General features: G+C 42.4%; 2 protein-coding genes and 1 long non-coding RNA gene across 4 annotated transcripts; 2 read left to right on the top strand and 1 right to left on the bottom strand.

The window, feature by feature from the left end:
• Positions 1–1,579: 1,579 nt before the first annotated feature.
• On the bottom strand, positions 1,580–25,509 carry ATP6V1B2 (ATPase H+ transporting V1 subunit B2). Its single transcript, XM_081269400.1, has 14 exons — positions 25,330–25,509; positions 19,170–19,225; positions 12,979–13,077; positions 12,144–12,237; positions 11,941–12,018; positions 11,301–11,440; positions 10,918–11,019; positions 10,477–10,574; positions 9,799–9,922; positions 8,747–8,897; positions 6,442–6,524; positions 5,414–5,518; positions 4,523–4,652; positions 1,580–2,868 (listed from the first exon to the last, which is right to left on the bottom strand). Exons 1-14 carry the CDS (start codon positions 25,463–25,465, stop codon positions 2,729–2,731), a joined length of 1,536 nt encoding a protein of 511 aa, XP_081125526.1. The 5' UTR covers positions 25,466–25,509; the 3' UTR covers positions 1,580–2,728.
• A 14,045-nt stretch (positions 25,510–39,554) lies between these two features.
• SLC18A1 (solute carrier family 18 member A1) lies at positions 39,555–61,036 on the top strand (the record flags this gene model as incomplete). 2 transcript variants are annotated; one of them, XM_081269421.1, is made up of 15 exons in its annotated part: positions 39,555–39,678; positions 40,836–41,199; positions 41,823–41,881; positions 44,538–44,621; positions 45,554–45,646; positions 47,369–47,458; positions 47,689–47,732; positions 53,306–53,366; positions 53,449–53,544; positions 56,476–56,554; positions 57,450–57,501; positions 58,902–58,965; positions 59,209–59,328; positions 59,547–59,680; positions 60,923–61,036. In XM_081269421.1, 15 exons carry the CDS (start codon positions 39,555–39,557, stop codon positions 61,034–61,036), a joined length of 1,578 nt encoding a protein of 525 aa, XP_081125547.1. The 2 variants fall into 2 exon arrangements, with proteins under 2 accessions (XP_081125547.1, XP_081125548.1); XM_081269422.1 differs by lacking the exon at positions 53,449–53,544.
• A 38,838-nt stretch (positions 61,037–99,874) lies between these two features.
• On the top strand, positions 99,875–102,767 carry LOC308634923. The gene is made up of 3 exons (XR_014019112.1): positions 99,875–100,039; positions 100,814–100,870; positions 102,363–102,767. It is a non-coding gene; the product is annotated as an uncharacterized lncRNA (long non-coding RNA).
• Positions 102,768–121,896: the final 19,129 nt, after the last annotated feature.

The following is a 121,896-nucleotide window of genomic DNA, read 5'->3' as shown; positions in this document are numbered from 1 at the left end:
GATCAGGGAGGGACTGTCATTTATAAAATGCTCTAGGAGTTTGGATAGGGAATCCTGTTTGTGTCTGCAAACATTTGCCAAGGTTTCTGGGCAGGAGTTTTGCCACTCTTGTGGGGATACAAAGCTCTGTGATGATGAGCGATGGGGATTTCTCACTGAGTCTAAACAGCGGTCACCTGCTCCCTGGAGGAGGGGCAGCTAAGGATACCACATGGCCGGCTGAAGCCCCAGGGAGATGTTCAACTGAAAACTGGAAAAATGATTTGTAATAAAACTGGTTTGCAGCTGAATAAGGAACATGTTTCATTTTAAAAACCCATTTTCTTGTACTTATGTTTTCTCAAAAAGGAAAATCTCTTCCATAGACTGCCTTCCTAGGTTATTCTTGCTGTAGAAGTGATGGTTTCACTTAAGTCTGGGAACTAATACTGGATTTAGCTCACTTTCCCTCACTACAGTTTTGGTTAGCAAACTTCAAAGGCCGACAGTGCTTTGCTGACCTCACCACCCACTCATTCTGAAAAGCAACATCTCAGTGAGGTATTTATGACAGGAGTCTGCAGACATTTTTTCACTTACATGAAATCTCACACACTGAAGTGACAGTCAACTGCAAGCAATAAATGTTCCATGAGTCATTTAGTTACCCCACCTTTGAAGATCCTTGTCTTTTTAACTGGTCTTTTATTGAAGGCTGGCAACTGGTATACAAAGGCTCCCTAAGAAAATGTTTTCATTAAGAAATAAGTAACAAACTAGCAAGAGAGCTGCTTACCCAATAAGTGTGGAGTATTATGGGAGAGTAATAAAGCAAACCTGTTTTAATAAAGTTCTGTTAATAAAAAGAAGCCTACTGTGCCTGCCTGCCATGGACAGGATCTGTTCCAGGGTTTTATACACAAAATCTCTGGGCCTCGTGATAACCCTCAAAGGCACATGAGCAGACTTATATTTCTTACATGAGTAAGGCAGGCCCTGCTGTTAGAGGTGGCGCAGAGAACTCAGGTGCTCCTTGTTTTGTCCTGACTAAGCTCTCCCCTCTACACGTCCTCTGAAGCTGACTTCAGAGAAGAGGAAGAATAAGGGCAGGGAGCCCCCACCATGCTACATCCTTATGTTTTAACCAGTGGGTGTCTCTTACACTGGACACCCATCTAAGGTTTTACGTGAAGCGGTTCTGGCTTGATTCAAGATGTACTTCATTTTCTACTTATCACTCCCCCACACTCCCCACTTCATACATGGCATGTAGAGTCTAGAAAATGTCTGAAACAAAGACATTGTAACTGTGGAAACTCAACCAGGAATCACACTACAGTTGCTGTGGGAGCGATCACCAGAGAGGTGGGAAAGGGCAGCCAGCAAGACACAAGGGTATAAAACATGGATCATGTCCCTGTAACACAGGGGGTTATGGTGGTTAGAATTGTGAACTGAAGAGACGCATCATCTATTTGCTTATTGCCATTACTTTGCTGATGAGAAGATACAGAGTCACTGTAGGTAACATCCATTTAATTTAACATTTATTTTCATTTTATATCCAGATGTCACATTTTCTACATTAAAATATAATCATGCTCAGTCTCCCCACCCCCACCCCTCAGAGAAAAAAGTGCAGACCTTTACACAACTGGAAAGATGGAATGCATAGAGTAGGAAGTCACTACTGCACCTGGGTAACACAGAACACGAACAAACGGCAGACATGGCACAAAAGCAAGCTCAGGGCTCACCCAGGAAAGAGCAGGAGTGCACGAAATTCCACCACCTGTGCCACAAGACCACCCTGAAAAGGCAGAGCTGGGTCAGAAAGCAGGGCCAACAGGGGAACAAAGGCTGCTCCCAAACAGTCTGTAATATCCACAAACCTGAGAGCTCCCCACCCCACCTTGTCTTAGTATCTGCTAAACTCTACAGAAACTTAAACCCCTATTGGCATGTCAGCATGCAGAAGGGCTACAGCTCTTTATTTCTTCCTCTTTTATTGTACCCCAGCTCTTTCCAAACAACAACTCCACTAGTGGTTTTAATTATGTGATTTTCTTTGCATAGAAACCCAGTAGGGATCCCCAAGGAAGGCATCTCACCACAACCAGATGAATGCCGCTGTGCAAAGGGGCATGATTCTGCGTGTTACTCAAAGGGAATCCGAACTCAGAGGTGCTGAGAGAAAAGGATACGCCTTTTGTTGATCTTTTCATTACACAGGAAAGAGCAGGTGGACAGTAAAAGCCATCTGCTTAGAGCAGAGCACAGACCCACAGGCACACCAATGACCCAGAAGAAAATGACTCTTTTGAAAGGAGACTTCTTCCAGACCTGATCTTGCTCCTAATTCTGAGACCAAAGCATTTAGCTTCAGATAGGAATTCTCTTGAGGGGGCTGAGGGGTCAGGTCTGAGAGACCCACACAATGAGAACATTATTAGGCAACTACACCACTATGTACAAATACATACATCAATAAGAAACTTCACCTCCATCCCTGCAGCTACTTTAAACAAAGCACTGAAGATCAGGTTTTCTGAACAGGGATATTTTGAAGTCTGTTAGCAGTTTAAGACATTGCAACACTGGCACAATGTTACCTATTCTTTGCTTTTAATTACAGGGTAACAGGTAAACTCCCACACAGAGGTGGAGATGGAGGAGTGCGAAAAAAATCAAGACGACGGAGCCAGTACTTCACAAGAGGTTCACACCACAGTAGCAAGAGCAGCAGCAGCTAGTGCTTTGCAGAGTCTCGAGGGTAAAATTCGCTCAGGGTGCTCTGGGGGATTCGCTTCAGCATTTCTTTGGGGAAGATTCGGAGCAGCTGCCAGCCAATGTCCAAAGTCTCATAAACTGTGCGGTTTTCATAAGGACCTGAAAAAATTGACACTGAATTAATGGCAAGGTCCTTCCTACTTCCAATTCATTAGTGCTATCCAATACTTATTCTGTTAAATGACTAGCAGGCCATGTGGGCATAATACAGGAAAGGAAACAGGTCAGGACTCTCAAGACCGAAAGAGAGTGAGTGTGGAGACAAGAGCACAAAGTACCACAGGGAAGAGGGGGGACCATTGGTGAGAGACGATGGGAGGCCTAGTGTGTGTGTCTGGGGACAGCAGTTTGAGCTAAAACTTGAACATTTGGGTAGAATGCTTGAAAAATGGAAACCAGACCCAGTGCTGTGTCCAGAGATTAGTCAGAAAAGAGTCAGAACACAGGAGAAATGGTTGAATTTGTGCAAGATGAATACAGACACTAAAAATGGCAATCAAGCACCCAAATACTCAAACAGGTCAGTGGATTTCAGAGTTGTTATTTTTAATAGCAGAATCACCCCTATCCCCCAAATAAATCTCATTCTTCAACCAAAAAATCAAGAGTGGCTAGGGTTCTGGATTCCTGTCTCTAGAGATCTTCTCAGTTATCAAGGTTCCGCATTAAGGAAATAAAACTCTCAATGATTATTTATGTTTGGGAATTTTAATATGAATAATGTTTAAGGAGACTTCCAAGAGGGCACAAATCCCACATGTATCCTTTGAGGCATTATTTCAACAGTAATACACCTACTGTAATTACCAAAAACGGAGTATTTCTAGCATTACCAGGAACAGGGGAGGGACCAGGTAAACAGCCTAAAAACCCATACATTAAATAAGAAAACTCACTAAAGGTTTTTTAGTAGTGGGACAACCAATAGATTTACCTTTGAGTCAGGGAGAATGGCCAAGGATATGGTCAAAACTTTGGTCTAGGGCCTTGGTGTCAGGGTGGCTAGCCAGAAACATGCAGCTTCAACGTCACCCAGGACGTCAATCTAGCCTCACCCACAACTACAGAATCAGAATCTGCATTTTCACAAGATTCCCAGTTGCTTCAAAAGCAAATCAAAGTTTGAGAAATACCACACTAAGATATTGTAATGGGAATGAAAACAGAAATGGATCTGATGTTTAAAGCGAGAACAAGACAAGTTAGCAAATATTCAATTACTGGAGAGCCAAGGAAGGTTAAGAAGAAAGGCCAGTTACTGAGCGTGGAATAGCAGGCATGGCACCAGGAGGAGGACACACAGGAGGTCACTTAGGAAAACCTTTGATTCTGGTCCTACTGGGCTTGAGGGGATGGTGCCATGACAATGGCATTCCTAAATAAAAAGTGGGTAAGGATCATACACAGCAATTTAGAAGCCACAGCAGAGTGAAAAGTCTATGCTTAAGGGGGAGGAAAAAAACACAGAAAAGTAACTGAGTTTTTTCAAGTATTAGCAACCAAGAAGCAGAAGATTAAAAAAATGAATAAAGAAAAAATAAATAACTGGATAAACAAGTTAAGATCCTCTCAAGATATTTAGATGGCAGAGGAGAAGGAGCCAGAAGGTTAAGGCAAAGAAAGATACGCAGGTCCTTGGAAGAATTTCTCTAATGAGAGGGAAACTTGTGTACAGACCAGTGTAAATTCTCTGAGAATGGGTCTTAAAAACTACAAAAGGTCTTTTATGTTTTTAAGAAAACAGTAATCTTACCCTGAGTAATAAAGTTCCTCTCAAACTTCTGCAGAAATTCCAAGTAAAGAAGATCATCTGAGGTAAGGGCTTCCTCTCCCACCACAGCTTTCATGGCTTGCACATCCTTCCCAATAGCGTAGCAGGCGTACTGAGGAGAGAGCTCGTGTAAACAGACATGGCATGCACATGTGTACTACTGCAGCTCTCTTCACAAGAGGACACAGGATTGCACATACTTTCACATGAGCTTCATGTGAATTGTATCAAAAGGACTTCATTATATTCTCTCAAAGAAGCCTTCAGGCATGCAATGCACAGATACTACTATACTCTACAAAAATACACTTCCTCAGTATGCCAATGCCCTTACAATTTATATAGCATCTGAAAAAGAACTCAGTTAAAATACAGAGAAATCCATCTCCAAGTTTCATTCAAAAAAAACATTTGTAACATCAAAGGCTTATCATTTCTACTTTAATAAGCTCATGTGACTTTGGAAATGAAGGACTTCCAAGAGTATACCACACTGTACCCCTCAGTGGTCTGGTGCTTACCATGCTAAGCTAGAAACATGATAAAGTATTCTTTCAGGGATACTCTAGTATTAAAAATTAAAATGACCATGTGCTTGTGTGTTTTTTTTTTTTTTAATTACTTTTATAGCACTGGACATGGATTTCAAGCTTGGTGGTTTTAATATTGATTATTAACATCTATCTTTATGAGAAAAATATCATTTGGGTTCAAATTAATGATTACATACTTTATGAAAGTTTAGTACTAAAAATCCTACTTGGACAAGAAGAAGAAAAGTGATGAGAGAAAGAGGAGGAATAGAACAGCCGAAAAGAATGGACTGAGAAAGGCACTTGTTTCTTTTAAACACCATCCTCAGAACATACGTACCAGCTGGTTAGATACGTCGGCGTGATCCTTTCTGGTCATACCTTCTCCAATAGCAGACTTCATTAACCGTGAGAGCGAGGGCAGTACATTAATAGGTGGGTAAATCTTGGGTAGAACGGGAGGAAAAAAGATAACTATATTTAAGTATGAAATTCAAGTTCTATGGTAAAGTAAAGAAGAATGTGAAACTATTATCCTAAAATTACAAAAACTGCTGCATTTGTTTATAAGATGGGTTCTAATATCTTCCTGGAAAGAAACGGTAGTAAAAAAAACACTTGTTTTGGGGGTACTGGGGGTACTAGGGATTGATCTCAGGGACACTCAACCAATGAGCCACATCCCCAGAGCTATTTTGTATTTTATTCAGAGACAGGGTCTCACTGAGTTGCTTAGTGCCTCGCTTTTGCTGAGGCTGGCTTTGACCTTGTGATGCTCCTGCCTCAGCCTCCCGAGCCGCTGGGATTAGAGGTGTTTGCCACCACACCTGGCAAGAAACACTTTCTGGCCTAATACTTGAGAATTAAGTCCAAAAACTTGAAAAATTTAAAACAGTACAAGACTGTTTTGAAAAACTAAATTTTCAATATATGCTTGGCACTACCACATCAAGTCTAAACAGTCTTCCAAACTGACTCAAAAAAAAACCAAAAAATCCAAAATTAAAAGTTTAACAATAGTTCTACCTAAAAGGACTTTAGAAGCCAGTATTACTACAGAATTATCAATTATTATTTTCCTATTATTAACAAGATTGGCAGATCTTATACCTTAATGGAATATAATACCCGCTAAAGTTCTTTGAGGCAACTGACTCCATTTTAAGGTATAAGAAAGAAAGATGGCAATTCTTAATTCTGGTACTTTGCCCACACCAGAACTGTAGTTCCAGAAATGACAACTTTATGGCCATGTTAAAAGCAATTCAAGTTGAAACTTGCTAAGCAAAATAGTTCTTAATAACAAAATCTAAATCACTCCAAGTAAGTGGCTCCATAAGCATCACAGAACTTTTAAGTGTCAGATACCTGTCTGTTGTGCAGCTGTCTGTCCACATAGATCTGCCCCTCTGTAATATACCCCGTCAGGTCAGGGATGGGGTGAGTGATATCTGTCAGAGGAAGACATACATAGTGTTAAGCACGTGGTGACCTCATATCACCAGACCACAGGAAGCTAATCAGCATCACCCAGGAATGCCACACCGACCAACTTTCTATGATGGAATGTTCTGTACCTGTGTTAGTATTATATCCACTAGCCAAATGTGATCCTGAACACCTAGAGTGCAGCTAGTGAAACTGAAGAGCTTAACTTCAAATTGTATTTATTTTTTATTAGCCTAAATAGAGCCAAATGTGTCTAGGGGCTACATATTATACCATTTAATTTGTTTGGTTACAATAGTTCAGCTGTGTTGGCACTACAAGGTAAATGGGCTGAACTCATAAAAAAAAGTACTCTCTCTTCTAGTTATGTGCTTTCCCCTCAATGTATAAATAAAATTCCATTTCTTTTTTATTTTTTTTTTATTGGTTGTTCACAACGTTACAAAGCTCTTGACATACCATATTTCATACATTAGATTGAAGTGGGTTATGAACCCCAATTTTACCCCAAATGCAGACTGCAGAATCACGTCGGTTACACATCCACAATTTTACATAATGCCCTATTAGTAATTGTTGTATTCTGCTACCTTTCCTATCCCCTACTATCCCCCCTCCCCTCCCCTCCCATCTTCTCTCTCTACCCCATCTACTGTAATTCATTTCTCTCCTTGTTTACTTTCCCATTCCCCTCACAACCTCTTATATGTAATTTTGTATAGCAATGAGGGTCTCCCTTCATTTCCATGCAATTTCCCTTTTCTCTCTCTTTCCCTCCCATCTCATGTCTCTGTTTAATGTTACTCTTTTCTTCCTGCTCTTCCTCCCTGCTCTGTTCATAGTTGCTCTCATTTTATCAAAGAAGACATTTGGTATTTGTTTTTTAGGGATTGGCTAGCTTCACTAAGCATAATCTGCTCTAGTGCCATCCATTTCCCTGCAAATTCTATGATTTTGTCATTTTTTTTATTGCTGCATAGTACTCCATTGTGTATAGATGCCACATTTTTTTTATCCATTCATCTATTGAAGGGCATCTGGGTTGGTTCCACAGTCTAGCTATTGTGAATTGCTACAGGGATACTGCCACATTGATGTTCATAAAATTCCATTTTAAACACCAAGTTCTCATTCAGAAATGTGGCAACTTTATGTATACTGACAGAATACTCTTAGTCCATAAGCTACCTTAGACAGACATGTGGCATTTGGCTACACAAACAAGAGGGTACTAGACGACGAAGCAGTGCTTCTCAGGCAGTGCTGAAATGGTCACACAGAGCCATACACTTCTAAATCTGCTGAACCAAATAAAGCCATTTTTAGTTACTCCTTTGGCTTTTTTTTTTTTTTTTTTTTTGGTGGTACTGGGGATTGAACCCAGGACCTTGTGCATGTGAGGCAAGCACTCTAACAACTGAGTCCAAACATCCTCAGCCCTAGTTACTACTTTGGAAAAATTATTTTCATGTCAGAGGCAGTACAGTGTATCAATTGGCGTGAATTATGAATTTAGACTGTCTAGATTGTAAATGTTCTACTTCTTATCCATGACAAATTACCTCTCTGTGCCTCAGATCTGCTTCTAAGTTGCTATGATAACCCAATGAATGAATATTTTAAAAGATCCAGAACAGTGCTCAATTATAGTGAGCTATTATTATTTCTGAAAATATCTCAAAAAAGACAACAGAGGGGAATTCTCAACACTGTCAACCTAGGGGTCACCCTGAGCATACACTTGGGCAGGTGCTGCCCTGGATGCTTTCACAGGCACAGTGCAAAAAAGCCACTGCCCATCAGCCCTTGGTTGAAAAAGTTCTGTCTCGAGTCTTGTGGTCTTTACATCTGTGCTCTTTATGTGGTATTTAACATAAACTACCTTACATTACTGGAGCACATATACATAAGAAACATCCCCAACTAGACTGAGTATTTACATTTAGCAGAAACCAGAAATTCTTAAATTCCTTACATCTAAAACAGTGCCCTGGCAAACTGTAACTAATAAAACCTTAAAATTCAAATTACAAAGAAGCTTTTCTTCCACAAGAATAATGATGATTGTGAGTAATTCAGTACAAACAACTAACTAGTTATGGCAAACTCTGAGAGGATAAACTCACAAAAGAATTCCAACTCAACAAGGTAGATGGTCTTCTGGTTTAGAATCAAAGTCCTTGTAACAATTAGGTCTGCTGTGACCCAAAAACCAAGAACTCACCATCATTGGGCATGGTAAGAATAGGGATTTGAGTAATAGAGCCATTTCGACCTTCCACTCGACCAGCGCGCTCATATATTGTGGCTAAATCTGTGTACATGTAGCCTGGGAAACCTCGTCGACCAGGGACCTCTTCCCTGGCTGCTGAAACCTGACAGGCAGTTAAGGAAAATATCACATACCAGAATATAAAAAGCAAAGCTTGGTTAGAACATGTTTGTTTGAATATGCCAAATTAAAATTCAAAAATCTCATCCTATTTATTTTAAATACTATCTCTTAAAATGATGAGTTGGAAAAAACTACTAAGATCATCAATCAAATTATTCTGCAACAAGAATGCTTACCAAAAATTTCAGTAACTTGTATTAGGATACCCCAAAATTTCTGGGTGATAAGAATCTTAATATCATTCCAAATTAAACATTTTTGGTACCCTGGGATTGAACTCAGAGGCACTCGACCACTGAACCACATCCCCAGCCCTATTTTTGTATTTTATTTAGAGACAGGGTCTCACAGAATTGCTTAGCCCTCACTTTTGCCGAGGCTGGCTTTGAACTCTATCGATCCTCTTGCCTCAGCCTCTTGAGCTGCTGGGATTACAGGTGTGTGCCACCATGCTCGGCATTTGATTTTCTAAAGGAAAAAAGTTCCAAAGAAAGTGTTGCTAAACTACTTATTTAAATAAATACTACCATCATTAAAAATAGAATTCTGAAAAGAGCTAAAACCTGACAGTGTAGATAAATGGAACTTCCGGGATTGTAACTGAATGAAGAGCTTATTTACTGTTTTACAGACAGTTCTTAGCTCACAGAGATGACAGTGTGTTAAGCAGGCTAATAATTTAATCTCGCCCTCTAACATTTCTACCACACTGACAGAAAAGAAGTTTATTTTCCTAAGTATTTTATTCTATTAATACATAAGCAATGAGCTTAAAATATGATTAAGAAAATTAATCTACAGAAGCCTATAGAGTTAAGACAACCCTGAAAATTCACCCATTTTGTTTAATAGAGGAAATAAGAAGAAAAAGAAAAAGTTACCTCTCGAAGGGCCTCGGCATAAGAGCTCATGTCTGTAAGGATAACCAACACATGCTTCTCACACTGGTACGCCAGGAACTCAGCTGTGGTCAGGGCCAGGCGAGGAGTGATAATTCGTTCAATACTAAAAGGAAAAATAATCCACAGGTCACTCAAAATAAAAGGCCAGAAAAACCAAAACAATTCTAGACAACAGTATGTTTCCCTTCTAAAGTGTTCAATAAATCAAGGGCAATAAAGCAATTGTGACTTTAAAAATTATTAAGGCTATTCTATGTATTTAAAATATAAGAACTACTTAGTGCTACAAAGTTAAGTTGATCATTTTATAAATGCCCCATAATTTCTCAGAGCTACATGGATTCTCAAAATTAAGAGGGAGTGGTAAGAAAAGAAACAAAGGAAAAAAATGGAAGACAAATTTCCCAAGAACAAGTCACTTGAGTATCAATTAAAAATATGACCCCATTTAACATGTACACACTGTGAGAGTAGTATTATTTATCACATTTTTATGAACTTCAGAGTCTAGGTAATTTGCCCAAAGCCAAATAACTCCCAAGAAGCAGGGCTGGTATCTGAATATAGGGTTACTTCATTCCTATATTCATAGGCTTTCCTGGTAACATTCTGACCCTCAGTCTGGGCAAACAGAAAGAAATAGCTCCATTTACTTACGTTGGGTCATTAGCCAAGTTCAAAAAGAGGCAGACATTGTCCATTGAGCCATTTTCTTCAAAGTCAGATTTGAAGAACCGGGCAGTTTCCATGTTTACCTAAATAGCAATGACTTCATCAGTGCTGGGAAGATAAAGACTCTCAACATTTATTACTGATGAAGGCCAAGCTATAGATCTGAATTGTTTCTTCTCTTGAAATTTAAGGTACCCAAAAAATTTTCCCAAAAGTCAACCAAGAGCAGCTTTGTGCAGGAAAAATAGTCTTTTAAGTTTCAAGTCAAATGCTAAACTTTAATTCTCAATTTGGCCACAGTGACAAGTTGTTTAAGTTCTCTACTCAGAGATAAAGTCAGCTTTATGTGTAGTTTACAACATTGATCTAGCAACACAAGCAGTTAACTCCACATATTATACTAACGCAGAAAAACCTCATACTTACACCCATAGCAGCAAATACAATGGCAAAATTTTCCTCACAGTAATCCACCACATCTTTGGATTTCTTTACCAAACCAGCCTGGCGACAGATTTGAGCTGCAATCTGATGAAGATTAAAAGAACCAAGTTGAATTCTAAAATAAAATTTCTATAGCAAAATAATTATTATCCTAACAACTGTGATTATTAATGAAACTGGAAATATTTTAGTGGTTTTACTCAACAAAACTATTCTGTAATTGTTGCAAAGATCCACAAGTGGATCAGTTGATGTAAATGGACTACATAAACAACAGTATTGTGTATTTATTAGGTTGCTCAATAAATGATACATTTGGAAATTCTTCCCTATAAATTTCACACCAAACAGACCCTAATTCTCACCTCGTTGTGTGGTAACCCAGCAGCAGAGAAGATTGGAATTTTCTGGCCCCGAGCTATACTGTTCATGCCATCTATGGCAGAAATACCAGTCTGAATCATCTCTTCTGGGTAGATTCGACACTGAGGATTGATGGGCTGACCTAATATATTCCAAAAGGGGAAATTTTAGTATGTCTACAAATTATTTATAAATGGAAGTATATATCAAATTGAACTAAAATAAAAAGCTCAAAAAACCCAGAAAGCATTTACTCCTACTCTTAAAACAATGTTATTTTTGAAATCTGAAATATTTTTTTCCTTTAGTCCTCTGTAGACACTCACAAAACATACAGCAATAGTGAGGTTCCTAAAGTGAAATAAAAGTATAGCAAACAAGAGAGAAGTCCTAATTTCACAGCCATGATTTTATTATGAACATTCAGACCCGCCCTAATAAGATTTTTATAATATCTTATGATACTGATACTACATTAAAAATTTGAAGACAATTTCTAGGAAAAATCAATTTATCAATAAATAAAATATCTGCATAATTTACAACATTGGTTACTACCTCAAAATACACCAAAACCACTCTCAGGTACCAGACAGACAGAGGTTATTTCCCCCAAACAAGAAATCCATTTAGTGCCCCTACCCATGATGTCGAGGAAGTCTTCAGCCAGTACAGAAGGACCTCTGTCGATGGGTTTTCCTGACCCATTGAACACCCGGCCTGTAAAACATAGTGAGGCAATGCAGAGAACACCTTGACTTCCAAATAGTATTTTTTAAGAGTTTTAGGAAATATTTTTAAGAGAAACAGATCTCTGCTCAGAATGAATAACAATGTCCATTTACCAAGCATATCCTCAGACACTGGTGTTCGGAGAATATCCCCAGTAAACTCACAGGACGTTTTCTTGGCATCTATACCTGAAGTCCCTTCAAATACCTATCGAGAAAGAGAATTAATCAGAAGGGTAAAAGCAACTTGGATCATGGGTACTTACTAGACCAAGAGTCTTGCAAATCAAATGCCACAAGCAAGCTAGTATTGTTTGTTTATTTGTAACATTTTTTTTTTGAAAAAAAGAGTTGTTGAAAGAAGGAGTGAAGAACAAAAGAAAGAAAATTAAAGAACTTCCGGTGTCCATAAAGCCTCAAAAATTTTCTGACTCTGTACTCCTTACAGAAATTTTGCCAACCCCTACATATTTTAGGGGAGCATTTTATTTGAGAAAACTGTTTATCTTTATTATCAGATAATACTAAAACTAGAGATAATTTAAAGAAACTGACTCAGACATCATTTGATTTCATATCATCATCAGTGAATCCTACTTTTTTTCTCTCTCCTTTGGTGTCACGATTTTTATTTTTTCCATTTAAAAATCAATAAAACATGAATATTCTTCTCCTGCAGCCAGTAATCAATCTTTAAAGATACTCTCTGAAGAAAAAAACAAGTTGTATTTCCTTTGTGTTTTCTGTTTTTGGTACTGGAGACTAAACCAGGGGCACTCTAATGCGGAACTACACCCCCCAGCTCTTTTTATTTTGAGACAGAGTCTTGCTAAATCGTTGAGGTTGATCTAGAACTTACTATCCTCCTACCTCAGCCTCCCAAACTGCTATGATTACAGGCATGCACATCCACCCCTGACCCCTATGTGTTTTTGATTAGGATGCTTACCTGAACCACTGCTTTGGAACCACTAACTTCTAGAACCTGCCCACTTCTCTTCGTGCCATCGGGTAATGTCAAGTGGACAATCTCAGCATATCTGGGAAACTAAATGGGAATAAACAAAGGACCAATAACCAACATTTTAAAAGCTCTCTAAATAACTCTGTATGTCATCTCTACCATAGCATGTGCACCCCTTCCATCCTCCAACATTTAGCTTTGTAAGAATTCATAGCATCCTCCAGAGTTTAAGTCCTTATAACACACACCATTGAAAAATGCCAGCAAATACAATTTAGGGTAAAGAACAGTTTTATACCCATGAAAACATGCAAGTTAAATGTATTGCTTTTCTTCTGTACACATGTTTGAGAGTATAGAAAGGCATGCTGTCCATCTACAACTATTAAAAAAAAAAAAAGGTCCTCAATGTTGTCTTTTTTTAAAAAGATTTTTAAAAAAATATTTATTTTTTAGTTTTAGGTAGTCACAATGTCTTCATTTTATTTTTATGTGGCGCTGAGAATCGAACCCAGTTCCTCATGCCTGCTACGTGAGCATTCTACCACTTGAGCCACATCCCCAGCCTCAATGTTGTCTTCTAATAGGCTTGTTTCATTTTTATGCCTTTAATTGATCCAGGTTTATTTTCGGCATCAATTCTTACTTTATTTTTCTTATTTTTCATATGGGAAATGAATGTTTCAACAATATTATAACTAGCACAAGTTGTCTCCCATGGCCTCTCAACGTCTCAGCTACCAAGCTGACATCTCAGCTGTGAAGACAGCTGGTTTGGGGGCTTTTTCCCCCACTGATTTGCTTATACATGTTTCAAATCCTACACTCAATAGTTTACTTCTGATTGTGCAACCTGGGTAGCATCAACACCTTTAGTACTTTGAGTTCATTCACTCAAAATACATGGAATCATTCAAAATAAGCAGAATATTAATTTCTCTCCTGGTCTCCTTTCCTGGTCTCCCCTCCCCCTTAGGAAATTCTCAAAACTTTCAGTTGTTGGACAGAGAAAACGTCATCTTTGCATTCTGAGTTCTTTTCCCCTTTCTTTTAATTTTTTTTATTTGTTCTAACTAGTTATACACGACAGTTGAATGCATTTTGACACACGGTACACAAATGGGAGCACAATTTCTCCTTCCTCTGGTTGAACATGGTGTGGAGTCACACTGGTAATATTTATATAGGGTGAAAATGTCCATCTCACTCCATCATCCTTCCATCCCCACACATCCTCCCCTCCTCTCATTCCCCTCTGCACAATCCAAAGTTCCTTCGCACCCCCAGCCCTCATCATGGATCAGCATCCGCTTATCTGAGAAAATATTCAACCTTTTGTTTTTTGGGGTTTGGCTTATTTTGCTTAGCATAATTTTCTCCAGCTTCATCCATTTACCTGCAAATGCCATAATTTCATTCTTCTTTACGGATGAGTAATATTCCATTCTGCATACTTTCATGGTCTTTCAACTGCTTTATAGTTTTCTCTAAATAATTAGTTACAGGACACTACAGATTTGTGAAGACTGCTCCTGAACCCAAAAGCTATTCTATACCATCATTTCTAATCATTTGCCACTTAATGACTTGGGGTTTCTGTTTAATCGCTTCAAGAAATAGCTATAGTTGTTGCTTTTCCAATCCTATTATATTCTAATTTCTCTGCCCTGCAGCATTACTAAATGTCAAGCACAAAAGATGGATGGTGATAGAGACAATGCATCCTCACCTAGTTCCCGACTCTGATATTGTGATATAAAAAGAAATATATGTATGGTCTTAGTACTATTCCTGGCCAGAGCTACTAAAACCCTTGTAATTTCCTAAGTTATAGGAGCAATAAAGGTAAAAGGAGCATCTTTCATTTGGCACCCCCTTTTTTAATTGCTTTTATTTTTTTTTAAATATATGACAGTGGAATGCATCACAATTCTTATTACACATATAGAACACAATTTTTCATATCTTTGTTTGTATATAAAGTATGTTCACATCAATTCATGTCTTCATACATGTACTTTGGATAATGATGTCCATCACATTCCACCATCATTGCTAATCCCCTGCCCCATCCCTTCCCCTCCCACCCCTCTGCCCTATCTAGAGTTCGTCTTTTCCTCCCATGATCCCTCTCCCTACCCCACTATGAGTCAGCCTCCTTATATCAGAGAAAACATTCAGCATTTGTTCTTTTGGGATTGGCTAACTTCACTTAGCATTATCTTCTCCAACTCCATCCATTTACCTGCAAATGCCATGATTTTATTCTCTTTTATTGCTGAGTAATATTCCATTGTGAATATATGCCACAATTTTTTTTATCCATTCATCTACTGAAGGGAATCTAGTTTGGCACCACAGTTTAGCTATTGTGAATTGTGCTCCTATAAACATTGATGTGGCTGTGTTCCTGTACTATCCTGTTTTTAAGTCCTTTGGGTATAGACCAAGGAGAGGGATAGCTGGGTCAAATGGTGGTTCCATTCCCAGATTTCCAAAGAATCTCCATACTGCTTTCCATATTGGCTACACCAATTTGCAGTCCCACCAACAATGTATGAGTGTACCTTTTTCCCCATATCTTTGCCAACACTTATTGTTGTTTGTCTTCATAATAGCTGCCATTCTGACTGGAGTGAGATGATATCTTAGTGTAGTTCTGATTTGCATTTCTCCGATTGCTAGAGATGATGAGCATTTTTTCATATATTTGTTGATTGATTGTATATCCTCTTCTGTTAAGTGTCTGTTCAGGTCCTTGGCCCATTTGTTGATTGGGTTATTTGTTTTTTCGGTGCTTAGCTTTTTGAGTTCTTTATATACCCTAGAGATTAGTGCTCTATCTGATGTGTGAGGGGTAAAAATTTGCTCCCAAGATGTAGGCTCTCTGTTCACCTCACAGATTGTTTCTTTTACTGAGATAACACTTTTTTAGTTTGAATCCATCCCATTTATGGATTATTGGTTTTAATTCTTGTGCTATAGGAGTCTTATTAAGGAAGTTGGGGCCTAATCCCACATGATGAAGATTAGGGTCTACTTTTTTTCTTCTATTAGTTTAATTCCTAGGTCTTTGATCCACTTTGAGTTGAGTTTTGTGTATGGTGAGAGATAGTGGTTTAATTTCATTTTGTTGCACATGGATTTCCAGTTTTCCCAGCACCATTTATTGAAAAGGCTATCTTTTCTCCAATGCATGTTTTTGGCACCTTTGTCTAATATAAGATAATTGTAATTTTGTGGGTTAGTGTCTGTGTCCTTTATTCTGTACCATTGGTCTAGCAGTCTGTTTTGGTGCCAATACCATGCTGCTTTTGTTACTATTGCTCTGTAGGATACTTTAAGGTCTGGTATTGTGATGCCACCTGCTTCACTCTTCCTGCTAATGATTGCTTTAGCTATTCTGGGTCTCATATTTTTCCAGATGAATTTCATGACTGCTTTTTCTATTTCTATGAGGAATGCATAAGGCACCTCTTTCAATCATACCCAAGTGTACCTTATGGTGAAGACTTTTGGAAAGCCCCTAAGGATGAGGGGATGAGGTGGTTGTCAGGAGAACCAAGCTCATCATTAGGATTTTAACTTTCACCTCATCCTCTGTCCTTTGAGCAGGGGAGACTGGAGACTGATGTAATCACCACGCAATTAATCTCACTATGTAATAGTCTCCACAAAAATCCTAACTGAAGGGGTTTAAAGAGCTTCACAGAGTTGGTGGAGAATGCATCTATGTGCCGAGAGGGTGGCAACCCTGGCTTCATAGGGACAGAAGTTCCTGTGCTCAGGACCCTTCAGGACCTCACCCTATGTATCTCTTCATCTGGTTGTTCATTTGCATCCTTTGTATAGCTCAGTAATAGTAAACTGTTTTGAGATGTGACAAGAGAACCTCTAATTTACAGTCAAATCAGAAGGTAGCTGTGGATAATCTAGGTACCCAATATCTGTGACTGGCATCTGAAGAGAGGCAGTCTTATAAAACTAAGCCCTTAACTTGTGGGTCTGCAGTTAGAGTCAGAACTGAGTTAAATTATAGGACACCCAGTAGGTGTCGTTGGAAAACTGACATGAACAGTTGTGGGGTAAAAACCCACACATCTGGTGTCAGAAGTGAAGTACTGAGAACAGGGTTAGAGTAGAGTTCCTTTCACTGATTTAATTGGCAATGTTTCTAGAGTCTCCTTAAGGATGCTGTCTGCTAGGTGGTGGATATCTGGAAAGAGGCTAATTTGTTCTATTCCTTATTTATTAAGAGGCTTCCTTTTATAATAAAATGAGTTAACTTTACCAGATACTTTTTCTGTATTTATTGAGAAGAATATATTTTTTTTCTAGTTTAGTCAAATGTTTGCTTTTAAACTGATATATTTTCTATATGAAATCAACCTGGTTTACTGGGATCAACACTACTTTGTCATAATTTTACTGCTTTTTTAACATAGGTATTTTTGCTACTATCTGACAGGAGTACATTTTATCAAGAATTCTGGAATCTGTGCCAACACTACCCGTTCTCTGGTTTTAGAATTTAATATATGCTACAATAAATTGGAGAGTAGCTCTCCATCTTCTATCCAAACAGAATCCATGTAATTATCTGCTCCTTAAGCATATGTGCATGCAATTAAAGCCAAAAACTAAAAACCAAACCAAATCAAGAGGAAAAAAAAAATCATTCCAAATTTTATGGTATGGAACTATCTTTTAAAACAAAAAAAGTTCTTTACCAGTTTTTCCTCAATAAGAGCTATACTTCAGAGTAACAAACTTTTTAGTTCTCTTAAAATTACTTCACAGAGATGTTTTCTAAGTCCTTTCTATTACTGATTCTCACATCCTCCTCAATCACCCTTGACAGCACTTACCAACACACTCTTAGTATTTCTGCTACATCTGCTTCTCTACTACACTATTCTTATTTTCCACCAGGGGAAGGCTGAGCTCAGATCTTAACACAATTGAAACCTAAATATTTGATGAGCTGCTTTTCAATAATAAACTAATATAAAAATACATATATTAAAAATATTAGCCAAAATTTATTTAGCAAATAATGTACGAAAAAAGATACAGAAATAAAGCTTCTTAATGTTTTCCTCAAAAATAAAAGTGTAATCTCTATTTTTTTAAAATAAAACATTAACAGGCACTTGCCTAAGTCTTATACATCCTGAGATCAATATGTTGAGACTTTGCCTAATTTGTAGACTACTATGAAACCGTGGCCAGAAGGTGAACTTGCTAGGGTTAATTTCAAGATTTATTTGTAAAGATATCTTGTCATACACAAAAATATTATTTTAATGATAAGCTTAAGAAACCGCAAACTTTGCCCTTTTTTATAAGAAATGCTTCTCACTTTATTTTCTGCTTCCATGGGGACCACAGGCCAAACATACAACCATCATTACCCTGTCAATAAAGTGGTAATCATGTGTTCTCCCCTGACCCACCCCAAGAACAACTAATGTAGAATTACTCTTCTAGACAACAGGTATATAAATTACTTTCTGAGAACATTCTGATCACAGAGGTCAGGCAGGAAGCATAGCCTGAGACATCCAACTAAACTGTAGTCTATGCCTCACTTTCTAAGCTAACAGTGTTTATAATTTTTACTTATAGGTAAAAATCCAACATACCCAAAGATTTTTACAACAAACTGAATAAGTATACCCTATTCTTTGTTTTAGGTTATAGTCACTATTGAGATAATCTGTTCTTATATATTCATTACTTCAAAACCAATATCAGGCTCTAAAAGTAGCAAAGCTTACTCAACAGCTTAAAATTTAGTAGAAATAAGATAAATACTATAAAAATAACTATAAAATATAAGATACCATGTATCTGTATAATATCCTAAAGGTTATAAAACATACTCATAAATATTATTGCTGGTTTTCTTTCTATCTAATAAAACTATTGAGTAGGATTGGGGATTTCTTCCCCCAATTTGCAGATGATGAACTCACAGAAACAAATAGAACCTATACTAACTAGTACTGAAATCCAGTGTTCTGACTTTTGGTCTCCAATTTGTTTCCTACATAATACTGACATTCAGACCACAGGATAGCTTTAAAATCATAACAAAAAAAGTATATGGAATAGTACTTAACACCACACTTTTAATTACATAAATGACTTGACCATAACAGATAGTGGATTACCTTAACTTGATCTAAGATCACCAGTGGACCATTGACTCCTGAAACTGTTTTGTATGCTGAAAAGAAACACAGAGAGTCAACTTTAGTCAAGAGCACAAGAGCCTAAATTACTTTCTCTATTACTATCAAAAAAACTTCTACTTTATTCCATCTATTATAATATGGAACACTGAACAGCTACACAATTTTTTTTAACAAAATGAATTTGTAAAATATGCCTTACTATTTTTCATAATATACCCTCATCAAAAATATTCTGAATCTTATTGGCTGAGCCACTGTTCTAAGCACCCCATACAAAAACAGGTACAGAGGCTGCCTGCCTTTAGAAGTTGAGTTTTCATGCCCGGAGGGGAATTTCAATGTGATGAGATAAGGGCTCTGAGATAAGGGTACTAACTGAGGCTTGCAGAGGATTCCTGGGAGCACAGCAAAAACACAATAATAAAGTTCCTATCTTGGAGAGAAAAGGAAAAGCTTTATAGAGGAGGTGGCACTTAACTAAGTAGGTCAGGAAGGAAAAGGAATCTTAACCTAAAGCAGAAGCAACAAAATTCACAAAAGTGAGAAAATGTATTCCGTAAAGTAAAATCATAAAAAATATTGAAAAGAGCCTGAGAAACAGATAATGAGCAATGGGATAAAATGCTAGGGGTCAATTAAGATAAGTAATCTTAAAAAAAAAAAAGTCAAATATCACTACCAGGTTGGAGACTGATAATTCACAGCCAAGTATTCCCTAAAAATAAACTGTTACTCTGTAAGGTATTACCCATATCCTTCATTTTTAGAAAGAAGATAGTCATCCTTCCTAGCAAAAGAGATTAGGTATAAAAAAGAACATTTAGAGAGCTGGGAATATAGCTCAGTTGGTAGCTTGCTTGCCTCGCATGCTCAAGTCCCTGGGTTCAATCCCCAGCACCAAAGGGGGAAAAAAAAAAAAAAGGAACGTTTAGGACAAGGGAACTCAAACAGAAAACTTCAGAATTCACTAAGTTTCATAATCAAAACAGTTAAAAAATACATGACATAAATTTTAGAAGAAAATTATTACAAAGTCTGAAACAATTTATATGAAGCTGTTAAGCAATTAGGAATTTTTTCACTTGCTTGATTTGAGGTCTTCAAAAGAACTTGGACAGAGATTCCTGGCACAAATATGAACTCCCAAGAATGAGGAAACCATTTTATAACCAGTCTGTCCACTCAAGGGGCTTTAAAATTTACAAACACAATTCCTCCACCCTGTTACAAATGATCAGTAACCGTAATGGTCTCAACAGAGGCCCCCAACCTGATTGAGGTTTTTTTGTTTGTTTTTTTCCAACTTGCATATAACAAGTTGAAAACTAGATACCTGAATGAATGAGAATGTAAGAGGATCACTCATTTCCCTTATAATTATTAGAAAGATTCCTTTCGTGGCATTTTCTATCACTTTTAGGAAAACCTTCCTTATTGTTCTCATTTAAAAGACTCCAAACATTGTTTTTCAATGAATTTCTAAAATTACTATAAAGAAACGGGAAGTGAGCTTCATCAGAAACATGTCTTCTTGAAACCCAATTTTTAAAAAAATGCAAAAACACAGACCTTCTAAAAACCTTCATTTAAACAGTGTGGAATGAAAGGGAATGAAGCTTTGAGATAAGCTTTATAAAGCTCTGTCCTGAATAAAATACATCATTAAAATCCCTCAAGTTCTTAAAATTCTCTTTAATTTTTAACAAAATAGACTCTTTTCTGAAAATCTAAACTCTACAACAACTATGCATTGGAATCTTGTGTTTAAAATTCAAATTCATGCCAAACTATGAAGTTTTGCCAGTCAGGAGCAAAAAAGCATGACCAAGAAAAAGAAACATTAGTCATGGCTTTTCCTGGAAACAGTGAATGGAGCTGACTTCTACTACAGGAGATTCTACTTCCTCAAAAGAAGAGTCTTCTAAATTTTCAACATTATCTAGACTTTAAAAAGTGTGCAAATAAACCCTGTAAGTTACTTGATGAACATTAACAACACCCAAGCCACATCTAATGAGTGCCTGTCAGGAATTCTCATTTAACCTCCATCACACACCTGAGTTAGAGATTATTTCACATTTTAGAAGAGAAAAATTATTCCTGGAGAAATTAAGTAACTTGCCCAAGGATCTGAATCTCCAGCCATTTGGTCTTTAAACCACTGCAACACAAAATCTAAAACAGAAATAAGTTGGTTGTTTGTGTGACAGGGTACATTCTAGCACTTATTTGCAAGAATTATATACCAGTACCATCCCAAATAATTTCACCAATCTGCAATTTTAGCTCAGAAAAGTAGGTATTTTTTTTTACTATTTTGCCCCAGGCATTATTTCCCTTTGTCCACATTCTGTCATTACTACAAAACAATCTTTCTCCAGTGGAGTCACAGCTGCTGGAAGAAATCTAGCAGAGAATGGAATATCTCAGGAGATGCTGCAGCAGTTTTCCCTCACTAGAAATCATGAAAAATGTGAGGAGGCCACTTCTGGTACAAACAAGAGGTGAATCATGTTTAAATTGATATGTGAAAATTGAGCTAATAAATATTATAACTCAAACAAGGTAAAAAAAAAAAAACTACCAAACTTTGTATTTGGAGAGTGTCATGCTTTTACAGATCATTTTCAGATCAATTATCTGATTTTACCTTCACAAAACATTGTGAAATAAGCAAGGCTGATACAATCTCACTTTACATTTAAGGAAATAAAATCCCTAAGAAATCTGCTACCAAATGGAGGAACCAGGCTTACTAATTAATTATAAAGTTCGTATTCTATGACCCTATAGCATTTTTTTTTTACCTTAGTCCCCACTATAATTTAAAAATATGGAGATCACACATTCCTGATATTTGGACTACAAGAAAACTAAGCATCTGATGCTGCTACCTTTTATCCCTCAATTATCCAGCCTTCCTCACCTTTACCATTAAATAGTCCAAAGCAGAGATATCAAAGCACAGCTGTCAAAAACATTAAGTTGCTCTTCAAAAGGTTAATTATTAATTATTTTATTTATCAAAATCGCTCTTCTCTTAGAAATATTCTAAGAACTTGAGTCCATAGGTGAGTGTGTGGTGGATGATCAGAAAGCTAACTATATAGTAGAAACATGCTTATATTACATACTTAACACATTTTACAGCCAAAAAGTCACATCTTTGGTTCTGAAATACACGTGATAAATACTGAAAAATCAAAATCCACAAAGGTTTTAAGGAACATATTTCAGATGACATCCCCTTCCTTCTGCTTGATAAGAGATTGTTCAACACTATGAATGCCTTTAATGATTGCCACACATTCAAAGAGAAAACTCAACAGCCATTGCATAATAAAAGAGTCCTAGTCTTTTAGGCTCCACCTTAATAGCAAAACAAAAACTCAGAGCAATCATCTTCTATTGTGTAAGAAGATAAAACTCTGAGCAGTAGGCACCTGAGAGAGAAGTTCTAGAAAAAGCAAGCAAAACATTCTTTTATGACTTTTGCTGGGGCAAGCTCTGCTTCATGATGTAAGAAACTTAAGATTAGTTGATTGAGGGTCTCAAGAAAAATGGAGATCACAAAATTAAAAATATTTAGCATTGAAAAGCTCTATGTATATTATTGAATTTTTCTCAAGGATTAACAGAAAAGTCTTCTTTTCCTGTGACTTTAGAAATTCTACTGAAAAAAAAAAAGAAATTCAATTGAAGTTTTCAAAATTATTTACTAATTTCAAAGCTGAATAGATATTTCCATTTTTTTTTTTTGACAGTCCTATAATCCTGAATTTGTTTCTTAACAGGATCTAATTTGTACAGTGAAACTGCCAATACTATTCCATTCCTTCATTCAAAAGGCATATATTAGGGGCTGTGTGTGTAGCTTAGTGGTGAAGAGCTTGTCAAGCATGTGCAAGGTCCTGTGTTCAATCTCTAGCATGAGAAAGAAAAAAAAAGAAAGAAAAATTAAAGCATATATTAAATAGCTACAACCACCTTAGATACCATCATCAATCTTTCATTACAAAAATTAAGACGTTAAGCTGGGTGTGGTGGTGTAGGCCTGTAATCCCAGCAACTCAGGAGGCTAAGCAGGACTGCAAGTGCAAGTTCAAGGCTAGCCTTAGCAACTATGTGAGACCCTCAGCTACTTGGTGAAATCCTCAGCAATTTGGTAAAGTCCTGTTTCAAAATAAAAAACAAAAAGGGATGTGACTTAGTGGCAGAGCACAAATGGGTTCAATTCCTAGTACCACCAATTGGAACCAAAAAAGATGTGGCAAAATAGGAAAAAAATTCAAATGAAGTTCCAAGCCCATATATATTACTTATGTTTAGAATGACTCACATATGGAAGGGAAACTGTTCAGAACAATTAGGTATTGTAACTCCCTACTCTGATTCCATCCATATTAAGAATTTACCCATTAAATTATTAAAACAAGGGGCTTACATGCAAGTTATACAAGAATTTATAGAATACCTTCTATGTCAGGCAATGTAGAAGGTACTAGAGATACAAAATGGATCCCTGACCTATAAAGGTCCCATTTTAAGCAAGATGCTGCAACAGTTTTGTGGGGAAGTTCTTCAGCCATTGGTTGACATACAAAATGTGAAGAAATCATGTGAGAGTACTCTTTAAACAATGTTATTATTTTTGTTCATATTCTGAATTGACATTGATATATTCTGAATTAACATTGAAGACTGTACCCTTAAAACCTTTTTCTAGAGGCACCATTAATGTCTATCTGTTCTGCCCAAAGCAAAGCATACAAATGCAATTCATAAGGGAATTGGTAGTTCCTAGGTACACTTTGCCAAGGTTTATTTAAGAATGCAACATCTATCAATTTCTCAAACATTTACCTCAGCTCATATAACCCCCCACAGGCATTCCTGATTTAAACAATTTCCACTGTAAAAAGCCCATCTCAGCAATCTACAGATTCTTCCTTAGGCTGCAGTGCTATCACATGACCCAGTGACAGATCAGGATGGGATTAGTCAGGCTGGAGAGTGCTTCACTAAAACCCTTCCTCTGAAATTCTTTTTAACCAATGAGCCACCCACAAATAGATAGGCTGGCAATTAAACAGCACAAATGCAGTCTGGTTATTTGGGGAAACATCGGTACTTTTCCAAGCTTTTTAAAAAAGTATTTCATCCCCAGTTCCTAAGGAAGCTGTTGAAGAGGTCTGATGTTAACAACTATTATCTTTAATAATCAAGAAACATTTCTTTTGGAACTGCTGAACCATCTACCTAAACCTAATTTATTAAGGCCCTTTATAATCACAACACTTTAGCATATATGCATAGGCTTGATAATGGAAAAGCTGCTTGGCTTTCCCAAAGAACTTTGCACTCGACCTAGTTTGGTTAACTGGTCAATAATTGAAGAGGCAACGACAGAAGAAAAAGGAAAAAAAAAGCTCAAGGGGAGTTAGGAAACCTGGATTTTCATTCTCCTGCTCTGTCAATAATTAGAGATGTCTGAAGCCTGGCAAGTCCTATCTTCCCAGAACCTTTGGCTTCTCACCTGTAAAATGAGAGGGCTGGACTGGATGACTTGCAGGGTACTTTTCAGCTCTTAAGGTTCTCTGGTATCTAGGTGTTCTCCCGCGAAGCAGCCCCTCCACCCAACAAGACACATCTCCCTCTGGCTGTGGGCCTGACCTCCATCCACCAAAGGCCTGACCACGTCAGCGAAGGCACTACACAGTCCGCCTTCCTAGAAGCTTACGACCTGCCCTGAGGTCCTCACCAGGGGGAGGAGATGCGAAGGGGCGTTCCCTCGACCCCTAGACCTTCAAACCAGGTCAGGAGAAGATTAAGATCGGAGAGACGAGGCTCCTCAGGGACAGGCAAGTGCCTGTGAATGCTCCAGCCCAGGCAGGCTGGAGAGGGAAGGGCAGTAGCCACGAGCCCACCAACCCCAGGAAAGTTCCCGCTGGTGCACTTGCGCTCTGCCCACGTAAGTCGTGGAAATGTCAAGCACACGCAAATCTCCTAGAGACACACTTGTGGGTCTCCGGAGAGGGGGAAAAATTCACCCCGCCCGCTGGCTAAGCAGGTGAGCGGGAGCAAAGGGCTAGGCGAAGAAGCGAAGACTGTTTCTCCGCTGCTTTCAAATACTCACTGAGGCGAGGCTGGGAGAGGTAGTTCCGACTGACTGCCAGCGCTTGCTCCCGAGATCCCGCCATGGGCCCACTGGCGGACACGGGTAGCTCGGGTGCGGCCCCGTTCACAATCCCCCGCACCGCCCGCAGCGCCATCTTGTCTCCTCCGTCCCGACTGGCCCCGCAGCAGCGCCGCGCAGGCGCAGATATACTAGGGCGGCCCGCGCACCAGGCTCCGCCCAGGCGCGCTGCGGAGACCCATCTTGGCTCCGCCCCCTTCGCGGCTCACCGCCCCCAGCCTCGTGACTCGGGCTCCGCGTGGGCGGGGCTGAGAGCGCGCAGAGGAGAGGAGCTGACCAGCGTGCTGGGAGGGCCGGCGCTCGCCAGGGAGAGGGAAAAGGAAGCAAAAGAGGGGCCAGATTGAGGGAGAGGGGAACACGTACAAGAAAAGGCCAATTGATGTCCATTTTAGAATTGCCTTTCATTGCATTGAATGAAGAGAACTTAAACTATAAAACGCACCTTGAAAAACAGGGGAAATGTGAGACTCTGTGACCAGGGAGGGTACTGTGAGCCATTATTTGTTTCCCTTTACTATCTCCCTACCCAGTTCTTTAACTCCTGTATCCATTCAACAAGCATCTGTTGGTTTGTTTTAAGTTGTGGGCATGGTGTGAAAGACACCCAGGAACAGTTTTGAAAGCTACACAAGGGTCCGAACTAAAATAGGATGACAGGCTGCAGAAGGTGACAGTCCAGATTTGATGGAGCTTGAATAGATTCTGGCGCTGTTTGCAGGACTGGCACAGAGAAGGAGAGGGAAATTTTGCTGCTGATGAAAGAGGGAAACTATTCTGCTTGGGAATCTGTTAGGTTTCCTTGGATTGTTTGTAAATATCCAAGAAGACATTTGGGATGAACTAAGATTTGTGACGTATAAACAAATTGATGATGAGGACCTGAAAAAGACAAAGCAAAGATTGTGTATAGAGTGGGAAGCTGTTCAAGGTCCACTTTTAGGAGGATCACTAAGATGAGTGGATGGACAAAGGAAAAGTGTCCTGCAGTCGAACTTGAAATGTTATAAGAGATGAAAAGGACCCAGAGCACATGTTCCACAAGCCAAAAGAAGACAAAAATTTAATTTGTTATTACCCCCAAACAGAAGAGAAAGCAAGTAATGGAAGGACTGTAAGTATTCATTGTGTTTGACCATGAGAAGATCATGGTGATAACTGATGAAGAAAATCAAACGTTTTTACATGGGAGGAAGATTTGGGGGATGAATTGTATATAATGGTGGTATGCAAGTTGAACATCCCTATCCAAAAGTCCAAATTTTTGGAGTATTTTATACTCCAAAATGCAAACATTTTGAGTGTCAGCATGATGCTGCAAGTGAAAAATTCCACACTATGAAATTTTGTTTCATGCACAAAATTATTATAAATATTGTATAAAATTATGTTCAGGCTATGTGTATCAGAGGTATATGAAACATAATGAATTTTGTGTTTAGAGATGGGTCCCATTCCCAAGATATCTCATGAAGTATATGCGAATATTCCATCCCACCCTCACCCTCACAAAGAAAAACTCAATTGAAATCCAAAACTCTTTTAGTCTCAAGCATTTAAAATAAGAGATAATCAACTGGTGTAATAAGTGAAGTAAACATTACTTAGTTACTAAAGTCTTCATTAATGATGAATGAGATTGAGCATCATTTACTATGTTTTATAATTAAGAGCAAAACATTATGTTTTAATTTATGAGATGGACTCCAATTTTTAATTTTAACTAATGTGCAAGCAAAAGTAAAATGAAACAGGAATTTTCATGTTTTTTTGGTAGGAATATAATTAGTATGACATTCAGAAGAGCAATTTGATAGTTACATATGCTCAGAGAGTAGCACCCAGGGACAGGGGATAGCACAGTATTATGGTTAAGAGGCATGGAACTAGACAGACTTAAAGCCCTAATTTCAATAGTTCTATGAACTTGAACAAAAATTTATTCTCTATAGGTTTCATTTTTTTCTCCATTATAAAATTAGTATAGTAATACTTTCTCATGCAATTGTTGGAAGCATTAAAAGAGATAAGAAATGCAACTTTTGGAAAAGAGCAAAAAAGTTCTTAGCTAACATTAATCATACATTTATTGATTGACAAAACATTTACACAATAGCATGTGTCAGGCTCTTTTTCTAAGTTCTAAATAGCAAGCCCCTTTAATTATCAGGTAGTACATCTTATAATTTTCTTATATCTTCTGTCTAAAGACAACTTGCACTTAATACTTAATAAGTATCTGCTAGAAAGATTAAAATATGTTGCTCCTTTTATTTCTCCCAACTTTATTTTTCTTTGTGGAGGGTATTTTCCTAAGAAATAGTGTCCCTACTCAGAATATATAGTGGTCATTGTTTTCTTATTTGTTGAAATCCTATCCTACCTTACTCTACTCCCAAGGAATAAAAAAATCTAGTTGGCCCTGGAAGTAGGAAATGTGGTCAGAACATGAGACGCAGAGTCACCAGTCTGATTTCAAGGCTGACTGTTTCTTTACATGCACAGTGTGACCTGGGGTCAGACCTTAGTTCCTTCTGTCTCCAAGTCTCCATTTGTGAGCAGGAAAGGTTTCACATCATTTATGTTTCTCAGGGATTTAAAAGAAGGTTCACAGAAATCCATATCTTATATAGAAATGTGAATTCTTACTCTTTTATTACAAATATTTATTGGAGAAGGAAAATAGGGAAGGGACGGGTCAGAAAAGCTCACCCCGGTGACCCAGAGTTTCCCCATATAATATGTATCTTTCTTCATTTGTTGGAAAATCCTGATAGAGGAAAATATTATGAAGATAAACCACAGCAGATTAAAGAGTTCTGTCCATTTCCATTAAGAAGGAGTGAACTAATAAAATCATTAATATTAACATTTCAGCATAAGATGGAAGAAGTAGCTAATGTTTCATTTTTCTTTGTTGTTGTGTTGGCTGTTTTTTTTTTTTTTTTTAAATTCTGAGCATCAGAATCAGAGTGATATTTATAGGTGAAAAACTACTCTGACCTCCTGAAAACAGATCTCTGTTTCTATTCCATATTCCATATTTCTTTCATTGTCACTAGGGTCACAAATGTGTTGTGAAAAAGAGAGGAAACAGTAGAGGGCCCTCTATGATAGGAACAATGGCAACTTAAGAGAGCAGAGTAAATGTTTAAATGTAATAACCAAGAGAAGACTGATGGCTGGACTTCCCTTACCAGATGTCACTGTGCCATTGCTGATGGTCTGAAGGGGGAACATATCCTTGGAACTCCAAGTGCCCTTTGTCAGAGACTTCCTTTGATTGCCAGATCAGGGTGGTTCTTTCACATCCAAGTGCTCTAACAAAAGGGAATTTGTGGGATAAATACTAATATATCTATTCAATGGAATATTATTCAGACACTAAGCCTGATAGGAAAATATTTTATGCATGGGAAAATCTTCACAAAACAGTATTAAGTAGAAAATTCTATATGAAATGGCATATACAAAATGATTTCCATTACTGATAGGTGTACACACACACGCTCAGAAAACATCATCAAAGAATAAGTACTGATGTTAACAGTGACTATCTGAATGATGAGATTATTGTTCTTCTTTATATTTCTCCTTTTTTTTGGTATGAGCATCATACTTTTATCTAGAATTAAAATCAGGAATATGAAGGTGCTTCTGTTTAAAATGGTATAGTTTTTTGTTGTTGTTGCTGTTCGTTTGTTTGTTTTAATAGGCAGCGGGTCCTGTGAATAGTGATACAACAGCCTGCAATCAGGAATGTGAAAAGTTCTGCATTAAAGAGACCTGGAAGGAATCAGTGGCAGAGGATGGTAGTGGATGACAGAATCAACATTAAAAGAGAGCTCACTGCTTTGCTTCTAAGACTAGTTTATGATTATTAAGCCTGAAATGGGCTGCAAGAATCAACTAGACCAATGTCTTCAATTTACAGGTAAGGAAGTTGACGCCCAACAAAGCAAAGTGATTTTCCTAAGTTCTGGACTGAGAGACTGGCAATCTATGCTTCCTAGACCACAGATTGTGGATTTTTTAAAAACTCTATAGCCTCTGTAGTTACCTAGTTCTGTCTCTGCCTTCTCTGTTCAAATTTGGATAAATCTAGGAGATACCTACCCTCTGATATGGGGTAGTTATTAATGGTCTGTTCTATTCCCATCTAGGGTAACTTTGGAAAACCAAATTATTTCTAAGACTGCTGGCTAATTCTAGTCTTCTGAAATAAGAATTCAAGATCCAGGCTCTGATCTGACATCTGTGTGAAAGATGACATCAAAGATGAACTGTGGACAAGCTGGACTTACAACATCTGGAATTCTCAGGAACAATTCTAGGAATATTCTAATTTGGATCATCTCTATTTTTCCACCAGTTGTCATGGCATTGTGCCTTCACTGTCTCAATGTCTGAGTCTCATTGCCAGAAAAATGCCTTATTTCGTGGCTTGCTTATGATGTACTCACTGGAGAAGCCAAAGCACTTGAATGATGCCTTTTATCAGCAAGTACCTATTCAGTGGCACTATCAATGGATTCAACATGGTGTTGGGCATTGGAAAACCTCAAAATATCTATCAGATACTTTCATAATCTCAGCCATACATTGAGCTCAGAGTAGCAGCCTCAGGCTCCCTAGCTCTGTGTCTTGGAGCCCACATCATATTTCTAAAGCAATGATGACATTATGGTGTAATACATTATTATAGTCTAAGGAGCTAAAAGCTAAATTGTGGAGACAAGATTACACATATGATTCAACAGAGAGAACGTGAAAAACAATATAGAATGAGATGCTGGACTGTGTAACTGGTAAGAGAATGGCCAGCTAGGATTGGTTTTGGTCACGGGCTTCTCCTCGGTGGGAGGAGAGAAAAGGTAGGCTTTCATTCAGACAGACTGTGGATAAGCCGTGAGTTAGAGGAACACTGTTGACTGTCCCTAGTAAGTCTTGAGCAATCTGTGCAAATTTTCCTGGTTAGCAAGAACTAATAGCACTGAAAGTAGATGAGCATAGATTCTGCATTTCTAGGAGGAATTTATTTTAAGGAACTTAGTGTTTGGAAACTCCCCAAACAAATAAAAGAGTTCAACAGAGCAGAATCAGTATCTTCCTGCTTTTATGATAAATAAGTTCTTAGGATACAACACTGTGTGCTGTGTGCCAGACACTCTTCTGAGTGCCTTTACTTATTAAATCTTCACTAGATTCTGTAAGTTAGCAAACCAGGCACAAAGAACTCAAGTAGTTTGTTCAAATTCTCACACATGGCAAATGGGAGAAGCAGGAACCAAACTTTAATAACCTCGAAGGGCATTTTTTTTTATTTCCTGTTATGTATAGAAATATTTTTTTCTCATTTAAAAAATGTGTTACTTTTATATGTACATAACAGTAGAGTGTATTTTGACATATTATTCATACATGGAGTATAACTTCCCATTCGTCTTTTTTTTTAAACTTCCCATTCTTGTGATTGTACATGATGTGGAGTTACACTGGTCGTGTATTCATATGTGCACACAGAAAAGTTAAGTCTGATTCATTCTGCTGTCTTTCCTATTCCTGTTCCCCTCCTTTCCCTTCATTCCCCTTTTTCTAACCCAATGAATCCATTGTCTAATCCATTGCCCTTCATCTAATCCAGTTCTCTCCCCATCCCTTTATTGTGTGTGAGTATCTGTGTTTCAGAGAGAACATTCAGCTTTTGGTTTTTGAGGATTGACTTATTTCACTTAGCATGATCATGTTGGCTTAGGAAATAAATTCCTCAACAAGAATTCTAAAATGCAAAAAATAAAATCAAGAATCCATAAATGGACCTGTAATCCCAGCACTTAGGAGGCTGAGACAGGAGGATCTCTTGTTCAAAGCCAGCCTCCTCAAAAGCAAGGTGCTAAGCAACTCAGTGAGACCCTGTCTCTAAATAAAATACAAAATAGGGCTGGGGATGTGGCTCAATGGTTAAGCGCCCCTGGGTTCAATCCCCTGTACCCTCCCCGCTGAAAAAAAGAATCCACAGCAAAGGAAATAATCAGGAACGTAATGAGAGACCCTACAGAATGGGAGAAGATCTTTGCCACCTGCATCTTAGATAGAGCATTAATCTCCAGGATATTTATATATACAGAAAAACTTTAAAGAAAAAAAACACGACTTTTGTCTCTAAGAGACATTGCCTTTCCTGCCCCACTGAAGTCTAGGTTATTTTCACCAGTTCTCTGGTCCAATGCAAAGGTCTTAGGGGATGGTAGATTTTCCTTATCTGGTAAATGAATGGAAGTTAATAAGGAGCCATTGCTGAGGTTAAGAGCCCAAGAATTAGAGGTGGGTTTCAAAACCCTCAGCTCTGCTCATGGAAATTTGCTCACACAGTCCATATGGAGGGTTTGGAGACTGAATTCCAAAAGGAAGGTGGAATTTCTTTATTCCCATCCTGGAAGCTCCAGGAATGTGCACACCTCCTTCAGGGCTTCTAGTACCTCTTCTGGTCTCATGTGAAGCCCACAGGCAAGAATGATTTCTCATTGTCACTGTTAGCAACAACTGCTACAAATGGCTATTGCTGTGATATGATATGCAAGTGTCTCCCAAAGGTCCATTAGTTAAAAACTTGGTCACCAGCCTGTGGCACTACTAGGAGGTGATGGAACTGTCAGAACTGAGATCTAGTGGAAGAAAGTTGGTTCACTGGGGCTGTGCCCTTGAAGGGGTGATTGGAATCCTGGCCCCTTCCTGTCTCTCCTTTTCCCAGCTGTCCTGAGGTAAGCAGGTCTCCATAACCATGCACTCCTGCCATGATGATGTACTGAGTCGCTGCAGGCTAAAAACAACAGGGCCAAGTGACTGTGCACTGAACTTCAGAAACTGTTAAAATAAACCCATCTCATGGATTTTGTCGTAGTAACGGAAAGCCTGATAACACAGTTACGGAGCACCTCCACTAGGCAAGATGCCAGGTGCTGTGTGGTACACAAACATGAGGGAGATTAAAAAAAAAAAAATCTCTGCCTTTGAGAAGTGTGTTAGTCAGTTTTGCATCACTGTGACCAAAATACCTCACAAGAACAATTTAGAAGAGGGAAAATTTATCCGGGCTCATGGTTTTAAAGATTTAGTCCATGGTGGGCCAACTCCATTGCTCTGGGCTGGAGGTGAAACAGAACATCACAACTAGGAAGCAGTGGGGATGAGGGACCACAGGGAAGTTGTGCCCTTCCAGGGAAGGCCCCAGTGACCACCTCCTGCAGCCAAGCCCCACCTGCCTGCCATCACCACACAGTCAACCCATTTAAAGTAGGACGGACTGATTAGATCACAGCTCCCATGACCCAATCATTTCTCCTCCGAATATTCCAGCATTAGCACAGGGGTTTGGGGGGACACTTTATATCCAAACTATAACAGGAATTGTGCCAGAAAAAAAAAATGCCACGTGCATCACGAAGTATGAGATCTCTTCTGGATTTGTTCGGTTTGTTCTTGACCAATTCCAACACAGCTCCCAGGTGGGCACTAAGGGGAAGGAGGTGGAAGCACCGACTAGTAGATGTCGCTTGGTTACCTTTTCCAAGCAGAGCAGGCTGGAGTCGAATGGGGCAGAGGTGATATGCCCTGGTGATCCGGGGAAGTAACTCGACAGTAAAGGTCCTTGAAATGATTCACTGAGAGGCAAAGGGAGGAAACCCCGAAGAAGGGAGGAACCTCCCCGGTGCAGAAGAGTCAAAGGGAGGTTGAGAACAAGGAGTGAGCACAAGGGGGACGTGGATTTGGGCATGGGGTTAAGTCTGTATTGAAGAAACGAAGGAAATGGTTGAGGTTGCAGGTAGGAGGCAACAGCCCCGGGAGCCTCCCAGGAAAGTCCTGCCAGGCAACCCACTGCCAAGTTCTGCATTGTACCAGGGCAGCTGCAGGCTTCTGGTACAATGCAGACCCAGACTGAGTTTGAAGGGACCTGACTATGTTTAAGGAAGCTGGTTTCACAGGGTTAGCTTCCATGTCTTCTTTGGCTTTAAACCTTCCCAGATCTATTCTCTCCAAATATAGAGGCTCTCTCCTCAAGAGGACTGGGGTGAAGGGATGCTGGGTCAGGGTTGGGGGGCGCTGAATTTTCCTGTCTTTGCTCGACTTATATTTTCCTGAGTTTGCTACTGGTACCTATTTCATGGATTTCCAACTTACGTTGATTTTGGTGGTTTTTTTTTAAGTTTTTCCTTCCTTCCTTCCTTCCTTCCTTCCTTCCTTCCTTCCTTCCCTCCCTCCCTCCCTCCCTCCCTCCCTCCTTCCCTTCCTTCCTTCTTTCTCTATCAGTACTGGGGATGGACCTCAGCATCCCGGCAAGTACTCTACCCCTGTGCTATATCCTTAACTCTGGTTTTGGAGTTTTAAAACACCTTGTTCTCTTAAATCTGAAACCAACACTTTCTTTCTTTCACAGATATAACAATTTTTTTTTCTTTGTGGACAGATCTCTACTCCTACAGGTTCCTTAATGCCAACTAGACATTATGCCAATATAAGGAAATATTGCCCCTGGCCCTGACCTTCTTTTCAGAAGCCTGTGACTTCCAAGCCACAGTCAAAGGTTTGGGAACCAAACCTCTCCCATCTGAACACTGACATCTGCTAAATATGAGGAAGTCAGGACTGATTGTTAAATATTTGAACAGTGAGGGAAACAGGAAGCAATGAGAAACAGAAGCCCGCTCCAGATCAGAGCCACAGGACCGTTGACTCTGGCAGGCCATGTCAGCCACTGCTCAAGGTAAATGCAATTGGATTAGATGCAATTTGGCCTGGAGAAAAAAGCTTCTTGTCTGAGGATGTTCAACACCAGCCACTTAAACTGGAAAGGGACTCACATTTCAAATCTGGTTTTGCTGGCCGGAAATCATGAGTCAAGGACTCAGAATCCACGAGTATAACTATATAGAGATCAAGTTATTGCTATTTACTGGTAAAATTTTTAGTTTTTAAATTTTCCTTCATTGTTGGGCTAATAAAATTATGATATATAATCACAATATACATCAAGTTTTAAAATTTTTTAATTGTAAGCACAATAAGCATAAGATTTATCATCTTAACCATTTTTATTTATTTTTTTTTTTTAAAGAGAGAGTGAGAGAGGGGAGAGAGAGAGAGAGAGAGAGAATTTTTAATATTTATTTTTTAGTTCTCGGCGGACACAACATCTTTGTTGGTATGTGGTGCTGAGGATCGAACCCGGGCCGCACGCATGCCAGGCGAGCGCGCTACCGCTTGAGCCACATCCCCAGCCCCTCTTAACCATTTTTAAATGCACATTTCAGTACGCTAATCATATTGACAATGTTGCGCAAAGAAATTTTCATCCTTTAAAACTGAAACTTTATACTCAATAAAGAAACAACCTCCAGGGGGCCATGGTGGTATATGCCTCAGGAGTCTGAGGCAGGAGGTTCACAAGTTCAAGGCCAGCCTCAGCAACTTAGGGAGACCCTATCTCCAAATGAAAAATAGAAAGGGCTGGGGATGTGGCTCAGTGGAGAATGCCCTGGGTTCAACCCCCAGTATTGAAAAAAAATCCTCATTTCCCCTTCGCCCAGACCCTGGAGACCACCATTCTATATTGTATTTCTGTGAATTTGACTGATCCAGTTTCCTCACTTAAGTGGAACATAACAGAATATGCTCTTTGGTGAATGACATTTCTCTTAGCATAATGTCCTCAACACTAATCCAGATTGTAGCATGTGTCACAATGTCCTTTCTTTTTAAGGCTGGTTAATATTCCATTCTCTGTGTGTGTGTGTGTGTGTTTGGAGATATATATATGTACGTATACATATATATACAAGTATATACATATATATATACACACATATATACATATATATACATGTATATATATATATCCATCCCATATATATACATATATATATATACACATATATGTATGTATGTATGTGTGTGTGTGTGTGTGTATATATATATATATATATATATATATATATATATATATATATATATATTCATCCCACATTTTGCTTATCTACCCATCTTTTGGGGGAAAATCTGAATTTCTTCCACCGTCTGACTAATGTGTATTCTATTATAAAAGTATATAAAGTTTGATATTCTACTTTTTCACTTCCAATTATAATATGTGGGTTTTTTATGTGTGATTTTTTCCAGGTTTATATATAACCTTCATAATAATCCTTTTTTCTGTTTTAACAGCAACACGATCATCTTTCAAGTCCACATACTTAAATTATTTTTTGTAATTGGACACTTGAGATGTTACTTAGCTACTAAGAGTCTATATTAATTTTCATTTCTCCAGCCTTTTGGTTTCACTTTTTACATGAAAAAAATAACCAAAGATGAGAGCTTATTTCTGTTGAGAAGACAATGCTTTGATTATTTACAGAGATGAATATTTTGTAAGGACACCCCAGGTTTGTCCTGCCTGTGAACAAACACAAGCACAGTTAACAAATGTGTGTGTATGTGTGTGTGTGTGTAAAACCTATAATATCTATGAAATAACCTATAATATACATATATACCTATAAGAGATGAGTTACATGTCAGCAACATGCCTAAAGTGGCATAGGCACTCCATAAGTGATAGCTATTGTCATTGTTGCTGTGGTTTCTATTAATGCTAAAGTATGACAATTCTCTGCCTATACCTTCTCACTCAGGTCTTCAGTTCCCCAAACCATGGTTTCCCAATTATTTGGGGGCACCCACAGTGTGGTGGTGTCTCAGAGCAGCTTTCCCTCACTAGAGGTCTCTACGCCAAGCCCCCATGTGGTGCTTTTCTCCACTAGACACAGCTCCACTCTGCTGGGGGTTGCCCCAAGCCCCCAGAGGTCCTGTACTTGGAGTGGAGAGGGCCTGATGAAAGAAGTGTCACCTGGGTCCTTGGTAGTGAAGGAGGGAGAGAGTTAAACATGGCACGCAGCTGGCCTTGAAGGTGGAACCCATGAGGCAAGAAACGCATGTGGCCTCTAGGAACTGGAAGAGGCAAGGAAACTGTTGTCCCCTGGAGTCTCCAGAAGGAATCCAGTCCTGTTGAGACCTTGATTTTAACCCAGTAACAGCTATTTTGGATTTCTGACCTCCAGAACTGTAAGAAAATAATGTATGTTGTTTTGTGTCCCCAAGTTGTTTGCAGTACCTTGTCACAGCAGTAAGAGGATAGTGCATTCCCTAATGCTCTTTTCTCCTCTCCCTATTTCTCTGCAGATTTCCATTTTAAGATAATTGCCTTCTCTCTCTCTCTCTTTTTTTTTTTTTTTGCCCTAAATGGAAAGTCTCTGAATTAACTCCTACACTTAGGAAGGACCCACCAGGTCCACAAGTGGAATCCTCTGCTTCCACCCTTGCTCATTAGTTGTGTTTGCTCTTTTGAATTGATTATGCTCCTTGCCCAACTAGGACTCCTAACGTCAGAATAATATGGATCCATGGGGCTTCCCCAAGATCCCACAGTGAGCTTATGCTGCCATGGATTTCACTCTTTCACGACCTCACTCTGTCCATCCAATCATCCACACAAGAAAGAAAGGTGTGCTGGGGTCACTATGTGCCAGGCTCTGAGCTAGTGTTGGGATACAAAGATGTAGTATAAAACCTGTGCCTTTACACAGACCAGAGATGTAGAATTTTTATGGCTTTAGAATGGCAAGCACATATTTCCCCTGTCCCCTATAACTTTTCTAAGATTTGTTTCTTTCCAGGAAGCAAAGTGGGGTACAAGGAGCCCCTTTGACTCAGTGGGCGGGGACAGGAATTGCATCCTGATTCCATCTTGTGTTCCAGTTTGTATTCCGATCCTGGCAAGAATTAAAAGGGTTTGATGATAGATAAGCACAGATGTAAAACAGCACAGCCTCCCGCCTCTCTGCTCAGCAAGCTATTCCTCTCTCTGCCCTCTCCAGCCCTGCCTACCTGCCTTTGACGCAGGGAGCTAAGGCTCTGAGTGGAACCTGTTGGAGTTTCCAATTAAATCTTTGTGGACAAAGGGCACACAGAGCATCCTCAGATAACAGGTGGCAATAAATCCATCAGCACATCCACATTCAGAGAACAGAGTCCTGCTGTCTTGCAAACACCTGCTGGTCCCTCACTGAGTGGCACACACCAAGCCAGACTGAAAGGTAGGATTTTCTCTCTCTGGATAAATTTAATTCTTCCTTATAATTTGTATTTCTCATCAGAGGATTTTCATTATAAAATTTACTACTGATTTGTTGGCAAATTATTGTTTGGGGGCAGCTTTTTGTTTTTATTGTGTGTTCTCTCCTTATAGTATTGCATTCTTTTGAAATCATGTAGTTTTCATTGCTTTTCTTTTAATCTCTTCTAATTTTCAACCTTGTGTATCCTATGTCAGTTTGTATTTGGAAGTAGCTGAAATGAATGGTCTTAATAATTGCATGCATTTTCTGGTTAATTTATCTGGTTAAAATTTATCTTGATGGCTTGAACTGCAGGAGGAGTTCTTCAGCCCTGGGTTTAGAGCACAGCAGATGAGCACTTAGGATTCTTCCAATGCTAAGGCTAATGATTGAACTCAGTGATAATCATTTACAATTGTTTTCTTCTTGTGTTATGAAAGTTGTTAACTACAGAATATTTGGAAATGATTGAAAATGAGAATTAAGATAATTTAAATCATTGCTTATACATAACCAGTATTTGAGTGGATATTTTTCCTGTCTTTTAAAAACAAACACATGTATTAATTTTTTACCTGAGTGAGATCAAGCTGTAAATACAGCTTGTTATTATTTTTTTGGGATTACCATCTTAAGAGTATTTTCTAAGTCATTGAAATTATTTGAAAATATGATTTTAAAATATTTCATTTTTCACTTATAAAAATAATTCAGCCATATATCTTCAAACATAAACCTTTAGTTATACTCTGAGACTTTCTTTAGGACAGGTTAATTGAAATGGAGTTATCAAATTTCTAGGACCTTACACATTTCATGACAATTATCTGTTTTAAAAATGTACATGATTGGTGTTGTTGATACCACAATAGAAACTACATAAAAGAAAATGAAATCTTCCATAAAGTGGGATTACCTGAAGTTTTGACAAGGAACTGTGACTTAAGGCTAACAAATGATATGAAATCCTACATGGGAAACTAGTCATGAAAGTTATTATCTTACTTATACACAGTGACACAGCTTTCTGAGCAGGGGTTTATAAGATAAATAAAAGATTATGAGCACTTCTAGTGCCCAGAGCTCATGCAAAAGGTGGAGTGAAAATTGTAAGTTAAAAAGCTTGAGATTTCATCCCTAATGGACAATAATTAATTTGATCAAGGGAAAACTTCCTGAGCTCCTGAGTCTCTGATTTTGTAACTGTGAATGAAAGTTGGCCCAGACTAATGTGTCTCCGTGGGCAGCATGAGTGATGTTTGGCCACATGAAATATTTTTGGGTGGTTCAAATAACCTAGACCATAATTTGGGGGTGGTAACTAGACATACAACATAATTTTCTTTTTGCATGGTATATCAAGTTGGTTTTTAAAATAGTACAGCAATACTTTAAAAACATGGACTTAAAGGAAAAGAGTAAATAAGTAATTGTCCAGATACTTCTCAGATATAAGTTATCAAGGTGAGGGGCAAATGTCTGACATTTGAGAAGCATACAGGTAATGCATTAGGTTAAATTTCAAATATAAATTACTGGTAAGCAGCGCTTACCTGGAAGGCAATCTGGGAATCAATAGCATTATTGATATGTGTGAGAAGTGATCAGAGCCGGGCACAGTGGCGCATGCCTATAACCCCAACTGCTCTGGAGGCTGAGTCCAGCCTGGGCAAGTTAGTGAGTCCCTGTGTCAAAATAAAATTTTAAGAGGAATGAAGGTGTAGCTCATTAGCAGAGCACCTGCCTACCGTGCATGAGGCCCTGGGTTCCAACCCCAGCACTGTAAAAAAAGAAAAAAAATAAATAAAGGGAGGGACAAAGATGGAAAAATTTTAAACACTCCTTCTACTTATAACCCTTTGCACTTATCTTTTTAACAATGAGTTTTGCTCACAGGGACAGATTTCCTCCTCTTGTATAGGGCGGCTGCAGGGCTGTGGCAGGCACCTCTGAGCAGCTGGAGGAGAAGCCATCCCCAGCCCCGAGCGCCGCCCCACCATGCTTCGCACGGTCCTGGATGCTCCTCAGCGGTTGCTGGAGGAAGGCAGAGGGTCCCGGCAGCTGGTGCTTGTGGTGGTGTTTGTCGCCCTGCTCCTGGACAACATGCTGCTTACTGTGGTGGGTACGTTTGGGGGTCTCCGGGGTGAGAGTTAATTTGCTTTGGACCCCACTAGGCAACACACCCTGCTCCATTTCAGCAGTGAGTGGACTTATTTTTCTGGTGGAAAACATATAGAGGTTGCTAGGGGCCGGGGGAAACTGCCTACAGTAACCAAGTCTTCCTGCCATTTCTAATGACTCCAGAGGTTCAAAGAGAAGGAGGTTCAGAGAGTGTCTGGCCAGAAAGGAGGAAGTCCTGGAACCAGAGTGGCCTCCCTCTGCTTCCCCATCCTGTCTCTTGGAGCCACGCCTCCCTAAGCTCTGTCCTTTAAAAATGGCACAAGACATTTGGACATTCAACTTCTATCAAGCCCTACCCTTCTTGTAGTTCATTTCCTCAGAGTTTTGCTTTTTCTAGATGATACTCCCTTAATCTTTATGTTATATTGTGCCAGGGTATAAATGTTACTAACTTGTTGCCCCTGGCTAAAATATACTATTTTAAATAAGAATCTTCCTGAGACAAGTGGCTAATCCAATGCAGCCAATTCTCATTATTTGTGGTTCTATGGTTATAATTATATTCGGTAAAGCTGTTACAAGTGCTGGATTAGCAAATACTGAATCATTGCTCCTAGGAGGAAATATGAGCACACAAGCCCCTCCCCCACCACATAGATTATAATCTTAAAACCTAAAAACAAAGCATCCTGGTAGTTTTTTTTTTTTTTTTAAACAAAGAAGCATAAAATGATAGGCCTGAGGCTACCTGTTAAAAGTTGTCAGAGCTGGGATTCAAGTACCAGGGAACTGTCCCAGATCTCACTGAAGTGAGAACGTGCACATTGGGTGCCTCACTGATCTATATCGGTCTGCAAAATATCATTATAGCTCAATTAGTATTAATTTTCAGGTTGTAAATAAATCTCAGTGAGTAGGAAAATTGGCCCATGCAGAATCCATGAATCTGGGAGGACCAGCGACGTGATGGTTGGAATGCAGGTCCCTTAGCTAACAGCACAGTTTGGGCAGGCACAGTCTTTAGCTCACCTTAAAGGATGTCACTTAACAAAGGTCTGCCTTTGGCATAAAACAGAACCTTAAAGTAATCCCTAAACCTAGTAATGGCAAAATATAATCTGTCCCTAACCCTTACGATTGGTCTTCATTGACTTTCAGTGCCCATTGTGCCCACCTTCCTGTATGCCATGGAGTTCAAAGAGGTCAATTCTTCTGGGCACGCCAGCCTCTCTGTGAGTTCCCAGCCGGACCTCACCCTTCCTACTTTCGCCACCATCTTCTCCTTCTTTGACAATATCACCATAGCTGTGGAACAAAGTGCACCCAGGGACACAGCTTGGACAAATGGCTCTTCTGGCACTGTGCCCCCTCCAGTCACTGAAGCCAACACAGCTCATAGAAACAACTGCCTGCAGGGCACAGAGTTCTTGGAGGAAGAGAACATCCGGGTTGGGGTTCTGTTTGCTTCAAAGGCTTTGATGCAACTTCTGGTCAACCCATTCGTGGGACCTCTCACCAACAGGTATCTCAGTCAGTGCCATACCCCACAGGGTACCCGTGGGCTCAGGAATAGCAGGCTGGGCAGAGGTTTCATATGGGTAATTAGAAGGAAAAAAGAAGGAACACTGTGGGACCCAGAGTATCAGCTCCTTGGAAAGTTACTTACCCCAAAGCCTCAGAGGATGACATGTTATTGGTGAGACATTGTGAACTTCTGATTTCCCTAATGATGTAATGAATATTGAGGGCCAAGAAGAGAACCAGTGAGCAGCGATTAGAGCTCATGTTCCTTCATTCTCTGGAACATAGCTTGAACAGGACCCAGGTGGGAATGGGACAGTCCTAATGCCCTCTAAAGTATGGCTTCCTAGTCACTTGAGGGAGGATCACAATGTTTTGAGGAGATATACACTCTATAGAGTTTTTCTGGAAGAGGTTTTGGCCTCAGTCTGCAGGTCAATTTGCATGTTTGTTTATTTGCATGGAGTCATTCGCATGCTGTATTTCACCTCCACTCTTGCATTCAGAGACATGTTTTACCACGAAGTCAAATTAACCACATTTCTGTTTCCACTAGCATTTAAAAAAATATGTGTGTGTGAGTGCCCTTTGGAATGGTATCTTCTTTTGTTTATTCCCTTTTAGGATTGGATATCACATCCCCATGTTCGCTGGCTTTGTTATCATGTTTCTCTCCACTGTTAGTAAGTAATATGCTTCCCCCGTTCTCCCCTTCACTGAAACCTGATTTTATCATGTGAGTGCAGCATAGAGAGCAAGGTCAGGTTAGCTCATCCGGTAATTAGCCATCTAATTGGACTGGGACATTGATTTGAATGCTTTGCAATTTTTGGAATGGGGACTAGGATAGTAGTGACAACTTAGTCTAGCTGGAATTTGTCTATTCTTCTGAAGGAGAACAGATATTTCATTTATCAGTGGAAATCATAAAGGCTGTTTGTATAATATATATTAATGTGAGTGTGTGTGTGTGTGTGTGTGTGTGTTTGTGTGTGTGTATGTGAGCATTCACATATGCATGTGAATTTCAGTGAATTTCATGCAAACCTCCCAGCATTGGGTAAAGATCAAATTATTCTAATATGCCATGGTAAAGAAAAATATGCCACAGCTAATGAAAAAAAAGTTGGAAAATAGTAATTGGAAAATTCCAGAAAGTCTCCAAATTCCCAATAAAGATTATGGTTTAGCAAAGTAAATTTGTTAAATAAATGAGAAGACTAGAGAGCCTATCCTGTATCAGCTAAGTATTCCAAATAGAATGCAGATGGAATAAAAACAGTAATCGAGAAAAGTAGTTGATGCTGAGAATGAAAAATAAAAAGGAGTAAATGGGGGATCCTTGTTTGGGGATTAATAGATGGGGGGATCCTGTGAGCACACTGGTAGCTCCTGCTACCTTTAGTAATTCCCTGCTCTCCAGCAATATAACCTTTTCTCCCTCTTGATTTTCTTATCTTTCTGTTACTTATCTTTCTCTATTCCTCCTTCTTGTCTTTTCTTCCCTCCCAGCATAGGACTGGACTCCTACCAAACCAAGGTTTGATGAGAATTTGTTGCATTCAGGGCAGGAAGACTGCAAAATATAGGAACTTAAGAAACGCAGTTTCACCTGAGAACTACAACTTCCTCATGCTGTTCTAAATCAAAAAAAAAAAAAAAAAAAGAGGAAATGACAGTTCATAGTGTCCAGTGAACTTCTAAAGCTTGGTCTTTGCTGGACAGCAAATTAAAAAACGATGTCATCCAATAAGACTTCGAATTCATTTCATAAAACCTTATGGAGCACATGTATCATGGAACTTAAAGAACGACAGACGTGGTTCCAGCCCCAGGGGCAGATGGTGGTTGCCCGGGAGACATGACAAACACCAGAAAAATAATATAATGTCGTGTATTAGTGGAACCAGACTCTTTAGCATAAGGTCCTTTCCTCGTTCTCTGATAAGCACTCATATTTTTAAAGTTTTTCTTATCTACCAAACTATACGTATTAAATAGAAATGAGTATTTCCATGCGACCACCAGTGTTGCCAAATTAAGTTGGCCTAATTCTAGCCAAAAGAAAATATATTTGGTGTTTAGGATATCCTATGTAGCCTCATTTAGGGTCTTCAAACATGCTAAAAAGAGGTTTCTGATGCCCATTATTACCCATCAAGCTCCCTGTCGGGGAACTAGGCTTAAAATTGTTGGGAACTAAACAGGGGCCCGTGTGCAAAGAGGAAAGGAAGTTACTCTGATCTTCCTAAATGGGGTGAGCAACCATCCTGTTTTGCCCAGGATTGAAGGATTTCCCAGAAAGTGTGAATTTCAGTTTTAAAACTAAGAAAGTCCTGGGCGCATCAAAATCAGTTGGCCACTCTGTGGACTGGAAATCAGAAAGTCTGAGAAAGGGCACCGGAGGCCAGCAAGGGAGACACCAGGAATGTGCGTGTTTGCTAGACAATGTGTGATCATGTCGGGGAGTAATTGAGGAAGATTACAAGCCCAACCAGAGACACCTATAATGAATGGGCAAGAGGATTAACATTCTCTGATTCAGACACTTGGGGAGGGATTCTACTCTCCTTAGGAGACACTATTCTGGAATCGAGGGTGAGGCACGTCTGCATCTACCAACCTGACCACCTAAAACCCCCTGTGATTTAGTTTTGGATAACTTATTCCTCTTTGGTTCAGTTTCCGTGAACTGGATGTTCTCTTTATTTTCAGGTTTGCTCGCAGAGTCTAGCAGAGCTGTGCATTTATTAATATTTAATACAGACTAATTTGATTTGGTTAAAAGATCTTCTGACATAAGATAGGGAGAAGGATGTGATTGGATCACAAGGTATTTTCTATCCTGTGGTCTACGATGTGTCCACAAGTTCCTGTCACAGTACTCCAGATGACCCAATGTGGCCCAGTAATGACAAAGGCCAAATCTGGGTGTTATGGAGGAGGCAACATCTTTTGAAGTAGGAGCTAGGGACCAATTCCTCGCCCAGGCCATTGGGCTTCACAAACATCCCTAATTCCAGTGACTTAGATATGCAGCTCTCAGCAAGAAATGTGGAGACCAGGCCTTCCATCTGCCCTGTGTGGTGACTTGGTATGCGCCTGCGGTTTCTCAGTCTTCTTGCCAATTAAAAAATAAGTCCTAAAAATAAAAATCAGTCCTGAGTGAAGGCTGGGGAGATTAGAAGGACAAATTCAAGAACAGAAAGCCCAAATCATTGTGCTTTCTTGAAACATATGCATAATGACTCATCTCTGCTTGTCACAGGCAGGTTGTCTGGTGGCTGGGGAATCAAACACAATTTGCTAACTGGAGCATTCTTGATATTCTCTCCCCAGTGTTTGCTTTTTCTGCCACTTATACCCTCCTGTTTGTGGCCCGAACCCTTCAAGGCATCGGATCTTCGTTTTCATCTGTTGCAGGTAATGCTGACATCTTCAGTACGCATGCGTGTGTACACACACACACACACACACACACACACACACACACACACACACATCTCCTACCACCTCTTACTCAGACACTATAATATCACTCTAAGATTTATATGAGAAAATTAATCAAGGAAAACCTCATCCTGGTAGGAAGAAATTGTGATTCAGGAACAAGGTAGCTGCAGAGTGGCTGGCATTGCCATGGATCCCTAAGTCTGGCATTACATCCTGGAATAATACAGTAATAATGCTGCTAGCTCAGTTCAGAATAAGCCCAAGTAAAACCATAAACAGGCCAGATTTTTACTTAGTGCCCTTCTTTCCCTTTCTCTCTCTTGTAGGAACTGTCATAAACATAATAATAAAAAATAATAATAAACATGTAATACCATCAGAGTTTGCTAAGTATTGTCAAATATTTCATGGCATCCTGTGAGGCTGATATTTTATGCTGTTCTGAGGGTGCTGTGCCCTGCCAGCTCAGGCCGTGCTCCAGGTGCTCGGTGTTTTCTTGCCCTCCCTCCCCGCCCCCCGGAACCGTGTTGAGTGGAACAGTCTCTGCTCATAGGTGCTCCTTCCCCTCACCTGCTCCAGAGCCCCCTCATGCAGGGAAATGGGCCAGGAAATGATTGAACACTATGAAATATGGCACAATTAGAGAGTGGTCATCTGCGTCACCCTTCCCAGAAGCCTTTGCATTTCCATTAATGCCCAGAAGGAATGAGTAGTGTGGACATTTGAGAGACCAGTGAGGGACAGTATTGGCAATATACTATGGATAAGTTTTGTAACACCCCTCAAACTGAAACTCTATCTAAGATTATTAGTCACGACATGATAGAGCAGAGACCAAGGACTCTGAGAGAGGCAGACAGAGCCCTCCCAGGTGCCAACTCCCTCTGTCATTCTCTGTTCAGGTCTTGGGATGCTGGCCAGTGTCTACACTGATGACTATGAGAGAGGGCGAGCCATGGGAATTGCCCTGGGGGGCCTGGCTTTGGGAGTGCTGGGTAAGTGGCACCTTGCTGCAACTCTGGGTTCAGGAGGGTTGGGAGCACTGCAGACCCTTGGAGGCAGGTGTCCTGGGTTGCGGAAGATGAGCGAGTATTTCCTTTCTCTTCCTGGCTCAATCACAGGTGGACTCCTTCAGAAAAATCACGTAGGGCCAGGCGTGGTGGTGCACACCTGTAATCTGAGCAGCTCGGGAGGATAAGGCAGGAGGATGGAGAGTTCAAAACCAGCCTCAGCAAAAGCAAAGCACTAAGAAACACAGTGAGACCCTGTCTCTAAATAAAATACAAAATACAGCTGAGAATGTGGCTCAGTGATCAAGTGCCTCTAAGTTCAATCCCCAGTACCACCCCCCAAAAACCAATATCACCAAGGGAAGATTTCATTTTTTTATCTTTAATAAGCTGTGCCGTTCATAAGGACCTCAGAGAGATCCAGAAAGCCAGCCTGACCAAGGGAACGAACCTCCCCATGTTAGTCACCTCCTCTGCCTGCTGTATCTCTACTTCCAGGCATGGTCTTCTCCATGTCGGAATCTCCATGCTTTCAACATGAGAGTGTGCTCTCCCCACCCAGGTTCTCTGCTGAATTCATCCCAGATATAATTTCCTTTATTCCTCACTGCCACCCAAAGGACGAATAATGGTCCCCAGGTTTGAGTTAAGGATAAGAAAGATTAAGTAGCCATCCAAGGTCATAGAGTCAGACAACAACAGAGCCAGGATAGAACCTCAGATCTTCTGCACTTCAAATCCCGAGCTCTCGGCCATAAGGTTGTGCGTTCCTCGAGGCTCATCCTTCACATGTTTTAATCTACTAGTCCAAAAGCCACTTACTTTTGCTGAGTGTATACTACATGCCAAGCACAATGCTAACAATGGGCAATAGGTAAGAACCCCAGACATAGTCCTGCCCTCCAGGAGGCTACAAGCCCACTGAGGAGAAGATGCCAAAAGTCTCCTTCCCAGCCTGTCCCCATCCTGTCAACTACAAAGCCCTGCTCTTTGTTAGCATTCATCTTCCCCCAAACTCAACCTTAAACTTGGTGCACACTGGACTCGTTCCTCACAGTCACATGAACAGGCCCGTTTCACCCTCTGCTGCCACTTCAAGGGCCGCTCCTCACCCTTTCTGGGTTGGAACATGGCACCAGCCTGATCTCTTTCCTGTTCCCTCCTTCCTGAGCCCAGAGCCGGTGGTGTGTTTCTCTTCCATTGAAAGGAACTGATGCTTAGCCCCATCTCATCTGACCTCCTGAGGCCCTTGAGAAAGTGACCTCAACCTTCTCCACCTCTGCCCCCACCCCGCCCTGTCCCCAAACACTCAGACACCAACAATGACTTTCTTCCCTCTCTTCTGTAGCAACACGCTCGTTTCTGACGCCTCTGTGGTCTTCTTGCATACTTTTCTTTTTTCCCACGAGGCACTCTGCACTTGGCAAAGGCCTTGTGGCCACCAGGACTTTCTGACCCACCTCACTGTGTTTGCACAGCACTTTGTGCATCCGATTTTACTGTCAATCTTGACAATGACAATTTCTTGAACCTGCCCTTCATATTTTCTTCACTCTAAAGTGAGCTCCTTGGGGGACAGGGACGGGGTCTTCTCCATGTCTGAATCTCCAGAAGCCAGGTGACGTTTGGCCCCTGGTGGGTAACGCGGATGAGCCTCTGCGGCTGGGGTTGCTCACTTGCGGGGTCTGTGCTGCTTTGCCTTCCCAGTGGGCGCTCCCTTTGGAAGTGTGATGTACGAGTTTGTTGGGAAGTCTGCTCCCTTCCTCATCTTGGCCTTCCTGGCACTGTTGGATGGAGGTAAGTCAGCACTAGAACCCTGATCAGTGGTAGCCCAGGTCAGGACGGGAGTGCTTTAGGCTGTGGGGTCAGTGTGCACGTGTTTACATGGATCAAGGACACCCCCCCATCCTAGAAAAGAGGGAAGAAACTCAGGGAGTTAGAGGGTGGCAGCAATGTGGCTCTTCCTGGAGCCCCAGCTAATGAGTGAACAAAGGGAATTTACTGTCTCTCTTCCTCTTCTTTCTTAGCACTTCAACTTTTCATCCTGAAGCCTTCCAAAGTCTCTCCTGAAGTAAGTAGACACAGACTTCCATTGCATAGAGGTAGACAGAAGGGCCAGGGGCAGGGACCCAGACAAACTGTCAAACCACTAGAAGAAAGATGAAGGGGAACAGAGTCAGGAAAAATGAGATCTGTACTTGGGCTCCCAGGCTGGGTTACATTTGGGGGAGTATGGGCAATGGCAAAAGAGTCTGGCTAAAATTGGACAAGGATGGAGAAAGGACCCATAAAAGACCAAAGACAGATTATGCCTATAATCTCAGCAGCTCGGGAGGCTGAGGCAGGAGGATCACAAGTTCAAAGCCAGCCTCAGCAATTTAGCGAGGCTCTAAGCAACTCAGTGAGACCCTGTCTCTAAATAAAATTATAAAAAGAGCTGGCGATGTGGCTCAGTGGTTAAACATTGCTGGGTTCAATCCCTGGTGCAAAAAAAAAAAAAAAAAAAAAAAAGACAAAGAAATCTTTTTTAGAGATAGGGAAGCCTTCAGACAACTTTTCCCCAATAAAAGACTTCCTCTAAGAGCATCCCTAACAGACTGTCATTCTGTCACGGTTAGTAAATATCTGAGTTGATATTTGTCTGATTTCAAACCAAAGATGGTCTGGGAAATCAATATCAAATCATATTGTGATGAATTACTCAACATGCAGGAGGGAAAATAACAAAGTGTGGAAGCGCATGAGCAAGTCTGATCTAAAGACCTGATCTTGCAAACTATTGTCCATCAAGCTAATCTGGGAGTAATTATAATTATACATAAAAGTTCTTGATGATCTTTGTGTCCCAGGATCTCTGTCTCTGCTTTATCTTATAAAGTCCAAGAAATAATGGACTATTTTTAGCCTCATTCTATATAGATAGAGACAATGAAGGTAACCAGAGAAGCATCTGGAAAAATCTGGAACTGTGGGATAATTGGCACCTTGAGAGTTCCCCACTGTGACCTGGAGATTTGGCATCACCCTTTGGGAACTGGCTGTAGGAGTAGAATGTCTGGGTGCTGGGGAGGGAAACTCTTCAGAGCAAGGAACACGGAATACCTTCTGCCGGGACTCCCAGGCCTGGAATGTGCTTGGTCCTAATGCAGCTCTAGCCCTGCCTGGGCCCAGGGACACGCGTCCAGATGGTTCTGCCACTGCCACGAGGACCTGGGGCCAGGACTGACGAATCCTAAAACAAGTGACCAGGCGTGGGATACCAGGGAAGAAGGCATCAGGACATTTTTAGGAAGAACTTGATGGGGGGCAAAAAAATTACCAGAGTTTCATTAGACTTTCAAAAACTTTTCATTTTGAAATGAATTTAAATTTACAGAATAGTTGTGAGCATAATACAGAGAACTCCCATATCCCCAGGTTCTTCACATTTTACCATAACTATTAAAATCAATCAATCAATCTCTATCTATCTCTCTCTCTCTCTCTCTCTCTCTCTCTCTCTCTCTCTCTCTCTCTCCACTCTTATTATTGTTGTTATTATTCCTGATCTGTTTCTGAGTGATTTGAGAGTACATTGCTTATATGATTCCTTACCCCTTAATATTTCAGAGTTTTCTCTGAGAACAAGGATATTTCCTATGCAGTGACAGTAGAGTTCTGGATCCCATTGGTTTGATGTGGCGACAGCACTTTAATCTACAGTCCAGCTTTGATTTGTCATTATTCTTACCAGGTTTTTTCCCTCCAGTTAAGACTCAGAATTATTCCTGTGCCACAATCCAGAAAAGTTTTTCAGTCTTAGTCTTTCAAGACACTGACATTTTTTTTTCTTATTTGCAATATTTCGACTTTATTTATACTTTTTAAAATTATTTTTTATTCTAATTTGTTATATATGACAGCAGGATGCATCATAATTTATATTAAACATATAGAGCACAATTTTTCATACCTCTGGTTGTAAACAGAGTCACATCATTTGTGTCTTCATACATGTACTTAGGGTAATGATGTCCATCTCATTCCCCCGTCTTTCCTACCCCCATACCCCCTCCCTTCAGCTCCTACCCTTCTGCCCTATCTAGAGTTCATCTATTCCTTCCATGTTCCTCCACCAATCACTATGAATCAGCCTCCTTATATCAAAGAAAACATTCAGCATTTGGTGTTTGAGGATTGGCTCACTTCACTTAGCATTATATTCTCCATTTTATTTTCTTTCATACTGAGTAATATCCCATTGCGGATATATACCACAGTTTCTTTATCCATTCATCCACTGAAGAGCATCTAGGTTGGTTCCACAGTTTAGCTATTGTGGATTGAGCTGCTATAAACATTGACGTGCCTGTGTCCCTGTAGTCTGCTGTTTTTAAGAACTTTGGGTACAGACTGAGGAAGGACACTGACATTTCTGAAGAACACTAACCATTATTTTCTAGAATCTTTCTAAATTTGGTTTGCCTTTTGTTTCCTCATGATCCACTGTGGGCTCTGCAGCCTCTGTTGTCACATCACCTGAGTGAGCCCATCTCCTCCAGAGGGTCATATGGCACCTATTCATCTCTCATCCTGGTCTCTTATCTCTGGGTCAAGGAGCCGACTGGTCTCTTCCATGTGTAGCTATTCTCTTTCATATTGTTCTGACAACCTGTGGGGAACACTGTAAGAGCATATAAATCTCTCATCTCCCTCAAAAAATCACCTCCCCCTAGATTTATTCTCCATCAATAATCCTTGCCTGAACCAATGTTTACTATGATGTTTGAAAAATGTAGCAATTTCTATTTTACTGATACCCCCATATCATCAGTTGGCATTTTTTCCTGTAAAAAATAGCCATTTTTTTCTCTTCCTCTCTTCATACACAACTACGTATAATACACATTATATGTCAATATATATACAATTCATTTCTTTGCTTATTTTCAGTTTGAACTCATGGATTTTTATTTTATTCAGTAGCTTGTAGTTCATAACCATCTCTGTTTATTTTGATGGTCAAATTGTTATAGATTTAGCAAGTATAGAGACTTTCAAACTGGCTTCAAAGTCATTTTAACATGCCAACAGACTTTTTTTGAGTAATTTTTTGCTTTGTGATACAAATATATGTCACGTGCTCATCTTGTACCTAGCCCTAGGATCAACTATTTCTCCAGGAATCTCAGGTTCCTTTTAATGGGGGATGGTGTTTAGAAACCAAAACATGGGCACTTGGTGTCCCACTGCTATGGGGGTGTCCTTGTTTTTATGCCATCTCAGTGACAGAGCCGGTATATCCACAGGAGTTCATACTGAGACCTCTGCCTCCAGTCCAAACTCCACTTTTTACTGCTTTCCTCAATCTTTTCCATAGAGAGAATCCTGGTGTCCCCCCCAAGTCCAGACATTTACTTTTTATGCAGTCCTACAATGCTTGTAGTTTGTACACCCATACACCCAAAAGCAAGCTTGCTAGAAAGCATTCAAGATAGCATTCAGTTCTTTTTCCTTGGATGTGGGGAATATGACCAAAGTACTGCACTTAGAAATTTTTATGTTAGTTTTTTCACCCTTAGTGTGATTATATGATGCGTGGTGCACTTCAAATTCAGTTGTGTCCACTTGTTTTTCTTTGCATTTGATTTTAGTTTTTTTTTTCCATTCTTGTGAATTTGTTAGTTTACTTGAGTTGCGCATAACAAATGCTATGTGCTCAGTGACTTAAACAACAGACATTTAGTCTCTCTGGAGCTCTGGAGACTAAAGTCCAAGATCAACGTGTGGATCAAAGTGTTGGTTTCTGTTGAGGGCTCTCTTCCTGGCTTGCCGGTGGCCACCTTCTCTCACTGTGACCCCACATGGTCTTTCTTTGATGTCTGTGCACAGAGACAAAGATCACTGGTGTCCCTTCCTCTTCTTACACAGATACTTCTCGTATCAGATCAGCACTCCACTCATGTAAACCTCATTTAGTTTTAATTATTTCCCCCAAGTCCTCATGTTAGAATAGGACATTAAGGAATTGTACTCAACCTGTGAGTTGGTGGAGGGTACAATTCCATCCATAACATGAACACAATTTCATATTTTGAATGTAAAGAACATATCATCTAAAAGTCAAAATGATTCAAAAAGGTATTCTAATATCAATCTCCATGAGCTTTCTACCCTTCCCCTTCTTTAACCCTGTTGCTCATGAGCAATCACTTGGTTTTTCAGTTTATCTTTCCTACGCATTTTGCATTTTTCCCAAAAATAAATAGTTCACATGTGTTCTCTTATATCTCCAATTTTTCTTACACAAAAGTTATCGTACTCTATAGTCTTTGCATTCTCCTTTCTCTTTCACACTTAACAATGTATTCTGAAAACCACTCCTCATCTGTACATAGAGTTCTGCATTGCTTCTGAAGCTGTATGGTCCACCACTCTGTGTATTCTGTTTCTTTTTGGAACATTTATGTAGGTTTCAGTACTTTGCAGTTATAGATGATGCTACAATGAATAACCTTATATGCATGCATTTTAGAAAGTTGGCAGTGATCTTTAAATTCCTAGAAATGGCATGTTTGCAAAAAAAGAGTGTATTGGACTTCTTTATGTGTATTTTTATGATTTACATCAGTTTCTTTGAACTATGTTTGGGATGAGGACATGCTCTTTTTACTTTAGGGTCTCTATATTTAATTTACATTGTGTATATCATATCAAAACTCTCAGATCTCTTACAAGATTGACTACAGTATGCACCATAGGAAATTAGGACAGAATGCTCAGGAAGCTTGAAAAAGGGAGAAGTTTCAGCTGCTGAGTCAGAGGACATGGTGGGAAAGGAGGAGCCAGTTGAGCTTGACTTTGAAGAGTGGGTAGGACGAGGAACCCTGGAACTGAGAAGCCAGGTAGCTGAAGCAAAGACAGCAGTGATGGTGGCGGGCAGCTGGGATGCATGGAAGGAGAGTGGGGTGGCCAAGTGTGGCCGGGACAAGGTACATCTTGAGGGAAAGGGAAGTTAGAACTGGTCATTTGGGCTGGTGTTTTAACCCCAGTGTTTAGGCTCCTAGTCCAGTGTGGCTCAAAATGGTGGAAAGAAAGAATTCAGACAGCTGGAGGAGTCAAGATAGTGTTTTTGGTTTGTTTTGTTTTGCTTTTGGTGGTGCTGGGGATCAAACCCAGGGCCTTGTGCATGTCAGGCCAGCACTCAACCAACTGAGCTATACCTCCAGTCCCCTGAGATAGTGTTTTTATGCAGAGTGGGATGGAGCACTCTGCCTGTGGTTCTGGGCAAACATTGGTGCCAGGGGGATCTAGTGGAAAAGCCCTGGAACCCCTGTTGTCTAACCCCGCCCCTGCCACCACTTACCCTGGCCTGCCTGATAGTCATCTAGAGGCAGGGGTCACATCTAGAGTGTGTTGCCCCTCTCTCTGCGACTCCCATCAGGCCCCGCCCTGCACATGGGACAGTACAGGCTCTGCCTCCAGCTCACGGTGTGACATTGGGCAGGTCACTTTCTCTCCCTGGACTTGGGTCTCCAGGTCTCCACAGTGAAGGGGTCGAGATAGATGGTCTCTGAGGTCCTGTGTGCACATTCTCAGCTTCTGTGAAAATAAGAGGGATGTCAACACTGTACAAATGGAAGTTCTTGTTGTCCTTGTCCTCAGAGTGCCAAAGGGACCCCACTGCTTATGCTTCTCAAGGACCCTTATATCCTGGTGGCGGCAGGTAAGGCGGCCATGGCTTCCCTCAGAGCTGGGAGGGTTTGGGCTTCAGGCACAGTGGCCCACAGAACCGCCTGCCTTGCCAGGTTCCATCTGCTTTGCCAACATGGGAGTGGCCATGCTGGAGCCCACCCTGCCCATCTGGATGATGCAGACCATGTGCTCCCCCGAGTGGCAGTTAGGTAAGTGACCTGGTCCCCGCCTTGGGCTTGGGCAGAAGGTGGGTGCTGTGGGCCCTTCCACAGGTAATCAAAAGGCATCATCAAGTCCAGGTCATTAACATCTCAGGGGGACAATGAGCTTCCTTCACAGAATTACTTTCCATGTCCACATCCATGAATCGGCCTCAGTGGGTGGGAAATTCTTCAGAAAAGTAGCCTAAGAAAGGACATGGGGGACGGGATCAAGGAGACTCTTGAGAGCCCACATACCTAGCTCTGTGCTGGAATGAATAAATATTAATGAAGTCAAAAGACTTAGGTTTTTGTTTCAGCTCCATTGATGAGCTGTATAAACTGTGCAAACCACCTTTTTCATCTCTGAAGTGTCGAATCACTCTCTAGTTGAAAGGGAAAGTAACTATCTAGTTTAGAGGGAATTGGAGGAATAAGTGATTCAGGTGTAGAAATGCTTTGTCCCATGTGCAATTTTAATACGCACCACCACTGGCCATCCACACCGACTGTAGGAATAAATGACAGGTGTGGGACTGTCTTATCCTGTACACAACACATGATACCACGTCCACCCACACTTCTTCTCTTCCACTCCCCATCTCTCTTTGCTGATGTTTTTTTCCATCTCTAAAATGATGCTCAAGAAGGATGTCCTATAGCTGTCCCCTGGGGAAGGTACTCAGCTCTGGATCCGCGTGGAAAGCTCTGGGGCCAGACTCTGTGACTCCTCTAAGGCTCCAGCCCTTTCTGGAAAGCCTGAGGAAAGGGGACAGAGACTGCTACGTGCAGATGACTCAGTCACTGCAGGGAAGAGAGGCTTCTGGGGCCCGAGGGGAAGCTGATAAGAGCCTGATATAGCTCAACATGCAACAGAAAGCACTAAATCTAATTTTTAAGGGGACAGTTCTAAGCAGGGTTCCCAGCTGCACTCCTAGGCCAAATTGAATTTTTCTGGGCTGAAACTGCTTCTGACCATGACAATTAATTGAGTTAGTCAGTGTTCAGTGCAGATAATGCCCCCCTAGGCTTAGGGTCTGGCCACTTAGGCTACTGGTACCCATGAGCAACTACAGCATGAGGAAGTCCTTCCTCAGCAACCCAGTTACCAGTCTCAGTTACCAGTGACTCAGTCACCATTTACAAGCATCTCCCACAGCTTTTCCTAGTGCTCTCTGCATCTGTAAAGTCTCACTTCAAAGTTCTCCAGTGATGACATTGGAGGTACCTGGAGTGCTTGCTGGGTGCTGGCCAGCAGGTCAGGAAAAACGAGTCGGTGCTCCTAGTGAACTGTTCAGTGATCACATTTCCAAAACCTCTGTTCTACATGAAGAACAGCTCTCCAGGTTTCTGGGAGGAGCAAAGGGGACAACTTTGTTGATCATGATGTAACACAGTCTTTGCCTTGGGATCCATTGGGTGCTAGCAACTGTCCCCACGTGCAGGAAATAACCCAGGCTTTAGAAACATGTCCACTTGGGTTTGAAATCTGATCTGACCACTTATTAATTGTCATGTTGGGTAAGTTATTTCAACCCTTTGATCTCCGCTTTTCTCATTTGCAAAGGTGGAAATAATTTTTAGAGTTGTTTTGAGGTGTGTGATCATTTTAAGGATAGGTACACTTTATGGAACATGGAATATACTCAGTCAATAATAATTGCTATTATTTTCATCATTGTTTGGTTGAAACCATCTTGATAGTCACAGCTGTGTGTAATCTGATATCCCTTGAAGGCACGCTGTGAAAAGCTTGTGTTGATAGGCACTTCCTCTGCAACTCAAAGCGAGATATGGCCGGTCCTAATAAGCAAGCCCCATAGATTGGGAAAAATCTCATTTAGCAGATTTCACACCATCTACAATGATGCCAAGTGGTTATTTCTAGGCCAGAGAGCTTCCCAGAAGTGCCTGTTTCAACAATCAGATAAACAGTTGAGTAGTTATAACCTCTAAACTTTTTTAAGGCAATTAAATATAAACACAGAGGCACAGTTTAAAGAGATTGCCACTCTGTGCAGATAGAGTAAGCAAATACACTAAGGTGTGCTTCACTGCTACTCCACAGAAGAGAATATTAAAAGCAAACAAGCAGCTGGGTTGGGCTGTAGTTCAGTGGTAGAGTGCCCCTGGGTTCAGTACCTAGTACCACTGGAAAACAAAAAAAAAAAGCAAACAAGCTGTCGGCTAGGATCTGGTGGATTGTTGACTTTGGGTTTAGCTGTAATGAATGTGTTCTACTGGGCTGTGTGCGTTTCCTCCAGGCCCACGTGCAGAGAGGGTTGGTGGAACTCAAGGAAACTCACACTGCTGATTCTAAGCAGACCCTTACACCAGAGTCATCTTTGCTGCCACATGGGTAGGGCGGGAGAATGCGAACATCCAGCATTGGAGCGAGAAGCATGGATTAGGTCCTGACCCTGTCACGGACTTTTTGATAATAATTAAGGCTGGTGCTCATAAGGCACTTTGTCCATTCCAGGCACTGTGTAAAGTGCTTAATCTCCCTTAAATGTCTCCTTTATGCTTCAAAACCAGCCGGTCCAGTAAGAATTATTATCTCCTGTATTAGTGAATTTTTTTGTTACTGTGACACACTGCCTGAGGCAGGCTGACTTTATAGACTAGAGACTTATTTAGCTCACAGTTTTGGAAGCTGAGTCTGAACAGCATGGTGCTGGCTCTCCAGGGGTTCCATGGCAGATGGTAGGAACCCATGCTGGAGCCAAGTATCATCAAACAGGAAGCCCTGCTCATGAGGAGGACAGTGATGTGGGTTCTACAACTTTTACTCTGGGTTTATATATGGATCTCCAACCATAAAACAAAGTGGTCTGGGAATCCTGGAAGGCACCAGGGGGATGTCGGTGTCTTGTAGGATAGAAGATGTTTTCGATGAATTGAGCACATTCCAAGGTGAGGCTCTGTGTCCTTCTGCAGGTCTAGCTTTCTTGCCTGCCAGCGTGTCCTACCTCATCGGCACCAACCTCTTTGGTGTGTTGGCCAACAAGATGGGTCGGTATGTAGCCCGGGGATCTGGGAAGAGTGATAGGAATGTGAGATGGGAGAGCCCCCTGAGGCTGTCCCTGTACTTGGGAGGAGGAATTGCTTCTCTGAGATTGAAAATTAGGATAAGCACAGAGCAATGAAAACTACCCAGGGGAGGGTGGGGGATGGGTGGCAGTGGGGGCAACATGGAGAGAGGGCGATCCTGAGCTCTCACTAGAAGAGACAGCGGGCACACAGGGAACCCTTACTCTCCACTGGGCAGCTGGGGCATTGCATTGGTTGTCAAAAGGTGCTCCGGGGAACCCCAGGGAATTCTACAGTGAAGCCTCAGAAGCCACCAAGGGAATGGGATTGGGAGTGGAGAAGTCGAAACCCCAATTCTGTTTCTCTACTGCGAGGAAAAACAGTGACAGCTTTAAGTTATCTTTGGAGTTCAGGCTTTTGAAATAAATTCAAAAGCACTGACTTAGGAAATTAGAGATGAAAAGAAATTGATATTTTCGTGTTTTATTTATTTATTGAGATGAATGTTTGAGACCAAATAAAATAGGATAGGAGATTAGTGATTTTCGAGATGGATCTGTAAGGCCAAATGAAACAGAAGAGCAGGAGGCATTGAGAACTGGTACACAGCAGGAGGCCAGGTCTGCCTGCTGAGCGCCTCCTGAGTCAGCAGGTCCCCGCCTGCCCCGGCCTCTATTGTGGAAAGGGGTTTGAGCCAGGGAGGAGACACAGCAAGGAAAGGACAGGGACAGACCCTGTCATATACAGCCGCACCTACCTTCTCATGTCCCAAGGGGCTGCTGGGTTTAGGGAGGGTAGGGCTGGCCGGTATGCAGGGCTGGGGTGGAAGGTGGAAGGGACCCCTCCCCTGAGCACCGTTGATGACGGCTCTTTCCTCCCAGGTGGCTGTGTTCCCTGGTGGGAATGGTGGTGGTCGGCGCCAGCTTGCTGTGTGTAAGTATAACGAGGCCCTGTTGTGGGTGGGAGAGCCAGATAATTCAAGACCATTTCCTTCAAAATGATTGGCAAAGGCTGTCAAAAAAAGCTGTTTCTGAGTAGGCAGGAGTTAGCCCTGGGGGCGATGCCACCATCTGAAGTGGCATGCCATTGAAGGGAGGCGGGAAGGAGGCCAGGGCAGTGGGCAGCAGGAGGCCACGGCTCTGGGAGAGAGCAAGCAAAGTGAAGCATGCCGGTATCTACATCTGGAGCCAGCCGAACGGTGCATTTCATGACTTCCTGCACTCAGCCCACCCTGACGGGTCCCCCGAAGAAGTCACAGCGAACCATGGCCTGTGCCTCAGACTCTGGCACCAGAATATTTGGTAGATGATGGAAGGAAGAAGGGCTTTTTCAGATTCAGTAGCTCCTGACAGGCGCTCTCAGTCCACATTTTCTCCTGTCCCCAATGGAGATCATAAGTACACTGGCCTCTGGGCTCGAGGGAGATGAAAACAGAACTGTGCTCAGGACGGACTGGTGGTCCTGATGGTGAGCAGGAGCTCAGCCTCCATCTCAACCTCGCTGCCCAACTGGCTTTAAGCTACTTGCATCACCTCTGTCTGCTCCATATTCCCATCTGTCCCAAGAGGATCCTGATAGCATCTCACGGGTGGTGGTCCTCGTAAAGTGGGGAGCCCCCCGTGAATCTTAACCAATACTCTTGGTAAATATAACACCTCTTGGTGTGTCACCCCTACGGATGTTACCAGCTGCAAATGTCTAAATGATACACTAAGCCTTTGGAGGGTGAGTGTGCTGGGATGGTGGGTTTGGGTGCCCAGGGAAGGTGTCAGGAACCTTCAAAAAGGGAAAGAAGGGAGTTCAGGGGTGCTGAGCGGGCGGTGAGGGTGAGTTTCCCAGCTTGCTGATGTGGTACCCAAGCCATGCCACCTGTTCCTTCCACTAATGGGCTGTTGGATTCTTCTTGCTCCAGGGGCCACCTAGTTACTTACTTAAATAGCACCTGTGGATGGGTCTGTCATGGAAAAGAGAGGCAACTCTGTTCAGTGGAGAAGGAGGACAGGAGTGTGTGTTTGGGTAGAGAAGGCCAAAGGATGAGGAGGGACAGTCCCTCCACAGAAAAGGACCACTGTGATGGTCTAAAGAGCCAAGTCGGAGGTCCACCTTGATCGTGGCTATTTACTAGCTCTGTAACTTTGGGAAGGGTGTTTGACCCAAATGGTACCAGGCCCGTTTTTGTGTCTTTAAAATGGAGGTGAAGATTCTCCTTCACGAGGAGCTAACACACGTGGCACAAGCACACGCTTGATAAGTGCATTTCAGGTGAAGACCCTTTGCACCCTCCCCGCCAACCGGCTGGGGTGCTGATGACGTCCCCCTCCTTCCTCTGGCAGGTTCCTCTGGCCCACAGTATTTTTGGTCTCATTGGCCCCAACGCAGGCCTTGGCTTTGCCATAGGTAAGTGCAAGATGCCCCTGATGTTGGCTTTGGTGGCTGCTCCTCCTCCTCCTTGTCTCACCAGAGGAGGTAGGTGGAAAGGCAGACGGAGCAGGAGAAGAGCTGCCGGGACCCAGAGATGGCTTCATAATTCCCACCATGGCCTCCTCAACAGGCCCAGGGTGGACTAAGGCAGGAGGAGAGGAGGGGGTGTAAAACTGGGGGTGTTGCTGACCCACAGCGTCCTGTTTGCCCTGGCCACAGGCATGGTGGATTCCTCTCTGATGCCCATCATGGGGCACTTGGTGGACCTGCGCCACACCTCAGTGTACGGGAGTGTCTACGCCATCGCCGACGTGGCCTTTTGTGTGGGCTTTGCCATAGGTGCGTAGCATGGGGGAGAGGGCAGCGCCCAGATGTGGGTGTCCCCCTCTCCTTTTCCTCCCACACATGCACTAGAGGTGGAGCCAGCTGGCTGCTGTCCAGCTGGTGCGAGGCTGTTTGATACTGTGATGTCCTTGGGTCCCCCACTGCACCCAGCACAGCGTCCCACGGGTGAGAAAGGCTCCATGACTCTTGTGAATTTGAGTTCTTCTTTGCAGGCCCGTCCACCGGGGGTGCCATTGTGAGGGCCATCGGCTTCCCCTGGCTCATGGTCATCATTGGGGTCATCAACATCAGCTATGCTCCTCTCTGCTACTTCCTGCGGAGCCCCCCAGCCAAGGAGGAGAAGCTTGTAAGGCTTTGTGAACAAAACAAAAGAAGCGCGCGTGTTTCTCCCTAAAGTCTCTCCTGTCCTATTCCACCTCTTGCCCCTTCCTCCCTCTGTTCATCATCTCTCTGCCTTGCCACATTTTCTTGTTCCTCCTTTATGTCCATCTTTCCTTTGTGTCCTTCTTTGTCCCTTCTCTTAAGCCTCCTATCTGGCTGTCGAGAAAGATCTTAAGTAAAAAACGGAAAATGGCAAACTCACAAAGAGTCTCACAAAAAGCTGGGAGCAGGAGACCTTCGGTGGCATCCTGTAGTTAGGGTAGTTACTAGCAAGATGTCCATGTCTGTTTTAGTCACCTTTTTCACTGCTGTGACTGAAAGACCTGACAAGAAAAACTTGGAAATAGTTCATCTGGGGGTTCACAGTTTCAGAGGTCTCTGTCCATAGACAGCTGGCTCCATTCCTTGGGGCTCAAGGTGAGGCAGGACATTATGGCGGAAGAGTATGGCACCAGGAAGTGGCTTACGTGGTCATCAGGAAGCAGAGAGAGACTCCACTCACCAGAAACAAAATATATACCTCAAAGTCATGCCCCCAGGGATCCAACTCCTCCAGCCACACCCTATCACCTTCAGTTACCACCCAGTTAACCCCATCAGGGGATTAATTCACTGATTGGGTTAAGACTCTTGCAACCCAATCACTTCTCCTCTGAACCTTCTTGCATTGACTCACACAGGAGCTTTGGGGGGGACACCTCACATCCAGACCATAACAATTACCATGTTATCTCTGCCCTCATTGGGCAGAATTCTACCCAGCACGTGCATTCATTTTAGTCTGCCATTATCATTATCAAGTCATCGCTTTTAAAGTACAGAAAGGTCCACACCATATGATCTTAGTCAATAAGGTGCTTTCCTCTCATGGCAGCATGAGTGCCCCGAGGGTCTGCGTGGGAGGGGATACATTTGGAGGCTAACAAAAGTAAACAGGAAGTTTTGCTGGAGGGTGCTGCCAACTTCAGCCAATTTCCTGCTGTATCTTGCATTAATGATGTTAGGATTCAGTTACAACACTCTCAGATGCTTTTCCTGACTGCGGTTGATGTGCCTAGCTACCCTGTGAGGCCTCTGCACGTTGGTGAAGCAGACAGAGGGTGTTGTGGCTTTCCTAAGCAGCACTAGACTTGGATGATCTAGTGGGGGAACTGGAAAGGGGAGATCTTCAAAGATATGCAGTCATTTCTCTTGTCACTTGCTACAGGCTATTCTGAGCCAGGACTGTCCCATGGAGACCCGGACATATGCAACCCAGAAGCCCACCAAGGAATTTCCCCTGGGGGAGAACAGCGATGAGGAGCCTGACAGTGAGGAGTAGCAGCAGAAGTGTCCCTGGGCCCTGTCACAGGTGAATCCAGGAGGCATGGGCTTCAGGAACCGCCTTTGCCCCTGGAGCCTGATGGCGATGTGCTGCTCCTTGGGCTTCCCTTTCCTCTCCCCTGGGTGTTTCCTTTCCTCCCCTCCCCTGGGTGCCATGCATAACTGTCCCTCTGTGCTTCAGTGCCACAGGTGTCCAGCTCTTGTGGGAGGACAGAGCATCCGTGGGATTGACTGAACTTGAGTTGTGAGAAGCTCTGGGAAGGGGTGACTCATTTCCTGGGGGTGGCAGTGAGCAGTGTGCTCCTGAAACCAGAGGGGTGACTGACAAGCCTTGTTGTATCTGTTCTCTGATTTTCTCTGGCATATTCCCAACAAATTAAAAGAGTTTGGGCCTCTGTTCCTGGATACATTCCCCGTGCTGAGCTGAGAAGCTATCCTCAATATTGTACTGCTGCTTATTTTTTAATAAATGGAGTGTTTTTTCTGTAGCTAAACCTATACACTGCTAGAATGACTTTATCCACAGTGACTAATGAGGGCTCCCTATTTTATTCTTATCTAATGGAGAGAAGAGTTTCTCTTGTGCTTCAGTCGCTGACAGTCTCATAATCACCTGTGTGTATTCCTATTTTTCCTCAACCTCTTAGAGTCTTAGAAATAAGAGTAGATAAAGGATAGATCAGACATTCCACAGGAACCAAGATCTCATGGGAAGAAGTGAACAGAAACTGCCTTGAAATCTCTCTCAATGTGGATTTCCTCATATGAGAAGTAGAGTAAGGCCTTGTCCACACCTGTGCATGAATAAGTGATTACCTAATTCAGACACTGCCAACCAGAGGCTGTTTTGTAGCAAGAGAGGGTGTGGGCAAATGCAGTAGGTGCCATAAATATTACAACATTTGGCTCTCGTTTTGAAGTGGTTATTGGGGGATGAAGTTTCAGAGAGATGGGAGACCTGGCATCCATCCTAAGTTGCTTCTCAGCTATTTGGACAAACAAGAAATACATGGTCTAAAAACCATAGTGCAAGTTAGTATTCCTGGGTTCAAGTCCAAAGAGGCCCAGATGCTCCAGGTCTGCGTGGGGGATAATGGGAGAGATGGTGCAGAGTTAGGATGGAGAGGTCCACCAGGGGTAGGGAGAGGGGAAGATTGACGTGACACAGGGCATTCAGACTTCACAAGATGATACCTGGCTCCGACTTCTGATTCCCCCGTAGGACTTTGATGGGTTCAGGAGGAACCCTGAATCACCAGAACACATTTGTGCTGAGCTTCTCAATCAACCCTTATCACTGCAACAACAAATGCCTGATTGATGGACATTTTCTAGGGCTTTGGCCTTAATTAGACCCCCTGATTTGCAAAACCAGGTGGACTTTCATCATTTAGTAAGAATGCCATATGTCTCAGAGTGTGAAGGAGCCCAAAGGTAAAAGTGGAAAACTCTCCAAACATATAAACTGTATCTACCAAGGCAGGCTGGGTGGGCATCCACCGTCCACCGAGGCTCCTAAGCAAAGCTGGAGTGAGGTGGGGGAGGGGCACTGGCTGCGCAGGACTGCTGCCAGCCCACATCTGTGTGGGAGGGATGTATAATAAATGTTGGGCTTGTTACAGAAATTACTAATGAGTTCAAAAAAATAAGGGGGATTTTTAAGGGAAACTCACCCTGACTTGCCAGTTAACATTGCTTGAGCAACCCCGCAAAGATAGGGATAGGGGGAAACCAACGGATGCCATTTCTTGAGTATGTCAAGAGTCTCTTGACAAGAGTCAACCCCAAACACAACAAAATAAGTCAGAGCCCCTTTTAATTGTGGATCAGAAGTAGGATAAGAACCAGAGAGATTGGGCCTATGTAGGAAAGAGTATAAAAAAGAGAAAATATAAAATTCGTCTTTATGCCAGGGTCAGTGGCATACGCCTATAATACCAGCAGCTCGAGAGGCTGAGGTAGGAAGATTGAGAGTTCAAAGCCAGCCTCAGCAACTTAGCAAGGCCCTAAGCAACTCAGCAAGACCCTGTTTATAAATAAAATATAAAAAGTGGTTGGGATAAGGCTCAGTGGTCAAGTGCCCCTGGATTAAATCCCCATCACAAAATAAACAAATAAATAAGCAAATAAGCCTTTATTGATGGTCTTATAAGTAATATGAATAAAAGGATGCAAGGGAAACTTCCCATATTGACAGGGCACACAAAGTTCTCCTAAAATTGGAGATGCCAAGCCTGGTTGGAATCAGCCACAGGAAGTTTTCTATAAAAGTGGAACAACCTATCAGATGGTCTGCATTGTGGGGCAGGTAGAGAGGTCCCCTCATGACAGGGAGGAGGTGCAGCCACATAAACCTACCTCCGGGTGATGGGTTTGAAAGTACCAATCGCAACGGAGTGTGTTATGCTCGAATTCGGGACCCCCAAAAGACCATCAGAGACCAAGAACGATGTAAGCAGCAAAGAGATGTTTATTGCAAGCTAGCTCTGTCTCTGTGCGCACACAGCAACTGGTGACGCTGAGAGGCCCCGAGCCCAGGGTTTGCAGCAGTTTTATATACTCTTTGGGGAAGGCAGGGACTTCACATACATCCTAGCATCTCTTAGCAAATCATCACGCATCTCGGGAAAATCATAAAACAACTCTAAAACATGATTAGCACATTCACTGGTGGGAACAAGTTGAGTAAGGGTGATTGGTCAGTACAAGAGGGGGATTCCTTTGAACTGATTGGTTTAAGCCAGAGGGGAGTACGTGCAGAACTTCAAAATGTTTCCCAAAATGTTATCAACCACCATAAACTACTGGGAGGGTCATCTGGCACCCCAGGTATTTCCCTGTCTCATGCTGATTGGTGGCTGCCAGGGGGTGGCTATGGGTCCCCACCTAGCCTGACTGAGTCAGGGACACCTGGCGCAGCAGATCTCTTCCTGTTATTTGTAGATAAACCACTCAGCAGGGTGGGAATGTGCCTAGGAGTGAGTGCTCTGTGGGTCTTTCCAAGGACAAGGGTCACGCCCCCTTCCTTAGGACAGGCTTTGCTCTGAGGTAGAGGCTGGTATTTCAGTGAAGGTGACAGTGGAATTTCAGAAGCCAGAAAACACTGGACACAAACAGAGGACGGAGTCTTTTCAGTGGGTCCCGTCTACATCTGCTGTGAAGCTGCAGCACCTCACACTCATGTGGCAACTGAATAGCTGGAAAAGACGCAGAGAAGACACGTGGGAGGATGAGTGGGCGGCTGGGAGAGGGATGGGGAGGAGCCAGATTTCCTACCGGGAGGGGCACAGAGGGAGATGGGATGGACGTAGCTGACCACTTCCAGAAGGCACAGTCATGGTGGCCTCAGAGTCCCAGAACGCTTCTGAAGGTTGGCACTTCCACACCATAAGGGAGCTGAGGGTGAATGTTGGAGAATGTCACCTCCCGCTGTGCTGTCTTGTTTATGGAGCTCATTATTATGGAGTTCATTATTCCAAGATAAAGCCCAAGCTGAAAAAAGCAAATGTTCTAAGCAGACTGGCTGTGTTCCTGGAGGCAGCCCTGTGGGGAGTGTGAGTGGGTTCTCTGAGGTCCACATGAAGAAGGGCAGCCCTCTCACCTAGCATCCCTGGATATCCTTGCATGAGGTGGCCAAGGGTCTCTGGGTCCCCAGCACTTGTTCGTCTTGCCGGTGCAGGCTGAGCTTCGTGGGCATTGCACCAGGGCCTGTGCCATGACACCTCGGTCCTGCTGAGCTCTCCCCCAGCTCGGGCACAGGAGAAAGGCTTTCTTGGGATCAAGTAGAAGGGAGCAGGCTGGTTGTGGCTCCCATGGGAGGGGCTTCAGCAAGGAATGGTGGGAGGCCATAGGGTGGGAGCTGGAGGGCTGAGTCAGGAGCAAACAGACCCAGTCCTCATGTCCTGGTCTAGCTCTGACACCAACTGGCTGTGTGACCCGGGACAAGTCCTCTCATCTCTGGGCTATGGCGTCATCTTCTGTAGATCTGGCCTTCTCTGCATCCATATGGTTCATTTTGGGGTGGCCTTCAGTGAGCTCCAGGGGCAAGGCCTGTGTGAGGAGCCCAGGACAAGCCTAGGAAGTCAGCACCCCACCTTACCTTACCTTACCTCAGATGCACACTTGGGAAGCAGGGTCTGAGTTCCTGTCTCAGGAAATCAAGAGAAATGAAGCCTGTTCCCTCCCCCTTTCTCCTCCTCCCCTTCCTCCTCCCCCTCCTCCTCCCCTTCCTCCTCACCCTCCTCCTCCCCCTCCTCCTCCCCCTCCTCCTCCCCCTCCTCCTCCCCCTCCTCCTCCCCCTCCTCCTCCTCCCCATGTCCTCCCACATCCACTCTCTTCTCCTTCCCTTTTGCTTTTCTGGAGAATGAGGAGGTATGAGAAATGGTCAAGGTGTCTGGATTTGGCCTCCAAACCAAGTCATCGCATGTTCCCCTGAAGTCAGAGGGTGGGAGGCAGTGCAGGAAGAGGGTTCAATCGGGATGGATTGAACACATGACAGTGGACCTGTGAGATGTTAATGGAGCTGAGAAATTCCTAGTGCCCAGTGACACTGTGGCCATCCCAAGGTCCTATAGCAGCAATCACCCACATGTATGTGGCAGTGCTGGTGTGGACAACCCTGAACTGCCTGTCATATAAAAGTAGAGCCCGAGCAATATGTCCAGCGTAGGACACCGTTGTGAACAGCTGTTACTAGCTTATCAATTTACTATACTTTTAAATCATTATTTTAGACTGTACTCATATATTTTAAAAAGTTAACTGTAAAACAACCCCAGACGGGTTCCTTAGGAGGTAATTCCAGAAGAACAGAGGCCGTGATGTCACAGGGGATGCCACTGCCCCTTGCAAGGGGACCAAAGGCAGCGACAGGAGACAGTGAGGATCCTCACCTTGTGAGGCCTAGGCTCACGTGTGTGTTTGTGTCTTTATTTTTAATAAAAAGAAAGTCTAGAAAGTAAAATAAATAAAATTAAAACCTTGTAAACAGAAGAAGTTTATACAATAAATATTTAAGGATAAAATAGTTTTGTAGCACTGTGTACTAGGCTTATGTCTTAAGCTGTGTTATTTCCAAAGTCAAAACGTTTTGAAAAATTAAAAGTTTTATAGTTATTTATTATTAAAGAAAAAAATTCTATAAATGTAGGATAGCCTCCATGTACCGTGTTTATGAGCTACGCCAAAGTCCTGGGCCTTCACATCCACTCCCTGCTCACTTGTGGCCTCACCCGGAGCAAGTCCCAGTCCTGCAGGCTTCATTCACTGAGGGTCCTTCACAGATGTGCCAGACGCTCACTGTGCCCTTTCTATGTTTAGACATGTTTAATGCACACACACTCCCTACTGTGTTTCCAGAGCCTACATGGTACTGTGATTGCCTGTGATATTCAGTATAGTGACATGCTGCACAAGCTTGGAGCCAAGGAGCAGTGGACTGTGCCACACAGCCCAGCTATGCAGTAGGCCACACCCGCTCAGTGTGTGTAAGTACTCTCTCTGATGTTCACATGGTGGAAACACCTAGGGATGTGTCTGTCAGAGCATCTCCATGGTCAGAGGATTCATCACTATGTCAAACAATAATAATGCCTGAAATATGTGGGGCATGGTGGTACACACTTGCAATCCCAGTGGTTCAGGAGGCTGAAGCAGGAGGATCACAAGTTCAAACCCAGCCTCAGTAACTTAGTGAGGACCTAAGCAACTCAGTGAGATCTTGTCTCTAAGCAAAATATAAAAAATGGCTGGGGATGTGGTTAAGCACCCCTGGGTTTAATTCCTAGTACCAAACAAATGCCTGAAATATGACCAAAAAACCAGCCATCTTTGTGTCATCCCTTCTCACTCTTAAAGTCTATCTTCCACATTCACATTTTTATCTATTTTATTATTTATTTATTTTAATATCAAGAAACTACTCAAGTTCTTCCTTGGCTTGACATCCTTTGACATAATCTACCATCTTTATCATGAATGTGGATTGAGTATTTTTACTAGTCCCTTCTTTCTCCCTCAACTTGCAGATATGGTTACATCACAACTTACTAAATTAATAATAAGCATTTGCATTATCATGAACAAAGCAGCCTTGCTGGCTACTGGGCTAGGGATGGCATCCAATTTCATTTCCTCTCTGGGCCAAGCTTAGTTGCTTAGTTTCTGGAACTGCTTTGCTGGTGGAACTCCCCAGCGGCTGAGTCGCTGGTTCGTCCACCTTTACTCTATGGGCTCACATTAGCTCTAGCAGAAAGTCTTCCTAGGCAGATGTCTCCTTATGTACTTTCCAGAACACAGGTCATGGAATGCACTAAGAAAGGCCATGCTGGGTAGGGTTATAATTGCTGAGATCATTATCTCAAGCTCTGAGATTTCCCCCACCCCTCCCCTAGTTTCCAAAGTGTTTTCCTTTTCTTTATTTTCTTCTTATCTTCTTCCTTCTCCTCCTGTTGCTGAGAACTGGGTCCTTGTTCCAAAGCCAGTCTCATAAGGAGGATCCAGTTTTTGAGAGAGAGAAAAAAAGATTTGTTGCATTGCTAGCAAAGGAGAAACACAGGGGACTCCTGTCCCCAAAGGCTGTGATTCTGCCCACCAGCAGGAACAGGGGGCTTTTAAAGAGGTGACTCAAAGGCTACATTCCATGCATTCTTTGTGGGAGTTGTAATTTACTTGTTAATTTGGGAGATAGTAATTTTTGAGATCTTCTGAATTATTTTGTTCCTGTTCTGGGTGTGTGCTCAAGGACAGATATGCCTAGGATGGGAAAAAAGGTGATCCTGTTTCCCCCTGAGATTAGGGATGGGGAGAGATTCGGGAGGAACAGAGAGAGAGGAAGAGAAAGAAACATGTCCATCTTAAAAATAGGTTAAGTGGCAGAGCAGCAAGGGCTGTATTCAAAGCATAGAGTGAACCACTGTTACACCTTCTCTCCCTCCCCTCCCATCTTCTGAAAAATTGTGTTTGTAATACATTAGAGAAGTGCACACTTTTTAAGTGCATGCTTTAGGAATTTGTGGGTTTGTGTATATCACTGAGATGAAAATAAACAACACTTCTAATCATTCCAACAAGGCCCCTGTGTGCCTCTCAGCCAGTGTAAACCCACTCCCACTCCTACAGGGAACCCTTCTACCTCCGTCAATGAATGTTGTCTATACTTGAACTTCTTAAGCACTTCTCTACTTACTCAGGTCTCTCTTCATTTTTCTCATTAGGATTTTGTAATTTTTTCACTATTACATTTCTTGAAGGGAAGTCTACAATGTCTTGGTGCCCTTTAAATGTCATCTCACTGCATCTCCCTGGGCTATGCATCATGCTTCCAATTTTGCTAGAGAGTCCAAAGACCAGTTTTCACTCACACCATCATCTACTCACACAACAAGCACCAGAGGCCAGCTTTGAACTTGGGTTGATATGACTCCAAAGCCTGGGCTCCTTCTTCTATAAATGAGTATCTTAAAACAAAGACCTTCTGCTCATGAACAATATTTCATACAGGGCTTTCCATTTACATTTTTTTTTCAGCAGTGAAAAAATTCAAAGCCTGAATGGTCTGTAGAAACCTTTCTGCACACTTTAAGAAATATGATGTCACTTTCATCTGTTCTTGTTGCTTTTCTTCCTCTTGAACGATGTTCCAAATTCTGTCTCAACTTATAGTGAAATTGGCCTTGGAGTTCAGTGTTCATGAGCACTTGCAGCCCAAGTAAGGGTCAATTTCCATTGTTTCCAGAAGAGGGCAGTACAATCCACAACAAAACTGCTCGGCTGCTGACCTAGTCAGCTGAATGCACAGACCAGACCAACTTGTGTGACTTGAAACAGGATGTTGTTGACTTACTGTGAGTTGAATACTTATTAATTCATGTGGACCTTACATACATAATAATGTTGAGTAAAGATTAGTTTCTGCATTCTGTCCTCCATTTACCTCTGTCCTATGTTCCTTTGAACTCCAGCTTGAGCCTCCTTCTAACTCTTAAGCTAAGTGAGTACGGATTCTGTGTCTTTGGGCTCTGTTTTCCAAAGGATGATCCTAAAGAGGGGCTGACGGATGTGCTGACAACTTACCTCAAAGTGACAGCTGGTGGCTGACTTGAGGACAGAAACTTCGCCTGCCATCTGGTTATCACTGGGTGAATCTATAAAAGAATATTTAAAGAAACAATTAAAAATTTAAAATAATAAAAGCAAACACTTTCTGTGCCCGGCACTTTTCCAATACAGCTGCCCACAGAGGCAGTGGTGGTTTATGTGTGCCACATGCAGGAAAATTCCAAATTGACAACCAGACAGTCCTGAGGAGGTGGGAATCTCAGACTCAGCAAAACTACTGCAGGGGCCAATTTATGCTTTTGTTATTATTATTAATAAATTTTTTGCAGCCCTGGGGATTGAGCCTAGGGCCTCACACACACTTGGCAAGTGCTCTACCACTGAGCTAGATATACCCTAGCCCATTGATTTCTGCATTTTTTAAAACTTCTTTTTTAGTTGTAGATGGACAAAATAACTTCATTTTATTTAATTTTATATGGTGCTTAGGATCAAACCCAGTGCCTCACATGTGCTAGGCAAGTGCTCTACCACTGAGCCCCAGCCCCAGCCCCTGATTTCTGCATCTTAACAGTGCCAACCTTGCTGTCAACCTGGTGGGGGCAGAGCCTCCCTGCAGCCTTCTGTAAGGGTGATTGACCTTTTTCCGCTCAGAAGTCTTGGGACCTTCATGGTTATGTCACGTGGTATCATAGAAAGACAAATGTCATTATCCCTGGTTCCTGACACAGAGCTCCAAACCCTTGGAATTTCCTAAATGATAAGGAAGATGGGCGTGTCCTGTCTTAACGAGGTGATTCTTGTCAGGCCCCAAGTGGCTTTAGGTAGAGCCTGGTAGGTGGAAAGACTGGGCTTGGAGTAGCTTAAGACTTTGGGGTCCACCCCTGCGGAGGAGAGGAGCTGGAGCTGGAGTTCAATGATCAGAGGTGAATGATTTAACCAATCACGCCTATGCAATGAAACCTTGACAAACACCCCTAAAAGATGGCGTTCAGAGAGCTTGTAGGTGGGTGAATATCTGGAGGTGCTGTAAGGGTAGTGCACCCAGAGAGGGACAGAAGCTCCACTCCCCGCTTCCCCACAATACCTCACCCTGTGCATCTCCCCCATCAGCCGTTCCTGAGCTGTATCCTGTATGATAAGCTGATACAAGTATGCTCCTGAATTCTGTGAGCTTGTCTAGACAATAATGGAACCTGAGGACAGGGCTGTGGGCAACCTGGTTTACAGCCAGTCAATCAGAAATGAGGGTGGCTTAAGACTTGTGATTGGCCTCCGAAGTGGGAGTAGTCTCATGGACTGAGCCCTTAATCTGTGGGGTCTGCACTAACTCTGGGTGTGAGGTAAAATTGAGTTGTATGTGTTGTTGAACACCAAGTTGGTGTTGGAGAATGAGAGAACTGTTGGTGTGCAGAAAATACCCCTCGGGGTGGGTGCCTTCATCCCATTCTTATAAGCACTAAGATTCAGTACCCTTAGCTCCCCTGCCCTGCCCCAGAATTACTGCAAGGATCAGATGAAAGAAAGTGTGTACACAAGGAAAAATCAGAGAAAGTTATCATACATAAAGTATGGGTCTCCCCAAAGATCCAGATGGTTGAGGCTCAAATAGCTTCCTAAATTACAGAGAGGAATAGAGACTGGGATAGGAAGAGGCTTGGAGCATCCTGGAGGGTGATGAGTAAAAGCTATGGGAGGGGTAAGGATGAGTGCACTGAACAAGGTCTCTTAGGTGAGCTCTTGGAATCCCCTTCAGAAGAATAGATGAGGGGTCTGCGGGGGGAGGGGCTAGGATATAGCTCAGGGTTGGGCACTTGCCTAGTGCTATAATAAAACCCTGGAAATGTCTGTCTGGGCAGGTGTCCTACTGTGGAGACTTTCACCTCTTTCCCCAGAGATCATCTTCCCTGGTGATTTGATGGGATTCTGAGGGAGGAGGTTAAATTTAGTTGCATTCTTTTCCTTAATCAGATAAGCTCTCTCTCCACCCTCTGGGGAAAAACCTGACTAGGTCCAAAGGACCTGGAGGCAGCTTCTCAGGCCTCACATTATGTCAAAACACCTATCCTTGGGCTTTTTTTTTTTTTTTTTTTTTTTTTGAGCCCTAACAATATCCCAATTCCTGGAGCCTGTGAGTATAATGGCCAAAGAGATTCTGTCAATGTGATTTAGAGTCTTGAGTTGGGAAGATTATCCTTGATTTCTGGGAGAGGTTCAATCTTATCAAATAGATCCTTAACGGAGTACTAGTCCTGGCTGAGGTCAGAGGCAGGAGATGTGACCCCAGAAGAAGGGTCAGAAAGATTTGGCACACCTGGAATTCCAGTGACTTGGGAAGCTGAGGCAGGAGGATCCAAAGTACCAGGCCAGCCTCAGCAATTTAGTGAGACCCTCAGTAACATAGTGAGACCCTGGCTCAAAACAAAAAAAAAAAATAAAAGGGTTAGGAATGTAGTTTGGTGATAGATCACCTCAGAGTTCAAGCCCCACTACCCCCCACCAAAAAAAGAGAGAGATTCTGAAGATGGAAGGGACTATGAGCCATGGGACGTGATGGCGTCAAGAAGATGGCAAAGGAGACGAAATGCCTCTCCAGACCTCAATCTGCAGGAAGAGACGTCCCTACCAGCTCCTTGATGTCCACCCAGTGAGACTCATTTTGAACTTTTAACCTGTAGAAGAGTAAGGTTAAAAATGGGATTATTTTAAGTCAATAAGTTTGTGGCAATTTGCTAGTAGTGATAGAAAACAAATACAGATACAAAAAATATACATATATACATACATAGAGAGAGATAAAATTGAATAAATGGACAGAGGGAGAGAATTAGGAAAGATCCTTTACTGATCACATGCAGATCCACCAGGAGGAGACCTCGCCACACTGTTGACTCCTTAGTCAGGGGAACTTCCAGCTCGCTCGGTTCCAAGGGGTTTTTCTCCCAGCATAAAAAACCCTTCCTCTACAGAGAGGCTCAAGGTAAACTTGTGAAGCGGTTGGTCACTTAGCTATTCCCTTTCAGTTTGGACCTTGCAGGTCACCCCAAGGTCCAGCAGCCCTCTCACTGTGGGACTGTGATGTGCGCATGGCAGTTCCCTAAGGTCTCCTGGGACTCCCAAGGCAGCTCCCCAGGGCTAAACCACCAGCCAGCTTCCTGCCAGACAGAGCCTGCCTGCTCCCTCTATGTAGATTCAGCGGGTGACCCAGGAAGTTGACAGCCCACCCTGGGCTCTTTCTCTGCTTTCCCTCCTGTCTATCTCCCCTCTCATTTTCCCTCTGGTTCATTCAAGCATTCATGTGTTTGTATGGTCATTGTGATCATTTATTAATCTCTTATGGTATATCAGTTATTATACCAAAAAAATTGAATCCTGTCTTTCTAGAAACTCAATCATTGTTCAAGAAGGGGCTTGGGAGGGAGACTCTGTTAGGATTAAATGTGTCTGGGAGCAAAAGCAGATCCTTCGTACCTGCCATTAGCCACTATTGGGTAGCCACTCAGTGGCAGGGGGCATGGGGGGGAGAAATTTGTCCAGAGGAGATATTTGACCTTGAAGTAGAGAGAAGAGCATGTGTCTTACAATAGGGAGTCAAGTGCAAGGACAGGGCAGTGTGGCAGGTCCTCAAATAACCCTCAAGAGCAAGTGCAGAGGCAAGAGGCAGGTCTGGCAACGTGCGGTAGGATTCTTTCCTCCAGAGGCTTCAAGGCCACCCCAGGGAGTTGGGACTTACTTCATGTCCAGCGGGGATTATAGTCAACCCTCAGAACCTGTGGCATCTGTCAATTCAGCCAGCTGCAGAGTGTGGTGTGTAGTTGGGTCAAGGAAGGTTGTGTCTGTACTGAATGTGTACTGGACTTTTGTTTCTTGTCATCGTTCCCTGAACCATGCAGTGTAACAAGTGATTACAAACAGCACTGACATTGTGTCAGGTGTTATGAGCAATCAGAGATAATGTAAAGGACTCAGGAGAATGTGCACAGTTTATAGGCAAATACTTTGTCACTTTAAGTAAGGACTTGAAGTGTGGATGTTGGTATCCTTGAGGGGTCCTGGAACTAATTCCCCATGATGGTGGCTAAGGGTTTTATTCATGTCCCAATACGGCTAAATTGGTGCTTTTGTAAGATCTCTTTGACAGCTATGTTGGGATTGTGGAAACCAAAGGAGAGATTATGGAGTGAATTCCAGGCAGAGCTGGTGAGCTACCAAGGGAAACTGCAGAAAGTAGACCGTGGAAATCCTGCTGAGTGGGCCAAGGTCTCCCCCTGGCCTGATGAGCCCCAGGGCTCCTGTGTGCCTCTAAGGAGGGCTGTGATTTCTGGCAGAAGCCCAAGAGGAGGAGGTAGACAGTCCTGGGTAGCAATCCTGTCCTGCTGGTAGCCACAATGCCATCACCCTGGAGCCTCAGTTTCCTCCTGGGGAAAATGAGGGTGACAGGGTCTGCCTTCCCAGGGCGGGGGTGGGCTCAATGGCATCACACATGGGAAAGCCCCCACCAGGCTGCCCGGATATGGCAAGTGAGTTCCAGTTTTCTAATTTCCACACGTTCCTGAGAAGAGACTTCTAGCAAGGTTTCTTTCCCTGGCGGCGCTAGCCCGCTGGCAGCCCGATGGCCTTGTGCATCTGTGTTTCTGTGTGCCGGTGACTCTTCCTTGTGCTCACCCACGTCTGGGCTCCTCCCCGCTGGGAAGTGGAGGCTCCCTTCTAGCTTGATATTTAGCACAGTGCCAGAGAGCCCAGATCTCAGAATCCCTGCTGAACTCTCTCATTTATAGGCTGGTGGGGAGGGAAGTCAGTGGGTGGGAGACCAGGCGTGGAAAAAACAGTGTATTTCCCATTAGAAGACGCTGCCTGCCATCTTTCTTAGAAAGCCCTTCCTGGTACGTCAGTGCCTTGGCCGGGGCTAAGCTCCCACCAGGAGCCAAACAGCAGATGACCCTGGCACACGCTCCTGCAGATGATGCCTCAGCCCGCACACAGTTCCTTGGTGCTCAGCAACATGGATCCGATCTGAACTTTTATTTTCCCGATTGAGATATCATACAGTAGGGGTTTGGGAATCTTCATGTTCTCCTTTCTGTAAGGATAATGTCTCAAATTTTTTTTTTTCCAATAAAGAGTCTGACTTGGAGTCATCCAGGAAATTGAGGGTAGGGATTGAGGCAAGGAGAGATTTGAGCTCCCTGGGTACTAAATGGGGTGACAGGGAGGGGACAGTGGCAATTGGAAGAGTTCTCTGTTTCCCTAGGAATCATCTCTGAGCCCCACCCAGCATGTGGCCAGTGCTTTGGACATGGAAGGTGTTTTTAAAAAGCTGGATGAGCTTAGGATAGATTTGGCTTATTTACTTAAGTGGCAAAGAATATGGAGTGGCGATGGAAAAATAGGTTTGGGAACCCCACAGTGTTGGGAATAGAGCAGGGTGAAAAAGGTCCCACCTGTGTGTTTGGTGTGTACCTAAAGTTCATCAGGCTTGGAAGTTAACAGGTTCAACCTTACGGATTTCCAGATGCCTGTCACTCTTCCTCCCTGCCCATGGACACAACGACATAGGAACAGTAAATTTGGAAACATGGAGCACATCATTCCTAGAGAGACGACTAGCAGGGCTTGCTCTGGCTTGCAGACACACGTAGGGAACTCTGCTAGAAAAACCACCCATTGGGCTTGCTTTGCTGGGGCGTGTAAACCCAGCCTTCCAAACTTGGTCTTGAAAATCATAGCATCCTGATGACATCCTCTGGCTGTCTTTTGACTTGGCATTTGCAAAGGTTGCATGGAGCAATATGATATTAACCCAAGTGAAAAAGCTATTGTGCTTCATTTCTGGTGTGGTGACTTGTTTTTCTCGAGGCATTTCTGGGCTCAGCTCAGTGGGTTGGGCTGCATGCTGGTGGCTGGATCTGTGAGGGCCACCAGGAAGCCTGTTATGCAGCCAAGGGTGTCTTCAGTGGTGTCTGCTGCAAACGCAGGAGCTGGCCAAAGGCTTTGGTGGAGCCTTCAGGCATGCAGCAGACGGGTGGGCTCCCAGCACCACCAGGTCCTTTGGGGCCTTTCTTTAAGAGAATTTCCACCCTCGGTTTTCTTCCTCTGATTCCTAGACCAATTGAGATTCATCAGAAGAAGGCTGGAAAACCTTGCACCCTGGCAGAAAGAACAGAGACCACCCCCTCCTGTCCTTAGATGAACTTTTTGATGGGCTGAAGACATGGCAAGATTACTAAGACCTCTTTGTTTTGACTTTATCAGCTTCCAGTATGTTCTTTTGGTTTAGAGATTTGTTTTCACTGATCAGAGCTGCTTTAATTCTCATGCGTAGCAACTTGATTTGAGTATGCAGAGGTTTGACAATAAGTTCCTGTATAAATGGGTTATGATTGCCTAGGGAAAATGCCTGTTCCCATCAGGAACAGTAGGATCCTGGGGACCCTGAGTTCTCCTTTCCAGAGCCATTTGTATAGTAGAATGAATCTCCAGGCCAGAAGCTTGGTAGGCCTCAGGAAGAAAGACCCAAGATAGCCCCATGGAGGTAGGTAACTGTCCAACAGCCTCCCACACTGATCCTCATCAACTGTTGTGCTCTCACCCACATTTTAAAATGGAAGTTCAGTGGGTTCTCAAGAAACCAGTTGCTATGGTTCAGACATCCCCACCAAACTCATGTTGAAATTTAATCACCATCATGTGGTGTTAAGAATGGGACTGGGTAGGGCTTTAAAAAGGTGGTTGGGTTATTAGGGTTCTGCCTTCATGTGTGGATGAGTCCACTAATTCATAGATTGATCCATTCATAGATTAGTGGATGGATGGGTGATTGCTTGCCCTGACGTGCCATGTGATGCCAGCCAGCATGTCATTACCCAGAAGGTAGGTCCTTCTCCGATACCAACAGAAGCCAGCACCCTCCTGCTGGACTTCCAGAAGCATGAGCTAAATACATTTATCTGCTTTATAAATTATCCAGTGTGTGGTATTCAGTTCTGGCCATAGAAAATGGACCAAGACACCAGCCCTGTCCTTGCTGGCTGTTGCTAGAACTTCTTCACTACACAGCACAGAGGAAGAGGCAACAACCCAGGTCAGATGGAAGGAAGAACTGGGAAACCAGCTCTCAGGAATATTCTTGGCTTTTTCTTTTCCTCATAGTAATTAAAATGATTTTTTTAAACAAAAGATATAGCTTTTTGCAAAGCATGAACTTTTTGATGGGGCAAAGAACTTATTTTGTAAATTACATTAAATCTCCCTAGGCCTGGTTTACCTTCCTGAGAAAAGGCAGTGGTTTAGGTGGAGGATAGGCCAACATTTGCCCCATGATGATAGAGAGAGGAACCACTGTGAAGAACTAATGAGAACAAGAAGGTGACCTGGAGGTTCAAACTAACACAGAAGGATGAAAAACTAATTTTAAGGATCATCAAGAATACAGAAAATCCATTAAGATTTGAATACTGAGGGAACCAACAAATAATTTGTTTATACATTGAAGTTTCAACAGGAGTTCTCGCAAACAATATCTCTAGGAAACATTCTAGTTAGATATAATCTTCAAGGTACAAAACTGGACCTCTTGAATCGTTTTTAAAATCTATAGTTCCACAGCCAGGCACAGTGGTATACGCTTGTAATCCCAGTGGCTCGGGAGGCTGAGGCAGGAGGATTGCTACTTCAAAGCCAGCCTCAGCAAAAAGTGAGGCTCTAAGCAACTCAATGAGACCTTGTCTCTAAATAAAATAGAGACATATAGGGCTGAGGATGTAGCTCTGGGGTCGAATGCCCCTGAGTTCAATCCTTGGTACCAAACACACATACACACACACACACACACACACACACACACACACACACACTTCCACAAATGTAGGCAGGCCCTTCTTCTATTGACCAAAAAAACTGACTTGAATTCAAGGGAGACTGAACTCTCTTAGGACGTTGAGTCCTGGGTAGAATGATAGTAAGACCTTGTTCTCTAGGAGAGTAAGTGGTTCTGTTGGAAAGATAGGGAGTAAAACAAACCGCTTGAAATATTATCTGTTGGTCAGCTTGGGCTGCTCCGAGGGCCCAGTGGCTCACACAGCAGACACTTATCTTCTGAATGTTCCGGAGGCATGGTGGTGTTCTAGTGAGGACCTTCTTCTGGTCTGCCGATGGCAGCTGTCTCTCCATGTACTCACCTCGGTTTTCTTCAAGGCGTGGCCGTAGAGAGAGAGAGTACGTAAGCTCTCCAGTGTCTCTTTTTATGAAAAAAACATGTCCCACCCTCATGAGCTCATTTAATTCTAATTAATCTCCCACAGGTCCACTCTCCAAATACTATTCCCTTGGGGGTTAGGGTTTCAACATTTGGGGTGCAGGGACAAGAATCTTCAGTCCATCAGGGTATGGAAGCTCACAGTCCATCAGGGTATGGAAGCTGTGGGAGAGTAACTGAAGTGCAAATTCAGTAACTTTCTGAAAGAGCTCAAAGGAAGGTGAGATCTCTTGGTATGGAAAGGTGCTATGGAAGCCATCGAGTCTGAGCTGCATTCCCAAGAAGCAGTTGGGATTCAGCTGAGGAAAGAAGTTCAGGAATGCATCTTAGGAAAGACAGAGCAGATGCTTCCGGGAGAGCACAAGGTATTTTAGGGATGTTGGGACCATGGATAGAGGATGGGGGAGGGATGGTCAGTGGGATGGGGAAGAAGTGTCATGTGGAGCAGAAGTGGGAGCTAAGGAAGGAGAGGCAAGCTGGACTGGAGTTGGAAGGAACCTGCAAGGCCAGGTGGGGGAAGAGACCACATGTAGGTAGTCCTGGAAGACGGCTCTATGGCCAGGGCTATGCAGAATAGACAAGGGGGCCACGGGAGACAGGAGCCTGCTGAGGAGGCTGCAGCAGAGTCCCCAACCCTGAGGGAACCGGAGCCTGAACCAGGGGCTTTGATCTTGCTATTATTTTTGCCATGTTGCAGGTGGCTGTCGCTGGCTTCCTTCTGTCTCCCAGAGTTGAAGGTGTTGCTCAATCTAGTGGAGTGTGAAGAAGTCCAAGGGCTTTTTCAAAATCCTTGTCCTATTTGGACTAAGAAAGCCAGAGGACAGTAGAAAGAGCACCAGAAAGAAGCCTCAAGCCCAGAGAGACCATGAGCAAATACCTCAAGGTGTTAGAATCAGCCACAGCTTAATCTGTGGTGGAATTAGAGAGATTCCTATTGGGTCACGTGTGGAAGCATTTGTTGGTGGAAATCTGACTATTAGGAAGCATGAAGACACCTCGTCCTTCGACGCCTTCTCTCCCACACAGGGAACATGAACCAGAAAAATCACAGGAACTTGGGTTGGTTTCGTAAGATTCACTTTTCCACTAAAAACCCCAAAAAACTAAAACAACAACAAAACCAACACTCACTTTCTATCCAAACAAGATATCACTGGATATAATTCTCTGGAAACCATTTCACAATTCCCATTGCTACGCCAAATGCTCCTAAAGTAGATGGCTCTTCCTCTCCCGAGAGCACTGGTAAAGGAATTTCATTATATTTGGCAAAGAAAGTTAGACACATCCTTTTTAGGTGAAAGAGGGCTTGACCAAGCCATATTAGCCCAACTCCTCACACAGTTTGTAAGCCAAGTAAAAAATTCAAACCAACAGTATCTGCCTTGTTTTTATCCCATCCCTGTTTATCATTTCAGTGCCCTAAATACAGTAAAGACACCATGATCCCTGACACGGAAGCTGCTGGTCCCTGTAGGGTGACCTGTGGTCAAGTGAGCCCCAGACAGGAAGCTGGCTGATAAGCCATTGGCCCAGAACTTGGATACGCCCCTGAACCATATCTACTGGAAACATTCTGTTATAAGGTTTGTGTCAAGTCATGTTCAGAATGACGCTGAATATGGGAGGGTCTGGAGGCACATTCAGGGTTGGGGCGGGGAGCAATCACACATTCTGGAACTTTCCATCTCTCATGGGTCTAAAATAAACCTTAAAACTAGAAGAGGGTCTCCTCTGGTCTTGAGTGAGATAAATGTGGCACAGGATATGAAGGCTGAGGCTCCTAATGAACAATAATGATATTATCTTAAATTCACAGGGCACCCTGCAACATATAGAAATCCCCTCATTTGATGCGACAGGAACAAGGCAGGTATCATTCATTCCACTCTGTAGACGGAGACCCAGACATTCTGGAAGTTTCCGTGTCACATGCAGGTCACAGAACTCATAAGTGGCACAGCCAGAATGCAATTCCAAGTCTTCTGACTCCCATCCATGATACTTTCTGAAAGTTTTTTCTTATAAAGAAGCCTCTGTAAAATGAACCTATTTCCTTCTCTGAGTAAATGACCTGTAGCATAACAGTTGTAACAGTCACTTATAAGAAATGTTTTACCTGATTTTTATGCAGTTGGCAATCATCATTTGTGATTCAAGTCAAAGTTAACCAGATTTTCTAATACTTCCACAGGGGAAGAACTTTGGGCTCCATTGTAAGCCAAGCTCCTCTTTAGAGTTCTACTTTTTAGCAAAATCTACCTTTCCACTCCCACCTCTCCACCTCAAACTTGCAAAATATACCTGAAACTGTTTTTAAATAATGTGGAGACTCATTCTCATGCCCCTCTCCCCTAGATCCCAGACTCCAGAGGAGGAAGGAGCTGGTAAAGAGAATGTGGAGCTGTGTCTCTAATTTCTCTTACAGAATTCATGGGACTTGTTTCTCTTACCAGTTCTGTGCAGAGAGCTCTGCTTTATGTCCTGGACACATATGCTCCAGCAGTTTATTCTCCAGAATAAACTCCAACCCAAACAAGTCATAGATATTCTGAGGTTGTCACAATGACATTTTGGAGGTGGTCTCTGTTTTGTTTTAAATGCACAGCTGCAAGAACCTCACACAGTCTTCACATCAGTCCCCAACCTCTGCACCAGATTCTATTGTCGACCCTCCATGCTGTTTTATTTTGTGTCAAGCACAAAATTTTGTATAACAGCATAAATACATACACATGTGCACATGTACATATCTAAAATTTTAGAAGACAAAACCTAATAAATATTCCTAAGTGTTTTGGGGAATGCAAAGGAAATTCTTTATGGTATCAGTGATCAACAGAGCAGGATAAGAGCTGGAGACCATTGGGTCCTATGTTCCTTGATGTTTTCTTCTCCATCCTCTTTGACAAATGCAAAGATCTCATCACCTGTTTCCATGTTAATTAAAAAAAAAATGATCACCACTAAAATCAAATTTAATTTAAAAAGTCAAAGCAATAGTTCAAAGCTCTGCTTTGTTTTCTGACCTTATATCACCCACTACCAATTTGTGATATACTTTTCAGAATAACAAAATTTCATGTTCAACCACAACTTTGTATGGTAGAGGAAATCCTCAAGAGAAGCCAAGTGACTCTACGGGCAACGCGACCTCACAGGAACCTTAGTTGGGGGATCAGAGCTCTGAATTTTAGGTATAGATGCTCACTTTGGCCTGTATAACTTTCTCAAGGCCTTAGCTTTCTCATCCATTAAATAGATATTTTTATAGGCTCTATTTTACTTCTTTCCATAAGAATGCACCAAGATCAAGCTAGATAATAGATAAAAACTATTCAAAGGTAGAGGAGAACTGTACATATGTAGTAAAGGGATGCATACTGATACCCTAATAAAGCAATGGATGAACCGATTATTGCTTCAATAGAGCAGTTGTCGTACATTCGATTTTGGAGGCTTCCCCAAGCCTGTTGCTGGTTGCTCATCTCCAAGGCTCTCCTGATTCCTTCCTATGCAGCCAGCGGTTTTAAAGCTGCCAAAACAGCACATTCTCTTCTCAAAGATCTCCTAAATTCCTCAGCAGAAGATAAGGAAGTTAGAAGCTGAAAAAAGTCCCTTGATGAAAACCCACATATTTGATGTGTGACCCTAGGTGGCACTGCTTGAGGCCCAGGTGATTTAGGTCCACAGAGAGCTGGACAATGTTCCCCTTCCTAATCTAGAATCCCAAGTGGCCTGGGGGGCTTCAGAAGAGAAGCAAAGCAGGAACAGAAGGAGGACCAGCAGGATGCAGAGTTGCAGGAGTAGTTTTCAGGCTGTGGCAAGAGCTTCCTGCAGACATGGCTTCTCAGGTGCCCACTTCTAGGAGGATGTGAACTCCAGAGAGCTTGCCTCCCACTGCAGCCTGCTTTAGAGACATCCCAATGGCCAAATTCAAGATGAACTGGAATAAAGCAAGAATGCTAGAATCTATGCTGAGATACAATCCTCCTTCAGTATCCATGGGGGATTGGTTCCAGGATGCCCACAGATATCAGAATCTGCAGTGTTTAAGTCCCTTTATATTTGCATATAACATAAATACATGCTCCCTGACATTTTAAACACATCTCTAGATCCAATGCAATGTAAATTATAAGAAAATAATTGTTATTCTGTATTGTTTAGGGAACAATGACAAGAGAAAGAGTATGCACATGTTTAATATAGATTCGAGGTTTTTTTAAAAAAAATATTTTCCATCCAAGGTTGTTTGAATCTGTGATTGCAGAACCCACAGATATGGGGGGGCAACTATGAATAAGCAAATGAATAATTAAATAAGTGAGGGAGAACAAAGCCCTTTCTTAGTACAAAATTCCATCTAGCAAATGTAAAAGGGCTGAGAGAAATTGATCATCATTTGGCAAACATCATGGTGATTGTTGTCACAAGTGAGAATCAAAATCAAGGTAGGTTAAACTTAATAGACAAAGGTATAATGGGAACATAGTATTTATATGCTGTCAAAGTATCTGCCCATAAGGCTTTTATTAGGTACAGAAGGAAAAAATGGTAACTTTACTATAGAGAAACCTTGTAGATATTATTTCCTTAATAAGGGGTCAAAGTTAACATCACCTGGAAGGGGGAAAATTGACCTTGTGTGCTTCCTTATATGATGCCCTGACAAGGACAGGTCACTTCTGTGACATTTGTTCCCTAAACAGTGTAAAACAGAAGGAAACACCAGGAACCCGAAATAGAGAAAAACTATACAAAATAACTGATCAGTATTCCTTTTGGCGGGGTTGCTGGGTACCGGTGATTGAACTGAGGGGCACTCAATTGCTGAGCCACATCCCCAGCTAGATTTTGTATTTTGTTTTGAGACAGGGCCACACTGAATTGTTTAGTGTCTTGCTTTTTCTTAGAGGCTGGCTTTGAACTTGCGATTCTCCTACCTCAGCCTCCTCCAAAGCCGTTGGGATTGCAGGCGTGCGCCATGGTGCCCGGCCTGATCAGTACTCTTTGGCAATATCAAGATCACGAACATCAAAGAAAGTTTGAGGAACTGTTCCACATCAAGGTTGATGAAGAAGAAATTACAACAAAATGCAGTCTGTGAGCCTTGAGTGGATCTTGGGTCAGAAAAAGTGAAACTAGGGAGATTCTAGCAGATTCCGGCGTTATTTACACCAATGTTAATTTTACTGGGATCATTGTACTGCGGTTATGTAACATGTTAACATTTGAGGAATCTGGGTTATAGTAGAATTCTTTGAACTACTTTTGCAATGTTTATTTAAATATGGAATTCCTTCAAAATGTAAAGTAAAAAAAATGTAATTAACAAAAATACTTGTGAGACTCTTCAAGGTAAGGAGAGATACCTGGGGGCAGGGAGTGGGAGGGAGGTGTTTGTAAGGTGTGGAAGACCGAAGTCTACAGGTAGAAGCTGATACCTGTTATTGCTGGGTAAATATCACACGATATGTCTACGTGAACTTCATTAGATTATTTTGGGCTTCAGTGGAATTGTGCACATAAAATGCCATTGTCATCTTCGTTACTACCATCATGGCTCTCATAGGCTGGTGATGCCTAGGTATGCTCTGGTGGCACAGAGGTTATTCTTGGAAATATCCACCTCTGCACATACTTTCCTCTCAGTTCAATTCTTAGGCAACTCTGCCACAATTTGTTAGGAAATGAAAAGTAGGATTTACATGCATTTTTTAAATAAATGGATCCTTAAACACGGAGAATCCCAGAATTAGAGGATTAATTTGACTTCACTGAATCTTGAATGGAGGAAGTGCTAAGTGAGCAGAGGAACACCTGAATCAGTAGTGACAAGAAGAGAGATGTATGCCACAAAACGAGGGTGACTTGAAGGACACCCAGTTGTTCTCCCCTAAGTGTGCTTCTCTAACATGCTCATGCTCAAGGAGTTGGCACCACTCTGCAGAACCCAGCACTGCACTGTGTCTGCTGTCTGTGGTTGATCTTATAGGGGGAACATGCAATTTAATTTTGAAAGTAAAAGGAGTGCTAAGAAGCAATTGGCTGATATCAATTGCTCTGCAGCAGGAGCGCACTGAGACAGCCTGGTGTGAGCAAGTCACACCATCACCCTGTCTACAGAGAGATATTACGGGCTTGGTTCTCTGCTAGCATGCAAGTCCTAACCTACCATGCAAGGGCAGCCAGCGCGCACCTTCAGATGACAGGCAACCTCTCCCACAAGCCCTCCCAACCCTGACATCTGTGCAGACTTGGCTTCCTGCTGGGGAAAGATGACCTTACAAGTCCCTGTCAGATTGTGCAACTGCATTTCCAGCACCCCTCCCACGCTCAGCTCTGGCTTCCTCCCAGTTCTTGCTTCTCTCTATGTGGCCGGGGGTGCATCTCCTCCAGTACATGAGTTGCCTACTGCTCAACAATGACAGAGGGATGCCAAGAGAGCTCTACAGGCCCCCCCTCCACATAATCTCCCACACCTTCCATTTGCTGATCTTTGAAATTCTTTAGCAGAAAAAAAAAAAAAAAACCTTTTGTCCAGGAAACAGAGAGATGTGGGGAGACAATGGAAAATGAAGGATGAACTTACACTTGGATTTTAGTCTTTGCTCCTGCTTTTACTGTTTACCACTTACCCTTGGATAACTCTCAGTGAGGGGCTATGCTTACTAGATAAAGAACTGTGACACTTGCTCTGGATGTCCCAGGAGCTGCTTTGATGGTTGAATGACCTAACATATGTGAAGCTGCTGTGTGCACATTTGGAAGTATCATTATCCTGAGAACTAATGATCCAAGTCCCCATGACTGGGAGAAGAGCATGCTGAGATTAAAAGAAAATAAAAACAGACAAACAAAAACAGGGACCTACCAATCTGTTGGGATGGAGAATTGGGTGCTGGTGATTTTACTTAGGTATATAGTTGAAAATTAAAACATTTAAGACTTTGAAGTGTTTTTACATCATGAAACAATCTTGGCTTATTTCACAGGTAGCTCTTACTGCTGTGGTTTAAGTACGTGTCCCAATCAGGACCACATGTTAAAGACTTGGTCGCCATCCTGTGGCATTACTGGGAGATGGTAGAAACTTCCAGAGGTGGAGCCTAGCGGGAGGTCTTTTGGTCATCAAGGGCATTCCCTGCAAGGGAACATTCAGACTCCAGCCCCTTCCTCTTCCTCCCTTCTGTGTCCTTGTCATAAGGTGAATCGTTTTGCTCTGCTGCTCTGATGGGTTGCCTCACCACAGGCCCCAAACTAACAAGCCAACTGATCATGGATGGAAACTTCTAAAACTGTGAGCCAAAATAAACCTTTTCTCAGGATAAGCTGATTACCTCGGGTATCTGTTACAGTACCATAAAGCTGATTAGCACACTTACAAAAAGTGCACTATGATTGATCCTTTTCTCCTATATCCATGAAACCTAGATGAGAGATCAAGAAAATAAAGTAAGAGCAAATGCTCCTCAGCTCCTGGCTTCCTGGATCTCTCACTCATGCTTAAGGGATGCCAGGTAATTGGCAGGTCTTAATCCCTGCAAGAAGCTCAAAGGAAAGCAGTATGTGGGATTTGGGGACCAATCACACAGATGTCTCAACATGAATATTTCCTGTAACAAGCCAGTGAAGTAATGGGGAATCACTTAATTAGGAGGAAAGAGAATCCTAAAGAATGCAGGGTTTGCAGGTTTAAAAAAAAAAAAAGCAGTCACTGCCCCAAGGCTGAGATCTTGTGTTTTCCATGGGGCCCAGCTGTGGCTCACTGCATGATCACAAAGTTACAGAGGTAACAGGCTGGCAGAAGTTGCTGGAAATCTGCCCTCTGTGGTGCCAGGAAGGGCTCTTCACACAGAGGCAGCAGCCTCAGAATGCACTGCAGTTTGCTGAGGAGGCACCGAGGAAGGCCGCTGACCTCTGGACAGCTGGGTGTTGAAGTGGCTGCTATCCCCTGGTGGCAGCTGGGCGCTGTAGTGGCTGCTCCCTTCTGGGGCCAAATGTTGGATAGACTGTGGACTGCAAGAGCCTGGAGGAGGAAGCCCCCAGAACCTGAAGAGAAATCCCCTGCAGAAGTGTCCCTCCAACCTCTTCCCCTAACAACGGTTAACAGTGCACCGAGGGGCAAAGGAGAAAGGCGTGTGTGGCTCCATTTATAGAACCACAGGGGGCGGACTAGAGGTGAGAGGCAAAGGATGGGTAATGGACACGAATCGTGACATTGTAGGGGAAACGAGAGCTCAAGCCCCAGCACTGTGGCTCAGCACACATAGGATGTCAGGCGGGTCCTGTGGGGACAGATGCATGGAGTACTGCATATGAGGCATACAATAAGGGCGTCTGAGTGGCAGGCCACTCCCTTGGGCTAGGCATGTGAGCAGCAGGCCGCTTACCCCGTAGGCACAGCCCTGGGCGTGAGCCATGTGTTGCAGTCCTGAGCTTGCTCCACGCCCCACTCCTTGATTGATCACTGCAACTACAGTTAGCAGAAATTGCACTGGTGGCTGCCTGTAGTCTGCTCAGCTACTGCCCGAGTACATATACATGGTAGCTGCGCAATAAAATCAGACTGCTTCCTGCTTGGTCTCCGGGGGTCTTGATTAGCGACTCTGCAGCCACTCTGTGCTCTACCCTGTTCTGTGGACTTCCTCACTGGACGAGAAAAAGCCCATGCAAAGTCTCACTCTCTGAGCCTCAACTTCCAGGGTTACATAGTAGAGAGGCTTTGGAACGTTTGCAACACAAAGAAGGGATAAATGTCTGAGGCGATAGATCTGTCAGTGGCTGATATGATGACACATGTATGCATGCACACCACCATTATGATTATGTGCAGTTACTATGTATCGATTAAAATAAATAACTATATATCCATTAAAAATGTGTGTGTGTGTGTGTTTCCATGGTTACAATGTATTTACATTACAATGAGATCTATGCATTTATCTCTTGTGATGATCAAATAAGATGGATGGTGGGAATTGTGTGACATTAGTGATCTCATAGAAGCATTGATACAATACGGTGTTTAAAAGGAAGGACTCTGGTGACAGACCGCCTGATTCCAGCTCTCCCCTCAGGAGCTGTGTGCCTGTGAGCAAGCCACTTCCCTCAAGGCCTTATTTCCTTATGTGTAATGCTGACACCTCATCACCTGCCACTGGGAAGAGTCAATGAGAGAGTCCACTCAGCACATCAGCACAGAGTAAATGCCGATTGATGTTGTGTTCACTCCTTATCATTAAATTGCTTCAAATAAAATACCTATATGCTCACTTTCCCTTGACTGGGGTTGCTCACCTTTATTTATTGAGCACCTACTACTATTTGCAGGTGTGATGCTAAGTGTCATCTTGGAGGCCCAGGCCTAGAGGCTGCCTTGAGAAGTGGGAGGATCGAATACTTTCAGGGATGTGGTTCTGTGGAAGGAAGTGCTACTCATTTTTCTCAAGATCTGAAAAGCCTCCTGTATTCCCTGGGATTATGTCCATTATAAAATCAGCCCACTGTGGTTTCTCTCCTGCTCCCACCACCCTGCATTTTATTGCCTTTGACACTCAGAAGAAGGCTTTAATGCTGAAGAAGGTTTTACAGCTTGAATTGCTCAAAACATGTTCTGGAGGAGCATGATTGAGGTTTTTCTGTGTATTTATTTTAATGTAACTAAAGTAAAAAGTATGCAAACCACTAATAACAATGCACTGCTAAGAGTGGGGATGGAACCAGCCCAGGACCCTCTGGGCTCTGCCGGCTCTGCTCAGCAATTGTGCTGCAAATGCTGGAGAGGAGAGGCCAGTGGGATTTACATTAGGACAAGGCCTGAGCCCATGGTGCCTACATTGGCCTCAAGTTTTTCCTCAATTATAGTCTCTTAGGTTTTCTGTCCTTCTAGTGGAGGGATAATCCATTCTTATGTTATTGACATTTGAGGCTGGATAATTGTTCTGTGCAGAGGGCTTGCATTATATGGAATTTAGTAGCATCCCTGGTCAAAATCCTCCAGATGCCAGTAAAACTACCTCCCTCCACTGATGGAAAGGTCTCTAGAAGTTATCAAGTTCTCAGGGACAAAATTGCCCCCTGGTTAGGAACTAAATTACAGTCCTTAAGAAAATTCCAGAAGCAAGTCTTTCACAAGCGTGAATAAGTCCACATTGTTTAGCACTACACTCAAGATTCTTCAGCAGTCCTACTCTTTCTATAAAACTCATCTCAATCTTATCAAATAGAAAAAGAAGCAATAGGCCTGGACAAGAATGTAGAAAACAAACAGGACAAAAAAATCTGAGAATGTTCTAGAAATCAGCCTTATTATAAACGAAAACAACAAGGCTCTGTTTTTATTATTAGGTCAAAGAGCATCGAGGTTGTTATTAAACAGAGTTTTCATGAATACAGGGAGAGAGAACGCTATCACTTGCTATGATTTAAAGAGAGAACAATTTGGCAATATCTTTCAAAATGCTAACTGGACTTTCTATCTGGTCATTCCACTTACAGGAATATATCCTATAGCTACACCTGTGTGATATGTACAAAGAGGGAGGTGCAAAGATATTCACTGAGGTATTGCTTAGTGATTGGTTAATAGCAAAAAGACTGAAAGCTCTCCACAAGTCCAGCCATATGAGAAATGGTACAGCAAATGATTATGTGACGGTGCGGAAGACTCCATGGGTGTGAAATACGTGTGTCAATCTATATGGGTGAAATAGATTCAGGTACAAGATATGTTAAGAGAGAAGGAAGAGGGTGCAGGGCTATCTGTGTATGCATGTATGTATTTCTGTGCTTACAGGAGGAAATTTCTGGAAAATGACACAGAATTCACTAAGTTGGCTTTTGAGGGAGGAATGGTTGGGATGTTAACAGGGGAGGAAAATTTTCTTTTAATTGCTTATCATTGGATTTAAATATATCTATAAAAATATGAGGTTATACTTACATATCAACTCTATAAAAATAACAATATAGTTATAAAATATAGTTTATATATAATCCATATAAGCATACATGTTATGTGGAATATATAAGCACCCTTAGACTTAAAAAAAATACTTGTTTTACTTTTTTGTTTTAAAATAATAAAACTCTGGTCATTGATAATATTAGAGGAAGCCCTCGTGAAGCTTTGTGACCTCCCTTGCCCACCATGCCACCATGTGTCTCTCCCATTTTTATTATCAAGGGTCCTCTTGTGAGTTCACATGAAGTTATCCGTGGACCTCTGTCCTCCCAGCTACCCTGGGGTGGGTTCTCCGTGACTTTATTTCCCCACTAGGACGCCGGTGCAGAGCTTAGGCAGGTACGCCCTCACCTTACCTGGCCGTGGACTGACTCCTTCTAAGGACGATGTGCTCATCATGCAGAGAATGACAACTGAGCAGAGGATTATCCCAGGACAATGGGACACCAGAAACGGAAGCCTTCTGGTCACTTTGCACATATGAAAAGGAAGCCTGGAGAGGTGAAAGTGGTCTTCCAAATTACCCAACCAGTCAGCAGCGGGATGGAGACCAGAGCCCAGGAGCTGTAGGACCGTCTCCAACCTAAGAAGAGAGACAGAGGCAAATGTGTAAAATGATTTTTAAAAGGACTTTTTTTTTTTTTTTTTTTTTTGTATACTTGTAAGAAACTGAAAAGTGGGCATCTTCTGTTTCTGTAAACTTATCCAGCCTGCAAAATGCATCCTTCCATGAGCTCCCATTTCTCAGGGCTGGTCCCATAGCTCATGATATAATATAACTGAAGCTCTGGGGGGTGGGGAAAGAGAGATTTTTATCTGTTACTTCATATTTCTCCAATTTATCTGATGATAAGTATTTCCAGTTTTCTGGAAATCCTAAGAATCTGGATGATCTGTACTTTTTAAAACAGGCAACTCGAGTAAAGCTTATAATTAAGTAACCATATAAATGCCATTCTCAAAACAAGACAGAGAAGAGATGGACTACATATATATTATACTTTATCCCCATGTTATAGATGAGGAAACTGAAGCTTGCTGAGTTTAAGCAGCTTCCCCTTAATCAAAGAATGACATTCCAGCATTCCTTACTGATGTACCATTCTCTCTTTTGTTGTCTAACTTACAATTAACTTTTCAATTTCAGCAATGAGAAAAGAGAGATATTATATGACTGCTAGAATACCCACATCTTCATTTAAGCTGCCATGATAAATGTACCCGGGATGATGGAGCCCTGGGCTTGAGGTCAGTGAGAGTGAAGGTGACTGAGGGTACATTCAAGGAGAACTTAAGTGCTTGCATAAATCCCACCCAAGTCTTCCGGTTTAGAATGATCACACAGAATGAAAAGGAGAAGGGTGAGTTTTGCAAGTCAATACAATAATCCTGATCTTCCACTAAATCATTTTTTTTTCTCAACTGGAAGACCTCTTCTAAGACCTTGGAGGAGGAGGAAGTAACTGTATGAATCATGCTGCCCCTTTGTCTTAAAATAAAAAAGCAACAGTGAAAACATTAATTTTAAGAAGAAAAGGGGAAGCGGGCCTTGAAACCACACAAGCCCACCAGGATTCAGGACAGAGGTTACAGGCTGAACTCTTTCTGGGTTACTTAATGTAGAGGAAGCTCCATTCTGGTCATCGCCCAAGGAAGCTTCTGTGGCCTTCCCTCCTCAACTTTAAAGTATGGTCAAATTCTAGGTACTTGGAAGTCTTTGGCAATTAGCTATTTCTGGGCGCTGATTTTTATTTTAATAGCTGAGGGGCAAAATGTAAATTCAACCCAGCCGTTTTAGATGGAAATCAATTTTCAATAAATCTTCCCAGTCTCTTCTATGAGCTTCATCACACAGAATCTTTTTCAGAATGAGTGAAATCACTGCTGGAAATGGCAGTCCTGGTAAGTTGCTTTAACAACAGTGATTCCCAAGGAATTACTGAGGAAGTACATTTGGATGATGATCTTTTTGTCCCTTACTAAAGCTGAATGGTTTTTAAGTTGATATGCTATTTAAAATTTTTTTTTTAGAAAAATTTCAGAAAATTTGTACTCAATGCCTTGAATTGCTAGTAATTTTTTCACACGTCTTTTTTTCCATTGCTAGGTCTAAAGTCTCTTAAAGACAGGGACTCTACACTGTGCTTTTGGGTGTCACCCATTGCACATTGTCTTACAGACAGCAGGTACTCATCAAGTATGCATTGATAAGAAGTGAGAAGGCAAGAGTGAGAGGTGTGAGCCACGTACAAAGGCATAAAATCCCTGAGATGAATGGGAATGAAGGGAATAATTGACTAGGTGGATTTCCCACCCTAAAGACCTCTCAGGATCAGCTTGAGAAGATAAGCCCAATTAATCACTAATCAATCAATCAATCACTAAAGAAGATTTATGTTAGGGAGAGGCTTTCAGTTTTCAGAGATAAGCATGTTTACTTTCATATAGATGTTCGTTCTCTAGTTAGACTTCTAGACTATAGATTGGATGCAACTGAAATCAAAATCCCAAACAACATTTTCAAGGGTCTTGACAGACTGAGTTTAAAAATTGACCCAGGGAGATATGGCCAAGAATATTCAAGACACTTTCAAATGGAAAGACAAAGTGAAGGAGACTCATCCCACCAGACATCCAAACATATTATAAAACTGAAGTAGTGAAGAAAGTGTAATATTGAAACAGAGCTAGGAGAATTCTCTGATAGAACTCAGAGTATGGAATGAGTCCAATATGGAAAGCTCATCTATGACAAAAGTGGACAGAAGACCCTCAGCAAACCAAACCAATGGCGAAGAAATGAATGATTATGCAGTGGTGAGATGGGGCATGAAATTGGATCTCTTCCTCACACTACACACACACACACACACACACACACCCCACAACTGAAACTAGTGAAAAAACCTAAATGCCAAAAGGAAATCATTAAAGCTTTTGTTAGAAAATATAGGTTGATATCTCTCTGTTCCTTAAGAAGGATTTCTTAATAAGACTCTGAAAGATTGAGAGTTTCACCAAATTAAGAAGTTATGCTCATTAATAGAGGCTTTAAAGCAGGAAAAGAACATTGTTATGGTTTGGATGTGAGGTGTCCTCCAAAAGCTCATGTGTGAAACAATGCCAAAAAGTTTAGAGGAGAAATGATTGGGTTATGAGAGTGTTAACCCAATCTCTGAATTGATCCCCTATGGGATTAATCGAGTGGTTCCTGAGGGTGGGTAGGGTGTGGCTGGAGGAGGTGGGCATTAGGGCATGACTTTGGGGTATATATTTTGTATCTGGTGAGTAGAGTCTCTCTCTGCTTCCCTCCACCCCACTCTTCCACCATGATGTTCAGCCTCACCTTGAGCCCCAAGGAATGGAGCCGGCTGTCTATGGACTGAGACCACTGAAACCATGAGCCGCCCGCCCCCCCCAGTAAACTTTTCCTTCTCTACAATTGTTCTGGTTGGGTCTTTTAGTCACAGAAGTGAAAATCTGACTAAAACAAAAATGCCAAATATTTAGAGCTTTTCTGGCCATGCAGTCTCTTTCACATATTTTTGTTGTAGTACCTTTATTTTTCAACCATTTAAGCATGTGAAAACCAGGCTTCGTGCAAAGGCCAGATTTGGTCAGCTAGTTATAGGTTGCAGACCTCTGCTTATTTTTTTATTTTAAAAATGTTTTTTTAATTGCATATAGTTAAACATAATAGTGGGGGTTCATTTTGACATTTTCATATATTTATGGAATATAATTTGCTCTATTTCAGTCCCCATTGCCTCCTCTTTCCCTCTCTTCTTCCCTCCTCATATTCTCTTTCCTCTGTCTACTGGTTTTGCTTTTATCTATTTATTTATATTCATTTTTTTCAGTTGCAGACCCTTGCTTTTAAAAAAAGGAAAAAGATGACATACACAATGGATGTTCTCAACACATCCACCAGCCAAAGGATCATATAGATCAAGACTATATAAACTTTTCTATTAATTCCTGAGAGAACAGCAAATAGAAAAATACATAACAATCATGAACCTGCATTTCACAGGACAGGAAGGTACCCATCCAGTAAGCATATGAAAATGCCATCAACAACCAGCATTTTAGACTTTTCAAACCATATGATTTTTGTTGCACCTAGATACAATTCTACACTTATTTAATTGTTAAAAAAAAAATGTATGCCTCAGACATTATCAAGTGTTGGAGAAAATCTAAATCAATCAGGGAGCCCCTACAACGCTGCTGAGAAGGTAGATTGGTTCAACCATTTTGGAAAACAATTTGGTTGCATTATCTTATAAAATTCAGTTTTCCCATAGACAAGGACTGAGCTATTCCAACCTGGGTGTACCCCAAGAGCAACTATTACCTCTTACATATGTAAACATATATGAGAACATTCATTGCAGCGATGCTTACAATCATTTAAGAAATGGAAACATAAAATGCCCCTTGTATAAGTTCCTTCTTGTGGCTATAACAAATTACTACAAACTCAAGAGGTTTAAAACAGCACAAATCTATCATCCCATAGCCTAGACGTCAGAAGCCTAAAGAGGCGCTCACTGGCCTAATACCAGAGCTATATCTGGATGCTATAGAGAGGAATCTGTTTTCTTGCCTTTTCCAGTTTCCAAAGGCCACCCACACTCCTTGGCTCTTGGCCCAGTTTTATCTTAAAACCAGCAACGGCTGACTCAGCCTTTTTCTGCTGCCTCACTCTGACACAGATTTTTTGCTTCCCTCTTCCGTGTTTCAGGACCCTGATGATCACATTGGGCCCACCTGGATAATTCAGAATTATCGCCTCATCCCCAGGTCAGCTGATTACCAGTTTTAATTGCACATGCAATTTTATTTCCTCTTTATACTGCATCATAACATATTTCCAGGCCCCGGGCACAATGACATGGTATCTTTAGAGAAGCCATTATTCTTCTTGGCCATACCTCTTGAGAGGAGAAAGTATAAATAAATTTTGTGGATCATACAAGAGAATATATTATGCAGTAATAAAATAGTGAAATATAGATAATGCAAAAATATGAATTAATCTTCGTGATATAATGTTGAGAAGCAAAAAGATAACCAAAAAAATTCTCCAATTTCCCAAACTATAAAATGCAAGATACCCTTTTTAGTAAGTCCTAAAAATAACAAAAATAAAATAGTAGAGTTGTTCCCAAATTAAAACTACCTGTTTCAATTACTGACTTCATCATTATCCCCTACTTACTTAGGTCCAAATCCCTCAGTTCAACTTCGATATCTTGCTACAACACATCCCAATGTACCAGTAAGTCTGGTTTTTATGCCTTCAAAATATATCCCAAATCTGACTACTTTCTCCATTTCTACTGCTGCACCCTCAATTCAACCTTCCCTCATCATTTCACACAGGGATCAGCCTGCTAGGAGCCACAAGCATATATACGATGTATGGCACCTTTGGTTGTAAAGTGACGCCAGCTAGCCACTGAGATGATTATGTTAAAATTTACATTCATATGCAAACTGGACTCCCGCTGTTCACCTTGGCCTGCTACCGGACTCAAGTTACGGGACTTTACGGGACTGCTGGAGAGTTCCCATTGGTTGGGGAAGGATAGTAGGAGGGAATTCCGGAGGAGGTCGGAGGAGACGGGGGGTTCCGGGACGCGCGGTTCCGGTCGGACACCCTCGTGGGAGGACCGGTTTTTGACTTGCTGGCGCTGAGAGTGTTAGCGGCTTTTTCAAAATAAAGTTTTGTTCCTGCTTGATTGGCTCGTGATTCTGTGCCCAGCCAAGACTGCGGCATCAGCCCACTGGCTCCTTAATTCGTTTTTTCTGCTTCTACCCTTGACCCTTAATGATAATCCACCCTTCACAGAGTGACCTTTCTAATGCATAAAATCAGATCACAGCATTCCATTGCTTAAATCTTCAGGGCCTTCCAATTATAACCAGAATAAAGCCCCAAATCCTTTGCAAGGCCTGTAAGTCCCCAGGAGCTCTCACCCCACCTGCATATTTCCATTCTTTTCTCTCTAGTCCTGCCTGCTTGGTCCCTCCCAGGGGCACTGGCTTCCTTTTCATGCATCAAGCAAGCTTTTCATGTCTCAGGGCCCTTCCACTCTTCAGTCACAATTCCTCTCTCCCCAGGTCTCCAGGTGGCCGCCCTCTCAGTTCAGATGGGGGGGGGGGAGACTTCTCTAGCAGCAGTTGAAGCACCAATTCCAGTCCTTCTCTATCATGCCACTTTATTTCTTAAAAAAAGAACTTTTTGAATTTGTTCATAGGTACTTAGTTGTGGGTGAAAGGACACCTTCAGAGGGAAGGCTAGCTATATGACGTCAGATACCTGAAACTTTCTAGGTTTCCTTTTCCTCATTTATAAAATGGGGGAAGATGATGGTCTGCAGGAGTTCCTACACAGGAAGCACTCAGAGCCTCTCACCTAATGCGCATCCCTGAGCGTGTTGACTCTTCCTGTTGACTCTATCCCTTCTTCTGATAAGGCTGCAGGAGCTATGTCTTATCACCATACACCTGGAGCCTAGAACACAGTAAAAGGTCCACAAGTTCTTGCTGCCAGCTTGCCCATCTGGAGTGGGACTCTGACACTTGGACTCTGCTCGCTGCACCCAGCCCATCTGCCTCCTTTCTCTTTCCCAAACTTCCACCTTGGGAACTTTGCTCCAACTGTTCCTTCTTTCAGAAACTACACTGTCAATTCTCTAACCCCCTCCAAGACTCAGTGGACCTCACCTTCTCTGGGAAGCCCATGACCTTCCCCCAGCTCCCCTTGGCCCTCCTGGTTTTCTTTACTGCGTTCTATTCCCCTTCCCCAATTTTCCATAGCCCTTAGCACTGCCTAACACACTACAAAAATGATTTATTGTGTTGGGGACTAGAAGGAAATTCTCCTTCAAAGATTAGCCTGACAGCCCCCTGGGAGGCATCCTGCAGCTACCTGTCTCCCTGGAACATCCTGCGGTTATCAGGATCATCAGACATCTTGCAGCTGGCAGTTTTACCAGCCACATCCAGCAATTGCTGATTGGAGACCTTCCCCATCCCCAGCATATGAATACCCACCCACATCCAGCAATTGCTGATTGGAGACCTTCCCCATCCCCAGCATATAAATACCCCTGTGTGAACAATAAAAGTTTGCAGCTTGATCAGAACTTTTGTCTTGCTGTCACCTTTCGTGTCTCTTGTCCCTTCATTCCTCCCCATCTAGGTTCGCTGCCCACGTTGATGTGTCCTGCCCCTGCCGGATGGGACATTATTGTTCCAGAGGGACCCTAAGGTGACCCTCAACAACCTTTTGCCTTCTGGCATTCCCTCCCTTGTGTAGCCCGCTTCACCTGGTTGTTGGCAGGAACCATAATTTCAATCAGTAGAATTTGGCAAAAGGGATAGGATGTCACTCCCATGATTACATTGTGTTATATAAAACTGTCTTGTTAGCACACTCAACTTAGGGTCTGTCTCTCTGTTGCTGGCTTTAAAAAAAGAGGTTTCCCTGGATATCAGCCACAAAAAATCAATTCTGTCAACAGCTGAGCAAGCTTGAAGTAGGCTGTGCTCCAGTCGAGCCTCCAGATGAGAACTCCACCCTGGCCAACACTGTCCTGGAAGCCCATAGGGGACCCCACTAAAGCATGCAGGCTTCTGACCCACAGGACCTGGGAGACAATAAATGTCTGTTGTTTTAAGCTGCGACATCTGTGGTCATTTGTCATGCAGCATCAGAAAATGAATAAAGTTTTATGATGTGTCTCTCACTAAGAAAAAAATGAACTCAATGAGAGTAGGGGTCTTTTCTCAGTTATATTTGCTGAAAGATTCCAAACTATTCCAAAGTCCTACAACAGATACATAGTAGGGCTTCAATAAATATTTGTGGAATAAATAAAGGGAAAAAAATAAGGCTAGAATGGTAACAAAGTTGTAAGGACACTTTAACAAATCAGTAAGAAAAAACAATGGCCAGAAACCAGAATTGAGCAAATGTTAGGCTAATTGACTTAGACTCTCATTTCTACTCAGATACTATTGATGCAGCTGTGGCTATATTTGTGGATTAGCTCATTGAGGGATGAGAAATGCAGAGTTCCAAGAGGGGCCAAATTTAAAAATATGATTCTATACAGAAGTATATCAAGAGCATGTTTAAGTTTCAGAGTTATAATCAACCGACCTGTTTGTGGGTGGGTATTTGGTTACCCTGTATTCTCTAAAATTGCTTCAATATACTGTAAGACTTTGAAAATAAGGAAAGATAACCCAATAAGATTAAAATTTTATGAAACAATATCCTGAAAGTGCAAACGAGCTAGGTGGTGGATCCGTGCATTTTTGGCTCTGTCCCATCATGCTTTGCGATTAGTCATTTCTCAGTTGTGGATGACCTAGTTTTAAAAACAGAACCAGCCAACTAATTTCGGTAAGATTCCCCATGGAGTTGAGCTTATTTGTTTGTTTTTTTTTATTTAAATCATTTTAAAAAGCCAAATGACATGTTCCAGAGGACAAAACAGGACATATTTTTGACTCAGATCCCAAATGCAGTCCTTACCAAGAGGCTGCCTTGTTTATGTCTGTGTGTGATGATGTGCATATGCGTGCGAGTGTGTGTGAATATTCATACATACACAGTGTGTGTGAACCCTGGGTCCCAAGGCACTCCACTTATGGTTCCCGTTCACATGACTTTTCCAAATAGGAGTCTCCTTTGAAATGATGCCATTAGAAACAGATGTAGAGCAGGGACATCCTTAGAGGGATTCAGGGATTCGGGGCTATCACCCAGAAATGTGGTAAGAAACAAAAACAAATATGGAGCCTTCAAGGGTTTATGATCCAGATGAAACTCACCTCCAATGAAATTCATGGAAGGCTTAGAAGGAAAAGCTGCATACCATGGTGGGGTCAGGGAAGATTCATCCACTTATTTGTTCAACTAATAGTGGACTCCTACAGTGTGCTAGGAACAAAATACACTGGTGAACAAAACCTAGAATGATCCCTGCTTTGTGGGGTTTACCTTTGAGTGGGAGGTAGAGGGGAGACCCCTAATACATAAATGACTTAATTCCACATGACATGGTGACAAGTGTCTTGTAAAAAACAATAAGCTGAGTCAGAGTGACAAAGAGATGGTATTTAAGAAAGGGTGGTCTGGGAAGCTTCTTTGATAAAGGGGTATTTGAGCGGAGGTTTAGACAAAGGGAGGTGCCGGCAGATATCCAGAGAAAGAACGTCTGAGCAGAGGGAAAAGCAACTGCAAGACTCCAAAGTGGGGGCTTGTTTGAGATGACGAGGATCATACTCTCATCCCTGTTCCCCTGAGTCATACCTACTAAGGGCGCAATTGCAGTCACATCTGTTGTAAGCCGCCAGCCACAGCAATTGCTCTTGAGGGAGCTGGATGGGCAGAAGGTGGACAGGGGTTAGCGGTGAGATTAGCAGTTGGGTGAGATCTTAGTGAAATGCCCTTCAAGGTGGGAGTGACTGGAGCAACTTCAGGGACATCTTCTCACCCATGTGTTTAGAATGCAAGTGTTTTCAATGAAATGTGGGAGGAAGTTGGAAGCAGAGAGCCCATGTAGTAGGATAATGCCATAATTCAGTGAGAGTTGGTGATGGCTGCTACTGGTACGTAGCAGCAGGAACAGAGAGAATCATTTGCCTTCTGGGTATATTCAAAGATAGAGCCAACAGGGTTTTCTGGTTGAATGGATGTGGGGGTATGAGAGAGAAAAAGAGAAATAAAGCATGACTGCAAGGTTTTTAAAAAAATATTTTGGGGCCAAATAGATGGAAGAATGGAGTTAGGGTTTTCTGGGATGAGGAAGAGCAGATGGGAAACAGATAACTGGGAGGTGGCTCACAGGTTAAATTTAGATGTCTGCTCAACATCTGAATGCAAATGCCAAGTGGACAGTTTGCTGCGTGAGCCTGGAGTTCAGTGGAGGTCTACTCCAGAGATGCAGAGTTCAAGCCACCAGTCTGGAAGTGGCATTTGAGGCTGTGGCACAGAGTAAGATCATCTGGGAAGCGAGTGAAAGACAGCTGACTGAGGACAGAGCCCAGGGACAGAGGTCAGGAAGACAAAGAGGAACCAGCAAAGGAGGCCAGATGGAGCAGCTACGGAGGAGGGAGAGCCAGGTCCAAAGGAAATGAAGAAACCAAGGGAGAGATCAATTCTGCAGAGTGTTCATGACTATATGAGCAAAGAACTGAAAGTGTCCAAGATTAGGATCTGGCACACGAAAACAAATGCACATGTACATTTGACAAGATCAATTTTCCTGCACTAGGAGGTGAAAGGCTGGTTGGAGTAGATACAAAAGAAAAGGATGGGGGGAGAGGTGGAGATACTAAATATAGACGACTCTTTCACAGACTTCGGTTGTAAAGGGGAGCAGAGAAATGCAGTGTGGCTAGAGAGGGATTGTGGGGTAAAGGATTTTAAATGACACATATTTATATGCTGTTGATATTAATGTTCTAGTAGTAGGAAAAAATGATGATGGCAAGAGAGAGAAGAAACAACTGCATGAATAAAGCCCTCCGTCAGAGAAGGTGGATGGAGGGCAGATGGAGCAGCTGGTGGGAAGATGGACCAGTCACCTACCACATCAGGTAGAAATAGCATCTATGCAGGACCATTAGGGCATTCAGCATTGGCAGCCCAATTTCAGCTTATTCCAGCTACATAATAAAATCAAAGGGAACATTTTAAAAAAATAGCAATGATAACGCAAATTAAAATCACCATAGTGGGGTGTGATGGTACACGCCTGTATTCTAGCAACTGGGGAGGCTGAGGCAGGGGGATCACAAGTTCAAGGAAGCTTCAGCAACTCAGTGAGACCCTGTGTCAAAATAAAAATGAAAAAGGGCTGGTGATGCAGCTCAGTGGTGAAGTTCAATCCCAAGTACCAACAACACCCACCCCTCAAAATCACCAGTACTACATACCTGTGAGTATGGCCAAAATAAAAACTATCCACAATACCAAGTTCTGACAAGGATGTAGAATGACTGAAACCACCATACACAGCCGGTGGGAGTGTAAAATGGTGTAGCCACTTTAGAAGAAGTTCAGTAATTTCTTACACATGACCCAGCAATCCTACTGCAAAATATTGACCTAGGAGAAATGAAAACCTATTCACACTGAAACCTAAATAGGCATGCTTATAGCAGTTCTACTACTACCAACCAAAGACCAGAAGCAATCCAAATGTCCTTCAACAGATAAATGGATACATGAGTCACCCCTCCACACAAGGGAACACTACTCCACCTCAGTAAATAGGAACAAAGTGTTGATAAACACCACAGCGTGGATTGATCTCAAGGACACTAGGCAGAGGGAAAGAATCCAGTCTCAAATGTTACACACTGAACAATTCCATTTATATCACATTGCAGAGAAGGCAGAGTCAACACAGATGGAAAGGAAACCAGGAGCTGTTGCGGAAAGAACATGAGAAGCACGTGATGATGAAGGAGTACTTGAGAGCCTGATTTGGGGTGACAGATTTGTTCTGTGCTCATTTGTTAAAACTCATCCAATTGGACATCAATACAACTGATTAAGAAGCCTAATAAAAAAGGCTGTTTTACTATATGTTAATTTTTTAAAAATAATTTTTTAGTTGTAGCTGGACACAATACTTTTATTTATTTTTTATGTGGTGCTGAGGATTGAACCCAGGCTTCACACATCCAAGGCAAGTGTTCCACCGCTGAGCTACAGCCCAGCCCTATATGTTATTTTTTTAAGTGTCACCAGTATTAAGAACTATGGGGGGGCTGAGATGTGGTTCAAGCGGTAGCGCGCTTGCCTGGCATGCATGCGGCCCGGGTCCGATCCTCAGCACCACATACAAACAAAGATGTTGTGTCCGCCGAAAACTAAAAAATAAATATTAAAAAATTCTCTCTCTCTCTCTCTCTCTCTCTCTCTCTCTCCTCTCTCACTCTCTCTTAAAAAAAAAAAAGAACTATGGGGGAGCATGTGGTGGGCAGCCTTTATTCTGGGTGAAAGCTGCAGTAGAGAGGCCCCCTCTGCACGGCAGCCCCTGCCAGCAAGGATGGGTGATTGCCCTTGATTACCCAGCCCCATCCTGCCAGTCCCTGACTCCTGGACATCCTGCACAGGACTTAAGAGCCTTCAAGGAACCCCTTCCTTGCTAGAAATTCTTTAAAATAACAAAGACTAACTGCACTGCACCACTCACCTTAATTAGAAGAAAGATCTGGATTTTTTTTTTTAATTTAAAACATTTTCTTGGGCTGAGGATGTGGCTCAAGTGGTAGCGTGCTCGCCTGGCATGCGTGCGGCCCAGGTTCGATCCTCAGCACCACATACCAACAAAGATGTTGTGTCCTCCGAGAACTGAAAAATAAACGTTGAAAAATTCTCTCTCTAAAAAATAAATAAATAAATAAATAAATAAAACTTATAAAAAAATTAAAATAAAACTTTTTCTTATGCTTTACAGACAATTCTATTTCGTAGCCAGGGATAAAGACACTCCAGTTAGATGAAGAGCGTGGAGGTAAGGTTCAGCAAGAGTTCAGTGGTGTTTTCCTGATGGATGACTATAAGCTGCAGAGGGCATGGGGGCCAGACATGGGGGTGTGTGTGTCCATGGGGCATGGGGTGGGGCAGCCACTGGTCATCTGGATTTTCCAGTCATGAGATTAACTGTGGGGGTCTTTAGGCAGATTGAGGCAGGGAAGCTGTGAGTGCTGGGGAGAGGCGGAGTCTTATGGATCTTTCCCTAAAAGCTACACTGACAGCTGCAAAGACTACGAGAGAAGGTCTCACTCTTTTCCTCCAATAATGACAGGAGAGGGAATGTGATTGTGGAAAAACCATTTATATATGGTCAATGCTGACATGATTAAATTTTCATGATAAGTACATTCACACACCTAAAGTCCTTAAAGCAGTACCCGGTGCTTAGTAAAACCTTAATAAAGTTTGGAAAGGAAAGGAAAGGGGTGTGTGAAGACATTTTTTTTCCCCTGTGCATCAGTGTAATAAATGATTATGTCTTCAAAGATTTGATATGGCTGACACATCCACCCTGTTTATCCATCCAATGGATCTATTTTCCTGGAGTTCCCGGAATCTGGGGCTGGGTTCCATGATTTGGCACACTCTCAGGTAGCTCTATTTGTAGCAAAAAGTTTCCAGCAAATGCAGTCCAGAAGATCAATGGTCCAGAACGTGTGTCTCTGGGACTCTGGATGGCTGAAAACACATGGGGGAACAGTCCACTGAGCTCAGACCCAGAGTTTGGGGTTCACCGTCCAGAGCTTCTCTCTCTCTCTCTCTCTCTCTTTTAAATTCCTTTCCCACAATTGACCCCAGCAGAACTCTGGGAGGGGATCACTCCATGGGAACCAGGAGCAAGTAGAGAATGTACCCTGAGTTTATTCTCTTGGGAGCCTTCACAAGAGCAAACTCCTCATTGAATGCTCAGAGGCAAGATAAACCTTCTGTCTGATTCGCAGATAATCTCAGATGCACGCTGGGAAGGGGTCCTTGCTGTGTGCTGCTCGGCTTCCTGTAATCTCCCTTTGATGAAAATTCCATGAGGCAGGTTAGGTGAGGAAAAAGGTTTTATAAATGTGGAAGGGAAGGTTCTAAAAGAGATTTGCTAAGGCCACGGAGCTAGTGAGCAACAGAACTGGGATTTATGTCTCCATCAGACCTTTCCTCTCCTGAAGTTCTGTGACCTCTGGCCTCGCTCTGGAGTACACTAAGTCTCGGTGGCAACCATTACGCTCAGTCCTCCTCCTAACTGCTTGCTTCCTCTTGGGAAGAGTCATCCAGGGAGAGGTAAACTCAAGTTAGATCTGCTCTCAGCAGTTTGCATGTGCTGCCTCCTGTTTCCCTAGCCCCAGCGTCCCAAGGGTTTGCAGACCCAAAGTGGCACCTCAGTTCACCCACATCCTTGCTCCCAGACCAATCTGTCTCCAGGCACCAGGGTCCCCAACCAGCTGTTTCTGTGAATCACATCTTCCTCTATCTGTCCCCAGGGCAGGATGTGGGGAAATCACTGACCTATGACTTAAAAAGAAACACAGAGAACAACAAAAAGCAAGCACAGGATGACTGTTCAGCAGAAGACAGCGCCTTCTCAGGAGCCCCTCTCTGCTCTGCGGATCTGGTCATGGAACACGCTGGGCCCGTCTCTGTCTGGATCCAGCTTCTTATTGCTCTTCTGTGGGCACTACTCTGTGTCTGACGGGAGAGTGTCTTTTGCTGAGATGTTCAGGTTTAGTACTAGAGGGGTCATCTTGGACAATTCACCTGGAAGGCCAAGGGAGGTCGCACAGTGGGGAAGGTCAGAATTAAAGCCAAGCCTTTTGTCTCTTTATTCAGGACTCTTCCTGATAACCGTAAAAGAGTCATTTCTAGAAATGCTAAATTTCTGTCTGGAAAACAAAATAAAGTTGTTTTTTTCTTCTTTTTTAATAATTGGTGGATATATTCACCCCTTTACTCTGAAATTCCCAAAGCTGGATCAAATTCTGGAAACAAAATTTCTCAAACTGGTAAATAGAAATAAAAAATGTTTTCAGAGGTACGAGCACTTTCATCTCCACCCTGACCTTTATTGATCTCTTACTGTGTGCTGTGCCCTACTTTTGTACTTAAAAATGTGTTAGACAGACATTCAATCATGTGCATTTAATCATGACCACATTAAAGACATTGTTAGAAAATAAAAGCATCGACTAACACCTAGGTGTAGATGCTAAACTAAGTGTTTTCCATGTTATTTTATTGAACCTGAAATTCAAAGGGCTCTAGAACCAATCAGCAGCCCCTCACTTCAGTGTCTCTTCTTGAGTATCTCAGCAGCCCAACAACTCCAACATGTCCTGAAAGAAGCAAATCCCCCCCTGCCCATCATCAGAAGCCCCTCCCAGTGACCTCACCTAATAGTGTCTCTTACACACTTGTCTGTCCCAGGAACGACTCTAACTCTTCCATTCACTAGCACTCCACACCTGATCCAAACCCAATTATCTGGGTTTTACCTCCCAAATCTCTGTCAACTCCATCTACATTTCCCCATCTCTGCCAGACTACCCCAGCCCCAAATATCATCATTCCTCACTTAGATTCTGGCAGAAGCTTCCTAACTGGTCCTCCTAGCTCTACCCTTGCACTCCTTAGATTGTTTCACAAATTGTACCCAGGATCTCCTTAATAGTCAGATAGGAACATATCTCTTTCTAAAATACACTAATAACTTCCTATTGCCCTTTGGAAAAAGAAAAAAAAAACTCCTTAATATGGTCAAGAGGGTTTATTCGATCTGACGGAGGCTTCCCTTCCTCAATCTCTAGAACATTTCCCACCCACTCAAGTGACATTGTTTTTCCTCTAGTCTTGTTACATAGCAGTCACAGGACCTTTGAACATGCGGCTTCCCCACTTTTTTCTAGCTAAACCCCCCATCCTTCAGCCTTTTTCAGCCTGAACTAACTTTTTTTTCTTCTGGTATTGGCTTTTGAACCTAGGGGCATTCTACCACTTAGCCACATCCTCACCCCCTTCTATTTTTTTTATTTTGAGACAATATCTCCCTAAGTTGCCCAGGCTGGCCTCAAACTTTTGGTCCTCCTTCCTCAATTTCCCAAGTTACTGGGATTCCAGGTGTGCACGGTCATAACCAATATTTCCTACTTTTAAGATTAATTGAAATCTCTCCCATTCTATCTTCTCATAAGACCAGGGAGCTCTCATTTGTAATATTGATCATAGTCATCTTTTTTTTTTTTTATATTGGGGATTGAACCCAGGGGCGCTTAACCACTGAGCCACATCCCAGCCCTTTTTTATATTTTAGTTAGAAACAGGATTTCTCTAAGTTGCTTAGGGCCTCACTAAATTGCTGAGGCTGGCTTTGAACTCTCAATCCTCCAGCCTCAGCCTCCCGAGTTGTTAAGATTATAGCATGCTCCACCGTACCTGGCCTGAGTTTTTAACTTACTTGTGTGATTCATATCTTTCTTTCTTTTTTTTTTTTTTTAAAGAGAGAGTGTGAGAGAGAGAGGGAGAGAGAGAGATAGAATATTTTTTAATATTTTATTTCTTAGCTTTTTTGGCTGACACAACATCTTTTTGTTTGTATGTGGTGCTGAGGATCGAACCCGGGCCGCACGCATGCCAGGCGAGCGTGCTACCGCTTGAGCCACATCTCCAGCCCCTGATTCATATCTTTCTTCTTCACTATACAGCACACTCCAAGAGTGTCTATATTTACTCAAAATTGAATTCCTACTTCTAATAATAAAGTCTTAACCTGGGCATTCACCTGTTAGGTGTTGTTTGAAAGATGAATAAAGTAAATAAACAGATTTACCCAAAATGGTAGAAATTTCATTTGTGCTGTCACTACTATTTCAGTATATTTTATACTGACCATAGGAAATCTCCTGCATGTGAAGGGGCGACAAACTCAGATGCACCAAGGGTCAGACAAACATTGTAAAAGGGGACAGACGTCACCTAAAGAGGGCAGCAGCCACGGGGATAAGGCCCAGCAATGATCAATAGAAGCTGAATTTGTGAATTATATAGTGTTTCTTACAGGTAGAGAAAACACCAATGTGGCCAGAAAGATGAAGAAAAGGAATGAAGAGGCTTTGTTAAATGTTGCTTGTAAGGTGTGGTGGGCTGAAGAGTGTGTCCCCAACACTCATTTCCACGCAGAACCTCAGAATGTGACCTTATTTGAAAATAGGGTCTTCACAGGTGTAACTATGAAGGGTTAAGGTGAGAGCATATTGGACTGGAGTGGGCCCTCAATCCAATGGTGAATAAACAGAAAGAAGAGCGTGCACAGAGAAGTCCCCAGACACCCAGGCAAAGAGTGCAGGACGTTGCCACACGCCAAGCAAGGTCAAGGATTGAAGCAGCCACCAGCAGCTGGGAGAGAGGCCGGGAACAGATTATCCCTCAGAGTCCTCAGAGGGCGCCAAGCCTGCTGCCGCTGGACTTCAGACCTTTGGCCCCATGAACTGAGAAAGAATAGATTTCTGTTGTTTTGAGACACCTTCATTGGCTTCATTGATCATTGGCTTGGGCAGCTATGGAAAATGATCACAGCAGATTTTTAAAAGTCAGAACTGAAAACCATTTGGATAAGATTTGGTTCCTTGCCTGAATCCCTGTCCCTGACACCCAATCCATGCTGGGCATGAGGAGGGATACCCTGGGGCATTCACCTGCCTGCAGGTCTGCCCAAGGTGTGGGGTGGAAGGACTTCTAGTTCTTGGCCAACCCTCAGGACTGAGGCTGGCTGGGCACAAGACCAAGGAGGAATTTGGCTCTGCTCAGGCCAATACTGTGACACAATTTAGAGGACAGGGAGAAGAATAGAGCCAGGTGGAGGCAGGGCCTGGCCACATGGGGAAGCTGGGGACAGTGAACAGCTGGGGAAATGAATTGGACTGCAGAAGCCAGACCCAGCACAGTCCCAGAGAGCCCCAGGCTATCCAGATAGAGGTCAAGGTCAGGTGCAGTTCAGAAAAGCACATCAGGAGGCCGGTCCAGCCAGAGGGAAGCTGGCAAGGGCTTCCCAGCAGAGAGTGATAAGAGAAGAATCACGTGGAAGTGCCTTGTTATTCTAAGAATCCTGTCTATTCTTGGCTGGAGCCTGGTAGCTGGAGAAATGTGCACCCTGAGAGGAGGGTGGCCAGGAGTCTGGATCTAAGGAGGGCCATCGAGTGCTTCATTCTAAAACACTGGATACTTTTAACTGGATTCTGAGCAACTCACCTCCAGCTGCCCCCCTTAATTGACTCACTCTTTCACTTACTGCCCTGTGTTTCCATTTCTTTATCTACTTTCCTGCATTCTTTATAAAGCTGTTTCTATGTTATCATTTCATAGGTTGCTTTAGGCTGGCTCCTCCTTATCTCCATGGGAATAATGTCAGCATTATCCCAACACCTTCCTAAGCAGTGGGCTGTGGAATACTCTCCCCACCTCAGTTCCTTTAACATCAGCCCAGACCTGCTCTTTAAAAAAAAATAATAAAACCACAAAATTACACTTCAGCAAAAATGACTGTTTTTAAGTGTGCACCTGCTTCCCTTGGACACACCTCTTGCTTTCAGGTGAGCTTTAGTTCAGATGCACGGCAACAACTGAGGACAGTTTGGCAAGTAATAAGAAGGTGACTGTGATTAGGGAAAACCTCAAGAGATTAAGAAATTACCTACTTAATTTACGCATTTGTTCTTTCCATCAGTCTAGAGTGTGCCAGACAGTCTCCTAGGCACTAACATGGAGCAGAGAACAAAGCAAATGAAATCCAACTCCTTGCCCTCGAGGAAAAGACAGTGAACCTAAATGCCAAAGCCATCTGGTCTGTAGATCCATAAGATCTGGGGCTGTAGATCCATAGATCCATAAGAGCCAAGAGTTGCAGAACAGAGAATTAGAGTGGCTGCTATTTTAGACCACGTGCTCAGGAAAGTCTAAGATGTGAGTCCTGAGAGAGCAAAGAGCTTCTGCATGAAGTCAAGGGACTGAACCAGTGATAGGTGTTTGGGAGAGAAGTCCAGTCGAAGGGAGGGCTTTGTGCTAGGCACTGGTAAAACAAGTGACTGGCTACTTCCTGTCTCTTCTGGAAATAAAGGTGTTTATGGACCTTGTACCTGGGACCTTCCATACCCAGCTGCCCACTATATTTGGGTCATGGAAGCAGCACCCCAGCAGCTCAATGTGGCTGCCACAGCCTTTGATAATGGAACCAAACCTGGCCTTCTGACGTATTCACCTTGCAAGAAGGGATAGTCCACATGTCCTTGGAATTCTGCCAGATGCCCTAGTGTTGGAGGAGGCCACCGCTATCCCAGACTCCTTGGCCACCAGGGGAGCCCTTGGTGTTAACCAGATGAACAGCAATGGGATTCATGGACTGCACAAATGGAACTGCCGGCCACCAGAAATATTCAAGCTCAGTTAAATATTGCCATTTTCTGTCCCTTAGCTGGATGTCACTGATAAAAGATAGGACCCAAGAAGCAACACACTTGGGCAAACTCCAGACAGTTACTCTAGCACTGGATGCCTTAGAAAATTCCCTATTTTGATCCAAACCTCAATTTCTCTTAATTTATACTCCATTGACAGACTCATAATTGTACCAACTTTAAACACTTTCCCATCACCTTTCCCTGTATTTAAGGGGAGACCTGTCTTGCTGCCACACATAAAAAGATTCATTATATTTTAAGCCCTTTAACAAAGCCACTCTTTCTTTTTTTAAATATATATATATTTTTTAAGTTGTAGATGGATACAATCTTTATTTATTTATTTATTTTATGTGGTGTTGAGGATCGAACTCAGTGCCTCATGTGTGTGAGGCAGGCACTCTACCACTGAGCTATAACCCCAGCCCAAAGCCACTCTTTCTTTAAACATGTTTTTTTTTTTTTTTTTTTGTCTTTATCCCATACAGACTAGAGATCAAAGGTACATCCCTTCCAGGGACCCATTAACTATAGACAGTCCCTTGGGTCAGGCAGCTACTCATCTGATATGGGACCAATTTGAGCATAAACTTTCACTCTACAGAAACAGAACATGAACTGTCTAGTGTAGCTGAACTCCAAGCAAACTATGATTTTGATCAAACATGGCAAATACTAAGGCCCATATGCTCTTGAGTTTGGCTAATACAAATCCTATAATCCAGAGACCATCACCAACTGCTGTGGTTTGAATGTGCTCCCTCCAAATTCAGTATTGAAACTTCTTGGCCAATATGATGATATTAAGATGGGGGATTTGAAGGAGTGGTTAGGTCAGGAGGATTCCTCTCCTCGTGAATGAAATAAGGCCTTTATCACAGAGGCTTCACCTGTGTAAGCAAACTTGCCCTTCTGCTTTCTGCCATGTGAGGATACAGCTCCTCCCCTTAGGAGATGCCATTTTGGAAGCAGAGAGCAGGACTCATCAGAATATAGAATATGCCAGCATCTGGAACTTGAGTTTTCCAGACTCCAAAACTGTGAAAAAATACATTTCTGTACCTTATAAATTACCCGGTCTGTGGTATCCTGTTATAGTAGTATAGAAAGACTGAGAGACCAACCACACCAACTGAGACAAAGGACCCATAGTAATTGGCCAAATTAGAGGACCTGTCTATAGGCTAATAATCCTGGAGCTCCATGCTCAGACAGATATTTTAATTGGTCAACAACCTGATGCTTTATTAGCAACATATGCTTCCTGCTTCTCTTAGCATTGGCTAATTCCTAGATTTAATGAACAATTGGCTTGGATCACACTAGTCAAATGCAAAGTAATTAATTGGAGCCCACACCCCCACCACTTCTTACCACTCCTCTACACACTTTGGGCCAGAATTTCCCTGTCCTAATCATCATGGCCAAATGCCAATTAGGAACGACCCTATACCCCAGAGTTGCTAAAAGTATTCCGATCACCCCTTCCAAAGCTTCCTTCCCCTGCCCACCCTGTTTCTTTGAGTGAAAAACTTAATAATCACTCCTGCCCACATTTCCCCCACTCCCTCCCTCTCCTAACTGACCCTGGTGCTTCCTGGTGGCATGATGCCCTATGGTGTGACATACCTCCTCTTCTTGGGATATGAGAGTCTAAAAAATTTTCCATGACGGTTGTCTCCTGATCTGTTGGCCTTGCATACTTAAGTAATCACAGACCTCTATTTTAAGATTGCTGGGCCCTGATACCCTGGCTACTTTTTCCAAATCCAGGGCAAGCCCTCCAGACCCATCAGAGGCAGCAGAGCCCCATGGCCACCTCTCCCAGGTGGTAATGAGATGACCTCTCTGATCTGGCTCCTGCAGGAGAACTTTGGTGGCCTAGCTGACTCCATGGAACCCTCCTGCCCCATGCCACAATGTCACATCCTTCCTGGAGTACTCACTGGGTCTGAGGATGGTTTGGAAAGGTACTCAACTGAGTGTTGGTTACTCCAAGTCCACATGTCTGCTCCTCTGTGAAAGGGCTCACTAAATTGGAAGGAAAGAGCTCTCAGAATTAGGATCTAATCTTTCAAGTGATGAAGATACTGTGTCACGGGCCACCTATCTGCCAATTTAGAAAGGCCCAGGGGTTACCTGGCCATTCTTTGTATTTTAAAAGGTAGAGGTTGGCTTTTCTTCTGCAGGGACCCTCCCTCATGCTTTCCCTTGAGATGTTTGACAGTATGAATACACTTCTGCTAACATAAGAAACCAGCCTGACCAGGGCAGGCAAGGCATTTCTCACAGCCTTGAAGTTATTTTTCTCACCACGATGACAAGGTAAAAGTCATGTATGTCCCAATCCCTTTGCTCACTCACTCTTGTCTACAGATAATGGGATGTGGCAATTCAGTTCCTGGTAACCTGCGATCAGGTTAGATAAAGTGTGGAGTGGAAAGGGGATGACCACCACATGGCCACACTACCACCAAGGGCTAAGGACAGGCTACCTGTGCTATGAAAGATGTGGATCTACCTACCACAGCAGGGTGCTGCTGGCCACCAGTTATTACCCTGGTCAGACTATTCCCACCCTTGAGGATGAGCTAACTGTGCTCTTAGAAAGGGATTCACAGATTATCTTTGTGTCATTTTAATGATACCCCAATGTATCTCCCATTATTTTATCACATTTCTCAAAAATTCTCAAAACTAAATTAACTTGAGGCCAAATTCCCCAATTCATCAGTGTGGAGAGGTGGACCTTCAGCAGGTCTGAAGAATCCTGCCCTCGTGAATGGATGAAGGCCATTCTTGCAGGAGCAGGTAAGTAGGAATTTCAATTGCACTCTTTAATTCAGTCCTGAATTATTTCTCTCTTTCACCACTGGTCACTATGGATCCCACTGTATTGGAGTTAATTTCTCACTATTTTGATTTTAAACTTCTTTGGGTGGAGATTCCTATTTTTCCTTAAAAGTATGAGTAAATATGAGGTGCTCAATAAGTTCTTAGACAAGCATGTAGTCTTTATCTATATAAAATAAAACTGGTTGTAATGTCTGTGGTATCTTCAGGTTAATGTCACACAGCATAATGTCAATGGACAAGTGTTTTTCAGTTCAGATAAGAAACTGGGTTCAATTGGTGGAAACACATATCATTTTTTTTAATTTCCCTCTTGAACAGCAAACATAAGAAATGACCATGTGGACTTCAGCACAGGATATTGATTGGAAAAAACAGAACATGCTCAGTCATCCACGTTTCTTTTGACATATCTGCAAAATATAGAAGAACATATTGGGTGTGTTGGGGCTGATCTCCCAACAATGCCTCTGCTCAGAATGGCTTATGGGGGAAACGGCAGAGGAGGAAGGCTCTGCCATTTCTCAATCTACAACTGATGCAAAACTCTCTGTTAGGCAATCAAATTAGAAAACTAGTGAGAGACGTCCCAAATCGGATCCATTAGTGCCAAGAGAAGTATGTCACAGTTTTCTGCTCTGTTCTGCTCGCATGTTTTACTAATATCCTTGATACTTACTTTCTCTAGGTTCCTAATATGAGAAGTAAGCTCTACACATCAGTAAACTTAAGGTCCTTCAGGAGGCTTTCGGAAATGCAGAATATCAACTCCCCCATCCCAGTCACAAAGGCAGATTCATCATTTTAGTAAGATCCCAAGGTAATGCACATGCTCCTCAAGTTTGAGAGGTACTACTCTAAGGGACCTAAATGAAGACCTATTTTCACCTATGCTATTCTTGTTTGGTGATTTTCCCCTCCCACTGAAGTTTGGAAAAGGTAGAACAACTCAGGGTAGCACTGAACAAAAGGCAATGTAACTTCTAGCTATTTGGATCGTTGATTCCAATTCTACCACATTCTTGGTCATTTCATATGTTTGCTGTTCAAGAGGGAAATAAAAAAATTGGATATGTGTTTCTACCAATAATAATCAAGATATCCAAAGATCCTAATATCTTAAGAAGTCCTTTGCCAGAATAAATCGTTGAGAAGATATCATCCCTTTCCATTGAGTCAGTAAACATTCAATGATAATCTGCTAAGTTCTCTATCTACAAGAGTGAAAAAATGTACACCAATCTTGAGAGCCTTAGAGTCTAGCTGAACTTCAAATACATAACGATGACACGTTGTGTACCCCAGCTGCTTCCAGAACAGGAATTCCAGAACATCCATGGATTCTCACACAGGGGCTCACTCCAGGCTGAGTAGAATGTATCCCTAGTTGGAAAGAAATGGTAGAAGCTGGAAGAGGGTCCTTCTAGGAGGGTTTCAGTAGTGAGTCCTGAGCTCACACCCCAGTGTGGTCACATGAAGGAGCAGGAAGGAAACACACCGGGGATAAATAGGTGTCTTCCTTCACCAGTGTGGGCTCACTCCAGGCTGAGTAGAATGTATCCCTAGTTGGAAAGAAATGGTAGAAGCTGGAAGAGGGTCCTTCTAGGAGGGTTTCAGTAGTGAGTCCTGAGCTCACACCCCAGTGTGGTCACATGAAGGAGCAGGAAGGAAACACACCGGGGATAAATAGGTGTCTTCCTTCACCAGTGTGGGTAATGAGATAGCATCACTCTGAGATAGCATTTGATTACCAACAAGGACTTTGGAGCCAGACAAATTGGTTCAAATGCTATCTGATTTAATAATGCCCAATGATTTGTATAGATTTTGCCACTGGAAGAATTGGAGATATGGTATATGAGAACTCTCCACATTATTTTAGAACATCTTAAAAGTCTCAAACTATGCCAAAAAAAGCAAAAATAAAAAATAGAAAAAAAATAGAATCTGAGACAATTTTACTTTCTAAGCCTTTATTTCCTATTCTATAACATAGGACTCTGATTTGACTGTGTCCCCTGAAGTTCCTGATCAAACTTAACCCCCAATTGCAAACTTAACCCCCAATTCAACAATGTGGAGAGGTGGGACCTTCAGCAGGTCTCAAGGATCCTGCCCTCGTGAATGGATGAAGGCCATTCTTGCATGAGCAGGTTAGTAATCTGGGGAGCGGGTTCCTGATGAAGGATTAGTTTGGTCCCCTTTCTCTCATCTGCATGTTTTCTCACCATGTGACATCTTCTACCATGTTTTGATGCAGCAGGAATACCCTAACCAGATGTGGCCTCTTGATCTTGGACTTCTCAGCCTACAGGACTGGGAGCCAAAAACAAAACAAAATAAAATTCTATTCTTTATATATTACCCAGTGTCAGATTGTGTTCCATTATAGAAGCACAAAATGGACTAAAATAAATGACTATACCATAGTATTCAGAATACAGTGTAACTATACATACTATAATTACATATATAAATGTATATTAGATTATAGTATATACTTGCTCTCTTTTTAATCACTGAATATACATTTTCCTTTCTTCAGGGACTACAGATTTGCATTTCATCTTGATTGAACAATTAATTGGTCAATGTTCTCTGCTCTTTCTTAGACAAGGATATGAGGTTGGAGGAAGATTTAAGACAACCTAACAGAATCTGTTATCCACTGGTATAGAACAAACCATTCCCAAATACAGTGGTTTGAACACCAACAGCATTGTGTGCTCTCACAGTTTAGGGTTGGAAGAGTAGATCTACTAATCTCACCCAAGCTCCCTCATGCAGCTGAAGTGAGCTGGTGGATTGGATCATGTCAGAAACCTGACATGAATAGCTCCTTCTGGAGGTGTTATGAGGATTAAGTGCGATAAGGTAAATAAAGCACTTCGCTGGGTCTAGGCCCAGAAAAAACTCCTGAGACATTTCGTTATGATTAAGGTGATTGGAACTAGAGAGAACAAGCATGAGTCAAGCCGGGTAGCATGGAGGAAATGATTGCTCTCTCCCAGGGACATGAGGAGCATTGGACATGACACAGTCTGGCTCCTCTGTGCGACTGGCCTCTGTACAACTTCCATAAACAGGCACAAAGAGTCTCTGTCCAGCCTTTGGCAGGTTTTAAAGTTAATTTTATGTGATTCCATGATAAATTTGCTCTCCAAGAAAGGAGAGTAAGTGCTTCCCCCATGACTACCACTTTCCATACACAATTTCCCTGGTGCACTACAAAAGAGAATGAAGCAAATATGGGAACATGTTGGTGGATGGTTGTGGTGGGGTGCCTTGCTACTCCTGTTCCCCTGCTCGTGAGCTTCTGCTCTCTGATGGAGTCATTCTTGGAAGTTCTGGTCTGCAAACATGTGAAAAAGAATTGATAAAGATGACATCAGAATCAGTGCAGAAGAGTGGCAATTGGGTAGTCACTTGTGGAAAAACCCTCCACCACACCCTAGCATAATTTCCAAGTAAATTATCCAATATCAAAAAGTTAAAAAAAAAACCAAGATTAAAGAGCTAGAGGAAAACATGGAGAAGAATATGGAAAAGAAATTAGCATGATACTTATAGAAGCCAGCTCGTCAATAAATACTAAAATTATAAGTGCCTATGCTTTCTACCAGGAAATTATACTTTCAGGACTTTATACTACAAATATATTCACATACGTGTGAAATAGTTTGTGATCGTGAAGACTAGAAGTAATTGATTTCCACCCAGCGGGGACTGTTATATTATGATACATTCACACAAAAGAATTCATTTGATGGTTGAAAAAAAGAAGAAAAGGAAGTGAGAAAGCTTTTGATGTGCTGATATGAAAGTATTCTAAGATATTTTTTTTTAAGAAAAAAAAATGTAGTACACCACAAAGAACACACTGTGTCACCATTTGAGGTTAAAAAGATAGGAGGAAGGAGGGAATGCATTTTGAAATGTATAAGTGTTTTTGCCTACGTATTTTCTTTTTTTTTTTTTTTTTTTTTTAAAGAGAGAGTGAGAGAGGAGAGGGGGGGAGAGAGAGAGAGAGAGAGAGAGAGAGAGAATTTTTAATATTTATTTTTTAGTTCTTGGCGGACACAACATCTTTGTTGGTATGTGGTGCTGAGGATCGAACCCGGGCCGCACGCATGCCAGGCGAGCGCGCTACCGCTTGAGCCACATCCCCAGCCCTTGCCTACGTATTTTCAAAAACTGTAGCAGCTCACAGAAAAGCTGGTAACAGGAGAAGATGGGCAGGCCAAGAAAGGGCAGGGACACCTTTGCTTGTGATACCTTCTTATGTCTTTTGCTTTTTGAACTATGTCAATATATTGCTTAGTTAAAACTTAGTAAAAAAAATTAAAACAACTCTAACAAGCAGACAAGAAAAAAAATGTGAAGGTCCCATCTCTCAGGGAAGACTCAGGATTTTAAGACCTTCCACATGCTTAAGTTTAATGGAAATGATTATAATTACCACGTGTCAAGCCTGCATGCTCCACAGAGTATTAACCTATACTTCTTGCTACCTCTATACTGCCCCATTGCTCCCTTAATTTTTAAAACGATACATGGGGTTGGTTTTGTAATCCCTACTTATTAGCTGAGAAAATTGGACCTCTGAGGTTTGATGGTCCTCAGGTCCAGCATTCATTAACACAGAGCAGGAGCATAAACCAGCCTCCAGGATCCAGACTCACTTCTTTCAACTCTGCTGTTCTGCTTCTGGGCACTCAACCTTGGCCACTGGTGGACCTACCCTCTACACGTCCCATTGTCCTATGGAATGTGCAGTCCATACTGATTCTCTGGGTTGATAATACAGATGTTTGGGCCAACCCTGCTCTCAAACAAGGCTCCTGCAGTCTTCTTCCTGTGCAGGAACATGATGTTGTTTTCCTGAACATAATACAACACTGATAAGATAAACACCTGATTTTCCACACACATCAAAACTCTTAGCAGAGAACATTTGTGTCCACGAATTGAGCCAACTCTGGCACACTTGGACAGTTCCAGAATTTCTGCCAAGGAGTGACGTTGTGAAACTTGAGAGATGCATGAAGTAAAATGGGTGGGGAAAAGGACCTAGAGCAGGAAGTGGGGAGCTCACCCACTGCAGGGAGAATCTTAGAGGACTCTCAACTCGTTAGTTCCTGTAAGAACTTTGGAGATGGTACAATTGCCTTATTTTACAGATAATAAAAGGGAGTTTTAATAGGCCTATAGGGCTTCATGTTGAGAACTCACTTAATTTTCCCATCAACAGTAAATACTGTTGTAAATCTCTTGTCTACAAATGGATAAATGGAGGCTGAGAGAATTTAAGCAACTTGCCTCAGATCACCCAGCTTGTAAGTGGTGGAGCAGGTTATCTGAACCCAGACACCGGGGCTCTGTGTTCATGCTCTCTCTCAATCATTAAGCTCTGACATAGAGTGATTTGCCCAACTCAACTCCTGAGGGAACCAAACTGGGACCAAGTTATCTGCATCCAAGTCCAGAGGGCATCCGCATAGACCTAGATAGGATGGAATTGGGAAGATGCTTCTGGAAGGAGGGAGGTCGGGGAGGAGAGAGCACCATTTTCTCTAACTTAGGGTATATGGCTTAGCTTCCCATTGACCTTCTGTCCATCTGCAGAGGAACCACTCTGATGTCAACATGTTGATCCTGTCACTTTGACCAAAGTTCCACCGTATGACTATATTGTTCTAAGTACACCTCTTTCTGCCTCTGACTTCTTTCTTGTTGACTAGTGGAAAATTGCCCTGATTAACAAAACCATGCTTCTGGGTTTTGGGGAGAATAATAATTAGTAGCAAGAACAATTTGCCAACTTCTTCCTGTACATTAATTCACTCGACGATCACAGAACACCCTTGGGTAGTGATTATCATCTCCATTTTAGAGATGATAAAGCTGAGTCTCAAGCAGGTTCAGTAATTTGCTCAAAGTCATGTAACTAGTAACATAAAGGCTGAGATTTGGACTTAGGACTGTTTGATTCTAAAGCCTGATCATTAATATGATGATGCATTGCTTCCCTGGTCTGTACTCTGAATCCTATTGATAATTTCATAAGGCAGGAACATTCAAGTCCTTACGTTGTTATGTCCACCAATTTTGAAAAAAAAAAACAAAAACCAAGCTATGAGCATGTATTATCCAATGGCAAAGAGACTGCCTCTTTTCCAGCCCTCTCCTATTCCCAGTAGGTCATACTGGCTTTGACCAGATCACAGTGAGATAATGATGTCCTTATGTAAAAACTGACCCAGAAGCTAGCCATTTGAGAATAATTTAGAACCATGTTCTAGGCCAAGAGAAAATAACTCAAAAACAAGAACACAATCCCCAAAAGAAAATGGATTTCTTGTTGGCAGAACGCTCAATCTGCTTTACAACTCTGCAGCAATAGCAGATCTCTCTAAGTTACTGAGCCTGGAAAATGTGTTTGATAAAAAATTTTTAAAAATTAAAAAGAGGAAAGCAAAAGACAGAAATCAATGAACTCGGTTTTCTCCTTGCAATAACCAGCATGCATTTTCTTAAAAAATTAATATTTATTTTTAATTGTAGTTGAACACAATACCTTTATTTTATTTATTTATTTTTATGTGGTGCTGAGGATCAAACCCAGGGCCTTGCATGTGCTAGGCGAGCATTCTACTGCTGAGCCACAACCCCAGCCCAGCATGCATTTTTTGAAAGCCTATGAAATATTCTGCTCTAAGAGAATTTTCTTCAGGGCCCCCTATCAGCAGTCTCACTCCAGCCTCTTCTTCTCTGAACCTGTCTCATTTCACCAGAAGGTCAACAAACCAGTTGCACCTGACCTTGCATTTCCTAATGCTCTTTCCCAGGCAGCAGCCAATGGGAGAAATTAAAAGTCGATTGAAAGATCCTGCAGTCCCAAAAGGAACTGGAGTGAAAGTCAAATGGCGAGATAGCAAAGTGCTGAGCAGACATTTTGCTGGGTGGAACCATTCAGTGGAAGTGGAAAGCCCTCCTGTGGAGGAGCAAAGTTGTGTTCTCTTCCATTTCCATGCATCTGATATTCTCCAAGAGTCTCCTGTGTTCTAGACTTGATTCTGAGCTTAGGATCCAAAACAGATAACAATCTCTGCCTTCCAGGATTTCACAATCTGATGGAGGACAGAATATAAGCATAACTGCAAGTGAATTAAATTATATAGTAAAGAATGATGTGTTTTGGAGAAAGAAAATAGGGGGTGGGGTTAGAGCAGGTCAGGAGGCGGGCAGTTTCCCTAAGTCACCGAGGCTGGCTCTGAACTTGCAATCTTCCTGCCGAAGCCTCCCCAGTCACTAACAGGATTACTGCACCCTGCAAGAGGTGGGAAGTTTTAAGAAGTGTGTTGTAGTGAGGAAAAACTTCACTGACAACTTGACATTAGAATAAGCCCTAGAGAAGAAGAGGGAGAGGGCAAGCTGATATCCTGCAGGAGAGCAAGCTAAGCAGAGGGAGGAGTAACTAGTTAGGCCTGAAGAGGGCAGAGCAGTTATTATTGTCCCCATGTTAGAGATAAACCAGACTCAGGATATTGGGTCAATTAGCAGCATCTCAGGGAATGGTTTGATCTGGGTTTCTAGATCTTTCCTCTTTCCATTGCAACTTGACTCTCCTCTAGGGTGTCTTTGCTTTTAAAATGAAGAGCCAATAAAAGGAAAAAAAAAATGCTAGCCTTGTTCTTAGCAATTCTCTGGTATCATAATCCATTTTCTATTGCTATTATTGAGTACCACAGTTGAGTAATTTATAAAGAGCAGAGGCTTATTCAGTGCACAGTTCTGGAGGCTGGGAAGTCCAAGAACATGACATTGGCATCTGGTAAAGGTCTGTCTTTCTGCTGTGTCACACGGTGGAGTAGAGCATCATGGGTCCAGATAGGGCGAGCATGCCAGAGAGAGCTCCCTTTTATTACAAAGCCACTCTGGTGATACTGAGCCCACTCTTGTGATAGCAACGTTAATCCACTCACAGGGGCAGGGGGATCAAGTTTCCACCACATGAGCTTTTGGGAGACAAGTTCAAACCATAGCATCTTTTATCTTTTTGTACAGGAACTCTCTAGTTTCTTGTTTCACTTTACTATCCATGGATAAAATGGGTGCTGGTTACACACAGCCTGATCTGTTAGGCACCATTCAGACAGACTTCTGTGGTCACACTTCTCCTGGCATTGAGCCAAGTATAGGTACCGCCACTACTCACCATCTTTCCTCATCTTGACTTTATTCCTCATTTTTAGTCCTACATATGACCTCTGAACTCAGTGGCAGAATTTCATCTCTCCTATTTTGACTTTAGGTATTTGTAGTGATGCCAATAGTTTGCACTGATGCTTTGGTAAATAACTGTCCCAAACCCAACTCAGCCTCCAACCTCCTTTGCTTGAAAGACATCTCGGCCACCACTGCTCCTTCCAGTCCCTTCTTTTATCCAGCTTTGAGAAAGTCTTTTCAGATTCTTAGTTAGTATTTATCTTTCATTCTTGTATTTATTTCTAACCCTCTCAGACCCTGGGCTGTAAGAATTTTTGTATGTGCTGACTTTGTGGGTCTTTGACAGTGTTTTCACAGTCTACTAAGCCCTAAGCCAATTTGATGAATGGAGTCCTCAGAAATAGACATTCATTAAACAAACAGATCTGCTAAGCTAATAAACTTTGTTATGGGCTAAGCAAATTTCCTCTTATGTAATCTTTCCTCCTGCTAGTCCAGCTGTGCGGGGGAGGAAAGCAGCTGCTTTCTCAAGGGCCTTTGTGTCCCCAGTTACTGCTGCAATATACAGAGGGGCGCCCCACCTCCTGACTCCTTGGTTTGCAGTGGTTGGAAGAATCCTTGAAGTTTTCCAATTGAGACCTCAGGCAACAGATTGTGTGTGTCTCTTCCGTCCCCTCGATGAGTGCTTGCTTCCGACACTGCTTCCCAATTCTGCACTGTAGATGCCCTGTCTTTTCCAACTAAACCTCTTTTTGGTTTCTCTAATCCTCCAATTCTGGATTCTCTTGGATCATACGGTTCTCTTAACTTATAGACAGCATGCTACATTTGGAGGAAACAGATACCTAGTCATCAATCTTATAACTATTGACATATGAATTACAAGATTCAAACATATGAACACAGGAGACACCAATGGACCACATCACAAGTGCAGTCCCCACAGTGGGCCAGGGAGTATTTTCTGTCTGTCAGTCCCGTGTCTGTTTCTTGATTTCTTCCTAGAAATAACTTTCCCCAATTAAGCATGAAAGAAATTGTTTTTGCTTTCTCAAGTGTTGGCTTCTTACTTCGAGTTGAGCCTCAAATTTAGCATTTGAAAATGTCTTAGAAGAAACCACTGACGTAGCAGGGGTGAGCCAAGATGTGGGAAAGGAGAACCAGGATGGATCAAGGCACAGTTTGGTTAAGGCTCTTTCAAGGGAACATGTGAAAACCCATGTCAGAATTATACCGAATACTTTTTACAGTCACACACAGTGGCTTTTCATTATTCATGGTAGTTATGATCTGTGAAGCCACTGTAAACACTGCATTAATTAAATCTGACACATCAGTCCTGGGAGGAAATACAAGCTTCTGTGAGACTCTGGTCACATTTTCCTCTGCTGGTTGAAACATATCCTTGTTTTCTATGTATTTCTGTTAAAAAGACACTTGAGCGAATATATGTGATGTGATTCCTTAATACGGACCTCTTGGCCAACAGCACTGTGACTCATTCCAGAACAAAGCTTACCAACGTGTGTATTTTTTATATGGCACAACTCAGCTCTCTTACATTTAGGGACACTAGAAAGTACTTAAACATGTATGCTCAGGGACCATTCTGAACAGGAAATCAATGAAAAAAAAAGGTACAAACAGACCACGGAAAGGACACTTGTTTACACAATGAGAGGTAAAAAAGGTGGAGTGTTGTGTTGTCCAACCTTAGCTGGGGACATTCACATCAGGTAGTTCAAATATTTTGTCACTTGATGCACATCCACAAAGCCTGAAAAAGTGCCATGGGTATGGATTCTGGGATTGCAAATAAGTTTTAGTGAGTAATGGAATCTATGAAAAACGTGAATGAACTTCATATGTATCTTAGTCAACATATATTTATGTACATACATATATACATATATGTAATATATAAAAACCATTTTCCAAATAAGGTCATGTTCATAGTTGTAGGGATTTGGCACCGACATATCATTGGGGTGGGGGTCCTCTTTAGTCCACTACACTCTTCTTTCATCTGTTCTCAACAAGTGGTTTTTTTCATGGGACACCAAAGTAGTCAACTAGCCTTAGATGTAAATAAAAAAGAAAAACTTCCCTTGGTTTCAATGCAAAGGTCCAGAGAAACCCACACTGGGGAGCGGTCCCTATGATTGAAATCTTTCTGGCTCCTAATTCATCTTCCCTAGAACTTCTTCTTCATTTGTACTGAAACCCTTGTAGCTGATAACGCATCAACTCTGGTGTTTTATCACTGGCAGCCACAAACCTAGATATGAATGCTTCCCCAGAGTGGACACAGCCAACTCAGAGCCTGGTCCTTCTCCACTCTCTCACCACCATGGATATATCCCTAAACCAAAGTCTCAGAGATTCCTTCTGCCTAAAACCAATCCATACCAAGAGGCTTTCACAAAATTAACACTAGGTGTTCACTGAATGAAGAAATGAATAAGCTGTAAACGTCTTCTTTCACAATGATATCTTTACAGATCCCATTATTCAATGACAATCGCTGAAACTTTAGGCAAGCAAAAGCATGTGTAACATCAAAGTGAACCCAACTTGAAAGCAAAAGCAAAGTAAACATATAAAATGAAATAAATAAACCTATTTCAAAGGTTCATTTTATGTGTCAACTTGGTGGGGCCATGGTGCCCAGATATTTGGTCAACCATTATTCAGGTCATTTATACAAAGGTGTTTTGAATTAAATCTGCATTTATGTCAGTGGACCTAGGTAGGGTTAAGCAGGTTGTTCTGCATTAGTAGCTGGGCTTCATCCAATCCATTGAAGGCCTGAATAGAACAAAAGACTGATCTCCATAAGCAAGAGGGAACTCACTAGCAGACTCCCTGTGGACTTCCTCCCAGCTCCTCCTGACTAACCAGGAGACTGTCTTTAAACCTGAACTTTAGTTCTTCCCTGATTTCCCCAGTCTGCTGACCTGCGCCATTGGATTTGGAGGTCATCAAGCCTCTATAATCATGTAAAATCTGTAAAATAAATAAATCTTTGTACACACACACACACACACAGACACCTTATTTTCACTGTTTCTCTGGAAAACCCTGATAAATACATCCATACCATGTCAAAGGACAAACACAAAATCAGTGGCAATAACCCTGCCTTCTTTTTCTATCCGACTAAAGTTGATATGACTCCGTTTACTGTCAAAAGCCTTTGTATACCTAGAAGTCATGTTGTAATGTTTGTCTTTTATATTGCACAATCTCAAAAACAAATTCAGAGAATTTAATCACTGACATACTTTTTTTTAATATTCAGGTTGTTGATATGAACTATTTCCTCATACCTGGGCTGGTGTCACTTCCAAGTGTCACAAGCAAGGATGGTAAAGCTCACTGCATCGTCCTCTTATTCAGTGGTATTCCGTGTTGTCCCTAATAGCAATGTCAGCATCACAGGAACTTGTTACAAATGCAAATTCTCAGGCCCCACTCTAGACCTACCAAA

Source organism: Spermophilus citellus (assembly GCF_964194105.1).
Source record: "Spermophilus citellus genome assembly, chromosome: 16".
Taxonomy (NCBI): Eukaryota; Metazoa; Chordata; class Mammalia; order Rodentia; family Sciuridae; genus Spermophilus; species Spermophilus citellus.
Note: the sequence above shows the minus strand (reverse complement) of the source record. Positions and strands in the feature narration are given on the sequence as shown.

Coding starts and splice junctions, on each gene's coding strand:
- ATP6V1B2 (XM_081269400.1), bottom strand. CDS start 25,465: ATGGCGCTGCGGGCGGTGCGGGGGATTGTGAACGGGGCCGCACCCGAG. Junction 12,238..12,978: donor GTTCCAAAGCAGTGGTTCAG/GTAAGCATCCTA, acceptor CTTTCTCGATAG/GTATTTGAAGGGACTTCAGG. Junction 11,441..11,940: donor AGACTTCCTCGACATCATGG/GTAGGGGCACTA, acceptor GGAATATATTAG/GTCAGCCCATCAATCCTCAG.